The sequence below is a fragment of the Dromiciops gliroides genome, chromosome 3, assembly GCF_019393635.1.
Source record: "Dromiciops gliroides isolate mDroGli1 chromosome 3, mDroGli1.pri, whole genome shotgun sequence".
Classification (NCBI taxonomy): Eukaryota; Metazoa; Chordata; class Mammalia; order Microbiotheria; family Microbiotheriidae; genus Dromiciops; species Dromiciops gliroides.
In genome coordinates, this window is record NC_057863.1 from 338541304 (window position 1) to 338685482 (window position 144179).

Here is a 144179-nt window from a genome sequence, read left to right on the forward strand (position 1 = left end):
AATGATACCTACTCTCCACTAGACCTTTGCTGGTCTCCTACTGGTAAAATAAGCTTCCCCTTTGAACCTCACAGAAAACATTGTTTTCTATCTCCCTATGGTACTCATCATGAGTCACCATGTCTTGTAGTTATCTATGTATGTCTTAACTCATACTATATTGCAAGCACGAGGGCAAAAACTGGGTTTTATCTACACTGCCTAGAAGAAGACTTTGTACACAGGAGAGATTTGAGAGTTGGCTGAATTGAAGAGAACACCTGATACCTTTATTCTGCAAGTTAAAGATTCTAGAAGATATGGGTTTGGAGAGAAATTACTGACCTCTCAAATGAATAGAGCAAGAAATCTAGTGATATGAATTCCTACTTCTTCCCAATCATCCAATTTCTGAGAAAAGACAAAGGCTGTTCATTGTTTTGTAGTTTTATTATTTTTCCATTTCCCCACACAGGGACTATACGACTCATTTTGAGATTTTTCAGTGCATTTCACAGCAAAATGAACAAGGGAATTATTAAGTAGTTGTGGATAAAGGAAATCTTTTGCATGTGTGATTTACAGTTTGTTGAAAAACTTTTTTAAACCTTTTTTAAGATGTTCTCATGTCATTTATCCCTTTAGTAGAACACAAGTGAGAGGATCACACAGAGTTTTGAGTTCTCATGATGATGCAATGGAACCAGCCACCTGAAATGGCTGGTGAACAACTTTATTACAGATACACACTGATTGGAAGACTACATCAGAAAAAACAGAATAAGGCACCACTCGGGGAAAATTAAGGTAGCTTGTAATAACAAGTGTTGAGTACACAGTAAGTACTCAATAAATACTTGTTGAATGAATGTATAATGAAAGCCATAATCAGCACTATTCTCTTAATTGCCAGCAATTCTTAAGCTTCAATAAAATACTTATTTAAAAAAAAGAATGTTTGTACCTGAATACATTTTCCTAATGTTTCTATTTCATACTAACCTTTCTTTGACATATAATGATTTCCAAAACAAAACAAAACTACAATTCATGTGTTCTCCATCACAATTAACAGCTCTTCCTAGATTAATGACAAATACTGATGGTTGCTTTGAATTTTGAATAAATTTTGAATCAAAGTAATCCACAGGAATAGCATATAATACTGGATATTTGCTTTCAAAATGGAAAAAAAAAATCAAGGACAAAAAAAAGTAATACATTTTTTAATGTTTGCTATTCCCGTCACTGCCTTAGTTCAAGAAAGTCCCCAAACCTCACCACACTGACAAGTACATTTGTTAAAAACAGTCTCTCACATGTGATATTTATTAAAATCTGCTGAAAAGCATTCTGAAGGACTTTTTTCCATTCAAGTCAATTTTGTCTTCAAGTATATTAAAATGGTTGAGAGGGGAAAAAAATTCTCCATGGTTATAATTCTAATCAATTTATAAATTTTTTTTAAAAAGGGAGTTCCAACAGAGATTGATACTTTTCACAGACATGGGTACAGTCTTTTCTGAAGAAGAGAAGTGTCTCATTACCCCAATCTGGCTGGTTTCTAACACTGATTCCAGGTTCAGTGACTGAATACTCCTCAGTTGAGGTCTTCTTTCACAAATTTCTTCTTTGAAACACAAGCTGTGCAATTTCAGCAATTCTGGTTTTGCTTCTATGTGCAGGGAGTAGCCAGTCCCTGACAAAAAGCAAAATATAGACCTTAAAAGAGGCTATGCTTCTTACATCAACAGAACCAGAGCCATTGTGCCCATGCCACTGGGTCTGGCTGCTACTTGTGAAGTCAAGTGATCTGAAACTTGGTCAGCCTTAGTATCAGGAACCAGATAAAAATAAATCACCTAATAATTCACGTAAAAGACTTGAAGATGGCATTGTTTGCATTATATGAAAGAAGTTGGTGGAAAGGTCCACTACCTTTCTTCAGTAGCTTTGATTTTTGGTAGTACTAAAGTGCCCTGGTAGATGTGTCCTTTTAAACTGTGCCATCATAAAACAAGACACTCATTGCAGTGACTCCATTCTGACAGTTAGGGGTAAAGTAAGCAGAAGAAACCAAATACTGTAGAGTCTTAGCTAGCACGTGTCACTCGGTAGGTTGTGTCACTGGGATCGTTTTCCAAAGGGGGTCATAATAAACCCAGCCTTCTCCCTGAAACAAATGGAAAAAGAAATTAGAGAAGGATTCCACTAAGTGCTTTTACTCTCTGTAAGCAGAGAGAGAAGTTGCCCATTCTAGAGATAGAAGCCTCTTCTCACACCAGAGTAATGGCCTTGGTAGGAGATTCTGCCTTTTTGGCCCAGGGCATGAAGAAATGTCTGTACTTTAGGGTGTGAAGTTCTCGTCTAGTAAGACCTCACCTATGACCACCAAATCAATCAATTAGCAAGCATTTATTAAGTACCTACTATGAGCCTGACAACACTAGGCACTGAAAATACAAATAGAAAAAATGAATTAAAAAAAAAAGAAACAATTCTTATTTTCAAGGAGCATAAATCAAATGTGGCAATTCTGATGATTATTCCAAGATGCTACAGAGCCATCCTTGCTTACTGAAGTGAAAGAAAGCTCTTCTGGTACACCAACAAGAAGAAATTGTGCATGTTTGACCCAAGAAGGATACTTTGGCTCCCCTTGGCCGTCCAAATCCTCAAATATTATATCCCATTTACTCTCTCTTGTTCCTGTTCCCTTGTCCCACAGATATAAGGATATAATGGAGAGACAAAGACAGGGCCAGAGCCTGGGATGGTAAGGGTGATGGTGATAAGAACCATGAAAAACAGGCAGAGACATGATCAAATATATGCTATGGCACAGCAGGGAAGGAGATTTTGGGGGGGCGTATGTTAGAGCACCTACATATGAAAGTGTCTAAGGGGTGGATTTTGGTTGGCAGGCTTAAATACAGATGTAAAGGCCAGGAGGTTCATTGGAAAAGATCCCAAATATTGGCAGTTTGGCTCACGGTATAGTTTTGAGGGACAGCTAGGTAACTCAGTGGATAGAGCACAGGGCTCAGAGTCAGGAAGACTCAAGGCAATTACTAGCTATATGAACCTGGGCAACTCACTTCACCCTGTTTGCCTCAGTTTCCTCATCTGTAAAATGAGATGGAGAAGGAAGTGACAAACACTCTGGTATCTTTGCCAAGAAAACTCCAAAATGGGGTTACAAAGAGTCAGAAACAACTCAACAACAACAACAAATAGTTTTGAATCACTTGGCTTATTAATCGGGGGGGAAAAGGAAAGGAAAGACCATTCTTGCTCCTGTTTCTAAAGCCAAATGCTGTAAATAAAAGAACACTGGACTAAATTAGAAGTCTTGGGTTCCAAACATATCTTCTGAAACTGCAAAATGACCTCAAGCAAATCACTTACCTTCTTTGTGTCTTAGTTTCCTTTCTTGTGAAGTGAGATGGGTAATACTATATATGCCATCTACATTTAAGTGTTATTTTGAGGATCAGATAATATATTTATACTTTGTGAACCCACCTATCATAAAATGATAGGGAAACTCATTAAAAAGTTTAATGTCGGGGCAGCTAGGTGGTGCAGTGGATAGAGCACCGGCCCTGGAGTCAGGAGTACCTGAGTTCAAATCCAACCTCAGACACTTAACACTTACTAGCTGTGTGACCCTGGGCAAGTCACTTAACCCCAACTGCCTCACTAAAAAAAAAAAAGAAGAAGAAGAAGTTTAATGTCAATGTGACACTGGTGGAAGTTATACAATGTGGTAAAATTAATGTACTGGAAGAAAATTTAAGTGAATTTCACTTCTGCATGACCTGGAGGAAGATACCTTGTCTATAAAGAGGTCTGTGTTTTTCTCATGAAGATTATCTCTTTTCACCAATTGACATAGCTAGTAGATTAAATAAAGGGCTAAACTTTTTGTTCACTAGTTGACACAACTTAAATGGTCGCACTTGTCCAAACACTAGGTCTAAGTCAGACTCAGGTGTCTCTGTACCAATGAAAATAACAACTCAAAAAAAAAACAAAAAAAAGAAAATAACAACTCAGAGAAGTTCTTACTATGAATCCCTTTATTCTTTTCTTTCCACAACACATATTTAAAGAGCACAATGTTAATGATTCTGGAGGACACAAAGAAAAATAATATATGGTTCTTCCTTTCAAGAGATTTACAATCAATTTATAGTATGCTATTCATGCCGGTAATATTCTATAATGTTTTTGCGAATTCTATGATGCCTACTGGGTACAAGGTAGCTTGCTTCTCGCTACCATGCTCTCAAGCACAGATGGATCTTATCTTTATCTACTATTCCATCTACACATCACTATTCCAGGAAGTAACTTCCTTACTTTTTTACTGAACTCTCTCTTGCTTCTCCTCATCTGCCCTGTATGAGAGAAAGAACAGTGAGGCATAGTGGAAAGCAAGACTAGACAAGGAGTTAGTGATCAGAATTCTAGACCCAGTTCAGCTATGTGACTTCAAGGAAGTCAACCTCTCAAACTCAGTTTCTTCATCTGTAATATAAGGAGAACTACAAATGCTTCCCAAGTCAGAAACATCAGATGAGATACTCATGAATGTGCTTTAAAAATAATAAAGCACTATACAAATGTGACATTTAACTATTAAATAATGTTTTTAAATGATATCTCTTCGTCTTTGATGACAATTTTACCTTAAACACATTCATGAGTTATTAAATTTTTAGCAGCATAAGCAACAAAATTTGTCTAAGATCTGCTAAAGCCTCCTCATGACATGAAGGTGATGCTGAGATCTTGAAGGTGACACTCCAGCAGAGTATAAATTCTGTCAGGTTCTTCCAAGCTGAAAAGGGTAGTCACTGATGTGCTGCTGTGTATTTCTGTAACTGGAGGCTATACTCACTGAGTCTGAAGAAGCTTATAACAAGAATGTAGGCTACTTAGTGATGAATTTTTTCAACCACAACAGTTCATGAAGACTACCTACTAAGGTAAGGCATAGAAAAACTGCAATCTGCCTTGGTGAAGGAAATACTGACACCAGTAAACTCACAGATCCCTAAAAGGACTGAGATAGGCTATAAAACATGTTTTCTCTTTGCAACTACCTAAATCTTATTATCTCCTGTAACTAAACCTAAACTACATTTCTGAAGTTCAGTGAGTAGCAAATAACAGTAGTATAAAGCCTCCTTTAGTTATGAAAAACATGTTCCTCCTCCTTTCATCCCTTCCCCCCACCTTTATCTGTCTGAGTGGTTCTACATTTTTCCAAGGATCAATCAAACTGTACAACTAACAGCCTTATAGTTTTCCACACTGCCAAATAGCACCTAGTCAGTTCCTTTTTGCTAATACAGAAATGGTGATGCTGAAAACAATTACAGTTATTAATGAATGGTGTTAAATAAGCCTAATAATTAAGAGAATTATAAACAATAGTTCTCATAGAAGTCACCTCATCATTTCCCACCCCAGATATTCTCTTGGACCTTCATTATTTCCAAAAACGTATCATCTTGAAAGATGACATCTATTCTGAAACTCACATCTCCTCTACAACCCCTGTCCTTGGGGTCCCTCTCTCCTGGTTGGATGGTGGACATCATCCATTTAAGGGAAACCACTTTGTCATTCTCCAAGACTGAAGAATTTCCTAAAGCCCATGCATCCTCAGGGAAACTCTTGGAAATGCTTCTCCCTCACTGCCCCTCTCAGTTTCTTTTTATATTTGTCTCCCTCAGTAGATTGTGAATTCCTTAAGGGTATTACTAGCTGTGTGAACTAGTCTTTTGCCTTTCTTTGAATCGCCAATACTTAGCACAGTGTCTGGCGCATAGTAGGTGCTTAATGAATTTACTGACTGTTGCCTAATAACCATAATATTGCCCTGGGATTTTTAAGTACCTTTTTTTCCAAATTGCTTTTTAGGTATTATTTCATCATCATAATACCTTTGTGAAATAATGAGAAGATATTCTTATCACAACCTGAGAAACTGAGACAAAGGGAGATAAAAAGGCTTACTTTGAGTTTTATCAAAGTTTCTGTTACAGTCAGGCCTTAGAATGAGCTCTCTTCTCTCTACTCAGTGCTCTACAAGATCTGTACCCCGTGGGACTAGACTATCTAGCCTATTTATTTGACTACAAACTCTAGTGTTTAAAGTATTGCGAAGAACCAAACCTTTAGCAGAGGTGGAGAGAGGTGCTACAAATCCCTGAGAGTCACCACAATAGATAAGATAAAGAGCCAGAATATTAGCATTTTTAAATCCCCTTCTTGTCCCAAAGGGACATGCTTTCTAGTTTTTAATCTACAAACATAAAAATGATGTGATTTTTTAACAGTTTTATGAAGCACAAGTCAAAGAGAGATTTGGAAGCTGATGGCTCTAACTGCACTAAGACATGGTACAAGGTAAAAGGTGAGGCTTGGTACTTGGCACAAATTTATTTTCGTAGGCCATAATTCAAATACCAAGTGGATAAACTTTAAAGCCAAAGACCAAATATTCTGTCCCAACAGGAGAATTCAGCTACTGTCAAACTGAAAAGTTCAATGGAGTTATTTCAATATTCATCAAAGTCATTTTAAAAAATGTGTTAGAACTGAAATTATAAACAAACTGAACATTCTAGCTATCTGTGTTATTACAGAAAGAAACAGTAACAGGAGAACGAAAAAAGAAAAGGATATCTAAATACAGTTTAGTACCTTTATATCAACTCTCACAAATTTTAATCTTTTTTTTTCCTTTTACAGCTTTACAGAGAGGAAATTCGTTCCTTCTCTCATGTATTTACTGATGTCAAAAGCTTTCAGTCTCTGTTTGCGAAACTCCAGTGATAGGGTGTTTTCTACTTTGTGAAGCCACCTAACGTGCTGTTGGATGGCTATCAGAGTTTTTGTACTATGATTTGCCTAATGTTAACTTCCAGCTGTTGCGCCAGTTCTCCCTTTTATATATAACTTCATCTATTTGAATTGAGGTAGTTATGACTCTTTTTTGTTTTATCTTTTTTAGGTAAAATACCTCCTTCAATGATCTGTCACATGCTATATATTTGGGACCTTTCACCATCCAATGGTGAAATGTTTGTCAATATCCTCTTTAAAATGCCATACCTATAACTGAACATAATAGTCTAGTTAGGGTCTGACTAGTGTAGAGGGCAATGGGCTTTGGTGGGCATCTATAATTCTATTAATGCAATTTAACACTGGGTTAACATTTTTTTAAAATACAAGGCTTTTATTTTTTTTTTAATGCAGTAAGGAGCTGATGAGGATAGCTGACATCATGTGTCATGTTTATTTGCCATTTTGCTTATGTATCATGAATCACATAGTTTTTCTTCTATTGTTCTAGAACCCCATTCATTGTAACTGATGCAAAAAGAAGAGACAAGAACCTATGATGGTATTTAATATTCTCAGGATACGAGAGGCAATTCCCAGACCTTTACTTTGATTCATCTATGTAGGATACATACTAAAAATGTTGACAGTTATTCATCTTCCTAGTTAATAATAACTGATATTACATAGCCTTTTATGGTTTGCAAAACTTAATTTTTTAAATAGCCACTTACACCACTAGCTAAGTTTATTTTAAACTCAAGCATTAATGAGATCACAGTTGTCAATGAAAACCTTTGGGTCTTTTTATGACAAACTGGAATGAAAAACAAAGGCTGGTTAAACTGGGCTGGTTTTGAAAAATAGATTTGTGAGACAGTAAGGCAGCAAATGATCAACAAGCAAAACTTATCAAGTAGATAAGAGTCAGTATAAGAATGAATGAAACCTACCTCTTTGATAAAATATTTGGTTTGCCACTGTGTGCCTGTCTCAGCACGATGTCTCTCTTCACTCCGTTGCCGCTCTTCTAGGGCTCGTTTATGTTCTGTTGCCTTATCAATTTCAGAATCCCTCAGAGACTCTGTGACATTTTGCCATAGTCGTCTGCAATAAGACATTTGGTTATTTTTTACATTTTACAAGAACTTTTAGAAACAAAACCTTGAGATAAATTTGATTGTGTTTCAAATGATGGTAACTTTTTCTTTTCTTTTTTTTTTTTTTTGCAGGGCAATAAGGGTTAAGTGAATTGTCCAGGGTCACACAGCTATTAAGTGTCAAGTGTCTGAGGCTGGATTTGAACTCAGGTCCTCCTGAATCCAGGGCAGGTGCTTTATTCACTGTGTCACCTAGTTGCCCCTATGGCAACTTTTTCTAAACCAGTTCTATTTGCTTTTCTAAACAAGATCTATAATTTCAGGCCTGAAATGGAAAAATAACTGTTATGGATGCTTTTTTAAAACATCACATTCACTTTCCTCTCTCACTCTCCAAAGAGATCTTTCTCAAAACAAAGAAAAACCAACTAATACAGTAACTGCATCTGATAAGGAATGCAATATGCGACATTGTAAGCAGTATTTTTGATTGGGCAAGAGTACTATTATGTCTATATTTATAACTACTTTCACAGGCTGCTATGCAACAGGGATTAAACACTTTAAAATTAATTTGGGGAGCATACATACTAAATTAATTTTAATAGCAATGTGTTCTGCTTGGTTTCTACAAGTTCAGGAGTATATATATGCTTGTTAAAACAGGATTAAGCCTGAGAACACTGGACCTGAGAATATCTGGACTTTCATTTAGAGACTTGATTTTTGTAATAAGCCATTTAATTGAATGTCACTTGGAATTATAATTTTGGTCATCTAGTCCAACCTTCTGATTTTATATATGAGGAAAGTGAGGCCAAAAGGCATTTCATCATTTGTCCAAGGTCAGAAGTCAATTCAAGAACTGAGACTAGAACCCAGGTTTTCTAAATCCTGACTAGAACTCCTCCCACTATACCAAGATGACTTACCTAGATTCAAAAGGCCCCTGCTTCTCCAAGGGCCGTACTCTTTTTTTGGTCACAGATAATTTAGTCAAGTCCACATACTTTGTCTCTCCATTGCTGTAAGTGAACTCAAGGATACTATTCCATTCCCCTTGCACTCTGCATACCACAGTATTAGAAGTATTATGTTTTACTTCAGCTGTAACCCTAGAGACAGTGAGAAAAGGCACAACTTAGTAAGTGGTATTAATCTCAAGTCTTTGAATTCTGAAATTGAAACTTCCTATGAATTGTTTAAATCGGCTATTTAATTCATCTCAATTTGTCAGTCTGTCTGGCTCCCAAGGGAGAAGAAAAAACAGCATCCTGTGGTCTCTTCACTGAAAAATTTTTGACCCACTAAGTAAGTTATATACAAATCATAGTTATGAAAATGAACACAGGGCCTAAGACAATGCTTTTATAATCAAACACTATTTAGCTATTCAGAAATGACAGCATATTTTGTTCTTATTTCTCTCTGATCTCATGATATAGTATGGTTTAGGTTTGCCTGAAAACATTAAGTTAGGTGTATTCTACTTTGATTTCTTGATATTACATTTTTTTATTCATTTAAAAAAAAACAACTTTGAATGCCTATTTCAGATAAAAACAGATAAGCTAGTGCCAGGATCCAAATACAGAGATGGAATAAGGCTAGCCGTTCAAAAATTAATGGAGATTTATCTGGCCTGCCTATCTGTAAGTAGGCAGGATGTAGATCAAATGAGTGCTAGGAATAGGAGCAGATCTAATCATTTTTTTTTCATGTTACCTAGCAAGACAGAGGCAACAGGCTCGAGTGAGACATGAAATTAGGACCAAAAATGGTCTATGTAGGAATCTGAGTTTGGCAAGTCAGGTTTTAAGACTCCAGTAGGTCTGAAGTTAACTAGCAGGGCATCCAAAAGCTAAGATTTGGTCTTTAAAAAAGCTAAGCTATTGGTCAAAAAGTCCATGTTATTACTTGTATAAGATTACTAAGCTATTCTATTGTGGGCTCCTTGTAGGGAACGATCATGCTTTATGTATCTTTATATGTCCATGGTCTTTCATCCATAGTTGGCATTTAGCAAGTATTTGTTTAATGAGTGCTGAATGAAATGATCAGGAGCAAGCTGAGATATTCAGGAACCAGAAGGTCAAAGAAGAGACCAGGCTATCTAACCAGAAGTAAGTCAAAGGTCCAGGAACCAAGACCTCAACATGGATACAAGAAGTTCAGGTTATCAGTTGCCTATACTCGGCATCTGGGAACCAGGAGAATATGGCAGGAGAAAAAGGGAGACTGTGGTTGAGGCAGGCATTGGACCTGAATCTATGTAGTCAGATAAAAATGTGAGCTAATCCCAGGGCAAGGGTAATTTATCCTCTGGCATTGTTTTAACTTTCTTTTGTGTGAGAAAAGCTCCAAGTAAATAAAAATGTACCAGCTAAAGAGGAGTAGGAATGTAGGTGTAGTCTGTTTAAGGGTAAAATATGGGCTAAAGAGACAGTCTTACACTAAGATTTAGGTTTTTTGCACATGAACATAAATGATTACTTTTCTATGTCTGTACTGACTGCATGTACTCAAGTTGCATTCTACATATCCCCTTTGAATTAGCTTGCCAATCTTCCTCCTTTCCTTGAAATTCCATCTCCTTTATGTAGCCTAACTGGATATAAGGTGATATTTAACACTCATCTTTCTCTTCCAACTCCACATACGCTCAAAACTATATTTAAAGTGCCGAGGAGGCCAGATTTAAAAGATAAACTAACTTCTATAGTGGTTTTTATTCCTCTCCATAATATACTCTTCAGTGTTATTCATTCTGACATTCTTTCCTACTCAACTCATGGTCTTAATAAATAATAAAGGGTCTTAGAAAAATCATCTCATTTGGTCCTTATAACAATCTTCTGAGGTAGGTAGTACAAGTATTCTTCTCTTTATTTTGTGGGTGAAAAAGGAATTATAGTATAGTAAAAAAAAGCACTGGCTTCAGAATCAGAAAACAGTGATTTAAGTCCTCTATTCTTTGAGTCTTCTTGTACAAAATGACTAACATGGAAATGTTAGACATAATTGCCCATGTATAACCTATATCTGATTGCTTACCATCTTAGGGAGAGGGGAGGAGACTGAGGAACAAAATTTGGAATTAAAAACTTTAAATAAAAATGTTTAAAAAAATGTTTTAATCCCTTCCTACCTTCATGGTGCTGGTGTAAAAACCAACTGCAATTTTTAGAAATATGGTATGCAATCTTAGCTGTCCCCTTCACCATCAACTGAATCTTTCTATTCTCTTCTTAGTAACTTTCAATTTCATTTCCTATGGTAATTACTAGAAATCCTTTTCTTCCTCCTCAAGTTCCTAATTGCAAATACATTTCTAACACTTACAGTAGTATATTTAGACTATCACTTTATTGAGATCTAGATTATCTCAAATCCTGTCCTCCATACCTACAAATGTCTCTGTATTGTCATCTATTCTATCCTTCCCTCCTGCCACAAGAAAAGGGGTATCCCTCCCTTACTCTTCCCTGAAGCTGCTCCCTTCTACCTGTGCTCCTGAATGCTTTCCCTCACTCTCCTTGCGGGTCCTTGCTCCAACAACTATATTTTCAATCTTTTCCTCATTACCAACTCTTTCTCATTTGCCTAAAAACATTTTTGGATTTCTCTAACACTAAAACAAACAAACAAACAAAAACAATGAAAGCCACTTTCCTTTGTCTTTTACTCTATTCAGCTATTGCCCTTTCTTCCAAGTTTGTGGTCAATCTTATGGGAAAAGTTCTCTGTACCCAATTTCTTCACTTCATCACCCACTGGTTACTTAACTCCTTAAAATCTGGTTACCATCCCCATTTCTTAATTCATTTGCTCTCTTAAAGGTCATACTTTCTGTTTTCTCTCTATTCCAAGTCATCCTTTCTCTGAAGCCATCAACTGGTGAATGGCTGAACAAACTATGGCAAATGAATATAATGGAAGACAGCGATGGCTTCAGAGAAACCTGAAAAGATTTATGTGAATTGATACAAAGTAAAGTAAGCAGAACCAAGGAAACAATTTATGCAATAACAACATTGTAAAAATTAACAATTTTGAAGGACTTAAAAATTCTGATCAAAGCAGTAATCAACCATGATTCCAGAATATCAATAAAGACTGCTGCCCACCTGCTTATAGGGGTGGTATGTTAAATATATTAGGATGAGACATACATTTTTGGACATTGGCCAGTAATGGGAATTTGTTTTTCTTGAATGTGTATATTTGCAATTGTTTTCTTTCTTTCGATAATTGAAAAAAAATAATTGAAAAATTTGCAAAGTCTTCACAGTGTTCATAACCAGAAAGAAATATACCAATACCATTCACTATTAAAAGGCTTGGCTTTTGAAAACTTGACATTGTAGTTCTCTCTATAGCACTTCTTTACACATAACTATTTGACTGTAGTTAACAAAACCACCACATACTTATAGAATAGTATAAGCTAATTGATTTTATGAGGAAATGGGTAAGCAGGAGCACATGTTATGTGAACAAAACTACTCTTTCCAGAAGTACTACTCTTCTCTGAAGACATGAAAAGGCCAATCTAATAGTTGCTATCATATTTGTCTTCAGGGGATCAGTCACTAAAAATGGTTTTCTAATTCAGGTTATCATTATATTTCTCCTTAATGACTCACTTCTCCTGAAACCTATTTTTTATTTCCACTGTTACCTCCAGTCTTGTCACCTCTCAGTATTCTACAAGGTCATCATCCCTGCCACTTTTCTCCCTTTTAAATCTTGACTCTTAAACCGTTTGATGCTATACTGTACTGTTCTGTCCTCTCCTCTCCCTAACCTCAGTGATTTTAATTTCTTTCCTCTTTGGAAATTTTAAACTATAGAATTAAAAGTCATAACTAATTCAAACTACAAAGAACAAAAAGGAGAATTACATATTAGACCATGAACTTCTGTTACATAGGGGTTATCTTTAAGGTATAAGCTAAATTTAACATAGTTGTAAATTCTTTTTTGTTTCCTTCTGTATATTTAAAAGATATTTTTATTATGATCATTTTATCCTTTTTCTTTGGCATCTCTATCATTATCAAACTATTGTCCACCCCCACTTCTTCCTCCCTTTGAACTAATCACTGGTCATTTCTTTTTTTTTTTTTTTTAAGAATTCTTTTTTTTGTTTGTTTTATTTTGTTTTAGTGAGGCAATTGGGGTTAAGTGACTTGCCCAGGGTCACACAGCTAGTAAGTGTTAAGTGTCTGAGGCCAGATTTGAACTCAGGTACTCCTGACTCCAGAACCGGTACTCTATCCACTGCGCCACCTAGCTGCCCCAATCACTGGTCATTTCTGAAAACTTATTGCCTCAATTTTTCATGCCTCTATCATCTTTGCCTTGTCTAACTCCATCACTGGATTATGCCTAGCATGCCACTTCCTACTGAACAGTGATGGAAAAAGTAAAACTTTTCCAAATTTGTAGTGGCTAGGTCTATGACAATAATCTGGGCCTTCAGTATAGCAAGGTAATTCTTTTATTCCTCCCTGATTCCCTATCTCCATATTCCCCAAAGTAATTGTAACAAATTTTCATCTGTCTCAAGTCTTTCATACTAGTTCACCCACACCCTTACCAGGGACACAACTTCATATTTTACTAAGAAAATAGGAAGTTTAACAAGAGTTCCCCCTTCTCTATTCTGTTTTTCAAAACATCTTTACATCATCCCCCATTTTCTCCTTCTTTATTCCATTCTTTGACAAAGAGATAGCCCTTCTTTCTATTCACCAAGAATAATCACTCTAGTAAGGATTATAAGATCAATTTAGAGCTGAAAGGGATCTTGGAGATCATCTGGTCCATCCCCCTGACCCTACAGATGAGGAAACTGATAGCTGGAAATGTTAAGTGACCCACCCAAAGTCGCAAGAGTAGGTTTCAGGAGGTGAGATTTAAAACTTCTAGGTTCTCTGACTCTAGAACCAGCACTCTATCCACAATACCAACACACTTGCATATCCACAATACTGCACCCTGTATACCCTTGATTCCTTCTCCTCAAGTAGATTGCCTCAATAATCATCATTGTCTCCAGTTCCTCCCAATCATCAATCTTAGTATCTTCAGGATCATCTATGGCTAAAAACATACTCAGATGTCCCCATCATTAAAAAAAAAAAAAAAGCCCTTCTTAAAAGAATTGTGGATTCTGAGTGCTAATTGAACCATACTGTTTCTACTTTTGTTGTTTTTTTCTTTTTTAAAGGTTTTTCCCTTTTGTTCTGATACTTCTTTCACAACATGACTCATGCAGAAATATGTTTAATGTGATAATACATTTATAATCTATATCAGATTGCTTTCTGTCTTGGGAGGGGGGAGGGAAGAGAGGGAGGGAGAAAAATTTGGAACTAAAAATCTTATGAAAACAAATGTTGAAAACTATCTTTATATGTAACTAGAAAATAATAAAATACTCTTATGATTTAAAAAAAAATTTCAAGTCCTTCTTTTGACCCTAACCTCCTCTTGAATTACCATCCTATATCTCTCTTCCCTGTCATTAACTCTTCCTGTATCACCAACACTCTACTGGATCTTTCAAACCTGATATCCAACAAGTATCTATCTCAATATATAAAAAAAGAGAACTCATTATCTTGCCACCTGAACTTTCTGATTTTGGTTGAGGGCACCATCATCCTTCCAGGTTCACTTACCATCTTGGAGTAATTATTTTTACTCTTTTTTAATTATTAATTTTATTTTTACTCTTTATTTCATATACAATCAAGTCAAGACTTGTCAATTATATCTCTATAAAATTTCTCATCTCTCTACTCAGAATGCCATCACCCTAATCAAAACTCTTGTCACCTCTTGTCCAAGCTATTGCAAGAGCTTTCTTATTGGTTTCTTATTTCTTGCTTCCAGTCTCTCCTTTTTCCCATCCATTCTCCACACAGCTACCAAAGTGATACACCTCAAATAAAAGTTTGACTATATCACTTGCTCAATATATTCTACTGGCTCCCTCTAGTATCAAATACAAAATCATCTGTTTGGTATTTAAAACCATTCACAACTTGATTTCAACATTTCTGAGCTTATTAACCATTCTTCCCCTTCAAGAACTTTATGGTCTACCCAAACTGCCTCTTCCTTTTGTTCCTCATTCCATCTCCCATTTCAATTATTCTGAACAGGCTGTTCCCTATGCCTAGAAAGCATTTGTTCCTCACTTTTTCATCTTTGAGATCACTAGTTTCCTTCAAAGATCAGTTCAACTGTGGCCTCCTACAAGAGGCCTTTTTTGATCTTCCCAAACTATTAATATGCCTCCTGTCCTATTTGAACTTTTAACAAAAGGGCAAATTGAGGCAGATCTCCAAGCAAGATAACATTTATTAGCAGGAGCACGGTACCTGTCAACAAATGGATCAATAATGACTTGCCTCCACTCATGACAAACACCCTGAGAAAAAGGGCAGTTCCTTTTTAATAGGTTTTGAGGATTACAAAACAAGGTAGATGGCATCATAGGATTAGGGCAACATGATTGATTACAGAGCTGAGATTCAGGGAACACATGATTGGTTGGAAGTTTGGTAATGGGGGCTAGAAATGACAACCCCTTCTTCTCTTGTGAGACTAAGAAGTGCTCATTGTCTGAGAGCAGGTGAGAATTAGTAGTCCAGACTTTTGGACAGCAAACCAGACATCGTGAAGAACAGCTTGGTGGAGTAAAAATATCAGGCCTAAACTCCCATTGTATTCACATGCATTCTCCAAGGTCTGTTAAATTCCTTGGGGCAAGAGAACTGGATTTCTAAACTTAACTATTACAAGCCAGTTGAACTCTGAACTAAGTTCAGAGACAAAGAACCATGACTTAAGCAGTTACAGGACAAAATCAATTATTTGTAAATAGGATCAATAAGAAAATCATATAGGATCAATCTTAATCTTCTCTTTGGAACTCAAAACTTTAAACAAAAATGCTTATTAAAAAAGACAAAATGCAAAATGAGAAATACATTTTTGGACATGGCAAACAAATTTCTTTGCTGGATTGTGCAGTCATGAGGGTTTTATTTTTTATTTTAAAAAACTGTTCAATAGGTGGGGGGCTCAGCGGGAAAGATAAATACTTATAAAAATAAATGGATAATTTAAAAAAGATAAAAACAAAAGCAAACTCCTTGAAGCTAGAGATGATTTAATTTTTGTCTTTGTATCTCACCACAATGTCTATTACAATGCCTAGCACATAGTGGGCACTTAATAAATGTTTACTGGTCAACCATCTACTATACAAATAGCTATAATGTAAAATTGCATATGATACATGCATGTAGTATTCAAATAAAGTACTATGTGAGGTCATTAATGAATTGGGGTGATCAAGGAAGGATTCCTAAGTGAGATTTGATTTTAGGTATTCCAGGACAGGCAGGAAAATGCAGGATATGTATAGGTGATATCAAACAACAAATATGGCTGAGGTGTTGAATACATGAAAAGGAATAGTATGAGATGAGGCTGAAAATGCAGGGTGGAATTAAACACCAAATTAGGATGTCTGAACATTATGAGTAAAAACTATCTTTACAGTTCTCTTAGAAACAATTGTTATGTTTCCAGTCCATTGACAAGTAGCAAAGAGCTCATAAGAGCAGTTCTTTAAGCAGCATGTGGTTCAAGAGAGAGCCAATATCAATGTATGGCAAAATTAGATTAGAGCAAGAAATAGTGATTTCTTTAGCTTCATGAGTGAAACTAATTCTTATGAGGAATGAACGCCATTATAGAGAATGGTGTTTATCTGACTCCATTCTCTACTTTTGCCCTGAAAGATGATGGGATCTGTCCACTAGTCAAGAAGGACAAACTGATCCTTCCATAGTGATGCATATAATCAATCACTCTTTTCCCTAATTTCCTATTCAAAAACTTCAAAGGCTTTTCAGTCATGTTCAACTCTTCATGACCCCATTTAGGGATTTTTTGGGGCAAATATACTGGATGGTTTGTAATTTCCTTCTCCAATTCATTTTACAGATGAGGAAACTTAGGTAAAGAGGGTTATGTGACTTGCCCAGGTTTATACAGCTAGTATGTGTTTGAGGCTCAATTTGAACTCAAGTCTTCCTGACTCTAGGTTTGATGCTATATCCACTGCACCACTGAGCTGCCTTTATGTAGCAATAACTCAAATTACAGTGAGAGTTGTTAAACCACATTCTATGTTTTGTATCTAAATATGAGCATCCTGAGTTAATAAATTGGGCCATAGATTACTTATTTCTCTTACTTCTTGCTAGCAATTCCAGCTTCTATCTGGAATTTCCTCTTCTCTTAAGGGAAATTCTTACGAGACAGATGTTCTACCTAGGCGCTCAAAGGCTGAAGAATGTTTTTTAAGAGTCTTGATGGATTTAGTGAACTATAAATCTAAAGATTAAAAAAACCCACACAAACATGATAAACACAAAAGACATGTAATTATCAACATCATGAATAACTATTAATAATTGTGAACATTATTAATTATTATAACAATTACTATAATAATGGTGTTATCACATAGAAAAATCACATAAAAGAAATCAAATAATATAAAATTGCCCTTACCGGTGCAGTTTGCCACCATAGAATGGCTTAGTATGAAAAGTGATGCTAGCTGAATATCCAGTCTTTGCACAGTTGACATTGACTTTTCCACCCAATTCCACCCAAGGAACAGTTAAAATTGATCGGGCATATGCACATGGCAGGGAAAATGTGTACTCCTCTCCATGTTCCAAGAGATTAAGAATACCTGAAACGTAATTATGGGTAACACTTTCAGCAAAAATTATAAAGATAGTCAAAATAAATAGAATCATATTGCTTTTCTTTTCCTGTGTTATAATTAAAAACCACGGCTACCTTTTGTTCAATATACATATAACTTGGGGTGAACTCCTAAATAGTATGCGTTAAAAATTTTCTAAAAACAAATAAATAACAACAACGAAAAACCCCAGTGAACTCTGGTTGTTTTTATCACAAAACTGTAATCTTGCCATAACAGTATTCCTGAGGTACATGCCACAAAGAATATTATAAATCAAATAAAGTTTTAATAAGGTCCTAACATTGCTTCCAGTAAAAACTCCCTTAGGGTATCCAAAGCAGAACAGTTTTATACAAAATTGCATGCTTTCTTGGATCATGTTATAAAGTGAAGCTCTATCATGTTATAGAGTAAAACTCTAAGGATTCAATGACTACTAATCAATTCTGACAACCACTAGTTTGAGGAAAATCTATGCTACCATATTCCCTCCGTCTAAGGGAAGTCTAATGTTACTAAGCCATTGACTCCAGACCTCAGCTATTTTGCTGATTTTTTTTTTAAGCATAAGAAAATAATGTAGTCTGAAAATCCTAAAATCAGTGCTCTGGATGATACAACCCTTAGCATTTTTAATAATGAAAAAGAAGGATAAATAACTTTCCTATCTTGTACTAGCTTGTACTATAAATATAAATTAATATTCGATAGGTTTTGACAATTGCTGATATTCCCATATCAGAGTATTTGGCAATCACAATTTATTTTGTTTGGTGTTTTGTGCTTTACAAAACACTTTCACATGGAATTTTTCTGATTTTTACAACCTTGGAGGGAGCTGAAGTATGTATTATTATTATCTCCATTTTATAGAAATAAGGAATCAAATACCTTCTCCAAAATAAAAATAACAGAATTTCAAAGTGAACCATAGACTCAAATCATGTATGTCTAGCAAGTTTAAATTTGGAACAAAATGTTGAGCAAAAACAGGCTGGTTCTTTTTTAACCAGTGAATAGCTGTGTTACACTTTTCAATAAATTTGTCAAAAGTCTTGTGGGTATTTTTGTATTCTTTCTGGTTTTTTGTTAATTTAAAATTTTTTTTTTTAATTTTGTATTCTTGATCAAATATCAGCTCATCATGCTCAGCCCCTGTCCCCCTTCATATACTGATATAGAACAAAAGTACAAAATACTTTAAAAATGTATGGATTTTTAGAAATTTATCAGTATCCTCTTCCCACAATCACATGGAATACCCTTTGAACTAAGTGCTGCCAATTTTTTTCCTTCCACTTCATAATTAATTTTAATTTATCTATCTAGTATTTTTTATTATAACATATATACTTTCTTCCTCAAATAATACTTTTTCTACCTACCTTCTCCAACCATTGTCACTCCTATTGACATTCCCAAGAATTTGCTTTTAGTCCAAACGTGAGCATTTACACACATCTTCCTCTCTGCACATTCTGCATAAAATCCTGAGACTGGAGGATGATGAGACACCTGCTCAGCAACAAATCTGACAGTGTAACAGTCTGATTCCACCTGGCTCACAGGCTCTGGCAGAGCAGCCTGAGCTGAGATTGCCTGGGAGGAAGAGCTGGCACTCATGCTGGATGCTACATCACTCTTCGGCATCCTCCAGGAGCAGTGAAATGTTTCTCCAATGATGGGATTGTAGGGTTTCTTTGCAATAGCTCCCTTACGGCCTTCATGAAATGAAGTAAGATAGTACTCTACAAAACGGATCATCCTGTCTTCAGCAGTAGTTCCATTGGTGATAGATATGAAGAGGTCTGGATGAGACATGAAGTCTGCATACATCTCTAGCAAAGAACGTTTCTCTAGAATAAAGGTAGGAAGAACCACCTGAAACCAACAACAACAAAAAAATCTAATAAGGACAAAGCTAATCTTTATGTGTAGAAATCATGCATATTTGCATTTGAAAATTAATCTATTTAAATGTTTTTTTAAAAAGTGACTAGAACAATATAAAAAGAGAAAAAACCCCACCACACACCAGAAAAATAAAAAGTAAATATAACAAAATAATAAAGATCAAACCAGACACAAATGAAGAGATGAGAAGATACTCCCAACCTTTCATAGAGGTGAGAGGTCCACAGGTATTACACACTGCACATGCTTTTTAACTTTTTCAATGTACAGATCAGTTGTGCTGCCTTTTTCTTCTCTAATGTGGAAATTTATTTTGATTTGGGGACCCTACCTTTGGGCTGAGATTAGAAAGCCTTGGGCCCTCAGGGTCTCTTCTGTGTGGGAGGTGCTGGTGCCCTTCCCCCTCTGCTTCAGCTGAGCCAAAAAGCCCCATGGGCAGTATGAGACACCAGGTCAGACAGCTGGGGGGGGGGGGAGCCTCCAGCTCCCTCCAACCTGAGCGGAGCTATCCAAAAGATCCCAGGTAGCCTGTGCTGAGGCACCATGCCCGCAGCCCCAGTCACAACCCTGGCTAGCGGATTAGTGTGGTGTGTGGGTGCAAGAAGCTCAGAGATTTGAGTAGAGAAAAAAAGATATGTATAGAGCTGGGGGTTAGACTTGGGAGGAGACGAGAGGTGGAGAAGAGGTCAAGGTGCAGCTGACAAGACGGCAAAGGTTGGAGAAGACAGACAGGGGGCTAAAAGGATGCAGGAGAAGACAAGAAGGACTAGGAGCAGAGCAAAGAGAAGCCGAAGGGCAGACTGATGGAGCAGACAGACAGAGAGAAGGTCGGTGAGAGAGAAACACGGGGGTTCAGCCATGGCAGTAAGGAGAGGAAAGTTAGAAGCAGGGGGATTTACAAAGTGAAAGGGGCTCAGAGTTAGAATAAAGGACCTGAGTGCCCTGAGGCAAGAGGCTGCTAAGGCCCTTATTGTATTAAAAAAAAGGTTGAGACGCAGTGGAAAGAGACACACTGCAATGCAGTCATGTTGTACATTTTATTTCTCTGTATTCTTAATTTTAAATAGTATCTCATAAATAAACTCTGCTTTGATTATTTAGTTAAGAGGCTTCTTAATATTTTGCTTATCAATTTGGGAGTGGAGCAGTGTGGTGGAACTTTATAAACGGCCCACATTAAATTAACAGCAGTCAGATAGCCAGTGAGTCAACAGTCCCAGATTAGTCCTCCAGTCAGATTAGCCCCCAAATTAGCTCGAGTCATCAAAAATATCCTACATTTGAATGGCGACCATGAAGGGACTTATGGCCCAATTATATTCTCTAAGCTTATAATTTTTCATATAATCATTATTTTTCATAAATCCAAAATTATATTTTCAGGTTGGATATACTTATTAATAATAATTTTTTTACACTAAAAATACTATTTGTCATATGGGATGGCTTTCTGGGAAGGAGATGGAGAAGGATACATGGGATACTATGGTGATGTAATAGAAAATATCAATAAAAACTTATTTTAAAAAGGGGAAGGATAGTCCAAAACCACTTGAAAAACAAGCAGGTAATTAAAAAAAAACAACCACCAAACCAATCAGGTTCTAGAAACTAGGCTCTAGAAGCATAGAAAAGCCTTGTAGATTAGGTAGTAGATTATATCAAATATTTCATGCAAAGTAAGATATAATATCAACTCCAAGAATCATAGGGCAGGGCAAAAGGGGTCAGATGGGAAAAAAAATCTCCTGATTAGAAAAAAAAGAGTCAAGAGGAAATCAGTAGGAAATTTAGCAAGTGCAACCACAACCTTTCACTTTTCTGATGGTAAAGTGCCAAAGAAACACACACACACACACACACACACACGTATCTGTATTCAGGTTGCATGAAAATATGGCCTTCCCTGAGAATAGCAAAAATAAGTCACAAATAAAGTTTTTGGTTAGAGGGATCACAGACAGAAACAAAAGAAAGGCTATAGAGGTATTTTAATTTCAAGTGCCAAGAAGGTAAGTTGGAGTTTTGAATATCTAAAACTCTAGGAACTCTGGATAGTCAAAGGATTTGTAAATAAAAAGAATGGTCAAGGGATGTTCTTTAAAATAGAGTAATGAAAACCAAAAGTTAGATTATATAGGGTTCAAAAACAACTGAAGTTTAACAAGACATTGATCTGTGTTGCGTCTTCTATATTGTATCATTTTAAAATAATTATAGGCAAATCACCACCTCTATGAGCTTCAGTTTCTGAATAATCCATGTATGTAAAATGTTTTACAAGTTTCAAATTGCAAGATAAATGTCATTAATTATTACAGTTTGCTTTTACAGATGGTCATGATGTTTTCCCAATATTACTTTGGCCTGCTGGTGGGTTTGGAACTTAGAAAAAGGAAATTAGCCTCTGAAAGGTGAGCCATACAAACCTGAACCTATTAAATATGTCAAATGTAATAGAGTAGCAAATATCAAACAATTTTCTTGACCTTTCTTGACTTTAGCCATCTTCATTTCTATAACAGAACTTTTCTTATACTACTATTATGTAAATATTTCCAAAATAAGACAAATAAGAGTTGAAAGACTAAAAGTAATTTAGTTTCTTTAAAAATCCCAAAATAACAAATTCTGATTTCTAACAGTCATTTTTTAGAAAGCCAACTGATTATCTTAAAAAAACAGAAAGTAAAAGAGTAGAATAACACTTATCTCACACTTACAGTGCTCTAAAGATCTCAATGGAGCACTTTTAAGCTACTAAAATTTAAAACTGCACTAAGACTTTTGGAACACCCTGTGTATGTATATATATATATATATATATAATTCTGATTTCTAACTGTTATCACAGTTAGAGACACATAACTGCCATTAAAAGAATACAATCAGAGGAAAGCAAACATTCCCATTTTTGGTCATTAGTAACTACACACTAGTGATAACATCAAAACCACAATGTAAGGGGGAAAAAATCTACTAGAGTCAATTCTTAATTATCCATATGAAAGGAAGAACAGAGGCTGGAAGAACAGTTAGCACCTCTTAGGAACTATGACAAAAATCCAGGTAGATGTCAGTGAAGGGTGGTGTCTATCAGAACAGAGAATAGGAGAAGGTTGTAAGAGATAACATGATGCACAGGTAATATCAAAAGGACTTGGTAGATGATTGTATATGGTAAATGAGGGAGTGGAAAGTATTAAATAAATACCTAAGTTTCAAAGATGTGAATGGTAGTACCAGTAACTGAAACGATGACATTAAAAAGGATATATTTAGGGGGAAAGAAAATAAATCTGGTTTTGGTCATGTTGAGTTTGAAGTGCAGTACCTTGCAGATACAATAGTTCAAGATGAACACATGGTGCTTATGAGAGAAGTAGGAGTCTTGAGAATCTTGGGAGTCATGTTTGTAGAGATGAAGACTGAAGCTGTAGGACTGACTAGGTATGCCTGAAAAGCACAGGGGAAAAAGGAGAAGTAGGGACAAGGATGGAATCTTTAGGAATATATACTTCAGAAAGTTAAGAAGGGGGGCAGCTAGGTGGCGCAATGGATAAAGCCCTGGCACTGGATTCAGGAGGTCCTGAGTTCAAATCCAGCCTCAGACACTTGACACTAGCTGTGTGACCCTGGGCAAGTCACTTAATCCTCATTGCCCCACAAAAAAAAAAAAAGGAAAGTTAAGAAGGGGATAAGAAGCTAGCAAAGAAGAAAGAAAACGTTAGAGAAATAGAAAGAGAATCAGGAGAATCAAAGCTCTTCCAAGCCATATAAGGGGGGAGTACCCAGAAGTAGGGTATACACAGTGTCAAATGTTGTAAGAGATCAAGGAGGATGGGATCTGGAAAAGGCTTTGGCATTTAGAGCCAAAACAATCTTTAAGAGAACAGTTTCATTAAAGTGGCAAGAACAAATGTCAGCTTCCAAGGGTTGCTTAAAGGGAGTAGTGAGCAAGTGTTAGTAGCAGACAACTTCAAGGCATGGCATTTGCAAGGAAAGGAGAAAGGGAAGACAGTGGCTCTATGAGGCTGACTGACCAAGAAAAGGCCACTGGGATTGGGACATGTGACCATGTTTGTAAGCATAAAGAAAAGAGTCAATAGGGAGGGAGATAATAAATTTCATAAGAAAGAAGTGGATGATTACTGAAGTCCAGGAGGAGGCAGAAGGAGAAGGAATCAAAGGCACACTCAGTAGACAGATCTGTCTTAACAATGAGTAGTGACACTACTTCTCTAGAGGAAAGAGAGTACTATGAAACAGAAATTGCAATAAGCACAACAGGAGAGTAGAAGGAATTTCTTTTTATTGGATGACCTCAACATTCACAGTGACATAAGGCGGGGCAGCTAGGTGGTGCAGTGGATACAAGGGAATGCAGTAAAAAATACTGGCGTCACAAACTGGATGAACAGAACATATATTTAACAGTTGAGCTTCCTTCACAGTCAATCCACACTAGAACTTACTCTTGTCAAATCCATGCCCAGTTTAAGCTGTGACAGTAGATGTAGGATAACACTGCGTTGTTCTTCCACAGCTCCCAGGTCATCTTCCTTATCATCACAAGTATCTTCCACCTCATCGTCTGCATTTATTTCCTCAGGTTCCTGGATAGAAAAAAAAAATGGATCAGGTATTTAGGAGTACTCATTAGCATAGCTAAAAAACAAAAAAGAAAGGAGAAGAAGAAGAAGAGACACTAACATGAGTTCGGGGCCTAAATTAAATTACAGTGAGCCTGAAATCAATTAGGAAACAGGTAAGAATTCAAATTAAAGTATAAAATATACCCCTCAGCACAGGTATGACAGTAATTGAGAAAAGTATTTTACCCAAATGGGATCTGAGTCGGCAAATTTTAAAGGTTAAAAAAAAAATTTTGAGTGAGCTCTATTCAGCACTATGTTCATGCCCCAAACTTAAGGTGAGACCCTTGAAGGAAATTTCAACGTTAAAAGGCCTATCACAAATGAGGTAACATTAAGAAGTACAAATCCAGTTCACCTGTAGGAAACTGAGGCAATAGGAACCACTGTGGGAACACATCTGATAAAAGACCTACTACAAATTATCCATTTACTTAGAATGAAATGAGTAGAAAAGGTAAAGTAGTCCTCATCTTTTTCAGTTAGATGTTACGACTTTTTCTACATCTAGTAGAAAACTTTGTAATAGCCAGGAAAAATTTTAATATCTCCTAGGAGATTTAGTGGTGAGAGTTCTATTTTATTAGTGCAATACTGAGAAAGGAACATTTTACCATAGAGTGTAAGGTTTTTTCTCATTGATTTGAGAAATAATGAGAGTATCCAATATGAAGATTCTCCATCAATAAAGCAGGGAAACATTCTTGTCAAGGACAGAATGGTACAGTGAGAAACATCTTGAAAATGTCCAACCAGGGCTACTGAAATGACATTTTGCAAAGTATGCACAAGGAAAACGTGTTCTACAATCATCATATTATTGATAGAAATGGTTTTGAAAAAAAGAGAAACAAATATTGAGGTAACTGAAGTTACCACTGCTCGATCCTTGCCTTTCTTTCACTAAGCGACTTTAATGTTTAACACTGTTAGCAAGAAGCTTTTCCTAGTAGCCAATTTAAACCAGTTTTGTGATAGCTTAGATGACTTCTTTCTGTGTTCCCCTCAGGAAACAAGGAATTTTAGCTCCACAGAGATATTAAACATAATAACTAGATATTTGTGAAACAATAACAAGAAAACGCCAAACTGCCAGATCTTAATGAAGAGCCTTCTCTAACTTTCTTATATATGGAGATAGGAATCCAAAGACTAGACTAATAGTGCAAATACATCTTTAGGTCTAAAAGTTTACTTGGTATATTTGAACTATTTCCTGTAATAATGCCATTAAAATTTAAATATAAAAGCAATATTTAAGGGAAAAGATGAACTGTTTATATAGTTAGTTGGTATACTTTGGATGGTGTTGTTTGGGGGTGTGGGGGAGAATTTACTGTGGTGGCAGAGAATATACTCCAATTCTCATAAGAAATTTCAAAGGGCAGCTGGGTGTTGAAAAGGGCATCTAGGTGTCGCAGTGGATAGAGCAGTGGTCCTGGAGTCAGAAGGACCTGAGTTCAAATCCGGCCTCAGACACTTGATACTTACTAGCTATGTGACCCCTGGGCAAGTCACTTAACCCCAACTGCCTCACCAAAAAAAAAAAAATAAATAAAAAATTCATTCTTTTCAGGATATCATAGAATTTTAAAGCTCTAAAGAGACACTAAAAACCATCTGGTATAACCCTTATTAATTATGAAGAAGCTGAAACTCAAGGAAATTAAATGAGCTAGCAATTATGAGAGCCAGGACTTAATCCAGTCTAGCATTCTTTCTATAACATAGCTAAGAATGACTTACAAGTACAATGAAATGAAGGAATATGATTCTATTATCAAGTTATGGCTTTTGAAATCCCGATGTTTATTAAGGAATTTCTCTTCTTTCCTATGTACTTTTCACATGTGTGCTCTTAAAAGATAAATTTCAGGGATAAGAAGCTAACTTTCAAAGGAGCAAGATGGTATTTGAGTTAATGAAATGTTAATTAATGGAAAAATGTTCTAAATCTCCTAAAATTTATTTAAGACCCAACAAACCTGGGATGCTTGGCAAATTTAGTGGCAAAAACTCAGGTACTCCTGACTCCAGGGCTGGTGCTCTATCCACTGCGCCACCTAGCTGCCCTCTAGTCACTCTCTTCTTAAACCCTTAACAATCAATGCAGCTGGGGCAGCTAGGTGGCGCAGTGGATAGAGCACCGGCCCTGGAGTCAGGAGTACCTGAGTTCAAATCCAACCTCAGACACTTAACACTTACTAGCTGTGTGACCCTGGGCAAGTCACTTAACCCCAATTGCCTCACAAAAACAAAAAACAAAACAAAACAAAACAATCAATGCAGCTTCTGGTGTCATCATTACTTCAAAACTGCTCTCTCCAAAGTTACCACTGTCAAATCCAGTGGTTTTTGGTTTTGTTTTTTCTGGGCAATGAGGGTTAAGTGACTTGCTCAAGGTTCCACAGCTAGTAAGCGTCAAGTGTCTGAGACCAGATTTGAACTTAGGTCCTCCTGAATCCAGGGCCAGTGCTTTATCCACTGTGCCACCTAGCTGCCCCCTCCAATGGCTTTTCTAAAACCTCATCCTTCTGGACCTCTCTGCAGACTCTGACACTCATCCTTTTCTCTTGAGGTTTTCAGGACACCACTTTCTCCTGGTTCTTCTCCTACCTAGCAGACTGCTCCTTCTCCTGGATCTTTATCCTGAATCTTATAGTGACAGAGTTATGTGCTCTAACTAAAGGTGTCCCACAGGGCTCTGTCCTGGACCCTCTTTTCTTCTCCCTCTATACTATTTCACTTGGTGCTCTCATCAGCTCACATGGATTAAATCATCATCTCTATGCTAATGATTCTCAAATCTATCTATTGCAGCCCAATCTCTCTCCTGACCTCCAGTCTCATATTTCCAACTGCCTTTCAGACATCTTAAACTCAACATATCCAAAATTGAACTCATTATCTTTCCTCCAAAGTTCCCCCACACACTACCTTTCCTATTAATTTTTGAGAGCATCACCATCCTCACAGTTCTCCAGGTTCGCAGCCTAAGTGTTGTCTTTTGATTCCTAAGTATTTCTCATTGACCCCATATCTAATTTGTTGCCAAAACCTGTTGATTTCACCAAATATGTCTCTTCTCTCCTCTGATATTACCACGACCCCGATGTAGGCCCTCATTACCTCACTCTTGGACAACTGCAACTTCCTGCTGGTGGGTCTTCCTGCCTCAAGTCCCTCCCCTTGCCATTCCATCCTCCATTCAGGCACCAAAATGCTTTTCCTAAAGTGCAGGGCCAACCATGACACCATCTACCCCCAAACTCCAGTGAATCGCTATCAGTTTCAGAATCAAAAAGAAAATTCTGTTTAATGTTCAAAGCCTTCTAAGACACTTCATTTCTCAGCTCCTGTGCAATTTCTCTAATGGATTGCTTCATTCTTTCTGTGTGTGTGTGTGTATACATACATACATACATACCTACACACACACACACACACACACACACACAATGTTGTTTCTCCCTGTTAGACTATGAGCTACTTGTATGAAGGGATTGCTTCATTCTTTGTACTTATATTCCCAGTACCTTTTACAATGCTTTGTACACAAATGGTGCTTAATAAATGCCTGACTTATGAGGAGGCTGGACTAAAGGATTGAAGATTTCTTTCCAGTTATAAAACTGTATGATTCTATAAATAGTACCTGGGACTTCTCAGTGCTCCATGTTCCTTTTTTTGTTGTTGTTGTTTTGGTTTTTTTTTGGTGAGGCAATTGGGGTTAAGTGACTTGCCCAAGGTCATACAGCTAGTTAAGTGTCAAGTATCTGAGGCCGGATTTGAACTCTGGTCCTCCTGAATCCAGGGTCAGTGCTCTATCCTCCATGTTCCTTTTAATACCTTTATTTCTAGCCTGATCCCCTACCACACTGCTTCTTTCATCTTCATTTTCCCACCTAACACTCTAGGGACAAGCCTCTTTTGTTTCCTAGATATGAGCCTTCACACCTATTCTTATCCACTCTATCACTAGTTTTCTCCATGCTTCCTCATTTCTAGTCTATTCTCTTGTGCCTGTGGAATCCCTGTTATGCTGTGAGGAAAATTTCCCTTGATCTTGAGCTTATTTGGCACTTTCCCCCCATTTCTTTGTCTTGACAAAAACCTGGTCCCCCTCTGAAGACATGATTTCCATGGTTACCTTCTCTACTGAGGATTTATTCTTCCCACTGAACTCAGTTTAATGCAAGTGTAAAGTTGCTATCTGTAAGGGGGCTAAAATTCTAGCTAAACTGTCTAAAAATCTAATGAGTGGTCGCCATAAATTATAAGATTTAGCAAGAGTTTACACTTATAAGTATTTATTAAAGAGCATAAGAATTTGGTGAGGAAAGAGAAAGAGGCCAAGATGCTTTCATCTATCTGTCTAAGGGAGCCAGCAACTCAGCTCCACTCCACACGAGGTCCCGGTGAAAGAGTGACCTCCTTGCTCCTTCCTCCTCCCAGAAACCTTTCATGAAACAGCAAACAGGGCTGTCCACACACACACAGCTCCAAGCTAACTGGCTGATAACTTTGATCAACTTCACTTCCTGACTCCAAGGCCACATGGCTATGTCCTCAGGCTAGAGCTCACAAAATGTTCCTCCCAGCAGGGGGCATTATTCCAACTCTCACACAAGAGAAAGTACCATTGGCCTTTTCAATGCTCCCAAGTTCCATGAACAAAAGCTCCCAAGTTCCTCTCTTGCTTTGATTATTCATACCATTTGCTTTATAATGCTCTCTCCAAAGCATCACCACTGACATTGGGGGGGGGGCGGTTGTGAGGCAACTGGGGTTAAGTGACTTGCCCAGGGTCACACAGCTAGTAAGTGTCAAGTGCCTGAGGCTGGATTTGAACTCAGGTTCTCCTGAATCCAGGGCCGGTGCTCTATCCACTGCGCCACCTAGCTGCCCCACCATTGACATTTACTGCTAATTTTCCTGCCTTGGACTCATTTCTACTTACTTAGAATCAAAGAATGTTACAGCTAGAAACAAAGTTGTCCCCTGTGGAGGCTTTAATTTTCACTCACACACATAAGACACTGAAGCTTTCTGAACAGGACATAGCCTTCCTGTGCCTCAGGAAGACTGTTTTAGGAGCTATGGAAAGAAGAGAAGCTAAAAAAAGGGGGAGACTAATGAGGAAGCTATTACAATAGTCAAGTGAAAAGTGACTGGAACCCATATTTATTTTCAAGGCTAACAGTTTTTTGCCTGATTGTTCTTGTTAAGACTATATCTATTTGGGAGGTTATACACACACACATATACATATATACGTATATAAGTTAGTATTATAGTGTTAATATATGACACGTGGCAAATGACTGTTATAGACAATAAATTATATGAGGGTTGAGGAGAGACAGATTACTATTATTTAAGTTAGAAAATTTCTTAGATAAGGTAAGATTTATTGGGGCTTTAAAGGGGAACCTTTGGATAATCAGAAGGAAAGGACGTATTTCACAGAGGGAAAAATCTCATGAACAAGTCAGAGAGGCAAGGAAGAGACATGGTAGGACCTGAGGGAACAAAAGATCAATATAACTGGAGCAGCGGGTTCATAAAGGACAATAAAATGTCCTTTAGTGGTAGATGCCATTGATGATTCCATAGGATTTAGAACTAGAAGAATCCTTCATTTTTACAAATAAGAAAATTGGGGGAAAGAGAGGTTAAGCGACTTGCCCAAGACCATAGAAGTAAGAAAGTAACAGAGACAGGAAAAGAATGTAGGCCTCATTCCAGATGAAGAACTCATTTCAATATACCATGGTAGAGGTAGATAGTTTATAAACAGCTTTGAATGCCAGACCAAGTACTTTAAATGTGCACTAAAAGCAGTGAAGAACCACTAAGGGTGTATAAATAAGGATAATCTGAAAATGAGTTGTTCTAGTTTTAGTCTGGCCCTGGTGCATAGGATTGGGAAAGGATGGAAAACTAAGGCAGGGAGTCCACTTGGACACTGCTGTAATAGTGCAGGGAGATGATGAAGGCCTAGAGGAATGGCAATGGTAATGAAAAAGGTGCATATTTAAAAGATATTACAAAGGAAGAATTATATGTTACTTGGTAACATATTAGCAGGATATAGAGAGAAAAAGAAAAAAGGGAAGAATGAAGGGTAACTTCAACAGATAATACAATATGGAAGAAATAGTACTGCATCTGAATATTTTCTGGGTAACCCTGAACATGTTCTTTTTTCTATCCCTGCTACCAGTTTACAGAATGATGTTGGAAAAAACCTACAATTCCGTAAAACTATAAATAAGTCCAGATTAGTGTGAAAAATGAATTTTTTTTTTTTTGCAGGGCAATGGGGGTTAAGTGACTTGCCCAGGGTCACACAGCTAGTCAACTTGTCAAGTGTCTGAGGCCAGATTTGAACTCAGGTACTCCAGAATCCAGGGCCGGTGCTTTATCCACTGAGCCACCTAGCCGCCCCCTGAAAAATGAATTTTCTAACACGGTCACACTACTAAACTTCACTTGTATTACCACTCACCTGGACCCAATTACTATATTTTACAGAATTATAACTCTGCATAGTTCAAATTCAAATACATGCCCGACCACTTCAGGAGATCCATTATTCACTATAATCAAACTCTAGTGGTATCCTATGACAAACTCATGGTATACAATATCAATCTAGTCTTCTCCATTACTCAGAAATCTTATTTATCATACTGATTCTCTAACACACTTCCCCTAGCTGCTTTCCCAGACTTCTTCCTTCCCCACAAAGCTCCCAACACCCCAAACTCTTACAATTTCCCCTCCCTCTCTCTCAATAGATAAGCTTCCTCCTAATTAAGTGAAATGATAGAGGCTATCTGGCATGAATTCTCTCATCTTCCTTTATCTCTATAATTCAGTTTTTCTATTGTTACAATTGCCCTTTCATTCTTTCTTCTAATCAAAGAGAAAAGGTAATATTTGTCTTTTTCTTCTAAGGGTAACCCCTCTACTACTTGAGTCCTACATAATATTCCTTTAGGTCCTTCCTTCTCTGATAGCATCCTCTCTTCAGCATCTTCAATCTTTTCTTTAACACCAGCTCCTTCCCTTCTGTCTTCAAGTATGCATAGTTGTACTACATTTTAGGGGACCACACTTGACCCAAGTGCCCTATCCAGCTACTTATTTCTCTTATATTTTGCGGCCATACAGTTTATGTGTACAGCTCAGAGCTGTTGCCTCAACTTTCTTGTCACATATTCCCTGCTTAATGTTTTACAGTTTGGATTTTTTGTATCCATTTACTAACTGCTTTCATGAAAGTCTCTAAAACTAGACTTTTGGATAAATCTGTCTTTTCTTAGTCCTCATAACTTTGAAATTTCTATTGTGTAAAATAATGATGAGAAGCCTAGGATAATTCCAGGGGACAAAACATGAGGGAAAAAGTCCTGGATTTGAATACTTGTTCCACCTACTTAAGTACAAAATGATAGGGCTAGCATATATTTCCTGAAAATTTTCCCTGCTAAATTTTCACAAACACTACCCTATTCCAGGTATCATACAAGTTCTATCTCCTTTCCTGCACAGTCTTTCTCATCCCACTCCAATTTTGCTAAATCGCAACCCTCAAGCCTCTGTCTTTGAGTTGGCCTCCATAAACTCATTTCCCCATGACAAGCTTTAGTAACCACCCTGGTGTTTGGCCTTGGCCAAGCCGTTTGGCTTTCTTGGGCTTCCCTGTGTCTAATTTAAAGGTTTTGGACCAAAGGATCTCTAAGATTTCTTCCAGCTATAAAAACGTGTGATTGTTTGACTCTCAAACTTATCACACCAATCTTGATCTCTCAGTTTAGTTCTAGTCCCACATCTCCAACTGCTCACTGAACATTTCCACTTCATTGTCTAAAATGCCACACCCCATTCAACATATCTAGACCGATCTTTCCTTAGAAGGGAAATGTCTAAACTTATCTACTTTTACTGATGCTATCAAGATTAATTATCTTCGATGCATTTTTTTCTTTTATTCTCTATAACCCAATTACTAAGACCTATAAATTCTGCCTTCAAAATTTCTTTCATCCCATCCTTTTCATTTGGAGACAGCTTGGTGGTGCAGTGGACAGACTACCCTTGAAAACTTCCTAACTAGTTTTGTAACCCAGGGTAAGTCACTTAATCTCTGTCTGCCTCAATTGCCTCAGACATAAAATGAAAATAATTACCTCCCAAACATAAAGTCTTTTTTTTCTCCCTGATTGCTTCTTAGAACATACCATGCTTTTCCCTGCCTTCCCTTCCTTGTCTATGCAGTTTCTTCTTGCAATGCTCACCAATTCCTCGCCACAAAGCTAAATCTTGGCACTCTTTCAAGACTACCCTTAAATTCTTTTTCTTCTATTTCCTAACTCCACATGAATGATTTTAAACCTCTCTACAACCCAATAGCACATGATCTATATAATACAATGTAATACAACACTCCAAGGTAAGTACTACAGGCACTATTATCTCTCTTTTATCAGTATCAAAACTGACACTAAACAAGATCACACACCCAGGAAGGGAGGGTTGGAATCCAGGTCTTCTTGATCCCAAGTAGAGCAATCACTCCACTATGCCACAATGCCTCTGCATCAGCAGTTTCAAATTGTTTCAAGTGTTTCGTTGTCTTTAGCCAATAATTGGGACTATTTCTTTAGCTTGCTCTATATTCGTCATAGACCTGAGAACATGAGCTAGTGTAAGCAGGCATTCAAAAAATATTTGCTAGAGGAAGTTGTAGTTAAAAACTTGGAGGTTGAGAACATGAACTATTCTAACCAATAGAAAGAAAAATATTTTGAAGAATTTGTTTTAAACATGACTTAAAAAGGAAAAAGACTAGTTGGTTAATAATCTTATTCAGCAAAAGACTTAAAATTAGCATGGTAAGGGGACAGGAAGAATGAAATTCTGTGTTGCTAGTTGTAATACTTTCTTATGTGGAAAGCGCATAGAAAAAAGAAAAAAGTATCAAACTTCTTAGAAGATATAATATTTTAATTTTTTAAAGTTTTTACAAAATAAAAAGGAGAAAAGGTATGTGTTTTCAAAAAACATTAGAAAAATGGTGTGCTCAATATAACAAAACAGACTTTTTTCAACACTAATGTAATGTGAAAAGTAACTCAACTTACCTTAGTAAGCTAATTTATTAATGTTTCTAAATTATTTAACTAAAAGAAATACTTTTATGCTTTAGTACTTCTCAATACTTTTAAGGTTCATACTCTTTATCCATAAAATCCACATATTTATATTATCTTACCCTTGTTAAGAGTCCAGATTCTGAAATGGATGGTTCCTCTTGGACTGTCACTGGCTTATTCTGCTCAGATGAAAAGGTCTGATCACCTCCATTCTTATAGTGGTTTGGCAAAGGTAGTTTTGGTTCCAACCATTCGATTGTCGTCCCTGAAGAAGTAAGAGATAACTTTCGCTGTAACTTGCTCATAATCTGAAAGGTTTGGTTGAGTTGGCTTTTGCTTTGTTTGGAACCTGCAAAACTAGAAGCAGTTAAAGCTGTTCAGAGGTTCTGTAAGAGAGTCACTTTCAAACTCATTAGCATGCATTCCATGACTGGACAATTATACACAGGAAGCTTGCAATTTGAAATCTGACACTGGACTGAGGTCCCAACCCTGAGAAAAGAAGCTCATTTTTTGGTCAAAATTGGGGATCAAAAAGTATTTTGTTACCTTAATAGTCCCTATATGAATTTCTGGCCAAAAACACACATTTGAAAGGCGGCACATTAGTGAGAGTGGTGTTTTCTAACTATCAAATTTAAAGAGGATTCAAACCTACGACCTAGGTCTTGGAATTTTTTACTGAGAAAAACTGCCTCTGAATCTAAAGAATGAAAAACAAACTAAAAAGTGGCATTTACAACATGTGAACATGTTTATTAATTTATATTCATGCTCATACCTTAGGGTAGGCATTGCTATTCCCATTACCTAGTTAATCAATCAAGCATTATTCAATATTTTCTATGCATCTAGAAAAGTAAAGCACCATAACAGATACTATCCTTTTCTTTTTATTCATTCATTCATTTAAAGTTTTGGATTCCGACTTTGATACCTCTTTCATTCCCTCCCTCCCTACCATCCCTCCTCCCCAAGGTTGCAAGCAATCAGTTTAGGTTATACACGTGCAATTATGTAAAATATGACCATATTAGTTATTTTCCATAAAAAGACTCAAGTTAAAAAAAGAGAAAGTACAAAATAGCATGCTTCAGTCTATGTTCAATCAATATCAGTTCTTTCTCTGGAAGTAGATAGTATGCTTCATCATTTGTCCTTTGGGATTGTCTTGGACATCCTTTTCTTTTTAGAAAATTCTATCCTTTCTTTTCTGCTATGGAAAATGGTGGTTCTATGTGCCTTTAAGCTGAATAAATAATAGCTGGATTACCAAAAGATAGCGGTCACATTTGGAGACCTGTCATCCTCTCAGCTAATGACTCAAATGTCTTCTGTTACCTTCAACTAGTTTAACAAAGCAGATTCAATGTCTAATCAATAATGGAAAATGTTCCACTTGATTTCAGAGGCAGATCTAGGTTCCAATGAAGCTGGGTCATACAGTGCTTTGACAAAACATTCAGGCTGCTGCAGTTGAACAGCAAAAAGTAAGGGAATTACTCACACTGTAACACTGCCCATGTATTACAATACAAGTGTAAAATCCATAGTGCCCCCTGGAACATTCTGCCAATCAACTTAGTGGCATATTTTTTACTATCTCACTTAAGCACATGAGTAGGGGTCCTACCTGGGGAACACAACTTACCCATCCTATTTCAAGAACCATAATAAGAAGGGCAGCTAGGTGGTGCAGTGGATAAAGCACCGGCCCTGGATTCAGGAGGACCTGAGTTCAAATCTGACCTCAAATACTTGACACTTACTAGCATTGTGACCCTGGGCAAGTCACTTGCCCCATTGCCACACACACACAAAAAAAAGAAAGAAAGAAAAGAATCATGGTAAGAGAACAACAAAACACTTCAACCTTTAATTTTGTTAAATAAAATCAAGAATCCCCTACTTTTATGATTTTTTTTTTTTAGGGAAGAAAAATCACATACCCTTTAACATCATGAACAAAACTTCTGATGAAGAGCTTTGATAAAGGGGCTGGTACTGTCTACTCTTTAGGAAGAAATTATTTAACTTTCATAATTGTCAAAATTGTTCATGAGACCAGTTTCTGGATCTCAACAATTCAAGTTAGTAAGTGAAGACCATTTATTACTAGATTTTTATGGCACTGAAAGGAGAAAGTCCTTTTTGGGGGGTGCAGGGGATAGGTGAAAAATTTGTGATTTCACTGATGTAGGGAACTCCTGGTGAGAAATCTACCAATGCAGATTAACACCTGTTGTTTCACTTGTGCTACTAGATGTCTGTTGGATCACTGAGAAGTTAAATGACTTGTCCTGGGGAACATGGTCAGTATGTGTCAGAATTTAAGACTTTAATACAAGTCTTCCTGATTAAGTCTGGCCCATTAGCTAATCAGCCTTGCTGCCTTTTTAAAAGATTAAACAAGGGAAGAGAAAGCATTTATATAACAACTACTATGTCCCAGAAACTGTGCTAAGCATTTACAGATATTATGTCATTTACTTATATGAACTTGAATTAAATATACATTCTTTCATCTTCAAATTTTTCATCAAAGAGAATTAATCTTTTATCTATTTCATGACTATATTTTTCTTTGCAGGTGACTTAAGAATAAATTTCTACAGATTCAACTCTGAAACCATCGTGATTACTTTAATGAGAGAAATTCTAGTAGCAATTCATTAAATTCCCATAAATCTGTTTGGCATTTAAAGCTCTCTATAACCTGGCCTCTTCCTACCTTTCCAGCATCTTTATACTACTCCCCTCCACAAGCTCTACAAACCAATTACACCAGTCAATTGTCTGTTGCTCACCCAGAATGCCCCATCTCCTGTTGCTATGTATCTGCACTGGCTGGCTTCCAAGTTAAGGGTTCTCACTTTCTTTGCTTCTAACACGCTGATTCCCTGGCTTCCTTTGAGACATCTCAAAACCCACCTTCTTATATGGATGCTGGTACCATCCTCTCTTAGACTGCCCACAATATACTCTGTTTGTTTGTTTTTTGCAGGGCAATGAGGGTTAAGTGACTTTCCCAGGGTCACACAGCTAGAAAGTGTCAAGTGCCTGAGGCCAAATTTGAACTCAGGTCCTCCTGACTCCAGGGCCGGTGCTTTATCCACTGTGCCACCTAGCTGCCCCTGATTTATAAATCTGTGCTCCAAAACTGATGATGTTGGAGGAGAATGTTCCTTAGAATATAAGCAAGTGGAAGGCAGACCATTTTGTCTTTTGTCTATCAAACACTAAAGCTGTTTGGTAAACTAAGTTTTTAACTTTAAGAACATTATTATTAATTTTTTTAACTATTCCTTTTTAATCTATGTGTAAACATCAAAAAAGGGTACATTTCTATGGGAACACAAAAAGTATTGTATATAAAAGCATAAATCTCCATTTTGTACTTTTTGCTTTTAAAAAAGTATATAATAAATTCCCTATATTACTTTCACAAATATTCTTGTCTGTCTTTTAAATTTACTTCTGTTCTCATCTGTGCAAATAAAATAATAAAATAAAATGTTTCAGCAGTCTCTGGGGGGAAAGAAGGGGGAGAATCAGTATTGCTAACCATCTTTCCCTGTCCCATTAAAAACTGAGAAAACAAATAAGGAAAGTAAAACAAAACAAATCCACACAGTAGACGTGTCCAAAAATGCATGTCTCTAAATGTACCTCAGGTCTACCACCTCTCTATCAGGAGTCAGGTAAATGTTTGATTAAAGGTCCTCTGGAGGCATGGTTGGTCATTACACTGATCAGAGTTCTGCTCTTTCAAAGTTATTTTTCTTTATAATGTTAGTGTCTTTCTTGTCCTAGTTCTGCCTTTCTCATTCTGTATTATTTCATACTATGTAAGATTATCTGAAATCATCCTTCATTTCTTATGACACAATAAGATTCTGCTGCATTCATATACTGCAATTTGTTCAGCCATTTCCAGTTGATAGGTACTCCCTCTTGTAATGTGGATCTATGCTCTTCTTTTTTTTTTTTTTATTTTTAAAGTGAGGCATTTGGGGTTAAGTGACTTGCCCAGGGTCACACAGCTAGTAAATGTTAAGTGTCTGAGGCCGGATTTGAACTCAGGTACTCCTGACTCCAGGGCCAGTGCTCTATCCACTGTGCCACCTAGCTGCCTCTATGCTCTTCTTTTTTAATTCCCCTTTAGATTCAGCAACTTTTGTTTTGCTTTCCAGTGTTTCCTCCCCAATATTTGCTTCCCTCTTTTAACCTCTGTTTCATCTCCCATTTCTCCTTGCTTCTCTATTGAGTTGGATGTATTTATCTACACCAAACTTGTGTATGAGTGTGTAAGTGCGGGGGCAGCTAGGTGGCACAGTGGATAGAGTACCGACCCTGGAGTCAGGAGTACCTGAGTTCAAATCCGGCCTCAGACACTTAACACTTACTAGCTGTGTGACCCTGGGCAAGTCACTTAATCCCAATTGCCTCACTTAAAAAAAAAATAGTGATTTAGAGTGTGTAAGTACAAGGGTATAGTGTTCATTCCAGATAAAAAATATTTTTGAGTCACTGATAAAGGCCCAATTTTTCACTTTTAATTCTTCTTGCTCTTGGTCAGGGAGAAGAATTTTTGAATACTAGTACAGAATTTTAAAATATGCAAAGATATTAATAACATAAATAACCTGCAAAATTAAGTATTAAACAAACACAGGGGAATCCAGAACCATGATTTCATTGGTGTGGGGAACTTCTGATGTGGAAGCCCCTTCAACCAATTCAGGAGGATTAAGAATCTGCTAGTGATAGTCTTCAAGGTCTAGGTCACTGAGAATTTCAACTGACTTGCCAATGGTGACACTATTAGTATTTGTAGGACTTGAACCCAACTCTTCCTACTTCCAAGGCTGGCCTTCTATCCACTGAGCCATAGTGATTCTCCTTCTCCCTCTATATGTATATATACAAACACATACACCAAATGGAGACTAGAACAAGGGCAGGGAGATGCCTTAAGTACAGTACAAAAAGTCTATGCAATGATATGACAGATCCATCTTATAACCTTAACTGATCATAGGACTTAAAAAGCTAGAAGAGACCTTGGAGCTCATGAATGAGTGTAATTCATGAATAAAAATTAACCTGGGAACTAAATAATGGTTTTTATTAGCAAAACTTCTAGAAAAAGAACTGCAGTTAGGTTGTTAGTCAAAGTTTAACTTTAAATACCTTTAACGTAGACATCTACTTTTAATCCATACCTTACCTGAAGGCAAAGATCCTTTTTGATGTGATGCATGTTGTAGCTGGAGAATGTGAAAGCAGTCATTCAAACAATTCATAGTTGCCATGGAAGTTGCTTTGAGCATTAAGAGATCTTGATCCAAGGGGGTAAGATGGCCAGAAGCAGGAAGGCATTCAATGCGTCTAATTAAATCTCTTTGGTGTCCTTCTGCATGAGACATCATCTATAGAATGCAACAGAGCTGCTGGTCACCACTTAAAGATTTTTTAAAAACAGAATATATGAAATAGCAATATCACTTTAAAGATCGTATCTTGCTGTTCACCATATTCTAAAGCTTATAGACCTACAAGTCATAAATCTTCAGATTACAAGTTTAGTTTAGCCATATAAAGTGACTTTTAAAAGTAACCTTTCACCACAGCATGCTGCTTAACCTCACACATAAAAGCAAACGACAAACACTGAAATACATAAACATATGTAACCATCAACTATAAAATATACAGAAATTAGAAGGAGGTCTGTCTAGAGTGACCAGGGTCAAACAGTATTAATCTGGTGGTAGCATGGGAATCAAGAAGTACACCAGGAGAAATGAAGCCTCTCTGAGGACCTTTGTATTTGGACTGGAGTCAAGGTGTATGGAGAGCCACAGAATAGTCACAGGGGGAACTCAGTTCATAGGCCTCAAATGTTACAGGAACAAGTAAATTATGCTGTCTAGAAAAAGACATTATTAATAACCTTTGATTGCTATCTAAATTAGAAAGGGATGCTCCATATTTTCAAAATCTATGGATAAACAAAGCCCAATTATATTTACTCCCAGAAAGGGCAGCAGGGAAATAGCTTTCTCAGAATCCTTGAAATGTGATACTGAGATGAAGTTGGCAGTTCCTTTCACCATAATTCTGGCGAAGTTTCCCATTTCCTCATCCTTGGCACTGACTTATGATGATCTGTGATAGATTTTTTAAAATCTTACAATGAATGCTAAACAAGAAAAAGGAAACTAGGCTGAATGCCTTGAAGAATGGGAGTAGAGTCCTATGTTATATAAAGTCTTATTTCTGTTGCTACTCCTGGTCCAGCAGAAACAGCCCTGCACCAGGAGTTGGAAAACTTTGAGATCTATTCCAGCTGTAGTTTAGTCATTCAGTCATGTTCAACTCTTCATCACCTCGTGGACCATGCACTAAAGGCCCTTTCATCCTCCACTATTGCCCGAAATCTGTCCAAGCTCATGTTCATTGCTTCCATGACACTATCTCTCCATCTCTCCTCTGTAATCCCCTTCTCCTTTTGCCTTCAATCTTTCCTAGCATCAGGGTCTTTTCCACACTGATCTCTATCTCGTTTATTTAGAAATTGTTCACCTATCCATAAGTCTGATAGATAATATATTCCATTTCTTTCAAATTTTCTTGTAATATGTCTTTTTATATCTGGGTAATATATCCATTTTGACCTTATCTTGAAAAAATGGGTAAGATATGGTTCTATCCTCAATCACTGCCATACTGCTTTCTAGTTTTCCCAAGAATTTTTACCAAATAATAAATCCTTATCCCAAAACCTTAACTTTTTACATTTGTGAAATATAAAGTTACTGTATTTATGTGCTGTTGTAAATTATATGTCTACTCTGCTCCATTGATCTACCTTTCTATTTCTTAACCAGTACCAGGCAGATTTGATAAATATAGACATATAATATAGTTTAAGATCTAATACTGCTGGAAGCGCCTTCCTTTACATTTTTTTTATTAGGTCCTTTAATATTCTTGATTTTTTGTTCTACCCAATGAATTTTATTGTGTTTTTTCTAATTCAGTAAAATAATTTTTTGATAATTTAATTGGGATGGTATTGAATATAAATTGGAGGAGAGGGGTTTAGTGAGGCAATTGGGGTTAAGTGACTTGCCCAGGGTCACACAGCTAGTAAGTGTTAAGTGTCTGAGGCCGGATTTGAACTCAGGTACTCCTGACTCCAGGGCTGGTGCTCTATCCACTGCGCCATCTAGCTGCCCCGAATATAAATTAATTTAGGTAAAATTGTAATTTTTATTATATTGACTCTGCCTACCCAAGAACAACAAATATTTATCCAATTATTTAAACCTGATTTTGTTTGTATGAAAAGTTTTTTTAAAAAATAATTTTGTTCATATAGTTCCTGAGTTTGTTTGGTCAGGTATACTCTCAAGGTATTTTATACTCTCTAGAGTTATTTTAAATGGGGTATCTCTTACTACCTCTTCTTGCAGGGTTTTGTTTGTGATATATAGGAATGCTGATAATTTATGTACATTTACTTTATATTTAGTTATTCTGCTATATTATTGTTTCAACTATCTTTTTAGTTGTCTTTGGAATTTTCCAAGTATATCATCTTTTCATATGCAAAAAGAAATAATTTTATTACTTCATTACCTATTCTGATTCCTTCTATTTTTTTATTGCTCTTATTGCTCTTGCTAGAATTCCAATACAATATTGAATAATACTGGTAACATATATCCCCCCTAATTTTCATCTACCAATTTCAGTTCCATATAGAGCAACTTAAATAGTTACTCTCACATGTGGATATATCTCATTGAAACTATTCTTCATTTTTTCCCTCTGTTTCTTTTATCTTTAAAAATTATTTTATCCACCTACATAGAAAGAACTGCTAAAAAGAACACTTGTGGATTGTACATATATAACCTAGTTGCAATCTTGTGGAGGGGGGAGGAAAGGGAGGGAGGAAGAAAAATTTGGAACTCTAAATTTTATGAAAATGAAAGTTGAAAACTACCCTTACATTTAACTGGAAAAATAAAATAAATGCTTGATAAGAAAAAAGAAAAGAAAAAATTATTTTAAAAGACAATTCTTTTCAATATTGGTATTCTTTTAATTTCCCTTTTTGCACTCAATGTTTTTCAACAAATGGACTATGTCTCCTTTTCTTGGTGTTAGAGCCAACTTGCCTCTAGGGCTACTGGTCATATACTTCCATTTTTAAAAACATATTTTTCAAAGCTTTTAAAACATTTTAAAATTTTGAGTTGTGCACCTCACATTTTCTTCTGAAATTGTTTCTACCAATCTAAAGCAATGTCACTATATTCTGTTCCTTAATGATGAGTGGTTCTCAAATTTAAAGATTCTTAAATGTGTCTTTACCAACAGTGATACTGACAGATTCAGTATCAACCATCATTTGTAGTGAGTAACTTTCATTAGAGGTCTGGTTTTTATTTTTTGAAGTTTTACTTATGTCCAGTATATCACAAGAATATTATAGTACATTCACATACCACAATTTCTCTAGCACTTCCCCAAATAATGGACACCCACTTTGTTTCCTGTTTTTCTGCTGCTACAAGAAGTGTTTCTACAAATATTTTGGTTTATGTGGAGCAGGTTCAGTTTTTACTGAATTTTCCCCCTTACTTTTTCATGTACTGAAGGTATAGTGCCACTACCATGATAGTGCCCTAAGTGGTATAAGATATGAACAAAATTCATATCTTATTAAAGATTAAGGTGAAAACCAAATAGTTTTAATTCTTTACTATTGACATATCTAAAAGAGCAAATAGCAAATATTCAAGAAATTAATTATTATGGCCTAAGTTTTTAGAAGCAAAATGCACCTAGGTACAATTTTGTATATTTCTCATTAATATTTAACCATAATCAATTGGAGGCAAATCTAACTGTTTATCCACACTCATTAAAATGTTCAATTCTAACCTACTCTGAATTCTCTTATAGCTGCTCCACAATGGCAAGATCTGGTTTATTTTTGTCTTTATAATCCCAGAGCCTAGCACACAGTCTAGCACGTGGTAGTCATCAAATAAATCAAATGCTTGATTGACTGATATTCTCAAAGAGTTGGTACATATATTTGAAACCTCAGGACAAAAGAGCATCAAAACTTCTTGCATCTTCTTTTCTCTTCTTCTGGAAAAGAATTTGGAATCACACTAGAAAAATGTCACTAAACTATACAAAACCCTGTGACCCAATGATACCACTGCTATGGAGGATTAAAAAAAAAAAAGAGGGAAAGGTACGTATACAAACATATTTAGAATAGTACTTTTTATAACTGGAAAAAACTGAAAGGAGAGTATATGCCTATTTATTGAGGAATAGCTGAACATTGTGGTATATGAATGTAATGGAATATTTTTGTGTCAAGATTGTTTCATTACTTGTTTTTGCTTCCCCAGTTGTTAGTGTGGTACCTGTCATAAGGTAAGTATTTAATAAATGTTTGTTAACTGATTGACGAGGAACAATAAATAATTTAGACAAACCTGGAAGGCTTGTATGAATTGATTCAGAGCAAATTAAGTAGAACTAAGACAAGAATATATAAAATGACCAAAAGAATGTAAAGGAAAACTACACTGAAGGCTTCAGAACTCTGACCAATGACTGATTCTGACCTCAGAGGAAGGGTAATGAAGCATGTCTCTATGGAGGCTGAAAGGTATGGAACACAGGCAGGTAAAAACTAAGACTGTCAGACTGAGACAATGCATTCCTTGTTTTGCTAAGTATACTTCTTTTGGTTTTATGTGTTTTTGGAGAAGGAAGGCATTGGAAAGTGAAAGTAATTTTTAAAAAAGTCAATAAGATACTTATTTAGAAAAAAAGAAATTATTTCCTTTAGAAAGTAAATAAATATCAAACAATGTTCTTGAAAGTTCCCTTTCCAACTCCTTAACCCTTTCATTTCACAGATGAGAAAACTGAGGCAAAAAAAGGGTAAGTGACTTGGCTAGGTTCACACAGCTCCCAAGCCTTCATGCTTCTAAGTCCAATGCTCTATCCACTACAACATACTGCATCTCTCAGGCATGTTAGAGTAAGTGATTTTAGAATGGTTTAAAGTTACTCTTTCATGCTATTAAAACTACCATCTAGGTGTTGTTGGTTTTCTGTTTTGAGGTTTTTCCTTTTTGCTCTGATTCTTCTCTTATAACATGACTAATGCAGAAATATGTTTAATGTTATTGTACATATATAACCTATATCAGATTACCTGATGTCTAGGGGAGGGGGGAGGGAGAAAAATTTGAAATTGGAAATCTTATATAAACAAATGTTGAAAACTATTTCTACATGTAACTGGAAAATAATAAAATACTTTTATTTTTTAAAAAGAATGAATGAATACATCAACTAAAACATTAGTTGAAATAATAACTTCAATAAAGTTGCAGGATATAAGATAAATCCACAAAAAAAAACCCTACCATCTAGAAACCTGACATAGTAATTAACTAAAAGTATTCTTAACAAGTCTATGAACTTATTTTAAAGATAACTTGATAACATAATTCAAAATAATTTTTTTCTTTTGTAATTCTGTGTGTGATTTTATGCACTAAGAAACAAAGAAGGGGATCTAGAAACTTCACCAGACCGCCAAAGAGGTCTAAGACAGGGGAAAAAAAAAAAAAAGGTTAAGAATCTCTGAATTCAGGGGACTTTTTTTAGGCTAGTAGCCTAAAAGCTAACTACTTCTAATAGTAACCTAAATAATTCCTGAGGAATATTTTCTTCTCAGGCAAGGAAAATTGCAGTATGCAATTTGATAAACAGGAAAAAAGAAAATTCAGAAATTGGAAGGGAATATGATGGAAGACAAATGGTAGATTTTAAATAACATGTATATTATTACTACTTAGGAAGTAATTGTTTAATTTCTATTTACTGTTAAATGTTTCTATTACTATCAGGAAATAATATCTATATAGTATAGTCTTCTATGGGGGGGGGGGGTTCTTAAATAATTGAAAATCACATATAGTGATTTTCTCTGTACAGGAGTTTTCCAAGGTGATCAGCCTCTGTCATAAGATTTGCAAAACTTAAAGTACTATGTTAGCTACTACTATTCTTACTATCTTAATATTCTTACTGGGTTGGCTTAGTTGGCTCAGTGGATAGAGCACTGGCCTTGGAATTAGGAAGACTCATCTCCATGAATTCAAATCCAGCCTCAGACACTTACTATCTGTGTGAACCTGGTCAAGTCATTTAACCCTGTTTGCCTCAGTTCCTTATCTGTAAAATGAGCTGGAGAAGGAAATGAAAAACCATTCCAGTATCTTTGCCAAGAAACCCCCAAAATAGGGTCAAGAATAGTCAGCTATGACTAAAACAACTCAACAACGACACTATTCTTACTGTTACGTTTGAACAATGAAGATAAAGAAAATCTGTAAGGCTACTTCATAACTTCTAACTTTACAATGAGGACTGTCTCTGAGGAGGGAGTTGAAGAATTCTGGCATGTAACCTCCTCCTCCTCAACTTAAATGTGTCAAATGAAGAGAAAAAAATCACAAAAGGAAAGAAAGGAAATAAATCCACACAATGTAATTCTTACGAGAAAAAAAAAAGACAAACAGAAGGCAACAACATCATGATACCAGATGACTATCTGTGCCCTGAATTCCCACTTTCTTCCCTAAACAGAAACTGGACACCTGTTTAATAGAAAGCTCTTCTCTCTATATCACTTTACCAATCATTGCACAGAAGGCTCTGAGCTATATCTAACCCTGGTGCAGATGGTCAAGAATTATTCATGGTCTAGGAATTGCTAAATTCTATTTGATAGAACAAGCAGCTATAATACGTAGTTATGATAGAAGGGCTACAGCTTCAAAGAACATATATGTTTACCCAGAATATATAAAGAATGTATTTTTGCCCATAGTCTCCATGGCACTGAGGAAGTCCACACCTTTCATAGATGGTTGCCATAAGACTGGGCCCCCAATAGGGAGAATGGTGGCAGCATCAGCTAATGCTCATCAGTTCTATGTGGACAAGGTAGGCTGAAAAAGCAGGTGGCTCTTATTCATGAACAAATGGACTATCTTTCTCTGAAATTTACATGCTCCAAAATTCCTTCTGGTGCCACTGATTTCCTATGATTTCTGTAACCACACTTGACAAACCAACAAATGCTCCTGTTATGCTTCTTTTTTCTCTTTCCTGTTCTTAATGTTTGAATTTCCCTGTGAAAGACCAAAATTTGGACACTGTATATGTAATAACCTGCTTTTTTTCTTGGTACTTCTCACTGAACTTGAAAAATAGCAGGCTGACAAGGCAGGCAATTCAACTGAGGAAACCCCAGATGCAGACAAAGCTAAATAATCTTCACAACCTCCTGCCCAATATTCTCAAAATGCTAATTGGAATACAAGGACTTAGAGAATCTCAGAAATTTGTTTAAATAAACCATTGAAAAGACTTTTCTATTACAACTGACCAGGTCAAATTTTCTCCGGTATACTTTAGCTTAACTAGTTCATACTGACCTCTCTGACTTCCACAAGGTGGTCAGGTTGCAAATGAGTTCTTTTGCCCATGGACTGAAGTTTGGAATGTCCAACATTAAAAAGAGAAATGGCATTCTGACTTGGTCTCCTCTGTGAACCAGGAGAGTTGCCACTACCTTGAGATGCAAGTGAGAAGCTTCGAGACTTCAGAGGAGGATTATTCTGTTAGATAAGCAAAGTAAAATATTTTTTTAAAACAAAAAGTCCTCAAAATCTCATTCCGCCATGTATATGCATATAATTTATTTATACATACTTCAGAATTATGAAAAAATATGATTTTGTGGATAGCACAATTTAAAGGCATCCAAAATGGAAGTCCCATACTGGTCTAGATATAGGCCATACTCTTCCATCCCCACCCAACTCTAGCTCAAATAAAACCCAGATCTGGACTATAATTGATGCTACTTTTCACTGCATATGGTCTCTCTCCCCCTAGGAGACCTAATTTTAGGGGTACAGGATATATTTGGGAATTGCCTATATTCAAACCGGTACAGTAATTTTTACTACAACATCCTACAATGAGTTGGCAATTGAACAAAAACAGCAAATGGAGAAGGTTCATAGACTCATAGTTCAATCTTCTAAATCATTATGCCTTTTAATTTTAGCTCTATAATTACTGGTGTTGACAGTAAGAAATATTAAATTTAAACAATTAACATCTTGTCTTCAACCACCATTCCCAAAGAAAATAATGTATTTAGGAATACAAAATCTAAATGAACATTTTTCAAATGTTAATGAATATTTACTCCTGGAACAACCCAACTTTCTGATCACTGATTATATCCATGTCTTAGAAGTATAAAAGTTTTTTATACTTTTTTTCTGAAAGCTAGGCTGGAGAACTACACATTACAACCTCGTTTTGTGATTGTTATGAAAAACTTCTAGAAAATGAGGAAAAGTGCACATACTAGGCTTAAATTATACCCTAGGTATGCTTATTTTTCAATATATTTTCTTTTCTATTATTCTTAGATTGTTACCTTTCAGATGGATATATACCTATACATATAATCTATATCTGTGATTCACATTTCAAGTACGCTGGCACCCTTCAAAAACATATTCTTTTGGGGCAGCTAGGTGGCGCAGTAGATAGAGCACTGGCCCTGGAGTCAGGAGTACCTGAGTTCAAATCCGGCCTCAGACACTTGACACTTACTAGCTGTGTGACCCTGGGCAAGTCACTTAACCCCAACTGCCTCATTAAAAAACAAAAACAAAACAAAACAACAACAAAAAACCCCATATACTTTCACTAGTTTCATCAACCAACATTGCAATCCAATTCACATACCTTTCCAATAGCTTCTGTGTGATGTTGTGTACATATCTGAAGTCTGCTGACCCAATGCTGTCGTTCTTTAGCATCTGTGGCTAATAAAGACAACCTAGAAATTATTTACCTTTAAATCTTTTTCTCTGAAATTTAATCAACACTTGATTGCCTATAACACTGAAGAGAGTTTAAATGACTAACTGAAAACCAAAACTTTATCCAAAAAGAATCATCCCTGACAAGGAAGAGCAAAACTGAAGCCCACCAACCTAGCTAGACATTTCTGTATATATAGGAAATAATTTTCGACACACAATATTATACAGAGTGGATAAGCCACATGTGGAGAAAACACAATTTGACTGCAAACTGTAGTTTTTCTTAGGAAAAATCTTCTCTTTGAAAAACATTTTTAAAAATCAAAGAAGACTTTTGCATTAAACAAAGCATCTCAAAATATTTGGTGATACTGTGCCTTCAGCTCTCAGACAATATATTCAACCAGAACAACCCAGTTGTTGTGTTACATACACATTTGACATATATCTAATAAAAACACAAGCTACTCTCAAAATGAAAAGTTATTAAAAACAAGATTTGTCTTATTTTAAAAAACATATGAATTCTAAATATGCATATTAATCATAGGGTAAGATAGTGAAGGCCAATGGCTCAGATCAAGTGAAGGGATGGAGTATTTCTTTAGGACAAACATTTAAAAAAAAAAAGAATTTTATTTAAATGCATTTCTCAATAAGCCGGATATTGTTTAGTAAAGATTATAATTACTAAAGCTTTTTGGGGGAAAGGCATCCCCGCATATAACATACTTGGTTAAATGACCACCTGGGTGAAAGGTTCATTCTTAAAAAGATTTTATAAACTCATTAAAAATCACTACTTCATACACAAATTCAGTTCAGGAAGAAGTTCAGAATTCCGTGTTCTTCCCACAACTAGCTTAATAATTCATTAATTTCTGTTCTCCAAAAGTCAAAGGGAAACAAAAAAAGTACAACAAATCATTGTAACAAAATAGGGGTGACCTCCAGTGAGAAAAAAAACCATCACAATAATTTTCACTTTAAACATTCATATCCTACCTCTGAGTTTATACTGTTCCCCGCTGGCAGCATTTACAGTGAAGGTATGACAGTCCTCATCACTGGGGGATATTACAGCTCCGGCTAGATGCAAAGTACCTCTGGGCTTCTGATTTCTAGATTGTTCATTCACAAAGTACTCCAATAGTCCAGCTTCATTATTTAAAACAAAAAACCTATAATGATGAGGAATCTGGGTTTTTAAACATTCAAAACTTGCCTATAAAACTTATCTGTGTAGTTTTAGAAAAGTATAATCCACTAACATTAAGAAGTATTTGGCAAAAGATGTCTTTAAATTTCCCAATGGGAAAGGATACTAAATTAGCAGAGGTGGTGGATTCTTGAGATATGTGAGAAAAAGAACCAAGGAGAGAGTTGGGTAAAGCAAGCAGTTAGCTAGGTATGTATAACACAGAGGTAGGAAGCATAAGGATAACTTTTTAGTAATTCTTTAAAAAATTCTCCTGGCTAAGTGGTCAAAGGATAGGAACAATGGTTCTCAAAAGAACTGGAAACAACTTTTTAAAAAAATTTAAGTTTGCTCCTCCAAATCATTAATGGATAAATGCAAATCAAAATAATTCTGAGGTTTTGCTCAAACTCAGCAAAAGGGAAAAAAATTACAAAAAACTGAGAAATAGTCAATGTTAGAGAGGCTATGGGAAGACAAGCACACAACTGCCTAGGGTCACATAGCTAGGGAGTGTCTAAGACCTGAGGTCTTCCTAATTCCAGGCTTAGCACTCATCTACTATGTCATACAAATACCTTACCCCAGTACTAATGTAAGATAAAACAGAAGAAAAAACAAGATTTACTGATTCTGGTACAGCAGAAAAAGAAACGGATGATCAAGAATCTTATTTAGACCAAGAAGAGACTTTAACAATTATTTAATCCAATTCTTTCATTTCATAGATGGAAAAAAACGAGGCCCCAAAGAGAAAAATTAATTTTCCCTCAATTACAAAGTAAGCTATTGTTGGGATCTGAACCCATGCTCTTTCAAAGAAAGATTTCTCTCCTGAATTAATTATAATTAATTAAAGGAGATAACCATCCAAAATATCCAAAGATATTCTGTGGCATAAATAAATTAAATGGGAATAATCCATCTATTCACTGATTATAACATCCTCTGACACTGCCACCACTCTAATACAGGCCCTCATCACCTCACACCTGCACCACTGTAATAGATGGTTGTGATAAAATAATGGGATTTAGAAGATACTCAAAGGCCCACCTGGAGATTAATCTAAACTGATTGAATTAAGTGAGAGTGATTGACTGTTGAATAGCCTACTTCAGGTTAACTAGATTGTAATCACACCTGGCTAGCCCTTAAGAAGATATTGTTCTCAGAAGCTAGACTTTGAACATAACTGGAGACCATCTTCAAGTCCAGTGAACAATGGATTTGGATGATGCCTACCAATCATCTTGAAGCACTGTGTAAGGACCACCTCTGCTCTGGACCTACAAAAAGCTTCCATACTCAGTTTGGGGAGAGTTCGTGATTGAAGCAGGCTCATGGTGGAGGACTTGAGGAAGAACCCAACCAGGTTGGAACTCTAGGCTAGATAGGCCTTTTCTTAACTTTCTGAATTCCACGTGAATAAGTGGTATGCTTTAATAAATGCTTAATGCCCAGAGACTGATGCTAAAGATTCTAATTTAAGGCGACCACACAATTTAAATTTTAAACATCACATGGGGATGTGTCTGTTTGCCTCATGCCTCTCTGCTCCAATCCCTCTTCCACTGAGCCACTAAAATGATTTTCCTAAAATTCAGGTCTGATCATAGCATTCCCTAATTCAATCAACTCCAGTAGCTCTCTATTGTCCTTTATAACCTAACTCCCTCTGATCTTTGCAATCTTATTATACCGAAGTCCCTTACAAATACTCTTCAACCCAGTGAGACATCCATTGCTCAGCTCCAGGTATTGTCCCTGGCTGTTCCCCGCCAAAGACACTGTTTCTTTTCTGCTTTGACTGACCTCTTGGCTTCCTTTAAGTCTCAACTAAATCCCAAAAGCATTCCAGTGCTTTCCTCCTGTTAATTATTTCCTATTTATAGCAGCTTCCTTTGTAGTTGGCAAAGAATTGGAAAGTGAGGGGATACCCATCAACTGAGGAATGGCTGAGTAAGTTATGGCATGTGAATGTGATGCAATATTATTGTGCTATAAGAAATAATGAAGGGAATGGTTTCAGAAAAACTTGGGGAGACATATGAACTCATGCAGGGCGAAATGAGCAAAACCAGAACAATCTCTACAGTAACAGCAATATTATAAAGAAAATCAACTCTGAAAGACTTAGTAACTCCAATCAACACAATGACCCATCACAATAACAAAAGATTTATGATGAACACGCTATTTGCCTCCAGATAGAAAAATTAAAGACTCAGAGTATAAACTGAAGCTTATTTCTCCTTTTTTTTCTTTCTTTCTTCCTCCCTTCCTTCTTTTCTTTCTTGGGGTGGGAGGGTGGGGGAGGCACAAAAATGACTAGTGTGTAAATTTGTTTTCTTGACTATACATTATTTGTAATGATATTGTTTTTCTTGTCTTCTCAACAGATAAGGGAGGGAGAGAATTTGGAACTGAAAAAAAAATTTTAAGTCTCTGTACTTTAAAAAAAACCCCGAAAACAAGCCCCCCAAATAATGTTCTTTGCAAACTTAAAGCTCTAGAAAAATGTCAGCTATATTATTTCCTGTGAAACTACTATGAACTTAGCACCATGGAGTAAAAGTAGAGGTATAAGATATGACTTTTATTCAATAACAAATTTTACCATCTAGTTAGGAAATGAATGAGATAGTAGTATTTCAAATAGCACAATATACTACTAATAAAGGGATAAATTGTATAATGTGGTATAGTAATATAGTCACTTAGTCCCCCCAAAAAATATTAAAGAGGGGAGAAGTTACCAAGTAGCTGTTCTGTTGGTACCTCAATCTCAATATTCCCCAAATCAAGATCATTGTGTTCCCCTAAAACTTAGTCTTCTTCCTAATTATAAGTGCTCTCCTCAACTCTACACATCCAATAGCTACTCACATTTCAAGATTCAGTTTACCTGCTGCTGCCTCTTCTATGGGATTCTTGATTTGTCTCACTTAGAAGTAACCTTTCCCTTCTCTAAACTTTCACAAACTTTCACTTATTTTATTAAAATTTCACTTTCCACCTTGTATTCCAGTTTTCTGTTCATGCCCTATCTCCTCCAATAGACTATAAACTCCCTGGAGGCAAAAACTGTATCTATGCATTGTATTCCCCATGTACTTAAACTGAGTGCCTTACACATAATAGGGATACACAAAAATATTTGCTGAAAAGATTAATGTGGGCTAGCATTTATAGCTAAACATAAACTGCCACTTTACAAATCTTATTTTTCCCCTTTTTGTCTGAGAGTTCTATAGATGGCAAAGAAACAAGTTTGAAATAAAAATCCTGTACTTTATCTACTTGGGAAAAGCCAAAGGAATTGGTTAAATAGTGTGAGTGTAATTCTATCACAACAAATCTTTACCTAAAAAAAATGCAATACAGGGGGTGACTTTTATTTGGAACTTTAAAAAATCTATTTGGGCTGCAGTAGGGCTAAAAATATATGAGGACACATAATCCACACAGGAAGGAAAGTTTAAAATGGGATATTCTATTCACTCCCACTTCAGTAAGAGGGAGGGGAGGAGAAGGCAGAAGATTCTCTCTCTCTCTCTCTCTCTCTCTCTCTCTCTCTCTCTCTCCTCCACTATGTCCTAACTAATTGAAAAAAACAAACGACTGGGTAGATACTTTTAAAAGCTGAATGATAAATAAATGGTGGTTTTAAATTACAATTTTCCAATGTTATGGAGAGATGCAACTCTTACCTTCAAAGAACTAAAATGAGAAAATTAGGAAATATATGTAAGTCAAAGGCCTTTCAGAGAAAACCCCCAGTAAATTAACATTTAAGAGATTTTTCAGAAAGTTAATATCTAATCCTTAAATTATTTCTTTATATAAGAACAAAACCTTTTTGATACTGAAGAAAAAATAAATTATGTAAAGTTTCCCAAGAAATCTTCAAAAGAAAAATGCAAATATAAACAGCCATATAAAACATTCATATGAATAAATTTTCTAAATATAATAAAAGAAATATAAATTAAAGGAACTCTGAGGTTTCACTTCCCACTCACTGGGTTGGCAAAGATGACAAAATAGTAAATGTGGAGAAGGCGATGGGAAGACAAACACACTAACGTACTGCTTCTAACGCTGTGAACTGGTCCAATTCTTCTAGAGAATTATTTAGCAAAATACTAGAAAAGTCAATATACTGCATCCCCTAATGCCTTAGGCACTTATATGAAGGAAGTGAAAGACATAGGAAAAAGTCCCCCTATGTAGAAAAATATTTATAGCAGCCCTTTGTGTGTTAGGAAAGAATTGGAAAGAAAAGGAGTGCCAATGGAATGGGGAATGACTGAATTATTAGTGGCATTTGAATACAACAGAAAATTAAAGTTCCCTAAGAAAAAAACAAATATAAAGAATTCAGGGAATCTTGGGAGACTTGGAAAGAACTGAAGTAAACTGAGCAGAATCAGGAAAACAATTCATACAATGACTACAATAATGCAAAGCAAAACACTACTGAGAGACATCAGGTCTCTGACCATGATGTGACTAAAACTGAAAGTGAAGGATGTTGTACCTGCTCACCCCTCCCCCTTCTCTGGGTGGAGAGGTGGTAGAATCGAATAGAGTGTAAGTTCCAACAATGTATTAATATGCCTATTTTTCCACATTCTCCTCAACACTTTTTTGCTAATTTGCAGGATGTAAAGATGAAGCCTCATGGTTGTTTTGATTTGGATTTCTATTATTAAAAATTTGGAATATTTTTTCATGTGGCTATGAATACAATGTAATTCTTTTAACCAAATTTATCTACATATGTCCACATATATACATATATAAAATTTATCTTGGATAACAAACCCTTAGAAAAATTTGAACGAAGATTTTTTCCCCATTTGATCACTTCCCTTCCTATCCTAGGTGCATTAATGTTGCCTCTGCAGAAGGTTTTCAGTATCAAGTAGTCAACTATCCATTCTGTCTTTTGTAATTACCTCTATCTTTTATTTGGTTAAGAATGCAGCTCTTGGGGCAGCTAGGTGGCGCAGTGGATAAAGCACCTGCATGGAGTCAGGAGTACCTGAGTTCAAATCCGGCCTCAGACACTTAACATTTACTAGCTGTGTGACCCTGGGCAAGTCACTTAACCCCAATTGCCTCACCAAAAAAAAAAAAAAGATCATACTATAAAAATATAGAAGAGAAACAGACCATATACCTCTTACAAGTATGGGTAAGAGCTGTATTCTTTTTTTTTTTGGTGAGGCAACTGGGGTTAAGTGACTTGCCCAGGGTCACACAGATAGTAAGTGTTAAGTGTCTGAGGCCAGATTTGAACTCAGGTACTCCTGACTCCATGCAGGTGCTCTATCCACTGCGCCACCTAGCTGCCCCATAGTATGATCTTTAACATTAAGGTCATATATCCATAAAAGTATTCATTTATATTGGTGTAGGGTATAAGTTGTTGGTCTAAGTCTAATTTCTGACAGACTGTTTTCTAGATTTCTAAGCTGTTTTTGTCAAAGAGACTTTTTCCCTAGGTAATTTATGTTTTCCACTTTATCAAACACTGGGTTATTGAGTTCTATTGCTTCTAAATCTCCCATGTCTTTTCTAGTAATATATCTCTCTATTCTTTAATTAGTAACAGCTTTGATGACCACTGTTTTATAACATAGTTTAAGATCTGGAAGTGCTCGTCCTTCATACTTAGTTTTTTCATCATTGCTTTTGATATTATAGACCTTTTGTTTTTCCAAATGACTTGTTATTTCTTATCAAGCTCTGCTCTTGGTAATTTGATTGGTGTAGCAAAAAAAGTATAAAATAATTTTAGTAAGTATTGCCATTTTTATTATATTGATATAGCCTCACCATGAGCACTGAATATTCCTCTACTTATTTGGTTTATCCTTTATTTCTTTAAAGAACACCTTTTAGTTTATCTACATATATCTTGTGTATTTTGTGATTATTTGGAATGGAATTTCCCAATTATTGATTCTTATATTTTGTTATTATTACATAAAAATGCTGTGGATTTTTGAATATTTATTTTGTGGCCTACGACTTTGCAGAAATAAAAAAAACTCTTTGGAAAGATAAAAAGGAGTAATTATCTCATACAAATGAGGCACAAAAAGAAAAATTGATACAGAAGAAGCTGGGGGGGGCAGGTAGTGTTGGAACCTTACTCATCAGGAATGGGTTAAAGAGGGAACAACATATATGTCTAGAAGAGTATAAAAGTCTTCTAAATTCAGAAAGAAATAAGAGGGAAAGGGGATTGGGTGGGGGGAGAGAATAAGGGATGGACTCAGAGGGTTGTGTAGGTTAAGAAATAGGAAGGCAAGATAGTGGGTAGAAGTAAAGCAGAAGAGTAAGGAGGGATAGTGTAATTAGGGTAAGAAGGATAGTGAGGAAAAATATAAAAGAGGAAAATATACAACAAATAATTGTACCTTAGATTGTGAATGGGATTGTGTTTTTCAAAATAATTACTATTGCTATTGATGCCAGTTTTGGGTAACATCTAAGATCTCCTCCAGCCCTAAATCTAAGAGCTTATGATCCCATAAAACAGGCAGAGTAAAAAATCAATTGACCTTGGCAACAAAGTTAATAGATTGCATGTATCTTCCTATCAGGTATATAACGTCCAAACTTTTGGCTTGACAGCTTGAGTTTCTGAAAGGTATAACCAGCATAAAAAAGGAGCTACGGTTCATAGCCTTATACTCTAATCTTCTCACCTGGAGGAGGGGAGGAGTACCTTTTACCATTTTCACCTTATTTGTATTGAGAGGATTACATACTTCCTCCTCCAGTTTAGCTAGCTCCATTTCATTCCCTCCTTTTCTAGAAGCTCTTTCTCAAAGTAGTCCTGAGATAATCTGAATAAGCCCACCCAGATACTTTGAAGAAAAATGGGGAAAGGTGAGATAAGAGAACCAGTATGAAAACAGTAGTTCCTGAACTATGGAATTGAAGGAGCTAAGGAGTGCTGATACAAAAGTTATCAAAGACAAACAGTCCTGAAGATCCAAAAACCAGTGTTGGGTTGAAGATAAATCTCGCTTAAACAGTATAAAGAGGGAATAGTTTCACAGCATCTCCAAGAACCCTTTGACATGGGAGATAAAAGTTTTTTGTTTTTGTTTTGTTTTTCTTTTAATCAGAAGCACTCTGGCCTAGGATATGTTTTTAATCTGCAAAAACTGCTGGTAAAGCAGAGGCTTCCAAGTGCTTCCTGCTTTACTGGCCAGGGGCTAAAGAACTGGTTCCTTAGCATAGGCAAGCAAAGATCACCATCTGTTGGAAAGTTACACAACTGCAGAAAAGGAGCTAAGTTACACCGAACAGCTGTGGTAATTACTGAGCTAAAGGAAGTTGCAGTGTTGTTGTTGCTGAAGCCAAATAAGTCTGACATAAGGAGAGTAGTGAAGAAAATCTGGGGGGACTGACCACTATCTGCTAGGAGATAAAGGTAGCTACAAGAGACAGAACACGGCCTCCCCCCTTGAGGCTGGACTATAAAAAATGGTGTGTAATTTAAAATTCTGAATGTGGGTTCTAATCTGTCCCCCCAGTTTTGGGGGGAAACTGACTAAAATCACTGGTAAACGAGTTTAGATTTTTTAAGGGTTTGTCAAAAGGTAGTAAAAGAGAAAGACTGAGAACAGATTTCTTATAGCCTGAAATCCTCGCCTTCCTAAACTCCCGTGTGAAGTTCCCTGCCACCACAGTGTCTCCCAGCCAAAGAGGCCAAGCTCTCTCCACAGTGTCCTCTTCCTCCTTCCTGTTCCCCTCCCAGAAATGGGAGGTTCTTCAAGCTGATTGGCTAGTGTCAGTCAAATTCATTGGTTCACTGGGCCCGAAGGTGGTCAAAGTTCAAAGTTGTTAGCTTCTGAGAACAATTACTTTCTTAAGTACCCTTAAGTACCAGCCAGTAATCCATTCAGTTGCCTTATCCAATTCAATCAGTTTAAATTAATCTCCAGGTGGGCCCCTGAGTATCTGCTAAATCTCATCTATCACATTCCATTATCTGGACACAATGGGAACTATATGGATGTCAACTTTCTATGGTATCAGATGCTAGTCCTTTCTGTGTCCATTGGTACAGTGGCCATGGAGTCAGGAGTACCTGAGTTCAAATCTCACCTCAGACACTTACTAGCTGTGTGACCATGAGCAAGTCACTTAACCCCAAATGCCTTCAATATCTGGGGCCAACTCCAGTCATCCTGATCTATATCTTGTGACTGGACCAGATGGCTCTGGAGTAGAGAGTGAGGCTGGGCACTTTGCACAGCCCTCCTTTACTTAAATCCAATTCAGTGCAAGTCATGAAAACACCTTCTTGATGTCCTCTTCAAGAAAGAAAGACAAACAACAACAAGTTGTAAATAAGACTGTTTTATGTTTTGAGCCTTCTGAGAGTGAATGCTTTTAGAGAAGTTAGTGACAATTCTTGAGGGACACTACTGTTTCATGTGCGGGGAACTATGAATCAGAAAAGTGAGTTCTTCGTAGATGTGGAAACCTGGAACAGGAGAGAGCATCCAACTCAAGGGTTACATTTGTTATTTAGATTTTCAATTATTTTGCTAATAACTTTTTGTGAGAATTAAAAAAAAACACTTACTAATTGTACGACCCTGGGCAAGTTACTGCACCTGTTCACCTCAGTTTCCTCATCTGTAAAATGGGGTTAATAATAGCACCTACCTTCCAGTGTGACTGTGAGGATCAAATGAGGCAACAATTGTAAAGTGTTTAGCATAGTGCCTGGCACATAGGATGCACTACATAAATGTTAGTCATTATTATTGTTGTTACTATTGTTACCTAAAAAACAGCCCCCTTGAAAAGATAAACAACCCCTGAATTAAAATTATTGCTTTAAGCCTAGTGAAAGTTAATGCTTATATTGTTTAATGAAGAACTGTGAATGACTTAACTATTCTCAGCAATATAATGATCCAAGACAATCCCAAAGGACTGATGATGAAGCATACTATCCACACCTCCAAAGAAAGAACTGATATTGATGGAACACAGACTGAAGCAGGCTATTTTTCACTTTCTTTCTTTTTTTTTCTTTTATTCAAGTTTTCTTATACAAAATGACCAATATGGTAATGTTTTATATAATTGCACATGTTAACCCACATCTGATTGCTTACTGCCTCAGGGAGGGAAGGAGGAATAAAATTTGGAACTCAAAACTATAAATAAAAATGCTTATTATTATTTTTTAAAAGTTAATGCTTATGGGGCAGCTAGGTGGCACAGTGGATAGAGCACCAGCCCTGGATTCAGGAGGACCTGAGTTCAAATCTGGCCTCAGACACTTAACACTTACTAGCTGTGTGACCCTGTGAAAGTCACTTAACCCCAACTGCCTCACCAAAAAAAAAAAAAAAAAGCTAATGCTTATAAGAGGAGCTATTGGCAACCCTTGAAGGATAATATTCTTCAACCTGAGTTGGAGCTGAGTCAGAAAGGAAAAGGTCCCAAAGCACATACTGTAACTCAATAAAACTGTTAACTAAAATCCTTGCCATGACAAGACATCTATAAGCCCAGTTCGAAAATGATTCAATACATCTGTAACTAAATAAGACACATGCACACGCACACACACCTACCTTTTTGCAAACCTCAAAGCAAAAATAAATGTTTATTATTATCTTGTTCTCTTCTCTTTTGTGATACAGTTCCAGGACAAGTCACAAGTCTATTATTCTTTTATATTTCATGTTCTACAGATTATGGCATGGGTGGATAAAATAATTGCTTTTTCTACATGAATAAATGTATTAGGGTGTACAGCTACTTACTCTCTATTTACTCCTATTCCTTCTACCATGTCCCTATAAAGTTTTTTGTTCCATGTAGCTTGGAAGTGTTTGTTATGCCAATATCTATTAAAATAGTAAGGTTTTTTTTATGGATGAAAGACCTAGGCAAATGTGGGCAACAGTTTGGTCTATGATAAAAATCTGGTTCCAGTACAGTTACTGGTTAATTTCTCTAGTATGTACTGAGGTCTGTATTTTAGTCTAGAATTTTTCATCTGTTAGTTAATGAAAGGTAGTGGTTGATATAACATCTAATTCTAGCCACCAGTCACATCTTGCTAGGTACTAAATTTTCATAGCCTGCAGTGAGAGGTTTTGCATAATTTCTACCATTTCCTTGTACAATCCATATTACTAAGTCTGGATTCCTCAAGGATCAACCTTCTGTATTTTCAATTGGCAAAGACCTAAATTGCCATCATAACCTCACTAAATTGTATTCTTTTTCACAAACAAATATGTGTAAACGAGCCATTTGTCCAATGTCTTATCTGTCTTCTCCCATAAGTCTACCACATGGGATCCCTTCTGACATGCTTGGACTTCCTCACTTTTTCCTGATTTCACAAGGATACTAGAACACTCAGGCTGTTTGCCTGTCATCCCTTGCCAGGTAACCAGCCCATTTTCTCATCATAAAATTTACCTGATGATATTTTTTTATTTACTCTTGGGTCTCTTTAAAGTTCCTCAATGATTATTTGCTGAGGCTTGCTCACATTTACCATATAACTCTCCACTTTAAATTCTTTGGAGAATGACATATTCCATGTCTAGCAGACATACCACAATACTAGCAGAGTATTTCACAAGTCTTCATTGGCAATACACTGTAAGCCTACTTTCACCCATTGTGTGTTCATTTTATTGGCCACTGGGTCATCAGAAATTTTGATCCTTTGGAGATTGTTCTATTTCCAATAACAGGCTGTAGAATTTTGAGGGCGTCCAGAGCAGTGATTTCTTCAATGTAAGAAATTTCTGATGCCAAACTCCAGCCCCCAAACCATGATAATGATCAACAATTTGTCTCTAACTTACAGTGTTAAAAGAATTCCCTGAAGTACTGAGCAGTTATGTGCCATGTCTATGATCAAAGTTAGTATAGGTCAAAGGCAGAATTTGAACCCAGACCTTTCTAACTTTAAAGCCAACCTTCTATCTTGTACACACTATCTCTCTTTGGAAGACTAAAGATGTGTTTTTGTTTCAGAGAGAAACTTGGGGTTACTTAAGTACTGCACAATCTTCCTAAGGCAATCCAGTCCACATACTTCTTCCCATTTAATTGAGCCCAATTCATAGACCATCAGCAACGTCTATCCAACATATACATACTTAGAAACCAACTCAATGGACTGTTCATTGAATTATACATTATAACCTTAAGCATAGGCTTTCTTTATTCACTTCCTTTTCTCCAAAATTGGGGAGGTGTAAGATATAATAGTGAAACTCATTTATGAGTACCTATAGCGTTCTAGGATTTGATGTGATCAGCACAATTATTCATAGGGTCAAAAATACCAAGAGAATCAATGGAAAAAAAATTGTGAAAGAAGGTGTCCTAGCAGTACTAGATCTCAAACTGCATTACAAAGCGGTAATCATCAAAATAATCTGGTACAGGCTAAGAAAGAGTGGTAGATCAATGGAATATTAGGTATGCAATACACAATAGTAAATGACCACAGTAATGTAGTGATTGATAAACCCAAAGTTCCAAGCTTTTGGGCAATAACTCACTATTTGACAAAAATTGCTGGAAAAACTGGAAAGTAGTTTGGCAGAACCTTATACCAAGATAAGGTCATGATGGGTACATGATTTAGACATAAAGGGTGATGTCATAAGCAAATTAGGGGACCATGAAATAGCTTACCTGTGTTAGATCTACAGGTAAAGGAAGAATTTAGGACCAAACAAGAGATAGAGAGGATTACAGGATATAAAAAGGATAATTTTGATTAAATTAAAAAGGGTTTGCACAAGGGCAGCTAGATGGCACAGTGGATAGAGCACCGGCCCTGGAGTCAGGAGTACCTGAGTTCAAATCCGGCCTCAGACACTTAATATTTAACTAGCTGTGTGACCCTGGGCAAGTCACTTAACCCCAATTGCCTCACCAAAAAAACAAAAACAAAAATAAATAAATAGGAAAAAAAAAAGTTTGCACAAATAAAACCAATGCAGCCAAGATTAGAAGGAAAGCAGAAAACTGCAGAAAAAATTCTTACAGCAAGTTTCAGACCTCGTTTTTCAAATAGATAAAGAACCAAGTCAAATTTATAATACAAATTATTTCCTAATTGATAAATGGTCAGAGGATATGAACATATAGCTTTGATTTCTTCTTCTGAAAACTATCTATAGTCATTTAGATTATCACTGGTTAAATTAATGTTTATAGATGGCTGAAAAACTGATTCTCAGCAGCCCCTGAATCCCTTTCCACTATTACTGCAGAAGCAAAAGGGAATGCAGAGATTTAAGAACATATTCTATTTTCCTTTATTTCATATGTCTTTAAGGCCCCCCTGCCAAATCATCATTTAGTATCAGTTTATTGGTGGAAAACCTCTCCAAACTTAACTAGGCTAAGTCCTTAAACCCCAGATACAGCCTGTCACTAAGACTGTACTTGAAGTTAGTCCAGAATGACAAAACCTGTCAGAGCTTGCACTGTACTGAGATAAACCTTCAAGAAGCCAGGTTCACTGCAATAACAACAGTTACAGCAACAACAATTTACATAGCACTTATAGTGTGCCACCTTGTACCACTATGAGGCACTGGAGGGGGCGGCTAGGTGGCGCAGTGGATAAAGCACCAGCCCTGGATTCAGGAGTACCTGAGTTCAAATCAGGCCTCAGACACTTGACACTTACTAGCTGTGTGACCCTGGGCAAGTCACTTAACCCCCATTGCCCAGCAAAAAAAAAAAAAAAAGAACTATGAGGCATTGGATAAGGATTCTTATGAATGACCAAGATAGTTTATAGGAAAAGTATAAGACTTTACAGTCTATTTTTGGTTTAGAATTTAAGACCCATTCTAAAACTCTAACCTTCTGGGAAGGAAATTTTAGTAGTAGAAGACTAGTCACTTCAGTTAATACCAAAAGACTTCTTTTGAAGCTACCAGGAAACATCTTGAAAAGTATTCTCATTTAATACAGATCCAGCTTCCTGACAAAACTAAAGTGGTGTGTCTTTAAAAAAAAAAAAAATCTCTCCAACTTGTATGCATATAGACAAGATATCTGGAGGTAATTTGTTGCTTTTGGCCTTTATATTTTTTTAATGGATTTATTTTAAAAATTTTAATGGACATGGATGTTATAATTGAGTCTATCAAAGCTTTATGCATTAAACCCTAGATTTGGGGAACTAATTAGTTATTGGTCTTTTCTCTAGCCTGAATAAGAAGTATATGAACAAAATAATTTATCACTGCAATCTTATAATACTAAACAGAAGCCTATACAATAAGTCTATATGGAATCTCGATTACTTCTCTAACCAAGGAACTAATTATTTAATTATTAACAGAGGATTTCTTTGCTTAAGACAGGCATTTTAGACTAAGGCAGAAAACAATCACTTATGTTGGATCCATGGGGACTTCAACATGCTGCCAATTAGGGTAATCCTGAAAACTGGGGGTTGAGGGGCAAAATGGCTGGTGTTAAAAGGCAAATAAGAAACCAAAGACTTGGACTGGTTTAAGTTTCTTATGAGCATCATTCCAAAGGATATGAGATTGGAGTAGGAAACTGAGAGCTAGAATAGGGATTTCAAGGAAGAGCTGAGTGGAGGTCAGGAACATGATACCAAAAATATTAGTGAAATGGCACTCTGACACAATCTGTCTCCTTCCACGAAGCTGTGTCCTTTTACTGTAGCATGGAACATTCCCCACCTTTTCTCTTCTCTGACATGTGGGTCCATACTCTGATATCCCTCGATGCCATGTTGCACTGATAGAATTATGATAGATATCATTCTTACTGATATGCTTGCAGTCTTTACAAAACTTATGGCTTAGTGCACTAATAGAAGCACTAATAGAAGACCCCTAAAAACTCTGGAAGATCATATCATGTGATAGTTCCTAGGTCCTTTCCTCACTGGCATTGTTGCCTCTACAAGTTTAGAATATCCTGGATGAAACATCCTATTTATTTCTCTATCAGTAACAGTAGTAGAAAAGGCAATGGAGGTTTTAGATTATGGTCAATTGTAACTTACTATTATAATAAGAACCAGCTGAATACAGACTAGACACTAAGAAAAGTAATCCTTGCTGGCAAGCCATAACAGTCATCAGAAAAAGCCACCAGTTTGACAGATGTGAAGATTATAAGAAAGTAGTTAGAACTTGTCCTGACATCCAGGGGCTCTCCAGGAGTATAATGGTAGTCAGCTTCTCTTTACATACCACTCTGCCTTCTCATAGGGTGTATCACTAATCAAATACAAGAACTAGAAAAATGACAGAGTAAGAAGAACAGTACAGTCCAGGTCTCTTGCACAATTTACTCCAGGAAAGATTGAGAAAGAGTACCAGACTAAGTGGTAATAGAGAAATCCAGGGACAAACTATAGTATGTACCTTTTTTCCCAGCTCAGTTACGTAGAAGGAAATAGCCAGAGGTCAGACAACACTGGAGAGGGACTGCAGCGGGGAACTACAGCTTTGTACCCTAGACAGGGAGCTCCTATAGATCTGGAGTAAATCTTCAACTGTGTCACTTTGATCCTTTCAACATAGCAACAGAAGCTATGGAGTTCCAACCAGGGTAAAGCCTGCTGCTATGTCACTAGCAAAGTTCAGACCAGGCAGGTAGCAATAGACTTCTTAGGACACTGAGAGTTTATAGTTCTCTGTACTGAGCCACCCCTGAGGTCCTTGAGGATAACTGTGTTCAATAACTGGAGGAAGTAGTAGTAGGACTCCAGATAATAAGATTAGAAGCAAACAGGCCACATAATTCCTTGAAGAACTGTGCAGAATATGGCCCTGACAAAAAGTCTCAATTCCAGAAATAAGGCTTAAGGAATGAGTAAATAACCAAACAAAAAAGTGAATGATTCCACAACCTCTAAAGGTAAAGCTGCAAACAAAAAACATAGCTTAGTAATAAGGTCAATTAGAATTCCTGGAAGAAATGAAGAGTTTAAAATGATATAAATAAAATGAGAGCTCTAGAGCTGGTGTCAGCAAACTACAGCCTAAGAGCCAAGTGTAGCCTGCCCCAACCTTCCCCTCACCAGTTTTTTGTAAGGCCTTCGAACAAAGAACGGTTTCTACATTTTTGAGTATAATAAAATTTTATTTAAAAATTTAAAAACTGGGGGGGCAGAGCCAAGATGACGGAGGAGAGGCTGTGACTCCCACAAGCTCCAGATAAATTCGTCCATTCACGCCCAAATAATGCGGTAAAAATCAAAACCCAGAACAGCCTAATGCACATAAGAACAGAGTGAGACTGTTTCTCCGCAAAAGAGGGCAATTCTGATCACCTACTGATCACGCTGAACAGCTCAGCGCAGTCCGGACCCAGCCAGGGACAGTGCTTCCAGCACATGTCAGAGTTCAGCACCAGCAGCTTCTGAGGCGCCGATCACGGACTGGTGAGGGGGTTTGGCGGTGGGCCGGGGTGAAGTGGAGGCAGTGTCTACTGGAGTTGGGGCAAAGCGCCCTGGGTCTGAACCAGTGGGCTGAGTCGAGTGGTGGTGGCCCAGTGGGGGAGGGGTAAAAGCACGCCAAGCTTCCAACCATAGAGAATCAGTGTTCAATCAGACTTCTGTTTCTGGGTCAAAGAGAAAGCGGCCGTGATTACTCATAAGCCTGGCAGGCTGAGAAGAAGCCTAATCACCCCCCTGGGCCACGCTGTAGCACAAACAGGGTGTCCTGGAAGCAGCGCTACACTTTAAGAAGGAGTAAAAAGTGAAGAAATAGTAAGCCAGGATGAGTAGGTAGAGAAAGCAGAAGACCATCGAAAACTTCTTTGGGGGAAAAGTAGACCACAATACATCCTCAGAAGAAGAAGATAATAATAGGGTCAAAGCTCCAACATCCAAAGCTTCCAAGAAAAATATGAACTGGTCTCAGGCCATGGAAGCTCTCAAAAGGGACTTTGAAGAGAAAGTAGGAGAGATAGAACGAAGATGCAGAGAAAGAGAGGAAGGAATGGAAAGAGAAATGAGAGCAATGCAGGAGAGTCATGAGAAAAAAGTCAACAGTTTGAAAAGCCAAATGGAAAAGGAGATTAAAAAACTGTCTGCTGAAAATAATTGCCTAAGAATTAGGATTGAACAAATGGAAGCTTAGTGACCTTATGAGAAACCAAGACACAGTAAAGCAAATCCAATTGAATGAAAAAATAGAGGGCAATGTGAAATATCTCCTTGGAAAAACAGCTGACCTAGAAAATAAATCTAGGAGAGATAATTTGAAAATCATTGGACTACCTGAAAACCATGACCAAAACAAGAGTTTAGACACCATCCTCCAAGAGATTGTGAGGGAAAATTGCCCTGATATTCTAGAAGCAGAAGCTAAAATAGAAATTGAAAGAATCCACCGATCACCTCCTGAAAGAGATCCCAAAAGGAAAACCTCCAGGAATATTATAGCCAAATTCCAGAACTCCCAGGTCAAGGAGAAAATATTGCAAGCAGCTAGAAAAAAGGAATTTAAATACTGTGGAGCTCCAATAAGGATAAAGCAAGATCTAGCAGCTTCTACATTAAAGGACCAGAGGGCATGGAATATGATATTCCAGAGGGCAAAGGAACTGGGACTAGACCCAAAAATCATGTATCCAGCAAAACTAAGCATCATCTTTCAGAGGCAAACATGGAACTTCAAGGAGAAAGAAGACTTTCAGGCATTTGTTATGAAAAGACCTGAACTGAATAGAAAATTTGACTTTCAAATACAAGACCCTGGAGAAGCATAAAAAGACAAACAGGAAAAAGACTTCATGAGGGATATTAAAAGATCAAACTGTTAACATTCCTATATGGGAAGATAATACAGAGGACACAGGTCTGAACTGAATAAGAAGGGATGTTATGTTTTGTTCTTTGTGGGGTGTCTTATGTATGGGGCCAGATTTGGGCTTGGGGCCTCCTGGGTCCAGGGCTGGTGCATTGTCCACTGTGCCACCTAACTAACCCATAATGACATCCTTAAAATAGGGTTGAGGTGTAGGAGAAATAGACTGGGAGAGGGGGAAGGGGAAAGATGGTCTGGGGAGAGGTTGTTCACATGAAGGAAACAAGAAAAAAGCTTATGGAGGGGAGGGGAAGAGGGGGAAGGAATTGGGGAGTGAGTGAACCTTAATATCATCAGAATTGATTCAAAGAAGGACTAACATACATACTCAAGTGGGTATAGTAATATATTTTGCCCTGAGGGAGGAAAGAGAGATAAGGGGGGCGGAGAGGGGAAGGAGGGAAGGGCAGATTCTGGGAGAGAGTGTAGTAAAAAGCAAAATACTTTCAAGGAAGGTGAAGATGTTCTGCATAATGGCACAAGTATGAAATATTGAATTGCTTGATTTCATAGGGAGGGTTGAGGAGAGAGGGAGGAAGAAAATTTGGAACACAGAATTAGCTCAAAGACCTTAAACTCATCAGAGTTGGCTCATGGAGGGAATAACATTCACACCCAGTTGGGAGGAGTAATCTATTTAACCTTATAGGAAAGTATGAGGGGAAGAGGATAAGAAAGGAAGGGTGGAAAAAAAAGGGAATGCAGAGTAGGGGAGGGGACAGTCAGAAGTAAAATACTTTTGAGGAGGAATAGTTTAAAAGAAGATAGAAAATAGAGTAAATATCATGGGAAGGGAATAGGATGGAGGGAAATAGTTATGATGACTTTGCTGGGCTAATATGAAGAAAATTCTTTGTCAAGTTTAAGGTACTTTATTTAGGTTATGATGAACAGGATACTTTTAGAAAAACCTGGAAAGACCTACATGAACTGAAGCAGAGTGAAATGCACTGTATACAAAATAATAGCAATAGTGTAAAATGATCTGCTGGGAAGTATGTAGTTATTTTTAGCAAGGCAATGGTCCAATATAACCCTGAAGGACTTATGAAAATGGCAACCCATCTACAGAGAAAGAAGTGATAGTATCTGAAAATAGATGGAAACACATTTTTTTTCTTTTCTTTTTTTTTTCTTTTTTTGGTGAGGCAATTGGGGTTGGGTGGCTTGCCCGGGGTCATGCGGCTGGTGGGTGTTGGGTGTCTGGGGCCGGATTTGGGCTCGGGTGCTCCTGGTTCCAGGGCCAGTGCTCTGTCTGCTGCGCCACCTAGCTGCCCCTGGAAACACATTTTTTTAAAAAATGTTTTTTCTCTTTGACAATTCCTCAGTCTGAAGTTTTGGGAGTTTTTTGACTGTTTTTTCTCACAACCTAGCTAATGTGGGAATGTTTTCCATGACTACTCATGTATAATTTATTTTGAAATGCTTGAGTTCTAGTGGGTGGGGGGTGGGAATAGAGGAGGAAGAGAAGTTGGAACAATTTTTTTTTTAAATTGATGTTAAAATTTGCTTTTACATATATTTTGGAAAATAAAATTCTATTAAAAAAAATTATTTTTAAAAATGTAAAAACTAATCAGTTCCTGAACCCTAAAAAAACAAGCTATGGGTTGGATGCAATAGTAGTTTGCCAAGCGCTGCTCTAGAAGAAAGAACTGGAAAAGAAATGAGTGTTGCAGAGTGAAGACTTAGAAGAGGCCTCAAGGTGGCACAGGATAAAGCATTTGAAATATATTCAGGACAATCTGAGTTCAAACCCAATCTCAGATAATTACTGTTGTGGAAATTTATTTTGATTTGGGGACCCTACCTTTGGGCTGAGATTGGAAAGCCTTGGGCCCTCAGGGTCTCTTCTGTGTGGGAGGTGCTGGTGCCCCTCCTCCTCAGCTTCAGCTGAGCCAAAAAGCCCCGTGGGCTGTACAAGACACCAGGTCAGACAGCTGGGGGAAAAAAAGGCCCCAGCTCCCTCCAACCTGAGTGGAGCTAGCCGAAAGATCCTGGATAGCCTGTGCTGAGGCACGGGATGCTCGAGCGTGCTCACAGCCCCAGCCGCAACCCTGGCTAGCAGATTAGCTTGGTGTGTGGGTGCAAAAAGCCCCGAGATCTGAGTGGAGAAAAGAAAGATATATATAGACCTGGGGGTTAGACTTGGGAGAAGGAGACAAGAGGACAGACAAGAAGATGAGAAGGGACGGCTGACAAGACAGCAAAGGTTGGAGAAGACAGACAGGGGGTTACAAGGATGCAGGAGAAGACAAGAAGGACTAGGAGCAGAGAAAAGAGAGGCCGAAGGGCAGACTGATGGAGCAGACAGACAAGAGAAAAGGTCGGTGAGAGAGAAACACAGGGGTTCAGCAGTGGCAGTAAGGAGAAGAAAGTTAGAAGCAGGGGATTTACAAAGTGAAAGGGTCTCAGAGTTAGAACAAAGGACCTGAGTGCCCTAAGGCAAGAGGCGGCTAAGGCCCTTATTGTATTAAAAAAGTTCAAGGCGCAGCAGGTGGAAAAGAGATGCAGTAGAAAGAGATGCACTGCAATGCAGTCAGGTTGTATGTTCTATTTTCCTGTATTCTTAATTTTAAATAGTATCTCATAAATAAACTCTGCTTTGATTATTTAGTTAAAAGGCTTCTTAATATTTTGCTTATCAATTTGGGAGTGGAGCAATGTGGTGGAACTTTATAAACGGCCCATATTAAATTAACAGCAGTCAGATAGCCAAACAGTCAAAAGTCCTCAGATTAGTCCTCCACTCAGAAAGATTAATCACCCCAGTCAGATTAGGTCCAAATTAGCCCAAGTAGTTCAAAATATACTTACACTGTATAACATTGGGCAAATAACCTCTCCTAGTCTCAGTTTCCTTATCTGTAAAATGGGGGTAATTACAGTACCTACCACCTTTTTTGTCATGAGAATCATATGAGAGATCTGTAAAGCACTTTGCAAACTTTTGGGTACTATACAAAGGCTAGCTGTTATTGTTATTGCTATTATTGTTATTAATTATAATTATTGTCAATAATCATAATAATGTTGGTAGTTATGATAAAAACCTTAACTCAGTAAAAGACTCCCTGAAAATTAGAATGGACCAAACAGAAATGAATGACTTTGAAACAACAAGAACTGGGAAGAAAATCAAAAGACAAAAAAAAAAAAAAAAGAAAATGTAAGGTATATCTCTAATAAAAAACAAATGACTTGGGACACAAATCAAGGAGAAGAATCTAAGGATAACTGGAAAACATGAAAATCTTGATTAAAAAAGAAAACTATACCATATTTCAAGAAATAAAGAAGCTGCACAGATTATTAGAACCAAAGGGGAGAATGAAAATAAAAAGAAGCTGTTTGTGACCTACTGAAACCTGAAAATTCAAACTCCTAGGAATGTCAAAGTCCAAATCCAGAGATTCTCAAACAAAGAAAAGAATAAACTGCTAGAAAGAAAAAAGTTCAAGTATCAAGGAACCATGGTGAAGAGCACACAAAGACAGCAGTTGCCACTATTAAAGGAGAGGAGACTTTGGAACAAAATATTACAAAAGGCAAAAGATAAAGTCTTACAGTCAAGAAAAACTTACTTGGCAAAATTGAGTATAATCTTAAGGGGGGCAGGGTGGAATGAACCTTTAAGCACTCTCTATTCATTGTGCTACCTAGCTGACTGAACAGAATTTTAGAAAACTAGTTATTATAGATCTATGATGATTACTGAATGATAATTGAAAAGAATATGCACATTCTTCAGCATTATATAGTACCTTTAAACAACCAAGTAAAAACTTCAAAAAGAAATGCAATACACAGAAATATTAAGTGCATCCGTTACTGACCACAGTATTTCTACAAGATGACTAATGTAGAAATATGTTTAATGTGATTGCACATGTATAAGCTAAATCAGATTGCTTGCTGTCTTGGGGAAGGGGGAGGGAAAGGAGAAAAATTTGGAACTCAAAATCTTACAAAAATGAATGTTGAAAACTATATTTTTATCTTTAATTGGGAAAAAATACTATCAAGTGAAAAAAAAAGATTCCTTGTCCTGCTAGTATAGTAGAATTCTATGATGATAAATTTCCCCCTTGAATGTATTCTAATTCTCAGTATCACTCTTTGGATCATATACATAATAGGAAAAATGAGATTATAGGGATAAAGAATAGATAACACAGATAACATTTGTCTAGTGTTTTGAGGTTTTCAAAGAGTCTTAAAAACATTTCAAACAAACAATATCATTTGTTCATCACAAAAGTGCTAAAAAAAAAACAAAAATGCTGTCAGAGAGATCGTACTATTATAGCCATTTCACAGAGTAGTAAACTGAGGATCAAAGAGGTGAAGTAACTTTCCCAGTATCATAGAACTAGTAAATGTCAAAGTCAGGATTTGAACCCAAGTCCTCCCAACCCTAAGTATAACATTTCTTCCCCTACACCATGTTGCCTCTCTAAACACAGAACAAAAGTCACACAAATTCCAGGAATAACCTTTTGAAGACAAAAGAATCTATAGTCTTTTATTCATGCTGTTTTCTGTTACATGTTTCCTCTAACTACATATCAATATGGTGTTAAGTCTGATTTCAGCCTTGTTTTTGTTCATGGTACCACTATTCTCTAGTTACCCAACTGGCAAACTTCAGTCAACTATTCTCTTTCTCTTACCCTACACATCAGATCCCAATGGGTACCCAAGGGCCAGGAAGCACCATAAGGATTCCCCATTTGCCCTTTTCTCCTCCTGGCTAGACACTGATTCTCCCCACCTGCATCCCTACTCCCGGAGGAGAGAATTCACTCCATTTCAAATGTCATGCCCATTCTCCACTTTTTCCAACAGCTGTATTTGACTTTTCTATCTGTATTCCCAGGGCTAACAGAGAGCGAAGTTTTCTGATGTCCTCGTTGCGGCAGGAGCTGCGGCTCCTGTATCGGACTGCACAGCCACACTGTGGCCTGTGGCTCTTCAAGGCGCTGATCCATGGTCATCCGAGACTGGGGGAAGCCGCCTACTACTACTACTACTACTACTACTACTACTACTACTACTACTACTACTACTACTACTACTACTGCTGCTACTACTACTACTACTACTACTGCTACTATTCCCAGGGCTAAGTACTCATTCCTAATTTATACAACAACATTCTGTAACGATTGGAATGATGCCACCTGCTGGAGACTTACTGTAGAAGAGTTCTGCCCATGAAGCGAAGGTCTTTGAGGGCAAGACCGGGCGTCAGGAAGTGACGCGGGCTAGTGGGAGGAGGAAGGAGGAGACTGGCGCTCAGTCTCGTGGGCTCTTTTCCTGAGGACGCTGGCGGAGAAGGGAGCTAGAAATGTGCTCTCCCTTTAATAGATAGGAATCTAGGCCTTTCTCTCTCTCTTTACCAAATTCTTATTCTCCTTAATAAATGCTTAAAAGTCTAACTCTTGCTAAAGCTTGTAATTGATTGGCGACCACTCATTAGATATTTTAGACAGTTTAGCTAGAATTTTAGCCCTTAACAATTCTAAAGACATATATAACAACATTATAACAACTTTGATAGACTTAAGAATCCTGACCAATGCAATGATCAATCATGATTCCAGAGAACTAATGACAAATTATGCTACCCACCTCCTAACAAAAGAGGTGATGTACTGAAGATGATACATGCATTTCTAGATCATAACAATTCAGAAATTTGTTCTGCTTGATAGTGTATACTTATTACTAGGGTTTTATTTTACTTGAATGAATCATTCATCTAGTAAGTCATCAAATCTTGTTAATTATTACAACTTTGGTGTGGTCTTTCTCTATTTCTTAAATGTTAATATTAGAATCAGAGGGAGAAGAAATCAGTGTCCTTTAAGATCCATAAAGTCTTCACAGAGCACTGAGAGAGTGGATTTATTCTGTTCTGAGGGCCTGAAGAGGTGAATAGGAATAGGAAAAAGAATAGATTAGTATAAAAAGGAGGAAAAAAGTGAAACTTGCTACTTCTCAAAAATAAGGTGTGCAAGAAGACTATATAAATGGAGAGGAAGAGGTGGGGCAGAGTGGGCATCAGAAGAATTGCAGTTATCTGAAACAAATGAAGGTGGATTGAATTTACACACACACACACACACACACACAGAGTTTAAAAATACATCAAAGTCAATAGGGAAATAAGTAAGAATGAGAGGGGTTATAGGAAAAGAAAGGGGAGGGGAAAGAAGTAGAAGGGGAAGTGAAAGGTATAGGGACCAAAGATGGGGTCATAAAAACCTCAAATAACAATTAATTCTTTACAAAGGGAAGAATCTAAAGGGGTGTCAGATTGCTTCTTAGACAATTGGGGAGTGGGAAATAAATTTTAGTGTGAATATAATGGAATATTACCAGCATAATAAGAAATTGTGACAGATATCATTTCAGAGAATCCATAGTAGTATGAATTAATGCAGAATGAAGCAGACAGTGGTAGAACAATTTACACAGTTATAGCAAGACTGTAAAGAAAACCAAGTTTGAAAGACTTAAGAACTCTCTTTAAATCAATGACCAACCATGTCTCTAAAGAACCTATGATGAAAGCATACTAGCGTGCTCCTAACAGAGAGGTGACAGACATAAAGTACAGACAAATACATTTTTGGACATGGCCATTGGATAGATTCAATATGATTTACTACATTGTTACAAAGATTTTGTTTTTCTTTCTCTCTGTTTTTAAAAGGGGAAGAATTGGGGGAGGGGAGGTTAGCAATACCAATGCCAAAGTTGGGGGGTTGAAACTTTTTTAAAATATAAGGAAATAAGGAAGTCCAGAAATATAAGGAAAGAAGGAAGTCCAGAAGGAAACAGAAAAGGAAGACAGTTCTGAAAGTATACTTTACTGTATAATGGAAAAAAAATAAGCAGCATGGAATGGATTGACTTACAGTTCCAAAAGAGAATTCTCTTTTTCTGTTCTGTTATATATGTATATATATTATATATACACACATATGTGTTTTTATATATATATATATATATATATATACACACATATATACATACACACACATACATATATATGGAAATGTTCTTTTGGGACATTAAGGTTTACAATTTTAAAGCTGAAGATGCTTTTGATGATGAAGATTATAAGGAATATTGAAATATAGACAAAAGCATTTGCAAGAATGGAAAGCTCTTCAGAAAACAAAAATTTGGGGAACTAAGAATTTCTGGTGATGAATATGTGAAGTTACAAGTGCATAAAAAGATGTGTGGGTTGTAATCTACTTTTACAGATCAAGCATACAAATGTATTTGCTACTTAATCAGTAACTTAGTCTTCTTAAGTTTACAGAAATTAAATTTGTTAAAGCTGTTGTGAATAGTTGTATTCAACACTACTATGACAGAGAAAGGAAATTCCCAGAGACAGAAAGACATTCCAAATCCAAAAGAATCAAGTTACAGTATTAGAATAACAGGGATTTGGTTATTAGACCTTGGGCACAGCAACCAGGTTTGTAGAAAAAGCTGAACATTAAAGTTAGACTAGTTCATTATGCTTCCAACCATCCTTTCCTCCTTGGCTGTCCCTTATAAATGTCTATCACAGAAGAAAAAGATATGTAAACATGCAAAACTAGTGCGGCATGCAAAGCATTGTACAAAGATGGCTAGCATTATCTGATCTCCATTAAAAAAATACTACTATACAACAGAATGAAAGGGAATAAATAAATGAAGACTTAGCATAACATCACTGAAAACTGCTGACCCTAACCTCATAGCGAATAACCATCAAAATATATAAGAATGATCAGTCCCACTACCCTTTCCATTACTCTGGTATCTTAAAAGCAGAAAAAAATGGTAAAAATAAAACTTACCGGTATTGCCAGCCAGTGACAAGGTTGGTATATTTCATCAAATAACCACAAACATTTTCCATGTGATCGCTGTTTCAAAAAAAAAAAAGAAGAGAGTCAGCCAAACATAGTGAAAATCAAAAGAAATCCCAAGAAGTGTACTATGCAGCTGTGCAAACAGCTGAAGCCAGCTCTATTGTCTATAAATGGCTCAATTAATATTGGGAGAAAAATGTATAGTCATTAAAAAAACCATTTACTTTAACAAAGTATAGCTATAGAACTTTACTTAATCAAAAATTTTCAAACAAAGCCAAGTTATATTAATAGAGTGACTTGCCAATGTTTTCTTTTGTGTGTCCAGAACTCTAATTTAATTAGTGTAGGGAATTCCTACTAAGAAAACATGGTCATTTGTGCAGATCAGAAACTGTTGTGCAAACAATAGTCTTTTGAGAGTTGCTTAACTTCCCTGAGATGTGAGGTAAGAGAGTTACAGATTCAATCTGAGTCAGAGATTTGATGTGAATCTGGGTCTTCCTGACTGTGAGAACAGCTCTCTATCCACAATACCATGCTGTCATATTAATTTCTTTTTAAAAATATTTTATTTTTTCCAATTACATGTGAAGATAATTTTCAACATTCATTTTTTAAAGATTTTGAATTCCAAAATGTTCTCCCTCTCTCCCTTCCCTTCCCCCTTCCCAAGCCAGCAAGCAATCTGGTATAGGTTATAAATTACAATCATGTTAAACATATTTCCACATTAGTCACATTGTGAAAGAATCAAAACAAAAAGGGAAAACCATGATGAAGAAAAAAAAAGTGAAAACAGTAAACTTTAATATGCATTCAGACTCCATACTCTTTTCCTGGATATGGAGAAAATTTTCTATCGTGAGACTTTTGGAATTGTTTTGGATCATTGTATTGCTGAGAAGAGCAGCAATGATCACAGTTGATCATCACACAATGTTGCTGTTACAGTGTACAATGTTCTCCTGGTTCTGTTCACTTCACTCAGCACCAGTTCATGTAAGTCTTTCTAGATTTTTTTGAAAACTGCCTGTTCATTATTTCATACAGCACAATAGTATTCCATTACATTAATATACGAGAACTTGTTCAGCCATTCCCTAATTGACAGCTATCTATCTATAAATATTTTTGTAGATGTGGTCCTTTTCCCCTTTTTATGATTTCTTTGGGATATAGACCTAATAGTGGTATTACTGGGTCGAAGAGTATATGCAGTTTTATAGACTTTTGGGCATAGTTCCAAATTGTTCTCTAGAATATGTTTGCATGAGTTCACAACTCCACCAAAAATGCATTAGTGTTCAAATTTTCTCACATCTTCTCCAACATCTAGCATTTCCCTTTTTTGTCATATTAGCCCATCTGCTAAGTGTGAAGTGGTACCTCAGAGAGTTTTAATTTGCATTTCTCTAATCAATAGTGATTGAGAACATTTTTTCATATGGCTATGTGATATTAATTTCAATGCTAATAGAAATTACAAATTTTATTGGTCCTAAAATAAGTTTTTACTCTATCAAAAACCACCCCTCTGCTCATAAAAAAGCATTTGTAGTACCTTTATACATTATGACATCTTTTAATAAAAGGGTTCCTTCATTGATTTTAGTCATTTACATTAAGAATTCAAAATAAATAGGATTTTCAACTCAAACTGTCACCAAGTAATTATATAAATGTTCTATAAATAAAAGGTTTCCTCTACTAGTCATATTAGAATACCATAAAGCTTCAATTAAATGGCACCTAGAAAATCAAGTGTTTTACACACCTTTTAGAAACTGTTAACTGAGTGAAACACTAATGCACTGTTAGTGAAATTATATACTGATTCAACCATTCTATAGAGCGATTTGGAACTATGCCCTTAGATCAAGCAATACCACTACTAGGTCTGTATCCCAAAGAGATGGGGGGAGGGGGGAGAAAGGAAAAGGGCCTATGTACAGAAATATTTATAGCAGCTCTTTTAGTGATGGCAAAAAAATTGGAAACTATGGGGATGTCCATCAACTGGGGAATGGCTAAACAAGTTGTGGTATGTAATTGTGATAGAATATTATTGTGCTATAAGAAATGGATGCTTTCCTGAACTGATGCTGACTGAGAGGAGCAGAACCAGGAGAACATTGTACATAGTAACAACAACATTGTGTGATAAACAATGGTGATAGACTTTGCTCTTCTTAGCAGTGCAATGATCCAAAACAGTTTCAAAGAACTCATGATAGAAAATGTTCTCAACATCCAGAAAAAAGAACTGTGAATTATGAATGCAGATTGAACCATACTGTTTCTACTTTTGGACTCTTTTGTCCCCTTCTTTTTTGAGGTTTTTCCCTTGTGCTTTGATTCTTCTTTCACAAGATGACTAATAAGGAAATATGTTTAATGTGATTGTACATATACAACCGATATCAGACTGCTTTCCATCTTGGGGAGGAGGGATAGAAGGGACAGTGGGAGAAAAAATTTGGAACTAGAAATCCTGTGCAAACAAATGTTGAAAACTATCCTTATATGTAACTGGAAAATAATAAAATACTTAAGAAATTAATTCTTTCTGATAAACCTGGAAAGATTGACATGATCTGATGCAAAGTGAAATGAGCAGAACTACGAGAATATTGTATACAGTAAAAGCAATATTGCATGATGATCAACTATGAATAATTTAGCTAGTCTCAGCAATACAATGATCCAAGGCAATTCTGAAGAACTTACAATGAAAAATGCTATCCACCTCCAAAGAAAGAACTGGAGTCTGAATGTAGATCAAAACATACCTTTTCTTTATTTTTCTTGGGGTTTTTAATCTGTTTTTTCTTTCACAATATGACCAACATATGTTTTACATGACTGCACATATATAATCTAAACCAAATTGCTTGCTTTCTCAATGGAGAGAGGGAGGGGGGAAAGAAAGGAGAGAATCGGAATTCAAAAAAAAGTTTTTAATGAGGATTAAAAATTGTTTTTACATGTCATTGGGTAATAAAACATTAAATTGACTAAAAAACAAACAAACAATAAAACATTAAATTGGAAAAAAACCAACACAAAAGGAATTGTTAATTAAGGACCATAAGTGAAAAAAGTTAAAGCTCATAAAGACAGAATCATAGATTTAGAGCTGGAAGGGACCTCAGAGGTCATCTAGTCTAAGCCTTTCATTTTACATATAAAGAAAGAAATTGAGGCTCAAAGAGGTTAGGTGCTTTGCCCAAGATGAGATAACAAGTGGCAGTGCCATGATTTAAACTCAAACTTTCTGACTCCAAATTCAGAGTTCAAAAGCCAAAGATAAAATAAAAGCAAAACAATTTTTAAAAAAATACACATATACTGCCAAATTTGCCAGATTTGTCAGGAAAGGCTGAAATCAGGTAAGTGGGCCAAATGGCAAAATGACCATGAGATGAAAAAGTTAGGGTAAATGGGGAAGAGAGAAGCAATGGTTAATAATAATCAGAAAGACAAATGGCAGTAGAATGAGACAAGGTTTTAAGTCACTGCTACAAACTGGGAAATCCAACTTTGATAAGTATTTTAGATTTTCTATTCTTCAATGTACTTGTTATTTTATTTACTTATTTATTTAATTTTAGTGAGGCAATTGGGGTTAAGTGACTTGCCCAGGGTCACACAGCTAGTAAGTGTTAAGTGTCTGAGGCCGGATTTGAACTCAGGTACTCTTTTTTTTTTTTTTTTTTGCTGGGCAATGAGGGTTAAGTGACTTGCCCAGGGTCACACAGCTAGTAAATGTCAAGTGTCTGAGGCTGGATTTGAACTCAGGTCCTCCTGAATCCAAGGCCAGTGCTTTATCCACTGCGCCACCTAGCTGCCCCTGAACTCAGGTACTCTTGACTCCAGGGAGTCCAGGGCCGGTGCTCTATCCACTGCACCACGTAGTTGCCCCTGTACTTGTTATTAAAGCTAGAAACTCAAATAATCCTGTTTCTAGTTTTTATCTTTTACTTTTTTGCATTTATATCTTATTCTAGGAGAAATATGGCAATGTCATTCAGTCTCACTAAGTTTAATAATCTCTTTTGTTTTAAATAAAAAATACTTAATATATTTTGAATCACTTTTAAAAATCTACAAATGCCATAATTATTTTTCTAAAATGGGAACATTTCTTCTTTCTCAAGTACACAAGAATACTCCCCCCTCCCCTTCTCTAGTTTTCTTACTAATCAATCCCCAAATATTTTAGGTTGAGGTTAGTTACTTTATTGCAATCACTCTTCGAATCAAATTCCAGTTCCACAGAATGTACTAACATGAAAAAATTAAGTCTGTCACACTTAGCAACAATCAAAACTTCTAATAAATATCAAAAGGCTCACTATACCACACTACAAAAACAGAAGTGTCTGTTGTGAACTTCAGGTATGAATTGAATATAAAAGTGAATAAATCTAATGGGAAAAAAATGTTCTTTCTGACCTCTCCCTAACTTTGGGCAAAAGAAAAGCAAATTAGTTGGCTAAATGGTCTTGAAGTAATATTTAGGTAGAACAGTAATAACCCAGTCATTCAACTGAGGGCTAATTGGCTAAGAGTAAATATGGAATTGAAAGAAAGATCTAGGAATTTAATCCAGAGAGCCAAAATAGGCAATTTCAAAATCAAAATGAGGTATTCTGGAAGTAAAGACACCATTCTCACTAAGCCCCACAGTGTACTTTAGACCTAAAAGCAATCAAGATGGGTTAAAGATAGGCTTGGGAAACTCTAAGATAAGGTCAGAAAATGCACACAAAACACAGCAGCAAATGAATATAGCAATCTCCTGTTTGATAAACCCAAAGACTCTACCCTCCAGGATAAGAACTCACTATTTGACAAAAACTTCTGGGATAACTGGAAAATAGTATGGCAGAAACTAGGCATAGACCAACATCTTATACCTTAAACCAAAGTAAAGTCAAAATGGGTACATGATCTAAAGGTGATACCATAGGCAAATGAGCAAAGGAAGGAATAGTTTACTTGTCAGATAGGGGCAGCTATGTGGCCTGTGGATAAAGCACTAGCCCTGGATTCAGGAGGACCTGAGTTCAAATCTGGCCTCAGACACTTGACACTTACTAGCTGTGTGACCCTGGGCAAGTCACTTAACCTTCATTGCCTCACCCCTCTTACCCACCTTACACCTATCCAATTGGCTGATTGATATGACAAAAAAGGAAAATAATAAATGTTGGAGAAGCTGTGGAAAAATTGGAACACTAATGCACTGTTGGTGGAGCTATGAACTTATCAACCATTCTGGAGAACTACTTGGAACCATGCCCAAAAGGCTATAAAACTGTGCATACCCTTAGACCCACCAATACCACTATTAGGTCTATATCCCAAACAGATCATAAAAAGGGGAAAAGGACCCACATGTACAAAAATATTTATAGTAGCTCTCTTTGTGGTGGCAAAGAATTGGAAATTGAAGGAATGCCCATCCATTGGGGAATGGCTGAACAAGTTGTGATATATGAATGTAATGGAACACTGTGCTGTAAGAAATGATAAGCAGGAGGATTTCAGAAAAACCTGGAAAGACTACATGAACTGATGCTGAGTGAAATGAGCAGAACTAAGAGAACACTGTATACAGTATCAACAACATTGTGTGATGATCAACTGTGATAAACTTAACTCTTCTCAGTAATACAATGATCTGAGACAATGCCAAAAGACTCATGATGGAAAATACTCTCCACATTCAGAAAAAGAACTATGGAGTCTGAATTCAGATTAAAGCAAACTATTTTCACTTTTGTTGTTTATTCTTTCTTGTGGTTTTTTTTTTCCTTTTGCTCTCTGATTCTTCTCTTACAACATTACTAATGTGGAAATATGTTTAAAAATAAAATAGGGGGCAGCTAGGTGGCACAGTGGATAGAGCACTGACCCTGAAATCAGGAGGACCTGAGTTCAAATCTGACCTCAGACACTTGACACTTAATAGCTGTGTGACCCTGGGCAAGTCACTTAACCCTCATTGCCACACAAAAAATAAAATAAAGTAAAGTAAAATAAAAATTAAATTAAATTAAATTAAATTAAATTAAATTAAAAAAGGGGGCAGCTAGATGGCGCAGTGGTTAAAGCACCGGCCCTGGATTCAGGAGTACCTGAGTTCAAATCAGGCCTCAGACACTTGACACTTACTAGCTGTGTGACTCTGGGCAAGTCACTTAACCCCCATTGCCTAAAAAACAAACAAACAAACAAACAAACAAAAAAACAAAAATAAAATAAGGTTACACTGTCTTAGTGTCCCCACTACCCACTTGTGGAGGTGGAAGGCCCACAAGAATGGAGCTTTGTATATATTTTCAGAATTTCCCATATGTATTGATATGCTTTGATGATTTCTTTTTCCCTTCTCCTGCCTCTTTTTTTTCTTTAAACATATTCTTTGTCATATGGGTAGCTCTTTGGGAAGATGACAGAGAAAGGATACTCAGAGAAATTTAGGTGATGTGAAAATAAAAGATACCACTAAAAATGTATTTTTTTATTTAAAAAAAAAAGGAAAGTCTAGATGTCAATTTCCTGCCTTAGGTAGAAAGTGAGAGAAATGACAAGGAGAGGCAGCTTCTTCTATGAGTTTCATTCTGAAAAGGAGGAAAGATATCAGACTTAGCCTAAGGTTGGCTAAACGTTTTTCATAAACAGTATTATTTCTAAATACGTATCATGGATTTAGGTCATTTAGTCCAACTTCCTCATTTTACAGATGAAGAAATAGTTACCAAAAGGTTACATGATGTGACAAAAATCATCCAGAGAAACCACAAAGCAAAGATTCAAACCTATTTTTGTAAACTTCTTTTAAAATCCATCTAACAAAGAAGGGGCAAAAATATGGTACTGAGGAAAAAGTGTTGAATTTGTACCTAGGTTCTCAGGTTCTCTTCCCAACTCTGCCATAAAGTAAACTAACTATATGATGTTAGGAAAGCCCTTTAAATCTCCAAACCTTAGTTTCCTCACTTCTAAAAATGAGGGATTTGGACTATGTGACTTCTAAGGCCCTTCCCAAATCTAAAACTATGATGCTCTGATAAGGAAAACCTCTGAGAGATTGCAACAACCAAATCATATTTGGGCATAAGTAATCTTTCCAATTGGAAATATACAATTTCTTGTTATAAAGAAGGTCGAAAATACAAAGCCACCCTGTGCTCAAAAGTTGTTTGGGGTTTTTTAATACAGTGATTTCCTTCTCAATTCCACCTTAACAATCATTTGGCCTATTTTAATAAACAGCTAAGCCTGTTTACAAATAAGCTTTTCTTTGCAAATCAGCCTATCATCATCATGACACTAGCTGACATTCACAAAGTTTTCAGATTTACCCTATGCTTTAAATACACTGTCTCACTCGATACAACAAATTGCCCTGTAAGGTAGATAGTAACAGTATAATTGCTCCTAGTTTATAGATAAGGAAAGAGGGATACTAAATTACATACTTGGCCTACAACCTTGTTGTGGCAAGACTAGCTAGGACTTCTACCTCCAAATACAGTACTGTTTCCATTGCACTATGCAGATTCACATATACAATAAGAAAAAACATGCACAAATGACTAACTTTGAACCTTGTTTAAGAAAAAGGAAGAAAGAAAACTGCATTAAGAAATTCAATCTCTCTATGTAGGGCAAAAAAAAAATCACATTGCAAATACAAATGACTTTTGGTGAGAAGAATTTGTATTTAATCTGTAAAATTAAGTTCTAATTTATAGCAAATAAATTATCTGATACCACTCAATATACTTCAGTGGATATGTAATTTCATCAGACACTGCTTTCTCCAAAAGTACAAATCTTAACTTATACACACTTTCTCATTGTGTGACTGTTGTTCATGCCCTCCTATAAATCCTCTGAAGGGATTGCACTCAACATGTTATGGGACTTTCTCTAGTACTTCTGTTATTACATGGATACTAATGGGCACAGCAAGCTGTCCACCAGTCCTAACTTTTATCTGATTATACATCTCACTAAACAGAGATAATTTTAATCACGGTGAAGTTGAAAAGCTTTTGTCCTTACCAAGCTTGCTTTCTGCTGCAGAAATTATTAGAATAGTTGTAAAGTGGGGCAGCTAGGTGGCACAGTGGATAAAGCACCAGCCCTGGATTCAGGAGGACCTGAGTTCAAATCCAGCCTCAGACACCTGACACTTACTAGCTGTGTGACCCTGGGCAAGTCACTTAACCCCAATTGCCTCACCCAAAAACAAAACAAAACAAAAAACAAAAAGATGTGTATTCAAGGGTTAAGACAATGAAATTAATCCTTTTATTGCTTCATCAAGGACATTCTTGAATGAAACTGGCATTGTTTTTTTGTGGGGTTTTTTTTGCTTCAAGTACATGGCCCTGAAGAATACAATGACTAAAATAGTTTGGTGCCACTCTCCTGATTATGCTAAGGTGCCAGCAGCCCTGACTATCATTACTTTGACACCATCAGTGCAAATGTCAATACAGTAATTCCAGGTTAAACCAGGAGATTCAAAAAATGCCACTAGTGTTTATTGCCAATCACTCACATAAAAGAATATTTTCAATGACTGCTGGAGCACTGTAGGCAGAACAGCAAGTCCAGCAATATCTGTAGATTAATCCATTTGTATAATAAAAGCACATTTCTACAGAGCAGATATCAACTCAGTCTTCACAAACACAGCTAAATCTTTAATTCACAGGTCATGTAGCTTCTGGAAAGCTCCACCCTATACTCATGCGAGAATAAGAGTGAAAATGGGGGCAGCTAGATGGCACAGTGGATAGAGAGCACTGGCCCTGGAGTCAGGAGTACCTGAGTTCAAATCCGGCCTCAGACACTTAACACCTACTAGCTGTGTGACCCTGGGCAAGTTACTTAACCCCAAATTGCCTCACTAAAAAAAAAAAAAAAAGAGTGAAAATGGCAAATTATGACTTCGTATTATTGTGAAAATTGTTTTGATCTGGGGGACCCCCAGGAGTCACAGATCATACTTTGAGAACGGCCTCTCTCCATAGAACATGGTTCCAACCTAGTTTTCCAACCTCGTTTCAAATGACTCTTCTCCACCTTCTCTATGTTCCATATACATTTCCTCCAAGTCTATGCCTGTTGAAATTCTTCCCTTCCTTCAGCTACCACCTTCTCTACTAGGCTATGCCCAGCTGAAAGTGAACCATTCCTCCTGAAATTTTCTGACAGCACTTTTTCAAGATCACTCCTTTGATTTAGCACATTCTATTGGATATGATACAAATTCTATTTCCCTCTATTAGTCTATGAGTTCCTTGTGGGCCTAAGATCGTATCATGTTCATCTTTGTATACACAGCAACTTAACATTACTACATTGTACACTACAGGTAAATCAGTGTTTGCTAGATTAAACCACATATTGTATTAGCTTTATATCATTCAGATACAATACATGAGAACCAGAACTTTGCTCCGTCAGTCACATGATTCTATTCCAATCTGGCATCTTTCTCAATCCTTGCACTCCATTTTTCTAAGTCTTTTGCATCCTTCAACGAACTGAGGACAAGTTAACAGAACACCTAGGGTAACCATGAAATAGTTACTTGTCATCATCACCCCAGACAAAGGGCTTTGCAGAATGCCAGACTAAAGGCAGGATTGTGCTATTCTTATCTAGCTCAGAATTTCCCAATACCCATAACAAGATATTTACACAAGTAAATCTAAAACTATTATAAATAAAAAATAAAAATTTGATAAGCACTATTTTTTATTCCAGTTACCCAAAAAAGTTAGGGTAGCCAGGATATCCAAGCATCATATTAGAAGAGGGCTAGGTCTTAACTTCCTTTTTTAAGACTCTATGATTTTAATACTTATCTTAAATTTTTCCCTCATCTTCCTTTGTGCTTTTAGAATCCCAAACTTCCTTACAGGGCAGAACCAAGATGGCGGAGAAAAGATGGCAGAGGAAAGGCAGGGGGCTCTCAAACTCATGACACGATTGCTCCAAAAAACATCCAAATAACACCATAGGAAAATGCCCAGAGCAGCAAAACTCACAGAACAATGTGCTGAAATCATCTTCTAACCAAGAACAGCTTGGAAGGTCAGAAGGAGGGAGCTGCTGTGCTGATACAGGAGTCAAGCCCAACCCCACAGTCACCCTGACACAGATTCAGTCCCAGGAAGGCCTCACCAGAGAAGGAGACCCCCAGAGCCTCTGAATCAGCTGAAGAGCCAGTGTCATCTGGAACTAAGCTCACAGTCTGGTGAGTGGGCTGAGGCCTGGGCAGGGGGGAAGACTACAGGGGTCTATGCTGGTGCTGAGGCAGAACTTGGCTTTTTCACCCCTGCTGAGAACCAGGAGGTAGGCTTGAGTAGCAGTGGCCCAGGTGGGGGAGGGGCACAAGCTGGTTGGAGCTAACAACCACAACACACAAAGCTGGTTGATTGGCAAGTTGGTCTGGGGTCATCTACAGACCAGGGAACAGGCCAGGTGAGTGAAGAACCTGATCCTCCTTAAATCATACCACCTAGGACTTCTTAAGCTTGGGATCCTGCAGCCTGGAAACAGTGCCCCACTTTAAGGAGCTAAAAGTCAAGTAAAAGAAAGGTAAGATGAGAAGACAGAGAAAGGTGAGGACCATAGAAAGTTTCTTCAGTAACAAGGAAGACCAAGGTGTACCCTCAGAGGAAGATGTCAACATCAGGGCCCCTATTATCTAAAGCTTCCAAAAAAAATATGAATTGGTCTCAGGCCATAGAGGGGCTCAAAAAGGACTTTGAAGATAAAGTTAGAGAGGTAGGGGAAAAAATGGAAAGAGAAATGAGGGTGATGCAGGAAAGACATGAGAAAAAAGTCAACAGCTTGAAAAGTCAAGTTGGCCAAATGGAAAAGGAGGTACAAAAGCTCTCTGATGAAAATAATTGCCTAAGAATTAGGATTGAACAAATGGAAGCCAGTGACTTTATGAGAAACCAAGACACAATAAAGCAAATCCAAATGAATAAAAAAATAGAGGGCAATGTGAAATATCTTCTGGGAAAAACTGCCGACCTGGAAAATAGGTCCAGGAGAGATCATCTGAAAATTATTGGTCTACCTGAAAACCATGATCAAGGAAAGAGCTTAGACACCATCTTCCAAGATATTCTCAGGGAAAATTGCCCTGAAATTCTAGAAGCAGAAGGTAAAATAGAAATTGAAAGAATCCACCGATCACCTCCAGAAAGAGATCCCAAAAGGAAAACTCCTAGGAATATTATAGCCAAATTCCAGAACTCTCAGGTCAAGGAGAAAATATTGCAAGCTGCCAACAAGAAAGAATTCAAGTACTGTGAAGTCCATCAGGATAGCACAAGATCTAGCAGCTTCCACATTAAATGACCGGATGGCATGGAATATGATATTCCAGAGGGCAAAGGAAATGGGATTACAACCAAGATCACCTACCCCGCAAAACTCAGCATAATCTTTCAGTGGAAAAAAATGGGACTTTAATGAAAAAGAAGACTTTCAGATATTTGTGATGAAAAGACCTGAACTGAACGGCAAATTTAGTTGTTTACAATTATTCTTTGAACAACATTGCTGCTACTGTATACAATGTTTTCTGGTCCTAAAACCTCATTTATCTGGGGGAATTAGTTCTACATATTTTCCAAATAACTTCAGTTTATTCCTTAATATACAATTTTTTTTTTATTTTGACCATTTTCAATTGAAAGCTCTTTAGAAGGTATTATGTAGTAAGTAGCCTATCTTATGAAACTGATGGCACTGGACTTCATTTTTTCTTTATAAGTATCTACTAACACAAAGCTGAGAGGTAGCACAAAGTATGGAAAGATGAATCAAGAAGACTTGGCTTCCCTTCTTGCCTAAGGCACATACATTTAATTTCTTTGAGACTCGATTTCGATTTCTTCAGCCTTTATTCAGAGATAATAATACCTGTAGTACCTACTTTGCCTGGTTCTGGTTATGAAGCTCAAATGAGGTGATGTAAATAAAGCATTTTGCAAACTTTGAAGCACTATATAAATGAAAATTGTTATTATTACTCTAAATACTCAGTTCCTTCTTTGAATGTTTTCAAAAACATCCTTCAAGACCCTTTGCCTGGAGGTGAATTCCTCCCAACGTCTCCATTTTGGGAAGAGGTCCAGGCCAGTCATCTCTCATTTCCCTCCTAGCTCTGCTTTCTGAATGATTCTTTGGACTTGAACACTATTTCTCAGTATTGATACTTTCCTCTTCTCTTCACTTTCCTCATCCCTCCATCCCCATCCCCTTTTCAGCACCTTTTTTGAATGCTGTCTTCCTCCATTAGAATGTAAGCTCTTTAAGGGCAGGTACTATGTCTTTATCTTTGGATGTGTACCCCCAGTGCTTAACACAGTGCCCAGCATATATTAAGCGTTTAATAAATGCATGCTGCCTGCTTGCCTAGAGACTCAAAAACTAGGATTAACAGCCAGACACCAATGGTCTAGGATAAAGGGCCTACTTTTTTTTCCTCCCAATTCTTTTGTTTTTTCTTTCCTAGAAAGGTGAAAAATTGATATGGCTCCTAAATCAAAAGTAAATTTCTCAAGCCCTGAATTATTACACTGTGCAGTAACATATGTCTCCTTTTTAGTTTTTCCTACATTTTCAGATGTTAGTTCTCCCCTGCTTACTTCTAAAAGCCTTTCAATCCCTCTCTTAGAAAATGTTAATTCTAATATGATGTGCTCCAGTTGTGCATCTCCAACTGTCTATTGGTATTTCTATTTTTTTTTTTTTGGTGAGGCAATCGGGGTTAAGTGACTTGCCCAGGGTCATACAGATAGTAAGTGTTGTCTATTGGTATTTCAATGTGGATCTATTATAGGCATCTCAAACTCAACACACCCCAAACTGAACTCTGAAAGTACTCCAAGTATACTCATTTTGGATCTGGCTTCTCTGGCCCCTTAGCACTGTGCTAAGCACAAGTACAAGCTAAGTGCCTAGCACATAATAGGCACTTAGTGTTTATTGATTATTGATCAACTTGTCCCAGCCCACTCCTGAACCTCCTCATTTCCACTGAGGACACCATCAACCTTTCAGTCACCTAGTTTCATACTTGATTCTTCACTCTTCCTCATCCCACATAACCAATCAGTTGCCAAATCTTATCCTTTCTACCTTTACATCTCATCCAGTGGTTACTTTCTAATCACCACCCTAGTTCATGCTCTTATTACTTCTCTCCTGGAGTACTGTCATTGCTTCCCAATTGGTCTTCTTGCCTAAATCCCTTTTCCAATCGATCCTTCACTTAGCTACTAAAATTAGTTTCCTAAAGCATAGGTCTGTTCATGTTGTTCCGTGATTCAGTTAACTGCACTGGCTTTCTATTACCTCTGGAATCAAGTCTAACCTCTGTGTGGCCTTTACAATCCTTCAGAACACGGTCCCCAACCTCTCTTTTCATATATTAATCCCCTTCTCTCTCTCACTCTATGATCCATACAGACTGGCCTTCTGTTCCTGAGGCACATCATTCCATCTCTATTCTTGGTACCTTTGCACTGGCCTGAAATGTTCTCCCTCTTCACTTCCATCTCTCAAAATATAAATCTCTTTTAAGGCTCAGAATAATGAGTGCTACCTTTCACAGGAGGCTTTTCCTGATCTTCCCAAGTGCTAGTGACAGTCTGACCCCGACCCCACCACTACCCCCATCACTTTGTGTATGATAGGGAGTAGTTTTAGTATAGAATTATCAGCCCAATAGAGCTTTGAATCTTGTTACTTTCAAAACTCTGCTCAAGTGCCAACTTATATATGAAGCCTTTCCTGATCCTCTCCAACAGCTACTGCCTTCCCCCAATAAATTGAGCTTCAAGCATCTACTCTGTGTGTGTTTGTGTGTGTGTGTGTGTGTATTCTTTTTTTACATAAGTGTTGTCTCCCACAAGAGAACGTAAGTTCCTTGAAGGCAGAATGTTTCATTTTTATCTTGGTATCCCCACTACCCTAGGTACAAGCCTGTCACATAGTAAGCACTTGATTAATATCTTTTGATTCACTGATAATATTTTAAAAAGGGAAACCAGTGCAAGTAATCTTAAGCATACATTCAATAAATGCCAATAAGGCTAGAAGTGAAAGACTTATTTGAATCCTACCTCAGATACTTTGTATCTTTGTGAAGCTGGACAAGTAACTTTACCTTTCCCGGACTTGGCTTCCTCATGTGTAAAGTGACAGAGTAGAACTCAATAACTTCCAAGGTCTCTTGCCCACGATCCTATGACTGATGAAAGTGTGTGATTGAAGTGTGCAGGGACTTGTGACACGATTTCCAGAGCTCAGAGACCTTGTGTGCTTACTTCCTGGTTTGGGTCTATGTTTTAGAGAATTGATGTTGCCAGAAGACTGTCTGACCTGCAGTGAAGTGGATGGTAATATATCTGGTTTCACAATGAATTCAAAAAGAATTCTTTTCCAGGCTACTGAGAAACATCATTTTGGATTCTGTTTTGTTTTTTGTTTTTTTTTTTTGCCTTACCTATAAGATAATTAAATAGCTTAATTTGAAAGATAAACTTACCATGATAATAATAGCTAACATTTATATATACTATTTATAGTTGGCAAAGCACTTTACACATATTATGTTATTTTATCGTCATAACAATCCCAGGAAGTAGGTGCTATTATTATCCCCATTTAAAAGTTGAGGAAAGGGGGAGGCTAGGTGGCGCAGTGGATAAAGCATCGGCCCTGGATTCAGGAGTATCTGAGTTCAAATCCGGCCTCAGACACCTGACACTTACTAGCTGTGTGACCCTGGACAAGTCACTTAACCCCCACTGCCCCGCAAAAAAAAAAAAAAGTTGAGGAAACTGAGGCAGAGACTTTCCCAGAGTCACCTAGCTAATAAGGTTCTGAGGCAGAATTTAAATTCAGGTCATCCTCACCCCAAGTCTAGCAATCTACAACAAAATCTCCTGTTGTGACTTAGTCCAGAGTTTATTAACAATAAAGCTGAATTCTTTAGCACTTAATCTTTATATACATATACTGAATGACTGAAATGGAATCACACAAGATTTTGAGAGTAAGCTAAGCTGTAAGTGTATCTAGATTTGCCTTTATGTGCAAACATGTATCCATCCAGAAACATGCACACACCTCCCACTCAAAATCTTTCATAATCTTATTCGAGAACATTAAATCGAAGAAGAGGCTTGGAATAATAAACACAAGACGAGCTTAAAACTCAAAGAATGTGGAATCCATCCCTTAACAACTAACAATTATTTCTGCTGCGGTGATTTTCTGAATCAATTCATTTCGAACAGCGAGGATGGTTACCTTCACCTACCCGGAGTTTCAGAACCAAGGACTTCTATCGCTGCTGAAGAAGACCCCTGAGCACAAATCAAGGACAAAGTCACTCTGCGTTTTTAACTTTTCCCACCTCCTCGGATCCATTCACGACAAAGGAAATGCTAAGCCGGGGAACTGGCCCATTCTCCAGACTACTTCCTAAGCTCCGCCGAGGTGCCGAGCCTCCGATCCCACAACAACTCCTTTCCAGGCTCGAGCTTGGAAGCCCTAGAGCTGGAAACCTTGCGGCTGAGGCCGAGCAGAGGTCACAGGGCAGAGGGAAGGAACCGAACGTGCTGGTCTGAGCCGGGGACAGAGGCAGCCCGGTCCCCCGCGAACCCCCAAGCCCAGGCGTCAGCGGGACTGAACGTACCTGTACTGCCAGCCCTTGGCACTGCTACTCCTGCTGCTGCTGCTGATCCCGCCGCCGCCGCCGCCGCCGCTGTTGCTGCTATTCTTGTTGCTGAGAGTCGCCGCCGAGCCCAGGCTCTCCAGCTTGCCTTCGCTCTCTGACACTTTCATGGCGGGTCCCGGTTCTCCTGCCTGCATGGTCACTCGGAAGCCCACCACCACTCCGGCGCCGTGGGGGGGGAGGCGATAATACTGCTCTGGAGGTGTTGGGGTGGGGCGGGGCTTGGTTTTGGGAGGTGGGGGAGGGGAAGGGAGGAGAGGTCTTTGCTTTGTTTTTTTTTCCCCAGTTTTTTTTTTAACGGCCTGATTCTAAAGGGATGCGCCCCAAAAAGCCTGCCGCGCAGAGTCGGCAGCTGAAACGGGGACCACCCAAGAGACAGGGAAACTGAGTCCTAGGAAGCGGCATTTATATAAAAAAAAAAGGTGGAGTTAGGGCAGGACCGGTGGGAGGGAAACTTCCCAGGGCGACGATGGGTAGGGATGGGGGAGGACGGGGCTATCCAAAAGACAGACCTCCCTGGGAAAAAAAACAACGGCCGGGCCTGGAGGGTTTGGGGACATATTTCAGGGAGGAACGGAAGCTTCCCCGGGATCTAAGGGGGCAGGCGGAGTGCCTGCCGTGGGCTCGGCTCTATCTGCAGGCTTGGAGCGGCCAAGCCGGGAAGGGAACCCCGGAAGCGAGGCGGGAGGTGGGGACGGATGGGGGGCGGGGCAAGAGGTTCGCAAAGTCTCCCGCCCGCTCGCTCCCGGACTGAGGGCGGGGCGGGGAGGGGCGGGGCCAGGCTGGGCTGGTCCGGCCAAGTTCCTCGAGGCGAGGCTAGGAGGCAGGGCGACGGCGACAGCGAGGGCCAGGGCGGGGGGTTAGGGGGAGGAGACGCCCCTCGACCTCTCTCCCGGCGTCTCCCCGCCCCCGCGAAGGAATTCCCTGGGCGCCAGAGGCCGGACAACGGCTCTGGCTTCTCTGGAGCAACCCCCTCAACTCCACCCTCGCCCGACTACGACTTGCCAATTTGCCTCACCCCTGCCCCAACCGTCTCCTCCACCTCTTCTAGCTCTTTCCCTTCCGGGTTAGTGTGCGCTCACTTCCTCCCGAAGGTGAAGCACCTTGCGCCATCTTGGAAGCAGGCAAGAGGGGAGGGAGGGTGGTTAGCAAGGAGGGGACTGAGATTGGAGCGCAGCGAAAGCGATGGGTGGAGCGCTGGCTTCTGGGCGCCAGTTTTACCTCTTGTGTGACCCTGGACGAGGGTTTTAGGAGGGTAGCTGCCGAGCTAGGGCGAGAATTAGCCAGACATGAATTTGAATCTCTGTATGACCCTGGGCAAATCGCTGTAACTTCTCTGAGCCTTAGTTTCCCTCCTCTCTGAAATGGGGATAATAATAGAGTTTACCATACAAGGTTGTGGTGTGGAGAAATAAAGCTTTTCCTACCTTAAAGTGCTGTGTACGTGTTAGGTATTGTGAACGTGTCTTTCATTCCTTCAGGAAATGGAAGTGTTAAGAATTGCAGAACCTTTGCCAAGATCTGCATTTGTAGGACTCGCCTCCATAGGGCATCTTTAACATGAGTGAAATCACGGTATGCCACTCAAAAATAAAACGGAAAGGGGGATATCAGAAGAATGCCAAGACCACCCGTTTTGTACCAATGTCCTTGGGCTGCAGTGAGACGATGCTTATCAGTGTTTGAATGTAAGGTGAACGCCTTGAGAGTAAGGATCCACAGTACCCAGCACATAGTAGGCATTTAATGTTTGCTGATTTGATCATTAAAACTAGGCTTCAAATACCACAAGGTGAGGGACTCAGATTTTCTATCCTGAATGGCTGTTCAGTCCACTGCAAGTCACAGGATGATTGGAGCTGGAAGAGATCTGAGCGATCTAGTCTAACATAGTTATTTTAGAGATGGGGGAAAGTACTTGCCTAATCACAGCATCTAACTGATGAAAGACTTCAGAGGCATCTAGTCCTTTCTACAACCCTCCCCAAGGCTCTCTTCATCCTGAGGCCTCCCATTTTATTATTTAAAGTATATAAACATCGCAGTGGATAGAATACTGCCGGAATTCAGGAGGACCTGAGTTCAAACCCAGCCTCAGACACTTAACATTTACTAGCTGTGTGACCCTGGGCAAGGCACTTAACCCCAATTTGCCCTGCAAAAAACAAACAAAAAAGTATATAAACATCAATGATGGTAATGATGATGGTGTTTCTGAAGAACATCCCAGATATGGCAGCACTTAGATTAACCAAGTTGTTCCTGGACCAAGCCAGGAACAGTAAGGACATTAAACTAGCAAAGACAGAACAAAAAATAGCCAATCCCTGGAGACCTTTAGTACCAAGCAGAAGTAGTACACAAAAATTCCCTGATAAGAGGGAGCACACCCCAACCTTGTTGTTCACTGCTGTGGTGAGTTATGCAGATTATGCAGGTCCAGGAAAAAATAACATGTGCTGCTCACTTTAGAAATATCTTGACAGAACAACCTGAAGATGGAGGAGGAAAGGCAGTGAGCTCTCAAACTCATGACACGATTGCTCCAAAAAACATCCAAATAACACCATAGGAAAATGCCCAGAGCAGCAAAACTCACAGAACAATGTGCTGAAATCATCTTCTAACCAAGAACAGCTTGGAAGGTCAGAAGGAGGGAGCTGCTGTGCTGATACAGGAGTCAAGCCCAACCCCACAGTCACCCTGACACAGATTCAGTCCCAGGAAGGCCTCACCAGAGAAGGAGACCCCCAGAGCCTCTGAATCAGCTGAAGAGCCAGTGTCATCTGGAACTAAGCTCACAGTCTGGTGAGAGGGCTGAGGCCTGGGCAGGGGGGAAGACTACAGGGGTCTATGCTGGTGCTGAGGCAGAACTTGGCTTTTTCACCCCTGCTGAGAACCAGGAGGTAGGCTTGAGTAGCAGTGGCCCAGGTAGGGGAGGGGCAACAAGCTGGTTGGAGCTAACAACCACAACACACAAAGCTGGTTGATTGGCAAGTTGGTCTGGGGTCATCTACAGACCAGGGAACAGGCCAGGTGAGTGAAGAACCTGATCCTCCTTAAATCATACCACCTAGGACTTCTTAAGCTTGGGATCCTGTAGCCTGGAAACAGTGCCCCACTTTAAGGAGCTAAGAGTCAAGTAAAAGAAAGGTAAGATGAGAAGACAGAGAAAGGTGAGGACCATAGAAAGTTTCTTCAGTAACAAGGAAGACCAAGGTGTACCCTCAGAGGAAGATGTCAACATCAGGGCCCCTATATCTAAAGCTTCCAAGAAAAATATGAATTGGTCTCAGGCCATAGAGGGGCTCAAAAAGGACTGTGAAGATAAAGTTAGAGAGGTAGGGGAAAAAAATGGAAAGAGAAATGAGGGTGATGCAGGAAAGACATGAGAAAAAAGTCAACAGCTTGAAAAGTCAAGTTGGCCAAATGGAAAAGGAGGTATAAAAGCTCTCTGATGAAAATAATTGCCTAAGAATGAGGATTGAACAAATGGAAGCCAGTGACTTTATGAGAAACCAAGACACAATAAAGCAAATCCAAATGAATAAAAAAAAAATAGAGGGCAATGTGAAATATCTTCTGGGGAAAACTGCTGACCTTGAAAATAGGTCCAGGGGGCGGAGCCAAGATGGCGGAGAGGAAGCAGCAAGCTGCCTGAGCTCTCCTTCTGTTCCCTCAAAACGAACATTAAATCAAGCCTCTGGACGGATTCTGAAACTACAGAACCTGCAAAGAGACAGAGAGACACAGTCCTCCAACCAGAAATAATTTAGAAGACTTCAGGAAAAGGTCGGTCTGACTCGGGCAAAAGGGAGGCCCAGCGCAGGGCAGCAACCCAGCGCCGAGGGGGTCGGGGCAAATCAGCAGGAGCTGCGGGCCACAGCCGAACAACTGAGGCTCCCGGAACCTGGTTCAAAAATCTGGTGGCCAAGAAGGACAGTGGAAAAACTTACCTGCACCGGCCGAGAGGGCCACGAACGGCGGGATCAGACGCCGGGGTCTGGCGCCTGGCTGGCCGAGCACAATCAGACAGGAAGTGCAGGACGGGGGAATTCCACACACCATAAAGGCCTCAGAGTAAAAGCCCGGTCACACAGCACCTATACACCTGCACAAGAAGCCCAAAACAGGGACCCTGGTGCCCCCAGAGCAGACCTCAACTTAAAGAATAAATAAATAAGCTGCAATAATGAGTAAGAAGCAAAAAAGAGCCCTCTCCATTGAGAGCTTCTGTATCAATAGGGAAGAAGCCAACACAAACTCAGATGAGGACAATAGCCTCAAATTGTCTACATCTGAAGCCTCACAAGGGAAGGTGAATTGGTCGCAAGAACAAAAAGCCTTCCTGGAAGAGCTCAAAAAGGATTTTAAAAATCAATTGCAAGAGGTAGAAGAAAAAATGGGGAGAGAAATGAAAGCAAAACAAAAAAACTATGAAAAAAGAATCAGCAGCTTAGAAAAGGAAGCTGAAGAAAACAAAGCCTTAAAAAATTCATTTGGCCAAATGGAAAAAAAGCTGCATAATCTCACTGAAGAAAACAATACCTTAAAAAATTCACTTAGCCAAATGGAAAAAAAGGTACATAATCTCACTGAAGAAAACAATACCTTAAAAAATTCACTTAGCCAAATGGAAAAAAAGGTGCATAATCTCACTGAAGAAAACAATGCCTTAAAAATTAAAGTGGGACAGTTGGAAGAAAAGGAATCCATGAGACAACAAGAATCAGTCAAGCAGAATAAAAAAAATGAAAAAATAGAAGAAAATGTGAAATACCTCATTGGAAAGACAACTGATCTGGAAAACAGATCGAGGAGAGACAATTTGAGAATCATTGGACTGCCTGAAAGCCATGACCAGAAAAAGAATCTAGATACCATATTCCAGGAAATTATTAAGGAGAACTGCCCTGATATCATAGAATCAGAGGATAAAATCATCATTGAAAGAATCCATCGATCACCTCCTGAAAGAGACCCCAAAAGGAAAACTCCAAGGAATATTGTAGCCAAATTCCAGAATTATCAGGTGAAGGAGAAAATACTCCAAGCAGCCAGAAAGAAGCAATTTAAATATCATGGAGCCACAGTCAGGATTGCTCAGGACCTGGCAGCTTCAACATTAAAGGACCGCAAGGCTTGGAATATGATATTCCGGAAGGCAAAGGAGATTGGATTGCAGCCGAGAATCTATTACCCAGCAAAAATGTGCATTTTCTTTCAGGGGAAAAGATGGACATTTAATGACATTGGGGACTTTCAATCTTTCCTGTTGAAAAGACCAGAACTGAATAGAAAATTTGATCTCAACATACAAGACTCAAGAGAAGTTTAAAAAGGTAAACAGAGGGGGAAAAAAAAAAGTTACCCTATTAGGTTAAACTGTTTATATCCCTACACAGGAAGATAATACTCATAACTCTTAAGAAGTGTAAATGTATTTGGGCAGAGAGAAGGACTTTATATAGAGGGTATAAATATAAATTGTCTTTGATGTGATGATACAAAAGAATTAAGGGGATAAAAAGGGAGTCTATGGGGAGGAGAGGAAAGGGGAGGTGGAATGGGATGAATTATATCATATGAAGAGGTGGAAAAAAACCTATTATAATAGAGGGAAAGAAAGGAGGGGGGAACATGGTTTCAACCCTATTCTCATTAGATTTGACTCAAAGAGGGAATAACATATACGTTCATTGGGATAAAGAAACTTAACTCACTCTTTTAGGGAAACAAAAGGGGAAGGGAAAGGGGGGGACTGAGAAGGGAGGACAAAAGCAAGGGAGAAAAGGGTAAAGAAAAGAGAGGGGGGTGATAAAAAGGGAGGGCAGATTGGGGGAGGCAGGGGTAAGAAGTAAAACGTCGGTGAGGAGGAATAGGGTGAAAGAAGTGGGGAAAAGTACAAAGGGGGTAAATAGAATGGAGGGGAATAGACAGTCAGTAATAATAACTGTGAATGTGAATGGGATGAACTCTGCTATAAAACGGAAGCGAATTGCAGAGTGGATTAAAAACCAGAACCCTACAATATGCTGTTTATAAGAAACACATTTGAAGCAGAGAGATACACACAGAGTAAAGGTAAAAGGCTGGAGCAGAATATATTATGCCTCAGCTAAAGTAAAAAAAGCAGGGGTAGCAATCCTTATCTCAGACAAAGTGCAGGCAAAAATAGATCTCATTAAAAGAGATAAGGAAGGAAATTACATCTTACTTAAAGGTACTATAGATAATGAAGTAATATCAATATTGAATATGTATGCGCCAAGTGGTATAGCATCCAAGTTCTTAGAGGAGAAGTTAAATGAGTTACAAGAGGAATTAGATAGTAATACTATACTAGTGGGGGATCTGAATCTCCCCCTCTCAGAATTAGATAAATCTAGCCACAAAATAAATAAGAAAGAAGTGAAAGAGGTGAATAGATTACTAGAAAAGTTAGACATGATAGATGTCTGGAGAAAATTGAATGGGGATAGAAAGGAATATACCTTTTTCTCAGCAGTACATGGCACATTTTCAAAAATTGACCATGTATTAGGGCACAAAAACATCATAGTCAAATGTAGAAAGGCAGAAATAGTAAATGCATCCTTCTCAGATCATGATGCAATAAAAATTACATGTAAGAAAGAGCCAGGGAAAAGTAGAATGAAAATCAATTGGAAACTAAATAATTTCATTCTAAAGAATGAATGGGCCAAACAAGAAATCATAGAAACAACCAATAACTTTATCCAAGAGAATGACAATAATGAGACAACATACCAAAATCTATGGGATGCAGCCAAAGCAGTGCTTAGGGGAAAATTTATAGCTCTAAATGCTTACATGAATAAGAAAGAGAAAGAGGAGATTAATGAATTGGGCATGCAACTTAAAAAGCTAGAAAAAGAACAAATTAGAAATCCCCAATTAGACACTAAATTAGAGATCCTGAAAATTAAAGGAGAAATCAATAAGATTGAAAGCAAAAAAACTATAGAATTAATCAATAAAACTAAGAGCTGGTTTTATGAAAAAACCAATAAAATAGATAAAATACTGGTTAATTTGATTAAAAAAAAGAAAGAAGAAAACCAAATTACCAGTATCAAAAATGAAAAGGGTGATGTTACCACCAATGAAGTGGAAATTAAAGCAATAATTAGGAAATATTTTGCCCAACTGTATGCCAATAAATTTGACAATCTAAATGAAATGGATGAATATTTACAAAAATACAAACTGCCCAGGTTAACTGAAGAGGAAATAAAATCCTTAAATAAACCCATATTAGAAAAAGAAATTGAACAAGCTATTAATGAACTCCCTAAGAAAAAATCCCCAGGGCCAGATGGGTTTACGGGTGAATTTTACCAAACATTTAAAGAACAATTAATTCCAATATTATACAAATTATTTGGAAAAATAGGTGAAGAAGGAGTTCTACCAAATTCGTTTTATGACACAAATATGGTGGTGATACCAAAACCAGGCAAAGCAAAAACAGAGAAAGAAAATTATAGACCAATCTCCCTAATGAATATTGATGCTAAAATCTTAAATAAGATATTAGCAAGGAGATTACAGCAAGTGATCACCAGGATAATACACTACGACCAGGTGGGATTTATACCAGGAATGCAGGGCTGGTTCAACATTAGGAAAACTATTAACATAATCAACCACATCAATAAGAAAACCAACCAAAATCATATGATTATCTCAATAGATGCAGAGAAAGCTTTTGACAAAGTACAGCACCCATTCCTAATAAAAACACTAGAGAGTTTAGGAATAGGGGGAGCTTTCCTTAGAATAATAAACAGTATCTACCTAAACCATCAGCAAGTATTATATGCAATGGAGATAAATTAGAGGCCTTCCCAATAAGATCAGGGGTGAAACAGGGATGTCCATTATCACCCCTATTATTTAATATTGTCCTAGAAATGTTAGCTTTAGCAATCAGAGAAGAGAAAGGAATTAAAGGAATTAGAATAGGCAAGGAGGAAACAAAACTATCACTCTTTGCAGATGATATGATGGTATACTTAAGGAATCCTCGAGAATCAAGTCAAAAATTACTTGAAACAATTAACAACTTTAGCAAAGTAGCAGGATATAAAATAAATCCACATAAATCATCAGCATTTCTATACATGACCAACAAAGTCCAGCAGCAAGAGATAGAAAGAGAAATTCCATTTAAAGTAACAGTAGGTAATATAAAATACTTGGGAGTCTACTTGCCAAGACAAACCCAGGAACTCTATGAACACAACTACCAAACACTCTTCACACAAATCAAATCAGATCTAAATAATTGGAAAGATATCAATTGCTCATGGATAGGCAGAGCTAATATAGTAAAAATGACAATACTGCCTAAATTAATTTACTTATTCAGTGCCATACCAATCAGGCTACCTAAAAATTATTTTATACAGCTAGAAAAAATAATAACAAAATTCATCTGGAAAAACAAAAAATCAAGAATCTCCAGGGAAATAATGAAAAAAAATTCACAGGAAGGTGGGTTAGCGGTACCAAACCTGGAGCTTTACTATAAAGCGGCAGTCATCAAAACTATCTGGTACTGGCTAAAAAATAGAGTGGTAGATCAATGGAATAGGCTAGGCTCAGGAAATGCAGTAGTAAATGACACTAGTAATGTAGTGTTTGATAAACCCAAAGACTCCAGCTTCTGGGATAGGAACTCAGTATTTGACAAAAACTGCTGGGAAAACTGGAAGATAGTATGGCAGAAATTAGGCTTAGACCAACATCTTACACCTTATACTAAAATAAGGTCAAAATGGATACATGATTTAGACATAAGAGGTGATACCATAGGTAAATTAGGAGAGAAAGGAATAGTGTACCTATCAGATCTTTGGAAAGGAGAACAGTTTTTGACCAAACATGAGATAGAGTATATTATAAAATGCAAAGTGGATGATTTTGATTATATTAAATTAAAAAATTTTTGTACAAACAGAAGCAATGCATCCAAAATTAGAAGGGAGGCAGAAAGCTGGGAAACAATTTTTGAGGCCAGTGCTTCTGATAAAGGCCTCATCTCTAAAATATATAGGGAATTAAATCAAATTTATAAGAATCCAAGTCATTCCCCAATTGAGAAATGGTCAAAGGATATGAACAGGCAGTTTTCTGATGAAGAAACCAAAGCTATCTATTCCCATATGAAAAAATGCTCTAAATCTCTAATGATTAGAGAGATGCAAATTAAAACAACTCTGAGGTACCACCTGACACCTATCAGATTGGCTAAAATGACAAAAAAGGAAGATAATAAATGTTGGAGAGGCTGTGGGAAAATTGGAACACTAATGCATTGTTGGTGGAGCTGTGAGCTGATCCAACCATTCTGGAGAGCAATTTGGAATTATGCCCAAAGGGCGATAAAGCTGTGCATACCCTTTGACCCAGCAATCCCACTTTTAGGTCTTTTGCCCAAAGAAATCATGGAAGGGGGAAAGGGACCCACATGTACAAAAATATTTATAGCGGCTCTTTACGTGGTAGCAAGGAATTGGAAGTTGAGGGGGTGCCCATCAATTGGGGAATGGCTGGACAAGTTGTGGTATATGAATACAATGGAATACTATTGTGCTGTAAGAAATGATGAGCAGGAAGAGTTCAGAGAAACCTGGAGGGTCTTACGTGAGCTGATGATGAGTGAGATGAGCAGAACTAGAAGAACATTGTACACAGTATCATCAACATTGAGTGTTGACCTACTGTGATGGACTATATTCTTCTCACCAATGCAATGGTACAGAAGAGTTCCAGGGAACTCATGATAGAAGAGGATCTCCAAATCCAAGAAAAAAAAAAAGAAAGAAAGAACTGTGGAGTATAGATGCTGATTGAACCATATTATTTCTTTTGTTTTGGGTGCTGTTGTTTTTTTTTTTCTATTTTGAGGTTCTGCATCACTGCTCTGATTCTTTCTCTTGTAACAGGATTAATGCAGAAATAGGATTAATGTTATTATGTGTATATATATATATGTGTGTGTATATATATATATCTATATGTATATGTATAGATATATATAGATATAACCTATATCAGATTACCTGCTGTCTAGGGGAGGGGGGGAGGGAGGGGAGGGAGGGAGAAAAATCTGAAATTGTAAAGCATGTATAAACAAAAGTTGAGAACTATCTTTACATGTAACGGAAAAAATAAAATATCTCAAAAAAAAAAAAAAAGAAAATAGGTCCAGGAGAGATCATTTGAAAATTATTGGTCTACCTGAAAAACATGATCAAGGAAAGAGCTTAGACATCATCTTCCAAGAAATTGTCAGGGAAAATTGCCCTGAAATTCTAGAAGCAGAAGGTAAAATAGAAATTGAAAGAATCCACCGATCACCTCCAGAAAGAGATCCCAAAAGGAAAACTCCTAGGAATATTATAGCCAAATTCCAGAGCTCTCAGGTCAAGGAGAAAATATTGCAAGCTGCCAACAAGAAAGAATTCAAGTACTGTGGAGCTCATCAGTATAGCACAAGATCTAGCAGCTTCTACATTAAAGGACTGGATGGCATGGAATATGATATTCCAGAGGGCAAAGGAAATGGGATTACAACCAAGATCACCTACCCAGCAAAACTCAGCATAATCTTTCAGTGGAAAAAATGGGACTTTAATGAAAAAGAAGACTTTCAGATATTTGTGATGAAAAGACCTGAACTGAGTGGCAAATTTGACTTTCAAATACAAGACCCTAGAGAACCATAAAGAAATTGGAGTTGGGGGACATACCTGGGGTCGTACATTGGGTGACTGTCTTGTGTCTGAGGCCAGGCTTTGGCTGGAATCCCCCTGGGTCCAGGGGTGATGCTTTGTCCACTGTCACCTAGCTAGGTGATGACATCTTTAGGGTTAAATTGAGGGGTGAAGGGAATACACTGGGGGAGGGGAAAGGGCAGAGGTGAAATCCTACATGAAAGAAACAGGAAAAGACTTATGGAGTAGGGGAAAAGATGGGAGAGGAGCAGGGCAGTAAATGAATTTTACACTCATCAGAAAAGGCTCGAAGACCTTAAACTCATCAGAGCTGCCTCAAGGAGGGACTAACACACACACACACACACACACACACACACACACACACACACACCAACTGGGTGGAGTAATTATTTAATCTGGGCAGTAAATGAGCCTAACACTCATCAGAATTGGCTCAAGGAGGGAATAATGTACACACTCAATTGGGTGGAGTAATCTCTCTAACCCTGCAGGAAAATAGGAGGGGGAGGGGATAAAGAGAGAGGGGCAAAAGAAGGAAGGGCAGAGTGGGGGAGGGGACAGACAGAAGCAAATCCCTTTTGAAGAGTGATGAAAGAAGATGGATAATGGAATAAATATCATGGGGAAGGAAATAGGATGGAAAGGAAACAGTTAATAATAGTAATCATGAAAAAGAGAAAAGGGGGAAAAATTATACAAAAAAAATATTTGTAGCAACTCTTGGTGGAGGCCAAGAATTGAGAATCAAGGGAATGTCCATCAATTGAGGAATGATGGAAAAGGCTGTGCTATATGATTGTAGTGGAATGTTCTTGTGCTATAGGAAATGACAAACAGGATGATCCCCAAAAAACCTGGAAAGACTCATGAACATAGATGTGTGGTGAAGTGAGCAGAGTTGAGAGGACATTGTGCATAGTGACAGCAGTATTGTTCAATGAGCAATTGTGAATGACTTAACGACTCTCAGCAATGCAATGATCCAAGACAATCCCAAGGAACTAATGAGGAAACTTACTATGTACCCCCATAGAAAGAAATTATAAAAAAGAACACTTGTGGATTGTACATATATAACATGATTGTGATCTTGTGGAAAGGGGAGGAAAGGGAGGGAGGGAGGGAAAAAAATTTGGAACTCTAAATCTTATGAAAATGAATGTTGAAAACTACCCTTACATGTAACTGGAAAAAAATAAAATAAATGTTTGTTGCTAGAAGAAGAAGAAGAAGAAGAAGAAGAAGAAGAAGAAGAAGAAGAAGAAGAAGAAGAAGAAGAAGAAGAAGAAGAAGAAATATCTTGCTACAACTCTGTAAGGTAGGTGCTTCTATCCCCATTTTGCAGATGAGAAAACTGAGGCAATTAATGTTTGAGGCAAGATTTCAAATCAGGGATTCCTGATTCCAGGCACAACCATCCATCATCCAATGTGCCACCTAGTTGCACTCTAGTGCACTTTAGTACCTTAAATGTTTTCCCCCTTCAGGGGAACCATAACCCCATCTTATAATATTTTAATTCTGGAAGAACATATATAGGTCCCATGGGGCAGTGGGCTTTCTTGAGAGGAAAGGAGAGTTCTTTTCACTATTTATGGATTTGGGTGTTTTATATTGAACTGGTAGAGGCCCAGCATAACCACATTACCCTGTTATTTGAGATTTAATTTGGGATGAAATGAAATGTTTATAAGTCATTGAACAGTGTAAGGAATTAATTGTGATTTGAGGTTTTCATAACCTTATCTTTGCTTTATTATGGTCAGACTAAAAAATGTAAGCTTAAAAGCCTAAGAGAATATGGGTGTGTGCTTTGAGAGATAATTGAACAAACAAGAGGAACTCTGACCACAGGGAACATTTATTGAAACTAAGTAACTATGCTTCCTCTTATAGCTTTCCCACACCTATGTGGGTCTAGCTAGATTATAATGGGGACGGCCCATGTGGGTGTGCTGAGCCAATCGGAGACTCAGCATGGCTAAGAACCACCCCCTCCCCTTCCTGTGGAAAAGTCAGTTAGTTAGAGATTCAATTGAGGTTCAGTTAGAGAGAGTTGGGTGAGGGAGATGAAAAAAAAGGCAGTTAGAGAGGGTTCTGAGGGAAAGAGGGAAGGAAGGCAGACATTTTTAGAGGAGCTGCTGGTGTTTGACCATGGGACAGAAACAGAAGAGACTGCACAGCTGATTCTCCTTAAAGCTACAAATTTCAGGTGTGGTGAGTTTGTGTTTTAGTTTTTTTTAGGCAAAGCTCTTTGGAGCTAGCTGGGCTGGAGGCAGGTTTGGGTGCCTGGGGCACCCTCTCTGGCTGGTCCATGGGCCTGTCCTTAGAAATAAACTGGGTACCCAGAAAAGGACTTAACCTATTGATAGCCACATCTTTGCTAGGAGATCATGACACAGTGAATTCAGTCATAGAAAAAAAAAATCAACAGGGGAACCCCAAACCCTCCCAGGAAGAACTCCCTTATGCCAGAGGACTGTCACGAAACACCAACATATCCCTAGGAAGAAGTGAGCAGAATATGACAAAGATGAAGTGACCATATTTCTAAACTGTCAGTGTTGAATGTAGACATTTGTATAAAGTAGCTAGGGGCATAGTGAATAAAACATTGAGTCAGGAAAGCCTGGGGTTGAATCTAGTCTTCAACACTAGCTATATGACCTTGGGCAAGTCATTTAACCTCTGTCCACCTCAGTTTCTTCAGCTATAAAATGGGGGTAATAAAAACACCTATTTCCTAGGGCCCTTGTGAGAATCAAATGAGATAATGTTTGAAAATTGCTTAGCACAGTGCCTGGCACTGGAGAAAAGGAATCTGAATAGCTAGCTTTTCAGACTCATAATATAAAATTGTCCTGATCCTCCCCAACTTCTAGTGCCATAATCACCTTGTGATTATTTTGTATTTACTTGAATTTTCTTTATATTCGTTCTGTATATATTCATATATGTACTTGTCTCCAATATATGTATTTGATGATTCATGGTATTTTTTTTTTTTTGCGGAGCTATGGGGGTTAAGTGACTTGCCCAGGGTCACACAGCTAGTAAGTGTCAAGTGTCTGAGGGCAGATTTGAACTCAGGTACTCCTGAATCCAGGGCTGGTGCTTTATCCACTGCGCCACCTAGCTGCCCCCAATTCATTGTATTTTTATGCCAGGCTTAGCACATATTAAGTGATCAATGCTTGATTGATTGACCAGGACTTGAGAAGCCATCTTATCCAACCCCTCCGTTTTAAAATATACATTTTTCTGGAGTGGCTTATGGTTTGTTTAGGAAGGACTAGTACCTCTGGTATGAGGGCTGCCTGTGGAGCCCTTTTCAGAGCTTCTCCTCCAACTTAGGTGTCCACCTGCTACCCAGCTCTCACCTGTGCCTCAGAGAAGCTATAGCATGCGCAGCGACCACATTCTGGTAAAACCATCTCAGCAAATGAGCTAAACCAGGTTGAGGGTAATTGATTTACCTCAAACCTTTCTGTGAGTTGGGGGGGGGGTGGTGTCTACCCCAAGTATGTTAAGACTTCCCAGGCAGAACAGGAGGATCAGAACATTTTGTTTCAATGGGCCATGAAGGCAGCTGAAGGGGGCAACATGGAGTGCCTAGAGCTTGCTTAGATATTGAAGATGCCAAGGTCATCCACTGTATCCAAAGCCATTGCCAGTCATCTTGACTTTTGTCTTGCCACTATGCTTAGATGACTCTGGGAAAGAGAGTGAGGGTGATGACGTTGTCCAACTCCACCTCACTTAAATCCAATTTGTGCGTGCGTCAAAAGGCATCACCCACACCATTTTACTATTTCATTAATTATTTTACTATTCAACTATTTTGCTATCTTATTATTTTACCTCCCTCAAAGTCCTGTCGTCACAGGCTACTGACCGAGCAGGAGGTGCTAATTCACTGGGAGCTATAGTCACAACCCTGCAGGCAGGCTGCCCAGGCCATAGGGTCATCTTCTTACTCATCTGAAGTAGCAATGGAATTTGGCAGCCCCCTGGGTGTCTAAGCAGCCTTCTTAAGGACCACACTGCTTACCTTCCAGTGTGAGGAAGGGGCTAGAAAAGGTACCCTAAAAATTGCTTAACCTAACCCTTGCCTACTTACCTCGGCAGGCAGGGATTCCACCCTGGCGTCAAAACACAAAAACATGTATGAAAGCTATTATGAAGATTCCACTCACCACTGCTACATAGAATGTGCATTCCCAGACACAACAAAAAAAATCTAGTAGACCTGAAAAACAAACAGCTCTTGTTGCAAAAGAATTCAATAGGCATTGCATCCAAATAGATGCCCGGCATGAAACAAGGCTGGAAAACGAAGGCCAGCTTCCCAGGGTTAGAGCTGGATATACATTTTTCTGGAGTGGCTAAAGTGATGGGGAGTGCTGTGAAGCTGGTATAGGTTTTGCAATAAAATCTAATCTAATCATCAAGCTTGTGTGCCTCCCAAAAGGAGTCAATGACAGGCTCACAACAATGCAATTGCCACTTGCAGGGAAGCGCCACACCATCATCATTAGTATGGATGTTCCCACCATGACAAACCCTGATGAGGTCAAAGAAAAATTGTATGAAGATCTGGAAGATCATCACTGTGCCAAAAGGGGACAAACTTGTAATTCTGAGTGACTGTAATGTGCCAGAGTAGGCACAGACTACCAGACATAGCAGGAAGTCTTGGAGGAATGGAGTTGTAAACAGCAACAGCAATGGTCACTTACTATTGAAGACTTATGCATCTTATGCACTGTTTTCCATTTGCTTGAACACAATAAAATGTCATGGATGTACCCTTGAAGCAAACACTGGCATTTAATAGACTATGTCATTGTAAGAAGAGACGGACAGGATGTAAGAGTAACAAAGGCAATATGTGACACACAGTGCTGGACCAATCAGAAGGAAGTATCCTCTCCAAACTAAACAGTCCAGTTTAACAAAAGTGACAGCCCCTAGGCGAGATGACTACAAGAAGATCAGCAGATTAGAGCGCTTCTCTGAGCTTGGACGATTCATTGCTAAATTGGAGGGAAAGCTGGGCCAACACACTTGGTAATAATGGAGCCGAAAAGGAGTGGAAAGTTTTCAGAGATTTGGTGTGCAGCACCACATATACGCAGCTGGGCCAGAACACTTGGAAACAAAAGGATTGGTTTGATAAAAATGACAGGAAAATTCAGCAGCTACTAAATGGAAAATGCAAACTCTACATGTTCTACCAGCAGGATAGCTCATCAATCTCTAAAAAGGTAGTATTTTACTCTATCAAAAGTAAAGTGTATGGGGCAGCTAGGTGGCACAGTGGATAAAGCACCAGACCTGAGTTCAAATCCAGCCTCAGACACTTGACACTTACTAGCTGTGTAACCCTGGGAAAGTCACTTAACCCTCATTGCCCCACCAAAAAAAAAAAAGTAAAGTGTAAGCAAAGCTGAGAGAAATTCAGGATTCTTGGCTCTGGAAGATAAAATTCGATTTTAAACTGATAGTAACAATCCAAAGCATTTTTACAGTGCCCCAAAGGTTATTTATGGACCAGAGACCTTTGGTACATATCAACTACTCAATGCCACACTTATCAGTGATAAGGACATGATCCTGGAGAAATGAACCAAACATTTTCATAGTGTTGTTGTTTTGTTTTGTTTTGTTTTTGTTTTTGCAGGCAATGGGGGTTAAGTGACTTGCCCAGGGTCACACAGCTAGTAAGTGTCAAGTGTCTGAGGCCGGATTTGAACTCAGGTCCTCCTGACTCCAGGGCCGGTGCTTTAACCACTGCGCCATCTAGCTGCCCCCATAGTGTTGTTAAAAGACCGTCATCAACCAATGTTGAAGCCATTGACTGTTTAACTTCAGGTTGAAGTCAATCCCTCCCTAGCTGAACTTCCAACTGAAGAAGTTCTGAATGTCATTAGACTCCTCTTGTGTGGCAAAGCACCTAGTACGGATTCCATTGTGGTAAAAATTTATAAGGCAAGGGGTCCACACTGATACAAAAGCTGACTGAAATCTTTTGGGTTAAATGGAAAGAGGAGCTTATCCCCCAGGAAATCAAGGATGCTTCTATTATCCATCTATGTAAAGGGAAAAGAAATAGGTTATCCTGTGACAACCACAGCAGGGTCTCTGTCATAGTCACTGCCAGCAAGATTCTTGCCAGATTTCTTAATAGGCTAATTCTTCACTTGGAAAATGGTCACCTACCTGAAAGCCAGTGTGAAAGGGCCAAAAGATGGTCAGTATAGTGTTTGCTGCCTAACAAGTCCTGGAGAAATGCTAAGAGCACAACATTTGTCATTCTAGCCAAGGCCTTTGATAGTGTCAGTTTCAATGGTCTGTGGCAGATTATGGTGAAATTTGGTTGCCCAGAGAAGTTCATCTGTATTGTATGCCAGTTTCATGATGGCATCCTTGCATGGGTTCTGAATAATGGACAATGCTCTCTCATTTCACACCAATGGAGTAAAGTAGGACCGTGTGCTTATTCCCACGCCTTTTAGCATGATGTTTTCTGTGATGTTGTCAGATGCCTTCAACAAAGACAAAAATGGCATCAAGGTCAGCTACTGCATTAATGCTGAATTATTTAACTTGAAAAGGCTACAAGCCAAGACTGAAGTGATGAGAGAGTTGGTGGGGACTTTTTGTTTGCAAGATGATTGTGCAGTCAATGCAGCCTCTGAGGCCGAGATGCAACAAAGTGTAGATCAATTATCTACTACTAGATCAATGATCTCTAATGATAATTTGGCCTAGCAATTAACACCAAAAAAGCAGAGGTTCTCCATCATCCCTCATCACACCATCCATCTATGGAACTACCAGCAAGTGGAGAAATTTTGAATGCTGTGATTAAGTTCACTCACCTTGGTAGTATACTCTCCAGGGATGTACACATAGATGATGAGGTTGACACACATTGCCAGAGCTAGCTTAGTGTTTGGGGAGGATCGGAAAGAATATGTGGGAGTGAAGAGGTATCAGGTTGCCTACCAAACTGAAGGTCAACAGAACCATTGTGCTGACCTTATTACAGTATGCCTATGAAACATGCCACCAACACCATGCCGGAAAACTGAACCACTTTCATTTGAATTGTCCTAGGAAGATTCTAAAGATCATCTGGCAAATTAAGGTACTGGACACTGTGGGCCCTTCTTGAGCTGAACTTCGAAGCATTCAAACTTTACTTCAATGAGCATGATTCCAGTAGGCTGGTCATGTTGTTCAGATGTCAAATGTAAGTTTGCCTAAACGACAATTTTGAGGAGAACTCACAGAAGGCAGGAGCTCACATGGTAGTCAACAGAAGAGATACAAAGACCCTCTCAAGGTTTCTCTGAAGAACTTTGGTATTAATTGTGAGATATCGGAGACACTGGCACAGGATCATCCAGCATGGCATGCAGTAGCTCAAAAGAAATGTGAGATGCACAAATTTAGAGATATCTCCTTCCCCAATGCTCATATGGACTATTTGTTCCCGACCTGTAGTAGAGCCTTCCAAGCTCATATTGGTCTGATCAGCCACAGCCAGACCCATTGACCCCATTGGTGATGCCATTTTGGTCCTCTTTAAGCACAAATAACAAACAACAGTAATTGGAGAAACCAAGGTCCATTAATGTTTAATGAGTGGCCCAAGATCACATAGAGGCAGAACTTAAATCCATATCCTCTCACTCAAGAGCCATTGTCCTTTTAATGCTACCACACTGCCTCTTGTGATTTACATACTACTTGTCCAGAAAACTACATACTACTTAAAAAAAAAAAGAATAAAAGTGTTCCAGTTCCCTTGAGATAAGCCTATACAAACTAAGAAATATCACAAATTGCTTTGTATATTATTAAAATGGCCACACTTAAGAGGAATGATGTGGGAAGGCTAGCAGCAGGATCAGGTAAGAATGAGAAGTCAAGGCAGAGTGTCTTCTATAAGGCTGGACATTTTGCTGGGTTCTATAGAGATTAAAAAGCTCCAAGTCTTAAAGAAAATGTCATGAAAAGACCTTTTACCTTTTGTTATTTGCAAAATAAATACTATTCCATTAGAGAGGACCTCCCAATTGAGACTCTCCTTATACATCTCTTCCCCTGTACCCAATCCTTACTCAAACCACCCAATGCTTCATTAAATTGTATATAATATGTGGGCCTATGGGCTAGGGACTGCAAAGTTTACCTGAATGTCCCAGTGATTCTGCTTCTTGACCAGAATACCAACCAAAAAACCCCACAAAGTCATATGAATAGGTTTTTTGGACAGTAAAAATATTTCTGCACATAAACCCCTAGATATGATCCCTGGGTTTGATCTTTATTTTTTTCTTTATTGTGGCTTAAATGATTTTTCTTTTATCACTACATCTTTGAAGTTCTAATAATAATATCCCTTGGAGATATAATTTTGGATTTCTCCCCATTGGATTCTGTGAATCCAATTCTTTTTGCAGCTACTATCTATTCTTACTAACTTTAGAAAATGTTCTTGGATCATTCAATTCTTGAACTACTGGGTGTCCCAAAAGTCTTAGTGCAGTTTTAAGATCACCTTGAATACATAATGTCCAAATCCTTTCCTTTTTCATAGTATGCTAGCAAACCAATTATCCTAAAGTATCTGTCTGCCTTGTAGAACAAAATTTTCTACTGCCTTTTTGCTAGGTTGTCTTCTTTTAAAGTCAGTCAAACCCTGGTCATATTCTTTAACTCTGTTTTTACTGTCTTCTCTTCTTCGCTCTACTGATTTTAGTCTGCCTTCAAATCTTCCTTTATAATCTTTTCTAAGATTTTTCCAATCTACATTTTTGGTCTCCTGATGGGCTGCATCAGTCAAATGCTGGTCATGTGTTTTGATTCTACTTTCACTGTTTGCTATTGTTTGCTCCCCTGACTTTTTTCTATATTCAAATCTTCTTTTATTCTCTTTGGGGAGCATAAGGTCTTTCTGGTCTTCTCCAGGTCCATTTTTGGCCTCCTGATGGGCTGTATCAGTCAAATGCTGATCATGTTCTTTGATTCTACTTTCACTGTCTGCTATTGTTTGCTCTACTGACTTTTGTCCATGTTCAGATCTTTCTTTATGCTCTTTGGGGAGACTAAGATCTTTCTGATCTTCCTCAGGTCCATTTTTGGTCTCCTCATGGGCTGTATCAGTCAAATGCTGATCATGTTCTTTGATTCTACTTTCACTGTCTGCTATTGTTTGCTCTACTGACTTTTGTCCATGTTCAGATCTTTCTTTATGCTCTTTGGGGAGACTAAGATCTTTCTGATCTTCCTCAGGTCCATTTTTGGTCTCCTCATGGGCAGCATCAGTCAAATGCTGATCATGTTCTTTGATTCTACTTTCACTGTCTGCTATTGTTTGCTCTACTGACTTTTGTCCATGTTCAGATCTTTCTTTATGCTCTTTGGGGAGACTAAGATCTTTCTGATCTTCCTCAGGTCCATTTTTGGTCTCCTCATGGGCAGCATCAGTCAAATGCTGATCATGTTCTTTGGCATTGCTTTCACTATCTGCTATTGTTTGCTCTACTGACTTTTGTCCATGTTCAAATCTTTCTTTATGCTCTTTGGGGAGACTAAGATCTTTCTGATCTTCCTCAGGTCCATTTTTGGTCTCCTCATGGGCAGCATCAGTCAAATGCTGATCATGTTCTTTGATTCTACTTTCACTGTCTGCTATTGTTTGCTCTACTGACTTTTGTCCATGTTCAGATCTTTCTTTATGCTCTTTGGGGAGACTAAGATCTTTCTGATCTTCCTCAGGTCCATTTTTGGTCTCCTCATGGGCAGCATCAGTCAAATGCTGATCATGTTCTTTGGCATTGCTTTCACTATCTGCTATTGTTTGCTCTACTGACTTTTGTCCATGTTCAAATTTTTCTTTATGCTCTTTGGGGAGACTAAGATCTTTCTGATCTTCCTCAGGTCCATTTTTGGTCTCCTCATGGGCAGCATCAGTCAAATGCTGATCATGTTCTTTGATTCTACTTTCATTGTCTGCTATTGTTTGCTCTACTGACTTTTGTCCATGTTCAGATCTTTCTTTATGCTCTTTGGGGAGACTAAGATCTTTCTGATCTTCCTCAGGTCCATTTTTGGTCTCCTCATGGGCATCATCAGTCAAATGCTGATCATGTTCTTTGATTCTACTTTCACTGTCTGCTATTGTTTGCTCTACTGACTTTTGTCCATGTTCAGATCTTCTTTTATTCTCTTTGGGGAGACTAAGATCTTTCTGATCTTCCTCAGGTCCATTTTTGGTCTCCTGATGGGCAGAATCAGTCAAATACTGGTCACGTTCTTTAACGTTGCTTTCACTGTCTGCTATTCTTTGCTCTAATTTTTTTTGTCTGTATTCAAATCTTCCTTTATTCTCTTTGGGGAATATAAGGTCTTTTTCTTCTTCTCTAGGTCCATTTTTGGTCTCCTGGTGGGCAGCATCAGTCCAATTCTGGTCATGTTCTTTTACTCTGCTTTCATTGTCTGCTATTGTTTGCTCTACTGACTTTTGTCTGTATTCATATCTTCCTTTTTTCTCTTTGGGGAGTCTAAGATCTTTCTGATCTTCTCTAGGTACCTTTTTGGTCTCTTGGTGGGTTGCATCAGTCCAATTCTCATCATGTTCTTTGACATTGCTTTCACTGTCTGCTATTGTTTGCTCTATTGACTTTTGTCTGCATTCAAATCTTACTCTATACTGTTTAGGGGATCTCAAATTTTTCCAATCTACTGCAGGACAAATTTTGGTTTTCTGATTGGGTACCTCAGCCATACAACCATCATATTCTTTGGCATTGCTTTCACTGTCTGCTATTCTTTGCTCTAATTTTTTTTGTCTGTATTCAGATCTTCCTTCATTCTCTTTGGAGAGTCCAAGGTCTTTCTGATCTTCTCCAGGTCTATTTTTGGTCTCCTTGTGAGCTGCATCAATGATACTCTGTTCACGATTTTTGACTATTTTTTCACTGTCTAATATTCTTTGCTCTACCACCTCAATTCTACTTGTTACTGAATCCAGTTTCTTTTTAAGTTCTCCCATTTTATTTTCCAATTGCATGCGTTTTCCCCCCATGTCTTGCCAAGATTTTGCATCCTTTTTCAAATTTTCCTTCATTCTTTTTAGGGTGTCTAAGATTCTTCCCATCTTTTCCATTTCCATTTTTGGTCTCCTGGTGGGCTGTGTCAGTATGCCTTGGGAACAAAATCATAACACCTGTAAACAACAAAACAACACAATCTCTAGAAACAAGAAAAAAAAAGAAAATCCATTTCTCAGATAATGAACCCTTTGATTACAGTTTTAAAATTCTGCATTAAAAGCAAAACAAGAGGGGCAGCTAGGTGGCCCAGTGGATGGAGCACCGACCCTGGAGTCAGGAGTACCTGAGTTCAAATTCGGCCTCAGACACTTAGCACTTACTAGCTGTGTGACCCTGGGCAAGTCACTTAACCCCAAATTGCCTCAATTAAAAAAAAAAAAAAAGCAAAACAAGAGTGGAAGAAAACCAGGGGAAATTTACATTAACCAGAAATCCAATAAAATGCTGAGAGATCAGCTAATATGAATAATAGGAATTGTCCAGAAAAAAAAAATTGTAGCACATTTCTCTGATAAAGGCCTCATTTCTCAAATACATATGGAAATGAGCCAAATTTATAAAAATAAGAGCCATTCCCCAATTGATAAATAGTTAAAGGATATGAACAGTTTTAAGAAATCAAAGCTATTGATAGTCACATATAAAATGCGAATTAAAACTGTGAGGTATCACCTCACATCTATCAGAAATGACAAATGCTGGAGGGGATGTGGGAAAATAAGAACACTAATGCACTGTTGGTGGATCTATGAACTGGTCCTACCATTATGGAGACAATTTAGAACTATGCCCAAAAGGCAATAAAACTGTGACCCTTTTACTTGGTAATATCACTGATAGGTCTGTATCCCAGAGATAGCAAGTATAATTTTCTCAATTTCTTTATTTTTCTTTTTTTTTTTTGGCAACATGGCTAATAAGAAAATATATTTTGCAGGATTTCACATTATCATTGACATATTGTTTGCCTTCTCAGGATAGAATAGGGGTGAGAGTAAGGGAGATAATTTAGAACTCAAAATTTTTAAAAACAAATGTTAAAAATAAATTTTAAAAAGTAACCCTCTTAGGAAGTAAAAAAAGATATGAATTCAAAGGCATCCAAGAGGAAATAATTTACAAAAATGGGAAATCATTAGGAAGAACTATGAATATCACAAGAACAAGCAAAAGTAGAATATGTGATGCTTGTGCATCCATAAAAAAACAAATCATATTTGTAGGTGTGCCCTATTGTTTTAAAAATACCCTGCTTGGGGCAGCTAGGTGGCACAGTGGATAGAACACCGGCCCTGGAGTCAGGAGTACCTGAGTTCAAATCAGGCCTCATACACTTAACACTTACTAGCTGTGTGACCCTGGGCAAGTCACTTAACCCCAATTGCCTCACTAGGAAAAAAAATATCCTGCTCACAACAGCCCTATGAGTTAATTACTGTAAGTATTATGCTCGTTTTCTAGATGATAAAATAGGGGCCTCAGCTCTAATTGCAGTTAACTAGCCAAAAGTTAATTGGCCAGAGCTAATATAATAAAAATGACAATTCTACATAAATTAATTTACTTATTCAGTGCCATACCAATCAGACTACCTAAAAATTATTCATAGAGCTAGAAAAAACAATAACAAAATTCATCTGGAGAAGCAAAAGGTCAAGAATATCAAGGGAACTAATGAAAAAAGTGCACAGGAAGGTGGGCTAGTGGTACCAAATCTGAAGCTATACTATAAAGCAGCAGTCATCAAAACTATTTGGTATTGGGGGCAGCTAGATGGCGCAGTGGATAAAGCACCGGCCCTGGATTCAGGAGTACCTGAGTTCAAATCCGGCCCCAGACACTTAACACTTACTAGCTGTGTGACCCTGGGCAAGTCACTTAAACCCAATCGCCTCACAAAAAACAAAACAAAACAAAACAAAAAACTATTTGGTATTGGCTAAGAAATAGAGTGGAGGATCAATGGAATAGGCTAGACACAAGAGACACAGTAGTTAAGTGACTATAGTAATCTACTGTTTGATAAACCCAAAGACTCCAGCTTCGGGGGTAGGAACTCAGTATTTGACAAAAACTGCTGGGAAAACTGAAAGAAAGTATGGCAGAAACTAGGCATAGACCAATATCTTATACCTTATACTAAAATAAGGTCAAAATGGGTACATGATTTAGACATAAAAGGTGATACCATAGGTAAATTAGGAGAGGAAGGAATAGTTTACCTCTCTGATCTTTGGAAAGGAGAAACGTTTATGACCAAACAAGAGACAGAGAATATTATAAAATGCAAAATGGATGATTTTGATTACATTAAATTAAAAAGTTTTGTACAAACATAAGCAATGCAGCCAAAATTAGAAGGGAGGCGGGAAACTGGGAAACAATTTTTATAGCCAGTACTTCTGATAAAGGTGTCATTTCTAAAATATATTGGGAACTTAATCAAATTTATAAGAATCCAAGTCATTCCCCAATTGAGAAATGGTCAAAGGATATGAACAGGCAATTTTCTGATGAAGAAATCAAAGCTATCTATTGCCATATGAAAAAATCCTCTAAATCACTGTTGATTAGAGAAATGCAAATTAAAACAACTCTAAGGTACCACCTGACACCTATCAGATTGGCTAATATGACAAAAAAGTAAAATAATAAATGTTGGAGAAGCTGTGGAAAAATTGAAACACTAATGCATTGGGGTTTTTTGTTTGTTTCTTAATAAAGTATTTTATTTTTTTCCTGTTACATGTAAAGATAGTTCTCAACTTTTGTTTATACAAGCTTTCTAATTTCATATTTTTCTCCCTCCCTCCCCTCCCTCCCCCCTCCCCTAGACAGCAGGTAATCTGATATAGGTTATATATATATATATATATATATATATATATATATATATATATATATATATATATATAACATTAAACATATTTCTGCATTAGTCATGTTATAAGAGAAAATTCAGAGCAATGATGAAAAACCTCAAAATAGAAAAACAACAGCACCAAAAACAAAAGAAATAGTATGGTTCATTCAGCATCTATACTCCACAGTTCTTTTTTTTTCCCCTGGATTTGGAGATCCTCTTCTATCATGAGTTCCCTGGAACTCTTCTGTACCATTGCATTGATGAGAAGAATATAGTCCATCACAGTAGATCAACACTCAATGTTGATGATACTGTGTACAATGTTCTTCTGGTTCTGCTCATCTCACTCATCATTAGCCCACGCAAGACTCTCCAGGTCTCTCTGAACTCCTCCTGCTCATCGTTTCTTACAGCACAATGGTATTCCATTACATTCATATACTACAACTTGTCCAGCCATTCCCCAATTGATGGGCATCCCCTCAACTTCTAATTCCTTGCCACCACGTAAAGAGCAGTTATAAATATTTTTGTACATGTGGGTCCCTCTCCCCTTTCCATGATCTCTTTGGGAAAAAGACCCAAAAGTGGTATTGACTAATGCATTGTTGATGGAGTTGTGAACTGATCCAACCATTCTGGAGAGCAATTTGGAATTATGCCCAAAGGGCTCTAAAGCTGTGCATACCCTTTGACCCAGCAATACCACTATTAGATCTTTTTCCCAAAGAGATCATTAAAAAGGGAAAAGGACCCACATGTACAAAAATATTTATAACTGCTCTTTTTGTGGTGGCAAGGAATTGGAAATTGAGGGGTTGCCCATCAATTGGGGAATGGCTGAACAAGTTGTGGTAAAAGAATGTAATGGAATATTATTGTGCTGTAAGAAACGATGAACAGGCAGATTTCAGAGAAATCTGGAAGGACTTGCATGAACTGATGATGAGCAGAACCAGGAGAACATTGTACACAGTATCAACAATATTATGTGTTGATTAACTGTGATAGACTTGATTCTTCTCAGAAATACAATTGTACGAGATAGTTCCAAAGGACTCATCATGGAAAATGCTCTCCAAATTCAGAAAAAAAAAGAACTATGGAATATGGATGCAGATTGAACCATACTATTTCTTTTGTTTTTGGTGCTGTTGTTTTTCTTTTTTGATGTTTTTCCTTTTTGCTCTGATTCTTCTTTCATAGTAATACTAATGCAGAAATATGTTTAATGTGATTGTACATATATAACCTATATCAGATTACTTACTGTCTTGGGGAGGGGGGAGGGAAGGGAGGGAGAAAATCTGAAATTAGAAATCTTATAAAAACAAATGTTGAAAACTATCTCTACATGTAACTGGAAAATAATAAAATACTTTTATAATAAACAAAGTTAATTGGCCAGAGATCACAGAATTAATAAGTGGCAAAATAGGGTCTCTTAATTCCCCCATTATACTACACTAACTATAACTTAACATTTTCCTAAGGACTAAAGAAGGGGATACAAAAAAGTATAATTTAGTCCCTGCCCTTACCTTGTTTTATACTGTTAAAAGTGAATTAGTAATAAGGTTCTCTAGGGAAGGCAGAATTACCATAAATTAAAAGAGAAAAGAATCTGGGGTTCAGAAATCTTAGCAGCTATTCCAGGATAGGTGAAATTAGATCATTAGAAATGAGAAAGCTGAGTGCTGATTGCTGAACCTGGACCAGCCAAGCCAGTTATTCTAACTGAAGATTTTTTTGTAATTTCAAAGCTGTCATTCTGGGTCACAGTAAGCTTAAGGCCTAAGGACAAAGCAATCACACAATTGAGTCTCCTTTGGGCCAGGCAGTAGGGCAACACTGAGGATTTATACCTTAGTCTACAATAGATTTAGGGCAGTTAGGTGGCACAGTAAATAATGTGGCAGTCCTGGAGTGAGGAAGACTCATCTTCTTAAGTTTAAATTTGGCCTCACATGCTATGTGACCTTGGGCAAGTCACTTAATTCTGTTTGCCTCAGGAAATGGCAAACCACTCCAGTACCTTTGCCAAGAAAACCCTAAATAGGGTCACAGAGAGTCAGACGTGACAGAACAACAACAAAAGGCAAGGGTGAGTATTTAGGCCTTCTACATTCAGGCATTAGAATCAGTAGAATTCTAAAGAGCTCAGAAGAGAACTTTGTTCATAGTTGCTACAATAGGGCTTCTGTTACTCAAGTTGAAACAGCTCAGATCTCTTTTTATTATTATTATTCCTGTCCTAACTGACCAGCCACCCTAGATTTAAAAAGCCATCTTACTAGTGTCATGGACTAGGAATACTTCTTCTCTCTATTTTCTTGGAAGGGCACTAATTGAGATGGGGGGGGGTTATAATATCCAGGGGCCCCAGGACTCTATCCTATCCCCTCCATACTTATTTCATTACTATTATTGTATTCTGAATTTAGGGCAAGGGCCTAGATGATAGAGCAGGGGACTCATGAAAGCTAAAGTCAACAGGAGTATATGAATATAACTGGCAAGTTCTTCCTAAGAATGTCCCTCAACTATGTAACCCTTCTGGTCAAATTGGAATCGCTCACAATATATTTTAATTAATTTTTTTTTTTTTTAGTGAGGCAATTGGGGTTAAGTGACTTGCCCAGGGTCACATAGCTAGTAAGTGTTAAGTGTCTGAGGCCGGATTTGAACTCAGGTCCTCCTGACTCCTGGGCCGATGCTCTATCCACTGTACCATCTAGCTGCCCCCACAATATATTTTAAATTCTATAATGTCCTAGAATTTGAAATTCGGCTAGCACAGGTTGTGGGTATAGTTAGGTATCTAGACTCTATGACCAAACAAGAAGATGGTAGAATACTGTGTATGTAGCTTTACATCATGTAGGTTGATCATGTGAAAAAAATAGAAGATGGTCCACACTTTCAAACAACTTCCTATAGACCTAGGAGATGCTGAGTTGATCATCATTACTGGTGGAACAGAGAGGAGTTCCAGAATTTCAAAAGATGATGAAATGATAATATGGAAAGTAAAATTTTTTCTCCTGACCTTAATGGAGAAAATAAGTGAATAATAATGATTTCTCATAAGCACAAGGAAATTATTCTTTTCTTTTCTTTTTCTGGGGCAATGAGGGTTAAGTGACTTGCACAGTCACACACAGCTAATAAGTGTCAAGTGTCTGAGGCCAGATTTGAACTCAGGTCCCACTGTGCCACCTAGCTGCCCTGGAAGTTATTCTTTTCAATGCAGAAATGAAGGACTTCTGGTGCCAAGCTGGCAGCCTGAGGCAGGAACTCCCCAGAGCTCTTCCAAATTTTCCTCTAAAACAACCTTGAGTGTCTGGGCAGAGCCAGGATGGTGGAGGCAAGGCACTGCTCACCTGAGCTCCCCCAAAACCCCTCCAAATACCTATAAATAATACCATAAGACAATTCCTGGAGCAGCAGAACCCACAAAAGGACGGGGTAAAATAATTTTTCAGCCAAAGACAACTCAGAAGGTCAGCAGAGTGTAGCACAGTCCAGTGCAGGCCATGCTGGCACACACCAGCCCCAGAAAACCAGGAGCAGTACTTGGGAGCTACTGAATCAGCAAGAACAGTGGCTGCTTATAGAGCTCTCAGCCCATAGACAGTAAGGGGATCGAACAACTGGTCAGAAGGAGATTACAAGGGGCTCTTTGCTAGCACTGAAGCAGGACTCTATTGCTTTGCCTATACTTAGTTCCAGATTGTAGTTGTGCTGTTGGGGGTGGGGGGAGTCCCAGGGCGAGAAGGAGCAATAGTTCACCAAACCTTGTGGCCACAGTGGAGCAGGGACTTTCATCACAGTTCTAGGGCAGAAAAGAGTGCTTGTGGTCTCTCACAGACCAGAGCACAGGCCAGGAGAATAGCAAACACACCTCTTTTTGGATCATACTACCATGGAAGAACTGAAAATTTACAGTTTCTCTGAAAACAGCTGCACAAAACCCCTAAAGCTTGGGACAAATGCATCTTCCACCCTGGAAGCAGAGTCCTACTTTAACAAGGAATTAAAAGTCAAGAAATAGACTGGGGGGGGGGGGGCAGCTAGGTGGCATGGTAGATAAAGCACCAGCCCTGGATTCAGGAGTACCTGAGTTCAAATCCGGCCTCAGACACTTGACACTTGACACTAGCTGTGTGACCCTGGGCAAGTCACTTAACCCCCATTGCCCGGCAAAAAAAAAAAGAAATAGACTGGGAAAATGAGAAAACAGAAAAATATCTGTCCATAGAAAATTACTATCATGACACATTCAGAAGAAGATAAAAAAGCCAAAGCTCCTATATCTAAAGCCTCCAATAAAAATATGAATTGGCTTCAGGCCATGGAAGATCTCAAAAAGGATTTTGAAAACCAAGTAAGATGCTAGCTATGTGACCAGAGGCAACTCACTTAACCTCCAAGTCTCAATGTTCCTCATCTATAAAGTACAAATACTAAAAAGTGTATTATCTACCTAACAGCATTATTATTAAAAAAAAAAAGTACATTGTAGGGATGGCTATGTGGCACAGTGGATAAAGCACTGACCCTGGACTCAGGAGGAACTGAGTTCAAATCCTGCCTCAAAACTTCACACTTACTAGCTGTGTGACCCTGGACAAGTCACTTAACCCTCATTGATTGCCCTGCCAAAAACAAAAAGCAAAAAAAAAGCACATTGTAAATCATAAAATTCTAAATAAATGTGAACTGTTAACCTCAAAATAAATCAAGTAAAAGAGGTAGAGGAAAAATTGGGAAGAGAAATGAGAGTGATGCAAGAAAATCATGAAAGAAGAGTCAATAGCTGGTAGATACAAAAATTCACCAAAAAAAAAAAAAAACCTCCTTAAAAATTAGAATCATGGGGCAGCTAGGTGGTGCAGTGGATAGAGCACCGGCCCTGGAATCAGGAGTACCTGAGTTCAAATCCGGCCTCAGACACTTAACACTTACTAGCTGTGTGACCTTGGGCAAGTCACTTAACCCCAATTGCCTCACTAAAAAAAAAAAAATTCAAAAAATTAGAATCATGTAAATGGAAACTAATGACTTTATGAGAAAACAAGAAAGACTAAAACAAAACCAAAAAAATGAAAAAAAAAGAAGACAATATGAAATATCTCATTGGAAAAATAATTGACCTGGAAAATAGATCCAGGAGAGATAATTTTTAAATTGTTGGACTACCTGAAATCCATGATAAAAAAAGAGCTTAGGCATCATATTTCAAGAAATTATCAAGGAAAATTGCCCTAATATTCTAGAACCAGAGAGTAAAATAGAAATTGAAAGAATTCACCAATCACCTCTTCAAAGAGATCCCAAAATGAAAACTCCTATGAATATTATAGCCAAATTTCAGAACTCTCAGGTCAAGAAGAAAACATTGCAACTGACCAGAAAGAAATAATTAAAGTATCACAAAGCCACAGTCAGAATAACATAAGATTTAGCAGCTTCTACATTAAAAGATTAGAAAGATTGGAATATGATATTACAGAAGGCAAAGGAACTGGGATTACAACCAAAAAATCATCTACCCAACAAAACTGTGTATAATCCTTCAGGAGGAGAAATAGCCAATCAATGAAAAAGAAGACTTTCAGGCATTCTTGATGAAAAGACCAGAGCAAAATAGAAAATTTGACTTTCAAATACAAGACTCAAGAGAAGCATAGAAAGGTAAACAGGAAAGAGAAATCATAAGGGACTCAATAAAGTTAAACTGCAGCCCTGCATGGGAAGATGATACTTTTAACATATAAGAACGTTCTCATCATTAGGAAGGAGTATATATAGACAGAAGGCACTGGTATGCGTTAAATATAAAGAGATTATATCTAAAAAATAAAATAAAATTAGGGTGAGAAAGGAATGCAGTGGGAAGAAGGGAGAGGGAGAGGTAGAATGGGGTAAATTATCTCACATAAAAAAGGTAAGAAAAAGTTTTTATAGGGAGGGGAAGATGGAGGAGGTGTGGGAGAATGAGTGAACCTTACCCTCATTAGAAATGGCTCAAAGTGGGAATAACATTCTGTTAAGGGCTAAAATTCTAGCTAAACTGTCTAAAATATCTAATGAGTGGTCGCCAATAAATTATAAGCTTTAGCAAGAGTTAGACTTTTAAGCATTTATTAAGGAGAATAAGAATTTGGTAAAGAGAGAGAGAAAGGCCTAGATTCCTATCTATTAAAGGGAGAGCACATTTCTAGCTCCCTTCTCCGCCAGCGTCCTCAGGAAAAAGCGCGAGACTGAGCGCCAGTCTCTTCCTTCCTCCTCCCACTAGTCCGCGTCACTTCCTGACTCCTGGTCTTGCCCTCAAAGACGTTCCCTTCATGGGCAGAACTCCTCTACAGTAAGTATCCAGCAGGTGGCGTTAAACAACTCAGAATATGGGAGCACAATACTCCTAGAATTAACATTGTATAATAAAATCAAAACCATCTTGCAATGTTTCAAAATTAGATAGACAAATGAATAGAAGAAAATACACATTGAACAATAAAATACAGTGAAATTCAAACTAAGGAAATCTAAATGAATATGAACTTAATATCAATAAGAGTATTATAAAATATAAACTTGATCACATGACTATAAAAAGCTTTTACAAATATTCTCCTTGTTTTAGAAACTAAGTATAAGATACAATCTCAAAAGCATGAAAATCTCTATGAAAATAAACCCATACCATTAATTTCAAAATGTATATGTAATAGCATAGAAATCCTATGTAACCTCTGAACTGACATTAATACTCTGAGTGAATTCAGAACACTTCTGATTTCGGTATCTAAAATCCCCAATACTCATATCAATACCTTGCTGCTTACTTCTACATTTCTGTACAATATATACCCTTCCATGGCAAAAGAAGCAGAGTCTTGAACTATGTTGATGGTTGTCATTCTTATTCAGCTTAAGTTTTTCTTCTTTAACCCCTTTATATTGTCTGTCAGTCTTTTCACCATACAAATGCTTTATAAGATTACTAATTAAAGACAAAAGCAGGTTAGCAAAATTATGAACAAAACAAGCATATCTGGAATTTAAAGAGTTTTCTAAGATTGTCTCAAAAGCACAGCCAGGCCGGGGAAGGGCTGAGCCTGAAGCTGCAAATGCAGGTAGAAAAAGTTGAGCATGCGCATCAGATCTCTGGACTTCCCAGGCAGGGGAAGCTATGGGCTTGGCCATAGGAGGAGTAGAGGGTGGGGTCTGGGGAGGAGGGGAGGGACCAGCGCAATTTGAATCCACTTGATTTTGAACTCAGGCCTGGATTCCTCTTCCCCCACTTTGCCTCCAGGTGCTAGGGGATTAAAAGCTTCTAGAGGGTGGGTCATTGCCTCCAGGCATGCAAAATTAGAGCAACAATTAGTGTTGGAACTGGGAAAAGCTGCAGGAATCTCTTCAGGTTTCTCTGAAAAAGCATGGTTGGGAGAGGGAGAGATATTTCCTCCTGTGAGTAAGTTACTGGCTCTTTTAACAAAAATAAAAAGAAAAATAGAAAATCCACAAAAACAAAGCATTAACATGATCTTATCTCCCATTTGTCTGGTTAAACAGACTAAAATCAAAAATAGGGTAATTAGGGAGTTTAAAAGGTCCATTTGAAAAAATTTAAAGGAAAACACAGCCAGTGCGCCAGTACTTAGCAATTTAAAGGGTAGGGGAAATTTCTTACCCAACCAGAAGATCAGAAGACTGAGGTTTAGCTTTCCTCTTCGTGGTCAGCCATCTGTTAAGGGCTAAAATTCTAGCTAAACTGTCTAAAATATCTAATGAGTGGTCGCCAATAAATTATAAGCTTTAGCAAGAGTTAGACTTTTAAGCATTTATTAAGGAGAATAAGAATTGGTAAAGAGAGAGAGAAAGGCCTAGATTCCTATCTATTAAAGGGAGAGCACATTTCTAGCTCCCTTCTCCGCCAGCGTCCTCAGGAAAAAGCGCGAGACTGAGCGCCAGTCTCTTCCTTCCTCCTCCCACTAGTCCGCATCACTTCCTGACTCCTGGTCTTGCCCTCAAAGACGTTCCCTTCATGGGCAGAACTCCTCTACAGTAAGTATCCAGCAGGTGGCGTTATTCCAATCGTTACAATACACATCCAATTGGGTATAGAAATCTATCTTACCCTGCAGGAAAGTAGGAGGGGAAGGGGATAAGAGAAGGGGAGGGGTGATAGAAGGGAGGGCAGGTTGGGGGTAGGTAGTCAAAAGTAAAACATTTGAGGAGAGACAGGGTGAGAAAGAGAATAGAATAGACAGTGGGGGGGGGTAGGATTAAGGGAAATACAGTTAACAATAGTAATTGTGGGGAAAATTTTTGAAACAAGTTTCTCTGAATATGTCATTCCCCAATGAGAAATGATCAAAAGATATAAACAGTTTTCAGATAAAGTAATCAAAGTTATCTATAGCCATATGGAAAAAATGTTCTAATTCACTATTGATTGAAGAGATGCAAATTAAAACAATTCTGGGGTACTACCTCTTATCTATTAGATTGGCCAGTAGGACAGAAGAGGAAAATGACAAATATTGGAGGGGATATGGGGAAAATGAGACATTATTGCACTGTTGGTGGAGTTGTAAACTGATTCAACCATTCCATAGAGCAATTTAGAACTATGCCCAAAGGCCTATAAAACCATGCATGCTCTTTGACCTAGTAATACTACTACTACATCTACATCCCAAAAAGAGATGAAAAACAAAAGGGAAAAGGACCTATATGTACAATAATATTTATAGCAGCTCTTTTCTTGTGGAGAAAAATTGGAAATTGAGGGGATATCTATTAATTGGGGAATGGCTGAACAAATTGTAGTACGTGATTATGTTAGAATACTATCGTGCTATGAGAAATAATGAGCAGGATGCTCTCAGAAAAATCTGAAAAGATTTACATGAGCTGATGCAAAGTAAAATGTACTGTGTACAAAGTAATAGCAATATTGTATGATGATCAGCTGTTGACTTAGCTATTCTCAGCAATACAGTAATCCAAGAGAACTCTAAAGGACTTATGATGATAAATGTTATCCATCCCCAGAGAAAGAACTGATGGTGTCTGAATACAGATTTGAAGCATATTTTTTTTTAACTTTCTTTATTTTTCTTGAATTTTTTGGTTTATGTTTTCTTTTACAACATGACTAATATGGAAATGTTTTGCAAGATTACACATGTGTAACCTATATCAAATTGATTGCCTTCTCAATGGGGGGGGAGGGAGATAATTCAGAACTCAAAAGTTTTTTAAATGAATGCTAAAAATTGTTTCTGCATGTAAGTGGGGAAAAATAAAATACTAAATAAAAATAATATTTTTTAAAATAAAGAAATAAAAATATGTTCTGTAAAACAACCTTGAAAAATGCCTCAGAACCAGTTTAAGAGCAGGGGGAAAACTTAGCAGCCCAGGGCAGCTTGGAGGCTCAGAAGGAAAATTCTGTCTCACTGGGGTGGGAGAAGAACATAGTTGATGAGCAGCAGGGGGAGGCTGCAGTGGTAGGAGGCTACATATGCCCTGGTGGGCCTATACCTAGGCCCCAGTGCAGGTCATCATCAAGCCCCCATTGCTGACCATCAGAAGGCCAGCAATGAGACCATACCCTGGAGTAAGCCAGAAGCATGACCCCAGCCTTGGGGCAAAACAGCAGTGAGACCCCAACCCTAGTGGAGGCCAACAGGAAGGCCCTGCCCCCAGTACAAGCCGGCAGGGAGAACATCCCTCTAGTGCAAGCCAGTAGTTGCCAAAAGGCCTGGTGCAAGCTAGTATCGAGACCTCAAACCCTGGCACAAGTCGCTTGGGACAATGCAGAACAAAGCCCAACTCTTACAGAAAAGTACAAAGTTATAAAATAGGCAGAAAAAAAAGAGCAGAAAACAAACAAACAAAAAAAGAACTTGACCAAAGAAAATTACTATAGGGACAAGGAGGATCAAGGAACAAACTCAGACAAGAACAATGGTGTCAAAATAGCTACATATGAAGCCTCAAAAAATGTAAATTGGTCTCAGGACCAAAAAAGACTTCAAAAAAGTTCAAAATACTTCAAAAAAGGATTTTTTAAAGCAAATAAGAGAATTAAATAAGAGAGAAAATAGAAGAAAATACTGCAAGAGAATCATGAAAAAAAGGTCAACAGCTTGGTAAAAGAAACACAAAAATGGGGGAAAGATATACAAAAATTCACCAAAGAAAACAACTCCTTTAAAAAAAAACAGAGTTGTCCAAATGAAAAAAGGAGGTACAAAAATTCACTAACTCTGAAGTAGAACTGGCCAAATGGAAAAAAGGGGTATGAAAGCTCACTAAAGAAAATTATTCCTTAACAATAAGAATTTGGCAACTGGAAGGCAATGACTTCCATGAGACATCAAGTAACAATAAGACAAAATCAAAAGAATGAAAAAAAATAAAAGATAAGGTAAAATATCTCACTGGAAAAACAACTGATCCAGAAAATAGATCCAGGGGAGATAATTTAAGAATTATTAAACTACTTGAAAGCCATGATAGAAAGAAGAACCTGGACATCATATTTCAAGAAATTATCAGGGAAAATTTCTCTAATATCCTAGAACCAGAGGGCAAAATAGAAATGGAAAGATGCCACCAATTACCATCTGAAAGAGATCCCAAAATGAATTATATTCCCAGGAATATTATAGCCAAATACCAGAGCTCCCAGATCAAGGTGAAAATATTGTAAGAAGCCATAAAGAAACAATTCAAATATCATGAAGCCACAGTCAGGATTGCACAGGATTTAGCAACTTCTGCATTAAAGGAGCAGAGGGCTTAAGATAGCATATTTCAGAAGGCAAAAAAGACAGGATTACAACTGAGAATCACCTATCCAGCAAAACCAAATCTAATCTTTGAAGGGGAAAAATAGATATTTAATTAAATAGAGGACTTTCAAGCATTCCTAATTAAAAGACCAGAGCTAAATAAAATTTTGATCTTCAAGTGCAAGATTAAAAAAAATAAACATGAAAAGGTAAGCAAGAAACAATAAAGAAAACAAAAAATTCAATAAGGTTAAACTGTTTATATTCCTACATAGCAAGATGATATTTGTAACTCTTAAGAACTTTATCACTATAAGGGCAATTAGAAGGAATATACATAGATAAAGGGTGCAGATGTGAGTTGACTATGATGGAATGATGTCCAAAAAATAAAAACAAAATTAAGGGGTGAGAAAGAAGATTGCACTGGGAGAAGTAGGAAGGAGATAACTTTCCTCATAAAAGAGGGATGAAAGTGCTATTACAATGCAGGGAAAGATGGGGGGTAAGAAGTATTTGAACCTTACTCTCATCAGTTTTGGCTCAAAAAGGGAATAACATAAACACTCTGTTGGAAATAGACATCTATCTTACCCTTTATAGGGAAGTTAAAAGGGGATGGAGATAAGGGAAGGGGACTGATAGAAAGGGATACAAATTGAGGGAGGTGAGGGTCAAAAATGAAACACTTATGAGAAAGGACAGGGTGAAAAGCAAGAGAAAAGAATAAACACGGAGAAATAGAATGGAGTGAAATAAACAGTTAGTTATCATAATCATAATTGTGAATAGGATTAACTCACCCATAAAATGGAAGCAGAGAGCAGAATGGATTAAAAACCAGAATTCTACAATATGCTACTTACAAGAAATACATTTGAAGCAAAGAGACACATACAGAGTAAAGGCTGGAACAGAATCTATTATGCTTCAGATGAAGTAAAAAAACAGGGGTAGGAATCATGATCTCAGACAAAACAAAAGCAAAAATAGATCTAATTAAAAGAGGTAAAGAAGGAAACTGTATTTTGCTAAAAGCTACTATAGACAATGAAGTAATACTAATACTGAACTTATATACACTAGGTGTTATAGAAACTAAAATTTTAAGGAAGTTAGTTACAGAAGGAAATAGACAATAAAACTGTATTAGTGGGGGACTTCAACCTTTGCCTCTCATAACTAGATAAATCTAACCAAAAAATAAGCAAGAAAAAAGTTAAAGGGGTAAATATAATTTCAGAAAAGTTAGATATGATAGACCTCTGGAGAAAACTGAATGGGAATAGAAAGAAATATATCCTTTTCTCATTGGCATTTGTCACCTGCACAAAAATTGACCATGCATAAGGGCATACAAACTTCATAACCAAATTCAGAAAAAGAAATATTAAATGCATCCTTTTTATATCATAATGAAATAAAAATTATATTCAATAAAAGGCAGTGGAAAGATAGAATAAAAATTAATTGGAAACTAAAGAATCTAATCCTAAAGAATAAGTGGGTAAAAAATAAATCATAGGGGCAGCTAGGTGGCGCAGTGGATAGAGCACCGGCCTTGGAGTCAGGAGTACCTGAGTTCAAATCCAGCCTCAGACACTTAAACACTTACTAGCTGTGTGACCCTGGGCAAGTCACTTAACCCCAATTGCCTCACTAAAAATAAATCATAGAAACAATCAAAATTTCATTAAAAAGAATGACAACAAAGAGACGACATACCAAAATTTATGGTTTGCAGCCAAAGTAGTACATAGGGAAATTTTTAGAGAAAGAGTAGATCAATGAATTGGGCATGCAACTAAAATAACTAGAAAAAGAATTAATTAAAAATCCCCAATTAAACACCAAATTGAAAATCCTGAAAATCAAAGGAGAGATTAATAAAATTGAAAGTAAGAAAATCGTTAAACTAAAAAATAAAACTAGAAGCTAGTTTTAGGTGAGGGAGAGAAGAAAATAAGTCATTTGTTATTTTGATTTAAAAAAGGAAAGTAGAAAACTAAGCTATCAGTGTCAAAAGTGAAGGGTAAATTCACCACCAATGAAGAGGAAATTAAAACAATTAGTAAGAGCTATTTTGCCCGATTATTTGCCAATAAATCTTATAATCTAAGTAAAATGGATGACTGTTTACTAAAATATAAATTGCTCATATTAACAGAAGAGGAAATAGAATACTTAACCCAATCTTAGAAAAATAAATTGAACAAGCCATCAATGACCTCCCTAAGAAAAAATCTCCAGGGCCAGATGCATTTACAAGTGATTTTTACCAAACATTTGAAGAACAATTAATTTCAATATGGAAAAATAAAATAAAGAGTCCTACCAAATTTCTTTTATGACACAAAGATGATGCTGATACCTAAACCAGGAAGAGTAAAAACAGGTTAAAAAAAAACCAAAATTATAGACCAATTTCCCTAAAGAATGTTGATGCATACATTTTAAATACTATACTAGCAAGGAAATTACAGCAATGTAGCACAAAGATCATACATTATGACAAGGTGGGATTTACACCCAGGAATGCAAGTCTGGTTCAATATTAGGGAAATTATCAGCATAATTGACCATATCAATAACAAAACCAACAGGACTCACACGATTATCCTAATAGATGCAAAAAAACTTTTGACAAATACAACACATTCCTATTCAGAACATTAGAAACCAGACAAATAATGGAGCTTTACCTTAACATGATAAATAATATTTATCTGAAACCATTAGCAAGCATTATTTGTAAAGTGAATAAGCTAAAAGCCTTCCCAATAAAACCAGGCAGGGATACCCATTGTCACCACTATTATTCAAAATCATACTAGAAGTGCTAGCTGTAGCAATAAGAGAAGAAAAAAATTGAAGGAATTAGAATAGGCAATGAAGAAATAAAATTATCACTCTGCAGATGACATGATGGTATATTTAAAGAATCAACTAAAAAACCTAGTTGAAATAATTAACAACTTTAGCAAAGTTGCAGGATACAAAATAAACCTACATAAATCATAAGTATTTCTATTTATTACCAACAAAGTTCCGCAGCAAGAAATAGAAAAAGAAATCCATTTAAAATAACTATAAACAATATAAAATACTTGGGAGTCTACCTACCAAGACAAACCCAGAAACTATATGAACACAATTACAAAACACTTTTCACACAAATAAAGTCAGATATAAACAACTGGAAAAATATCAATTGCTCATGGGTAGGCTGAGCCAATATAATAAAAATGACAAATCTACTTAATTCTACTAAATTAATCTACTTATTCAAAGCCATACCAATCAAACTACCAAAAAATAATTTTATAGAGCTAGAAAAAAGTAATAACAAAATTCATCTGGAACAATAACACATCAAGAATAACAAGGGAATCAATGAAAAAAAAATGTGAAGGTAGCCTAGCATTATCCAGATCTCAAACTGTATTACAAAATGGTAATCATCAAAACAATCTGGTACTGGTTAAGAAATAAAGTAGTGGAGGGGCAACCAGGTGGTGTAGTGGATACAGTACTGGCCTTGGAGTCAGGAGGACCTGAGTTCAAATCCAGCCCTTGACACTTACTAGCCGTGTGACCCAGGGCACTTAACCCAGATTGCCTCCCAAAATAAATAAATAAATAAAGTGGTGGATTAGTGGAATAGATTAGGTTTACAATACACAGTAGTAAATGATCATAGTAATCTAGTGTTTGATAAAACCAAAGTTCCAAGCTTTTGTGACAATAACTCACTATTTGACAAAAATTGCTGAGGAAATTGGAAAATGGTTTGGCAGAAACTAGGTATAGACCAACATTTCACATCATATGCCAAGATAAGGTCAAAATGGGTACATGATCTAGACATAAAGGTTGACATCATAAAAAGCTGAGGGGAATATGGAAAACTTTACCTGTCAGATCTGTGGATAAGGGAAGAATCTAAGACCAAACAAGAGATAGAGAGCGTACAGGATGAAAAGTGGATAATGTCATATGCAAGGTTCCATACTTGTAGACCCTCACCTCTGTAATTAATGTTCTTCTTAATATGTAATGTCCAGAAAAGAGCAAGGTACTAAAGGATAATCAATAAAGAGTAGAGTAGAACCATCTTCTCTGTCTTGGACAGCATTCTTCTAATTAGTATTATTTGTGTTTACATTAGTTTTTTGTCAGCCATAACATATATACTGTTTAATTATATTGAGTTGAGAGCAGAGGGGGTGGAGCCAAGATGACAGAGGAAAGACATTAAACACAGAGCTCCTAACACAATTACCCCCAAAACAGCAATAAAACAAGTCTTGGAGTGGCAAAACCCACAAAAAGTTGGCTGAGATTATTTTCCAGATTAAAGGGGGCCATACTGGGCTTCTAGCAGAATCCAACCTCATGATTGTGCCGACACAGACCCCAAACATATTTTGCAAGGGGAACTTACCCCAGCTTCTGAATCAGCTTCAGCACTGGTGTCTTCTGGAACTAAGCTTACTATCAGGTGAGAGGGCTGAACGGCTGGCCCAGAGGGTGGGGGTGGAAAATATAGGGGTGTCTGCAGGACCTGAGGAGGAATTTGGATATCCCATCCCAGCAAGGAACCAGGAAGAAATCTTGAGCAGTGGGAGACCCAGGTGGGGGAGGGGCACAGGCTTGTCAAAGCTAAAAACCACCACAGCACTCTGCTGGCTGGTTAACTGGCAAGTTGGCTTGAGGTTACCTTTGGACCAGAGAACAGGCCAGGTGAAAGAAAAACCTGCCCTCCCTCAAACCAAAACACCTGGGACCCTCTAAAGCTTGACACAGTTCAGCTTGGAAGTAGGGCCCCACAGTAAGAGGGAGCTAAAAGTCAATTAAAAAACAGCAAGATGAGCAAGTAAAGAAAGATGAGAATAATAGAAAGTTTCTTTAGTGACAAGGAAGATCAAGGTGCACCCTCAGAAGAGGATAACAACCTCGGGGCCCCTATATCCAAAGCTTCCAATAAAAATATGAATTGGTCTCAGGCCATGGAAGTGCTCAAAAGGGACTTTGAAGAGAAACTGAGAGATGGAAGGAAGATTTAGAGAGGTGGAGGAAAAAATAGAAAGAGAAATGAGAGCAATGCAGGAGAGCTATGAGAAAAAAGTCAACAGCTTGAAAAGCCAAATGGAAAAGGAGATAAAAAAGCTGTCTGATGAAAATTATTGCCTAAGAACTAGGACTGAATAAATGGAAGCTACTGACTATATGAGAAACCAAGACACAGTAAAGCAAATCCAAATGAATAAAAATATATTGGGCAATATGAAATGTCTCCTTGGAAAAACAACTGACCTGGAAAACAGATCCAGGAGAAATAATTTGAAAATCATTGGACTACCTGAAAACCATGACCAAAATAAGAGTTTAGACATGTAACAATTGGAATGACACCACCTGCTGGAGACTTACTGTAGGAAAGCTCTGCCATAAGGAGAAGGCATCTGAGGGCAAGCCATGCAGCTTTTCTTTGGCATCAGGAAGTGATGTTTGGTTGTGGGAGGAAGAGGGGGCGAGGCTGGCTCTCTCACTCTCTTTCATCAGGACTCTGGTGGAGAGTGGAGTTAAAAATGCACTCTCCCTTTAATGGTAGGAGTCTCAGGTAAGGCCCAAAGAGTGGCAGAATTAACCCCTTGCATGGTATCCATGGGGCCTTTAACTGTAGAACATTCATTTTTACTTATCCTCAACGCCCCTGTAAATTTATTAGGTCATGATCTCCTTTGTAAATTTAGAGCAACCATATCTTGTGCTCCAGATGAGACTGTCTCTCTGCAGTTGCCAGAGGATACTGTTCATTTATTACCAATTTTGATTGCAGATGCTCAAGGAGCAGTACGGGATACATCCAAAATCCCCTCTGACATTCCTGAGTCCCTAGGGGCCTCATCCTCTACTGAAGTGGGGCTCCTTAAATCTGCTGTTCCTGTTACTATTAAAGTTAAAGGGAGACCACCTCCATCCATTCCACAGTATCCATTGTTTAAAGAAGCCATAGAAGGCAGCCACGAAACTTGGGGGGCTCTTCGGGTGTGGCAGCTGCAGGTATCGTGAAGCTAATGCCTGTTGTCGCGACAGGACAGAAACTTGTCATGATAGATGATCCCACCCTCTTCTACCTGGCTCCCTCCTGGAACTGAAGATACCTGGAAAGTGCCCTATTCTTTTGCCTATTGGGCAACAAGTTGGGTGTCGCAATAGGTGTGGCCGATCTAGTTTTTCTGTCTTTGTCATCCATTTGGTCCCAGGGCTGGGGGGAAAATGATGGGCATTTCTTGGGGAGGTGGGGGACAGATATCCCGCCTCAGGGACTCAGCCCAGGCATCTCGAGAGGCCTTTGTGAGCAGCGAGTTTGTACAGCCTGGTCAGGCCCTCAGCAGGAGGTGGAGGGCACTGGATTGGGGGACGGGGCGCGGCTGGGGAGCTTTTGGAGCTAGGAAGTGGCCTCTCGTCCTCCCCCCGGGTAGGAGCAAGCTCCTCAGCCCATGGCTGTGATGCTGCTGACACTGGAGCTTCCCCGTTGACATGAAGCTCACTTATAGAGGCTGTTTCACTGCTGGACAGCTCTAAAAATCAAAAGTTCTTTGCTCACGTCCAAGGGAAAAAAAAAGAAGCCATAGAAGGGATCACCCCTATAACTGAGGCTCTGAAAAGCCAGGGTATTATTGTCCTATGCCATCATTCTCCATGTAATACTCCCATTTTGCCAGTGAAAAAACCCAAGCCTGGCCCAGATGGCAAACCTGTTGATCATTTTGTACAAGATGTTAGAGAGATTAACAATTATGTTATTTCTAGACATGCTATATTATAGTCCCTAATCCTGCCACCATAGTTTCTTCAATCCCATGTGAGGCTACATGCTTCACAGTGGTAGCCCTCTGCTCTGCCTTTTTCTCTGTACCATTTGTAGTAAAAATTATTGGCCCTCACACAGTGCATAAGGACTTCCAGTATTTATTTGCCTTTACCTGGAAAAATACACAGTGGGTACTGGCAGAGGGCTTTTTCCTCTTTTGGTTCCTGACCTCGCCATGGTGGGTCGGATGATGGGGTCCCTTAGAAATAGCTTTCTCTCTGATCCTAATGCTCTTTAATAAATACTTAAACACTTAAATACTCTTGCTAAAGCTTATAATTTATTGGCGACCGCTCATTAGATTTTAGAAAGTATAGCTAGAATTTTAGTGCCTTACAGACAGTATCTTCCAAGAGATTGTCAAGGAAAACTGTCCTGATATTCTAGAAGCAGAAGGAAAAATAGAAATTTAAAGAATCCACCAATCACCTCCTAAAAGAGATCCCAAAAGGAAAACCCCCAGGAATATTATAGCCAAATTCCAGAGCTCCCAGGTCTAGGAGAAAATATTACAAGCAGCTAGAAAAAAGGAATTCAAATACTGTGGAGCCCCAATAAGGATAAAACAAGATAGCAGCATCTACAGTAAAGGACCAGAGGGCATGGAATATGATATTCCAGAGGGCAAAGGAACTGGGACTACAGCCAAGAATCATGTACCTAGAAAAACTTGTATAATCTTTCAGAGGAAAAAATGGAACTTCAATGAAAAAAGAGGACTTTCAGGCATTTGTGCTGAAAAGACCTGAACTGAATAGAAAATTTGACTTTCAAATACAAGACCCAGGAGAAGCATAAAAAGGTAAACAGGAAAAATAACTCATGAGGGATATTAAAAGATTAAATGGTTTACATTCCTACATGGGAAGGTAATACTTCTAACTCATAAGAACTTTCTCAGTAAGGAATTCACAGAAGACATAGGTCTGAACTGAATATGAAGGAATGATATCTGTAAAGCATTTATATTTTGTTTGTGGGGCAAACAGGGTGGGGTGTCTTATGTCTGGGGCTGGATTTGGGCTTGGGGCCTCCTGGGTCCAGGACTGGTGCTTTGTCCACTGTGCCACCTAACTAACCCATGATGACATCTTTAAAATAGGGTTGAGGTGTAGGAGGAATAGACTGGGGGAGGGAGAAGGGGAGAGATGATCTGGGGAGAAGTAGTTCACATGAAGGAAACAAGAAAAAAGCTTATGGAGGGGAGGAGAAGAGGGGGAAGGAGTTGGGGAGTGAGTGAACCTTAATATCATCAGAATTGGCTCAAAGAAGGACTAACATACATACAGTAATATATTTTTGCCCTGAGGGAGGGGAGGGAGATAAAGGTGAGGGGGAGAGAAGGGAAGGAAATTTAGAACACAGAATTAGCCAGGGACCTTGATCTCATCAGAGTGGGCTCATGGAGAGAATAGCATTCATACCCAATTGGGAGGGGTAATCTATTTAACCCTGCAGGAAAGTAGGAGGGGAGGAGGTGGGGAGGATAAGGAAGGAAGGGTGAAAAAAGGGAGTGCAGAGCAGGGGAGAGGATAGTCAGAAGTAAAACACTTTTGAGGAGGAATAGGTAAAAAGAAAATAGAGTAAATGTCATGAGAAGGGAGTGGGATAGAGGGAAATAGTTATGATGGTTGATTATAATGGCAAAACGTATGGTACCTACTTTGCTGGGCTATTATGAAGAAAATTCTCTGTCAAGTTTAAGGTACTATATACAGGTTATGATGAACAGGATACTATCAGAAAAACCTGGAAAGACCTACACGAACTGAAGCAGACTGAAATGTACTGTATACAAAATAACAGCAATTAGTGTAAGATGATCAACTGGGAAGCATGTGATTATTTTCAGCAAGGCAATGATCCAATATAACCCTGAATGACTTATGAAAATTGCAACCCATCTACAGAGAAAGAACTGATCGTATCTGAAAACAGATGGAAACATATTTTTAAATTTTTTTCTTTGACAATTCCTTAATCTGAAGTTTTGTTTTTTAACTTTTTACTCTCACAACATAGCTAATGTGGGAATGTTTTCCATGACTATTCATGTATAACTTATATTGAATTGCTTGAGTTCTTGTGGGTGGTGGGTGGGTAGGGAGGGAGGAAGAGAAATTGGAACACAGAGTTTTAAAAAATTGATGTCAAAATTAGTTTTTACATATATTTTGGAAAATAAAATTCTAAAAAAAAATTATATTGAGTTAGCAAACAACTCAAAACTGTCTTTTCCATGTGAATGAGCCATGTCGCTCCCCTGCTACCTCCATCTTATACTTGTACTATTAATAATTGACCTGCCATTTATCCCTATTAATGGCAGCTAGGTGGCACAGTGGATAAAGCACTGGCCCTGGATTCAGGAGGACCTGAATTCAAATCCAGCCTCAGACACTTGACACTTACTAGCTGTGTGATCCTGGGTAAGTCATTTAATTCTCATTACCCCACCAAAAAACAAAAACAAAATACATTTATCCCTATTCATATTGTTATTTGGGCCCTATGATTTCAATGTGTCCAAATCTTTGGAATACTCATGTAGTCACCCTTCTGTTCTCAAGCAGAACCCAGTATGTCCTCATGCCCTCCTAGTTTTGTATCATTCATACATTAGATGTGTGCCATCTGTCCTCATCTGAGTCATGGATTTAAAAGGGGTGTGTGTATGTGTGTGTGTGTGTGTGTGTGTGTGTGTGTGTGTTATGAATATCTGGAAATTCTTCCCTTGCCAAAGGGGCAACTACAGGGCACAATGGATAAAGCACCGGCCCTGGATTCAGGAGGACCTGAGTTCAAATCCGGCTTCAGATGCTTGACACTTACTAGCTGTGTGACCTTGGGCAAGTCACTTAATCCCCATTGCCTTGCCAAAAAAAAAAAAGAAAGAAAGAGTGTAATGATTGGAGTGACGCCACCTGCTGGAGACTTAATGTAGAAAAGCTCCGCCATAAGGTGAACATCTCTGAGGGCAAAACCATGGGTCTTTTCTTTGGTGTGACGTTTGCTGGTGGGAGGAAGAAGGGGGAGGCCTGGCACTCTGACTCACTCTCTTTTTGTGTGGACTCTGGCAGAGAGCGAAGCTAGGAATGCTCTCTCCCTTTAATAGATAGATGAATCTAGGCCTTTCTCTCTCTCTTTACCAAATTCTTATTCTCCTTAATAAATGCTTAAAAGTCTAACTCTTGATAAATTTTATAATTTATTGGCGACCACTCATTAGATATTTTAAACAGACTAGCTAGAATTTTAGCCTTAACAAGAGAATATACATTCTCACACTAACTTCACCTTGCTCTGGTAGCTTCAATCCCTTTAGCATACCCCTAACTGGGGGCCAGTCCTACCACCCCACTGTTTCACTTGAGAACTATCATTTCCACCATTAGTCTGCCATAGTGCTACCTGGCCAGCAATTCCAACCATTAGAATCATCCCTTCTGGCTTATGCAAACAATGTATAACTAAATAGTGTTAAGAATACTGGGTCTTCTACTGCTACGGGATTGTTTCTTGAACATAGTAACATAAATCAGTTCATCTGATTTGCTAATTGTCTAGTATCTCCCAGCTTTTATGAAAAGGGACAATGGTCAAGTACATATCAGTGGGTTGGTAGAAGACTGAGAATATGGAGATAATAAGAGTTTGAACTACTGAGGGAAGGCAGCATGGCACCCAGGAGGGAACAATACCAAGGCTGGGAAGCAAGAGCCAAAGACAAACTTTATTTACTTGGCAATATTGCCTAAATGCCTTGCCCTTCTCACTTACGCACAAGTACTATTGTAAGCTCTTCATGTGCTTATATATTTCCATTGCAATGTGGCAGTTTTTCATTTGTATGTAATAATAATAACTAACATTTATTTATTGTGTTGAGTTTTGCAAAGTACTTAACATATGTTAACTCCTTTGAGCTAACATGTATTACATTGTCCCATTAGATACTCAAGAGAAGGTACTTTATCTCCATATCAGATTGTAAACTTTCTTTGTTTATTTTATTTATTTATTTTTAGCGGGGGCAATGAGGGTTAAGTGACTTGCCCAGGGTCACACAGCTACTAAGTGTCAAGTGTCTGAGGCCAGATTTGAACTCAGGTCCTTCCTGAATCCAGGCCTGTGCTTTATCCACTGAGCCACCTAGCTGCCCCCTGTAAACTTTCTTCGGAAAGGGAACAGTTTTTTTTCCCTTTCTCACTCCCCATCTCCTGACATCCCCCAGGCTAGATCTGTGCAACCAGATACAATTCCTTGCCTTTGTTTTTGTCAGCCTTTTTGTTTACTTTCAGGCAGGGTACCCTCTGTGTCAATTGTGATGGTGGCATTTGTGATACAATCACTCCAAGCAGAGGCTGGGGCAAAGCTTCACTCACCATCAAAGCAAGGACTCAGGCACAGCCTCCCAAACCCTCTCTCAAGCAACTGATTCACCACCACACGGTAACAGTTTATACTTTCCTAAGCGCTCTGCTTTTGTCATAGATTTTACTTAAGGAGGCTGTTTGGGAAGTGAAATCAATATTGAATATGCATATTGTGCTCATTCTAAGCTTGCCTGACTAGCATGTGGAACCCAGGAATTGCTCCCTCCCATTATAGCTTTCCTTTTCCTAAAGCTCTAGATGTAAGACCAGGAAAGACCTCGCCTATTTAAACTGGGGGCAAGGAGCCAGGTAAAATAATCTGAGGTTTTCATGGTACATGGATTGTACTGATTTCTACTTTTAGAACAGGTGCCATATTGTTTAATATGAAAGATTATTTACTGAGCCATATCTTCCCTCTGCCAAGGGAACCACACCATGGTTCTTTCAGACCCCTGGCAGAGTTAATCTACTGTCTTTCATCTACAAAGACATCTCTGATGCTCTGAGCAAGGCCAGTTTTGAACAGGTCTGTGTAGTAAGCTCTTAAAGTTTCTTACATGTGAAAGAGCCTCTATGTAATGACTTGCTGTAATGTCTTAGCTTGATAATATAGTGCTGGTCTTTATTTCCTCTTAGTTTCTCAACTCTTCAAGTTGAAGCTTGACTTTAAGAATGTCCAGAAAGAGAGTGACAATTATCATTCTATAAAATTACTTCTCTTTCCCTTCTCTCCCCACCACTGCCTTTTAATTTCTAAGTGGAATTCAGCTACAGAAAGTAGCCCCAGGAGAAGTTGCCCAGCACAAAGCAAGAAGACACAAAAAAATCCATGGCCCGGGGGCAGCTAGGTGGCTCAGTGGATAAAGCACTGGCCTTGGATTCAGGAGGATCTGAGTTCAAATTCAGCCTCAGACACTTGACACTTACTAGCCGTGTGACCCTAGGCAAGTCACTTAACCCTCATTGCCCTGCCAAAAACAAACAAACAAAATTCCATGGCCCACAGGCTGTGAGATTGGTGATGTTGGTGTCATTATCCATTCTTTCTACAGGTGTTCTAATGTGTCATGTCTGACAAATCACATCCTAGTTTCCTCCAAAACCAAAAACCTTCACTGATTTTCTTCATCTGAATCATTCAAAATGTTTCCAAATTTAGCCAGGCAATTCCAGTATTATTTATTCCCAAGATAGCCTATGAAAACAAGAGGCATGGACATTCACTAAAGAACCATGCCAGATGCTAATGTGATTTCAGATCAGTATGACAGAGATAACGTCCTCTATAAGTCATTGTATCCAGCTCTGTCCCATTTCCATCCTATATAGTTTTGATACAACTATTTCAGTGTGGTTCTTGCCTTTAAAAAAAAAAACAACTATTAAACTTTACCTTTCATCTTGTGTAACAGTTTTAGTGGGCCAGGCTGTTAATTAAATGGAGGTTTTGGTCTCTCTGCCAGTGGTGGTAATGCACATTTAGCTTTTGGTTTTTAAGGGTGGCAGATTTGTAGTCCCTTTAATCTGTTCTGCTAAATTAGCAAATGGGGGTGTTGGGGTGGTGGGGTTGTGGTGAGAATCCTCATGGTTTTCAAGGAAGTCCAGATCAATCCAAAAGGGAATCTCAAGTAGTGTGAAACTTTGTTAAGGGAATTCCATAAATGTGCCTCTTGCTTTCTAATCAATCTCAACTTGTTAGTATGGACAATAGAAATGAAAGATGGAAATAAGAAGATCTAAGAGAGGCCTAAAGTAGTGTGGTCTTCATATATAAATACATACTTCCTTGTAGAAGAGAAATTCTATCAGATTGCACGTGAAGAAAATATTTTAGGTCTACTTAGTTACTGATTAAGCACTCTGGGAGATTCCAGCTCAACCCCATCATTTTTGCAGATGAGAAAACTGAGACTGTGTGGTGGATTTAAGTGACTTGACCAAAATCACAGTGGCAGAATTGAGACTATATACACATTTTCTGCCCTTAAAGAGCTGACAATCAATTTGGAGAAATTTTACACAGCTCAAACAATTGAGCACAAAATCATTATATAAGTTGTTTTACAAATATATCATATACATGTGTTTTATATTATACATACAAATATATATGTGTATATATATGTATATAGGTATATATGTGTGTATATATGATTTCAACTGTTGATATCAGCAAAGACATTTCTAGTACCTTCTTGTTAGCTGATAGATGTGGAAAACTAGGACCAAATGAAATATAATAAATATAGCTTTTTTCCCTTTTCTGACACCTTTAGGATCTGGTACATGCTGTAGTTAGCCCCCTGGTACAGTAGGGAAGCACATTATATTCAAGCAGTTGAGTTTATCAAATCCCAGCCTTGATGCTTAATTGACTCTGTGACCTTTGACAAGTCATTTGACTTTCCCCGAGCTTCAGTTCCTCATCTGTAAAATGAAGCAGTTGAACTAAGCTACCTTTAAGCTTCCTTCCAGCTCTACATTTATGATCTGACCATCCTCTCCTCCAGGAACCTCGATTCAGAGTCATAAGATTTAGATTCAAAGCAAATTTTCTTTGTCCCTGGGCCTCAGTTCCCTTGTGTGCAAAATGAGGAATGCAGATCAGATTATTAGATTCTCCCTAAGGATCCTTTCAGCTCTATGATTCTATGAACAGTACATCTCTTCTTTGAGGCATTCTATGTGAAAAATGAAAAATAGAAATAAATTGGACCTTTAAAACTGTCTCCTTGGTTACCACATCTTTTAGCAAACTTTGTCTCATTTCAGAGTTGTTCAGGAGAAAGAGAGATGTTTCTTTCACAAATCTACAGTATCTGGTAGCATAGGCTGTTTAAGGCCATTTTAGTATCTCCTTCCCTGGAGTTTTAAGGTTTGTTGTTCTTGTTGTTGTTGATGTGCAGTTGTTTGTCCTATCTGACTCTTTGGGACCCCATTTGGGGTTTTCTTGGCAAAAAAGACTGTTGTGGTTTTGCCATTTCCTTCTCCGGCTTATTTTACAGATGTGGAAACTTAAGCAAACAGGGTTAAGTGACTTGCCCAGGGTCACACAACTAGGAAAGTGTCTGAGGCTGGATTTGAACCCAGATCTTCCTGACTCCAGGCCTAGCACTCTATACACTGCACCACCTAGCTGCCCATTGTTGTTGTTCAGTCATTATATCATCACATCTGACTCCTCATGACCCCATTTTGGGGTTTTCTTGGCAAACAAAAAAATGCCATTTCCTTTCCCAAATCAAAACTGAAGTAAAATAGGGTTAAGTGACTTGCCTAGGAACATACAACTAGAAGTTGTATGTTCCTAGTAAGTTGAACTCAGGAAGATGAGTTTTCTTAATTTTAAGCTTAGTACCCTATGCATTGTACCACCTAACTGCCCTAGATTAAGACTGGATATGATTTAAGGTTTAGAACTCTTTAGAGGCAGGGTGCTGGGCTACTGATCTTGGCCTCCAATATTAACAGGAGTCATTTGGCAGAGGGGACCAAATTCTAAGATAATTTATACCACGAATCCAAAAAGTAGAATACATACCCATGTGCTAAATTGGTTTTAGGTAAAGAAAGTTCCAGCCATGTTCCCTCTCTGAGAAGGAGAAGGGAAATCAGTTTCCTTCACTAGACCTGACTGTTTGGCTTTAAGATGCTTGTTTCAGAATCTATTTTTTCAAAAAGAAGGGTTTCCTTTTATGTCTGGTTAACAGAAGTGACTGTTGTCTAGTTTGGCCTGTACTGACCAGTCAGATTCAGTATTCAACAGAAACTTCTACTTAGACACACAGAACGAAGGAAATTGAGCTTCTGTTGCTCACCTGTGCCTCCAACCAAGGCATGTTGTTTACAGTGGTTGCCATGTGGATGATCTTCAGGGTCATACCACTGTGATGTCATCAACCTTTCACCATAGCTGGCTAGCTTTGTTCCTGTCTCTTAACAGTACAGAAAGGGCCAAGCTCAGAGTTCAGGGAGATGAACTGAAGTTGGGCATAAGACTTTCATGGTCTAACTTTAAGGAAACTACAACTGGGGCCATGGTGGCTGCGGAACTGCCACTCCCTGTTGAGTAGCCAGGCTCAGGCTTGGGCTCAGTCCTAGGGAGTGTGGCCTCTGAGAAAGGACCTCCCTTTTTTCATACCCATTGGGGTTGGGCAATTTTACTTCCAGCTGAAACTATGGCTCACATCTATCATTTTCCCAAAAAGGGAGGAATAAAAGGTAGTCCTTATATAAAATGAATCAGCCTTGGGAGGGGTGCTAAACATAAAAAATTCACAAGTATACATTCAAAAAACCCCAACAACCTTAAACAAGATTCATTAACTTAATACTATGTACTCTTACAATCTGCTGAGAGAGCAATACTTAAAACTCATTAGAACATAACAAATTTTGCAGGACTGCTAACTGGACATTTTACATTTGGCTTTGACTTTGCATTATCCAAACAGCTAGTTTTATAAATGGCTAGGCTTGAGCCAATTCTCTTGTTGGTAGGCATCTCCAAGAGACCCAGAAGAGTTGAAGAGTGTATGGGGTATTCAGGGAGAATCAGCACCTTGGCTGTGAGGGGTGTCAAGCCCTTTTCAGGACTGCTCATCCATCTTTGGTATACACCTTCACCCAACTCTCCCTCAAGAAGCTATAGTATGCACATCCCAGTAAAATCATCTCCACAGAAAGGCTAAATAAATCAATTGGAGGGTAACCAACAGACTTCAAACCTGTCAATGAGTTAGGGTGATGTGACACTCCCAAGCATGTGAAGACTTTCCCTGGGGAATGGGTAGATCGAACATCTTTTTCCAATAGCCATGAAGGCAGCTGAAGCAGGGCCTATGGAGACCTTAGAGCTTGGTGAGACATCAAAGATACCAAGGTCACTGACTGCATCCTGAGCCATTCCAATCATCTTGACTTTTGTCCCACCACTGAACCTCAATGACTGGGAATGAGACTGACGACTATGTGCAACTAATTCTACCTCACTTAAAACCAATTCACCGGGGCAGCTAGGTGGCACAGTGGATAAAGTACCGGCCTTGGATTCAGGAGGACCTGAGTTCAAAGCCAGCCTAAGACACTTGACACTTACTAGCTGTGTGACCCTGGGCAAGTCACTTAACCCCCATTGCCCCGCAAAAAACCAAAAACCAAACAAACAAACAACAAAAAAAAACAATTCACCACAAGTCAAGACAATCACCCTATGATGTCATTGGGCCTCTTCAAAAATGAAGGACAGGGGTGGCTAGGTGGCGCAGTGGATAAAGCACCGGCCCTGGATTCAGGAGGACCTGAGTTCAAATCCGGCCTCAGACACTTGACACTTACTAGCTGTGTGACCCTAGGCAAGTCACTTAACCCCCATTGCCCCACAAAAAACAAAAAAGATCATTAAAAATAAAGGACAAACAACAGTCAGCTCTGACTTCATTCAACCCAGGACCTCTGAACTCTCAGATTCACAAGGTCACCCAGAAGCCTAGAAGTGTTCATTTTGTGAACTGTGTCCAGTCACTCAGGAAATGAAATATAAAGTGGAAAAGATAGCCATGGACGTAGGTGTAAGCTTGCCAATTGAATTCCTATGGGGACAATAGTGCTCTATTTACCATATGAGAAAAGGGAAGGCAAGGTACCAAACCAAAAGGTGTCTTTTTTTTTTTAATGATTCAGTACACCACCTCCAGTTTACCATGTCATTACCACAGTGCAAAGAAAGGCCTTTTAGCCCTGAGTCAGTTGTCACATGACCAGAAGTAAGTTCTAAAGCTCCCACATGGTTGGCCAGAACCAGAAAGTGTAACTCTGAGTTTGTTGCAAAGGATGGCTTCTTATAGATTGTGTTATTATTATTGTTCAGTCATTCAGGCATGTCCAACTCTTTATGACCCCATGAACTTGTGTCCATGGGATTTTCTTGGCAAAGATACTGGAGTAGTTTGCCATTTCTTTCTCTGGTAGATCACTTTTTTTTTTTTGTCAAGGTATTGATTCATTTTGGTAGGTAGAGGTTAAATGACTTGCCCAAGATCAAACAGCTCATAAGTATCTGAGGCAAGGGGCAGCTAGATGGCGCAGTGGATAGAGAACCGGCCCTGGAGTCAGGAGTACCTGAGTTCAAATCTGGCCTCAGACACTTAACACTTACTGCCTCACTAAAAAAAAAAAAAAAGTATCTGAGGCCAGATTTGAACTCAGATCTTCTTAACTCAATGTGCTCTAGCCACTGAGCCACCAGATGCCTCAATAGATCAAGTTAACTTTTTTATAATAGTCAGGCTTGTGAGGTGCAATAGAGAGGATGCATAAAACAATGCAAACCAACCAATAAGCATTTATTTATTCAGCACCTACTACTATGGGTTAGTTGCTGGAGATACTCCTGCAAGCACCTTCTTGTGAAGAAGGTTGTGCCGGATCTTCCCATAGGCTGGAGATATATGATGTGTCTATAAAATGGGGTATGAAATTAATCCTCTTCTCCAGAGAACCTGTGGAAGTTTCTTCCTGAAGACCTTTAAATGTGGCCTCAGCAAAGAGCTTTCTAGAATTGGTTTAGTTATAACTCTACCTGGTGGCAGGGGGGAGATAAGTGATTTGGATGCCCAGCCTTAGATTTTAGCAGTATGAGAATGGATGAAAGCTTCAGTGTTTCGAAAGTACTCACTAAGAAGAATGCTGACAGATTAGAGAGGAAAGCAAAATAATTATTCATCGTATGACTGACTCATTTAAATAGTGTTCTGGGAAACAAGTCTCTGACAGGAGCTAACAACAGCATTACTGGGGTATAGCAGTATGTGACCTATCTCCTGGGCTTTCAGCCTGTCAGGTGTGACATGATATGTCATGTGCTTCCCTCTGAATTGTTGAAAGGCTTGTTCTACTTTAGATGGATTTCTTTGGTCACCAGTTTTTTCTGCTTATGTATATGGTAGCCATGTGTTGGGAAGGGGGTGATGAGGAAAGGAGTCTCTAATTTCTTGATCTTTTTTTTTTTTTTGCAAGGCAATGAGGGTTAAGTGACTTGCCCAGGGTCACACAGCTAGTAAGTGTCAAGTGTCTGAGGCTGGATTTGAACTCACGTCCTCCTGAATCCAGGACCAGTGCTTTATCCACTGCATCACCTAGCTGATCCCATAATTTCTTGTTCTCTTCTTTTCTTTTTGTGTATGTGAGGGGCAATTGAGGTTAAGTGACTTGCCTAGGGTCACACAGCTAGTAAGTGTTAAGTGTCTGAAGTCAGATTTGAACTCAGGTCCTCCTGAATCCAGGGCTAGTGCTCTATCCACTGCACCACCTAGCTGCCCGTTCTTTTCTTTTTAGATCCAGACTCTATGGTATAGCACACATTCTGAGGTTGCTCCTCCCAATTATCAAAAGTTTGCAGATTGGGTCCACAAAAGAGTCATTACCTTTACACATTCAAAGTTTTCCTATGGAAAACTACACTCCTAAAAGCATAGCTTATTATAAGCTTCTACCAGTGAGCCAAACTTACTAGTCAACCGGTTGACACACTTTACTCAAATTAATGCCATTTACTAAGAATGGCATATATCAGAAGGGTAGTTCCAAATCATTTCTCAAAAATCTGGTCTCTCCCACCAATAGTTTGTATCCATGGAAAGAATGGACACAAACAGAATACACTAATAGTGACATGTATTCACATGTGGTCACAGCAAAATAAATAATGTTCATGGGAAAAGTAGGCAGAGTACACTGATATGGAGGTGCAGGCACGTGTGCACGCACATGCACATGTACACACATGCACAAACACACATATATACACAGGGTCAAGTCAACTCGGGCTTCCTTCCAATACTTCAAGTCTGTGATGGTCTTTCTCTTATCATGGTGTATCCTCACATAGCTTTTCCCTTTGAATAGTGTCTTTTTGCTGGGAAGATTGTTCGCCTGGGTTCCCAGGATCTGCTCCTCTCCTCCACTCAACTCTCAAATGCCAAGGCTAGTTCTTGCTTGAATCCATTAGTCTGTTTTCTTCTCTAACACCAGAGATCTCATTGCTTGAATCTATTCCTGCCTCAAATTCTATCCCACTCTGAGTTTGAGTCTATGAAGC

General features: G+C 38.0%; 1 protein-coding gene across 3 annotated transcripts; it reads right to left on the bottom strand.

Annotated features, from left to right (window-relative positions):
- Positions 1-410: 410 nt before the first annotated feature.
- OSBPL11 (oxysterol binding protein like 11) lies at positions 411-89944 on the bottom strand. 3 transcript variants are annotated; one of them, XM_043997244.1, is made up of 13 exons: positions 89209-89944; positions 73431-73499; positions 48463-48638; positions 47378-47457; positions 46045-46227; positions 38715-38916; positions 33604-33749; positions 24141-24281; positions 19137-19632; positions 17547-17733; positions 8876-9058; positions 7797-7950; positions 411-2152 (listed from the first exon to the last, which is right to left on the bottom strand). In XM_043997244.1, the coding sequence occupies exons 1-13, from the start codon at positions 89382-89384 to the stop codon at positions 2087-2089; spliced, it is 2259 nt and encodes a 752-aa protein (XP_043853179.1). In that variant the 5' UTR covers positions 89385-89944; the 3' UTR covers positions 411-2086. The 3 variants fall into 3 exon arrangements, with proteins under 3 accessions (XP_043853179.1, XP_043853181.1, XP_043853180.1); XM_043997246.1 differs by having other exon boundaries at positions 88831-89345; XM_043997245.1 differs by lacking the exon at positions 46045-46227.
- Positions 89945-144179: the final 54235 nt, after the last annotated feature.

What these genes read in the sequence shown, in the direction of transcription:
- OSBPL11 (XM_043997244.1), bottom strand. Translation starts at nt 89,384, where the DNA reads ATGCAGGCAGGAGAACCGGGACCCGCCATGAAAGTGTCAGAGAGCGAA. An exon ending in GGAACAGTATAAACTCAGAG is followed by an intron (nt 47,458 to 48,462) that starts GTAGGATATGAA and finishes TGTCTTTATTAG; the next exon opens with CCACAGATGCTAAAGAACGA. An exon ending in ACACAGAAGCTATTGGAAAG is followed by an intron (nt 46,228 to 47,377) that starts GTATGTGAATTG and finishes CTTATCTAACAG; the next exon opens with AATAATCCTCCTCTGAAGTC.